The 139,630-nt window shown below is 57.3% G+C and overlaps 3 protein-coding genes and 1 long non-coding RNA gene across 6 annotated transcripts in view; 2 read left to right on the top strand and 2 right to left on the bottom strand.

Annotated features, from left to right (window-relative positions):
• The first annotated feature begins 5,828 nt into the window (after positions 1 to 5,828).
• Positions 5,829 to 29,872, top strand: PDK2 (pyruvate dehydrogenase kinase 2). Of its 3 annotated transcripts, none has more exons than XM_030541237.1 (11): positions 5,829 to 5,960; positions 11,942 to 12,083; positions 15,576 to 15,647; positions 19,890 to 20,074; positions 20,838 to 20,927; positions 21,503 to 21,580; positions 22,105 to 22,181; positions 22,729 to 22,827; positions 23,408 to 23,515; positions 23,868 to 23,981; positions 28,265 to 29,872. In XM_030541237.1, the coding sequence occupies exons 1-11, from the start codon at positions 5,840 to 5,842 to the stop codon at positions 28,403 to 28,405; spliced, it is 1,227 nt and encodes a 408-aa protein (XP_030397097.1). In that variant the 5' UTR covers positions 5,829 to 5,839; the 3' UTR covers positions 28,406 to 29,872. The 3 variants fall into 3 exon arrangements, with proteins under 3 accessions (XP_030397097.1, XP_030397096.1, XP_030397098.1); XM_030541236.1 differs by lacking the exon at positions 28,265 to 29,872 and adding an exon at positions 27,665 to 28,242; XM_030541238.1 differs by lacking the exons at positions 5,829 to 5,960; positions 28,265 to 29,872 and adding exons at positions 8,416 to 8,520; positions 27,665 to 28,242.
• A 6,335-nt stretch (positions 29,873 to 36,207) lies between these two features.
• PPP1R9B (protein phosphatase 1 regulatory subunit 9B) lies at positions 36,208 to 117,054 on the bottom strand. Its single transcript, XM_030541713.1, has 20 exons — positions 115,276 to 117,054; positions 94,622 to 94,754; positions 91,419 to 91,539; positions 85,635 to 85,739; positions 81,607 to 81,742; positions 78,953 to 79,105; positions 77,743 to 77,796; positions 76,509 to 76,738; positions 75,311 to 75,407; positions 73,659 to 73,681; positions 60,359 to 60,488; positions 50,378 to 50,429; positions 42,744 to 42,901; positions 40,974 to 41,295; positions 40,210 to 40,288; positions 39,346 to 39,420; positions 38,581 to 38,740; positions 37,993 to 38,112; positions 36,777 to 36,932; positions 36,208 to 36,366 (listed from the first exon to the last, which is right to left on the bottom strand). The coding sequence occupies exons 1-20, from the start codon at positions 116,638 to 116,640 to the stop codon at positions 36,208 to 36,210; spliced, it is 3,828 nt and encodes a 1,275-aa protein (XP_030397573.1). The 5' UTR covers positions 116,641 to 117,054.
• Positions 117,055 to 123,343: 6,289 nt separating this feature from the next.
• LOC115639005 lies at positions 123,344 to 125,853 on the bottom strand. Its single transcript, XR_003997562.1, has 3 exons — positions 125,369 to 125,853; positions 124,004 to 124,092; positions 123,344 to 123,507 (listed from the first exon to the last, which is right to left on the bottom strand). It is a non-coding gene; the product is annotated as an uncharacterized LOC115639005 (long non-coding RNA).
• A 7,735-nt stretch (positions 125,854 to 133,588) lies between these two features.
• Positions 133,589 to 139,630, top strand: part of SGCA (sarcoglycan alpha) — a 20,277-nt gene continuing 14,235 nt past the window's right edge. The window contains exons 1-6 of the mRNA XM_030541636.1: positions 133,589 to 133,656; positions 135,302 to 135,436; positions 136,640 to 136,794; positions 137,335 to 137,407; positions 137,734 to 137,932; positions 138,368 to 138,530. Coding sequence (XP_030397496.1) covers positions 133,617 to 133,656; positions 135,302 to 135,436; positions 136,640 to 136,794; positions 137,335 to 137,407; positions 137,734 to 137,932; positions 138,368 to 138,530 — 765 coding nt within the window. The 5' untranslated portion in view covers positions 133,589 to 133,616. The remainder of the gene's footprint in view (positions 133,657 to 135,301; positions 135,437 to 136,639; positions 136,795 to 137,334; positions 137,408 to 137,733; positions 137,933 to 138,367; positions 138,531 to 139,630) is intronic.

Consider the following 139,630-nt stretch of genomic DNA (forward strand, 5'->3'; position numbering starts at 1 on the left):
TACAGCTCACAGAGAACCATGCTTTTGGTTTGGGAAGAGTGGACGTTGTGGGAGGAGGCAGGGGAAGGTTTTGTCATCACCGCGGGATGGTCCCTCCCCATCGCCTTGCAAGCAGCAGGTCTCGGCTCCCCTCCAAGGATGGGACAGGTAAGGGCTCTTTTCGCCCGGGGTTTTGCTGTGTAACCAGTCAGATGCACAGCCTGATCCTTACTGAATCCTCTGAAGGAACAGACTCTGGGCCCTGTGAGCCCCAACTCTCACCTCCCACCTCCACCCCGAGGCTGCAGGCTGGGATCTCGCTTTGAGCCTTAAAACGCAGGGGCTGATTTGAATCTACCGGAGCCTTGATCCCTGTGGGGTGTTATGCCTCTACCGTTGCCCTACCCCTCCCATTAGCCCTGCTGGAGCCAATGCAGCTACAGGAGAATCTGCTCAGAGTCCTGCTGAACCTGCCTGTGCGTAGAGAGGTGCTAAGTGGGGGGAACCTCCTGGCTCTTGGTAGCTGCAGCACCATCCTCCGCCCCTTCATGCTCCCCACTTTCTGGTGGCTGGATCTGCTTAAGCCTAGAGCCGGTGGTCCCCCTCCAGCTTTTCCTAGGGAGCAGTAAAGGGCCTGACCCCAGGGGTCCTACAACAGGAAAGGCCTGGCATGGGATGCTGTCCCAGAGTTAATGCTAAGCCTGCCACTGCGTCGCTGTTTAGCTGCGAGACGCCACCTGGGTCTTGCCCCGGTCAGCGCTCTGCTGCCCCGACGTGGCACTCTCGGCTTGCTGCAGGCATCACCGGGCCTCCCTTTCCCATCCCAGCCGTGCAGCTGGGTTTTCGTACTAAAGCTCTGTCGGCTGGAACGTTCCATTCCCAGCACGCCCTAGCCGCTGGCCACGTTCCGCTGCCGCGCTCTTGCTGGGGGACATTCTTGCAGGCATCACACAATGCTTTAATGGGGGGTGTCACCCTGGTTTACAATCACGGAGCCTGCAAGAATGACGGTTTCCTATGCTAACCGCTCTCTGACACTCCCTCGGTGCCCTCGACTGGGGCTATTAAATTATTAAGCGTGTATCTGGGGTTGGTTTTTTTTGCTGTTGATCACTGGAGTTCGTTTCTTTTATGGTACTGGAGGTCTGGAGTCACTGCGCCTTGATGTGAATATGCTTGAGCAGTTATGATGGTGTCAAATAAAAATTGCTCCTTGATTTGTAACATGCAGTTTCCTACCGTTCCACCCAGGATTAAACCAGAGCTGCACACTCCTGGTATTAACCGTGCGTAGCGCTTTTCGTTAGTAGATCTCAAAGCGCTTTGCAAAGGCGGTCAGTTTCATTCTCCCCATTTTACAGAAGGGGAAGGTGAGGTGCTAGGAGTAGGGCTGGGACTGGAACCCACCACGGCGGAGAGCTTATTTGTGGTGCTCTCCATTAGGCCATGCCGCCTGTCCCTACCAAGCACTTTCTGGGCTATAAATAGAGTGACGGGGCTCAGGACACCGGGTCTGATACTTCTCTCACTTCTGCCCAGGGCCACCGGGGGGGGGGGGGGCAAGTGGGGCAATTTGCCCTGGGCCCCGCAGGGGCCCTCAAGAGAGTTTTGGGACCCTTGGAGCAGGGTCCTTCACTCGTCCCGGAGGGCCCAGAAAACTCTTGCGGGGCCTGGACCCCCGGAGCTTTTTCCGCTCTGGGTCTTCGGCGGCAGGGGGTCCTTCTGCCCTGGGCTGGAAGGACCCCCTGCCACCGAATTACCGCCGAAGCAAGACTCACCGCCGAAGTGCTGGGTCTTTGGCGGCAACTCAGCGGTGGGGGGGCCCCCGCCGTGGGTCTCTGGGACACTTCAGCGGCGGGTCTCGGAGCAGAAGGACCTCCCCCCCGCCACCAAATTACCGCTGAAGCAGGGGTCCCCCACCGCCGAAAACCCCGGGCCCCTTGAATCCTTTTGGCAGCCCTGCTTCTGCCAGCACAAAGCCAGAGCAACGGAGTCTAATGCACAGCTGCTTTTGAAACTGCGGGTTGGCCAGGGCCTACATGGCGACACTGGGCAGCAAAGGTGGGTTGTTGGTTAGCCTGGGAAGCAGGGAACGCCTGGGTCCGTCAGTGGCCAGCTGCTTCAATAAGGAAACCTCCTTTGGATTCGTTACAGCCAAATTGTGGAAGACACTTTGCCAGCATCCCGGGGAACGGAATCTGGCCCACTGGGTGCTGACATGAACCCATTTGCAAACTGCATCACCTAGAAAGGAAAGAAGGTCTTTTTTTCGTCATGGTGCAGTGGGGGCTAATGATACAAAGCACAGGCTGGGCTGGAGGAGGGCAGAAATCTAACTAATAATAACCCACAGCCCTTTGGCCTTGCCCTGCATCTCTTCATTCTGTATTTGTACAGCTCCTAGCACATGGGGTCTGGGTCCATGAGGGGGCTGTTCGGTGCTCCCCCAGTACCAATGATGATAATCTGGGTTTGACCTCTGGAGAATCTTTGCAGGAGCTGTCATATTTTCTGTGGCCACCAGATGTTGCTGCAGTGGTTCGGTACGGAAAGCCGATCCGGAGCTATAGCAATGCAAGGTTATTGCTGCTGTCAGAGCTGTGATGTTGTAGGGGTGAGGTAGACTGGCTGGCCGAGAGGACATAAGAACAGCAACAATAGGTCAGACCCAGGGTCCCTCTAGCCCTGTATCCTGTCTGCCAACAGCGGTCGATACCACGTGCTTCGGAGGGAATGAACAGAACAGACAACCATCCAGTGATCCCCTGTCGTCCACTCCCAGCTTCTGGCAAATAGAGGCTAGAGCCACCCAGAGCATGGCGTTGCATCCCTGACCATCTTGGCTAGTAGCCATTGAGGGACCTGTCCTTCAGGAACATATCTAGTTCTCTTTTGAATCCAGTTATAGTTTTGGCCTTTCCCACAGCACCTAGCAATGAGTTCCACAGGTTAACTACGTTGCATGGAAAAATTCTTCCTTTTGTTTGTTTAAAACCTGCTGCCTGTTCATTTCCTTGGGTGACCTCTGGTTCTTGCATTATGTGCAGGAGTATATAACACGTTCTCCATGCCATTCACGATTTTATTCCTTCAGAACTCTTGGGCGAATACCATCTGGTCCTGGTGACATTGATGTTTAATTTATCAATTTATTCTAAAACCTCCTCTAATGATACCTCAGTCTGGGACAGTTCCTCAGATTTGTCACCTAAAAAGAGTAGCTCAGGTGCTGGAATTTCCCTCTGCAGTGAAGACTGATGCGAAGAATGCATTTAGCTTCTTCTCAATAGCCTTGTCGCCCTTGGGTGCTCCTTTGGCACCTTGATCATCCAATGCCCCCCCCCCCCCGATTGTTTGGAAGTCTTCCTGCTTCTGATAGATGGGGGCCGGAGGGGTTCCTGAGCTTGGGCTCTGGGCTCTGAGTGTGGTACAGATCCTCAAAGATCTCTAGGTGTCTAATTGATTTCAGTGGGAGTTAGGCATCTAAATACCTGCTGGGTTGGAGGGAGAACGCGTGGGTCGCTGAGTGCAGCCCCTGCTGTGTAGGGGTTGATAAATCTATCCAGCTCAAGTTTAAAAGAGTTATGTTGTTCCCCTTCCCCTCCCCGCTGTTGGGAGACTGCTTCGGAGCCGCCCTCCTCTGAGGGTTAGAAATCTTTTCATCTGCAGCATCAGTTTACTCATGGTGAGTTTATCCCCATTTGTTCTTGAGCCAACATTGTGCTTTAGCTTCACTGGGGCCACCTCATGAACGTACAGCGAGCGCTCATCTCCCTGCTCCGCCTCTGCTGGGCTGGACAAGCTGAGTTCCTGTAACCTCCTGTGGTGTGAACTCCACTCTGCAGTCTCCCCTGATCTGCTACTAGCCTGACTCTGAACCTGATCCAGGCTGAGTTCATCTTTCAGAATTGGCCAGGGTGGTCTGGGGCCTACCAGGCCTTTGCACAAGAGCATAGTTGCTTTGAGTGGGACTGGGGAGGGGGTGGCAGGGCACTGAGCAGGGAAGGGAGTTAAATGGGGTTGGCATGGGCAGCAGGGCCTGGTCAGGTTAAGGGAATGGAGGGGGTCTAGGGTGGGCTGTAGGGCCCTAGTCAGGAAAGGGTAAAGGTAATGAGGTTGCCTAGGGTGGGCTGCAGTGCCTGGTCAGGTTAAGGTAATGGGGTTGCCTAGGGTGGGCTGCAGGGCCCTGGTCAGGAAGGGGTTAAGGGAATGGGAGAGGTGAGGGGGGCTGTAGTCAGGAAGGGATTAAGGGAATGGGGGGGTCTAGGGTGGGCTGTAGGGCCCTGGTCAGGAAGGGGTTAAGGGAACGGGGGTGCCTAGGGTGGGCAGCAGAGCCTGGTCAGGTTAAGGTAATGGGGTTGCCTAGGGTGGGCTATAGGGCCCTGGTCAGGAAGGGATTAAGGGAATGGGGGGGGCTAGGGGGAGCTGTAGGGCCCTGGTCAGGAAGGGGTTAAGGGAATGGGGGCTAGGGGGTCTGTAGTCAGGAAGGGATTAAGGGAATGGGGGGGGGTCCAGGGTGGGCTGCAGGGCCCTGGTCAGGAAGGGGTTAAGAGAATGGGGGGGGTAGGGAGGTTGTAGTCAGGAAGGGGTTAAGGGAATGGGGGGGTTAGGGGGGGCTGTAGTCAGGAAGGGGTTAAGGGAATGAGGGGTGGGTCTAGGGTGGGCTGCAGGGCCCTGGTCAGGAAGGGGTTAAGGGAATGGGGGGTTGGGGGGGCTGTAGTCAGGAAGGGGTTAAGGGAATGAGGGGTGGGTCTAGGGTGGGCTGCAGGGCCCTGGTCAGGAAGGGGTTAAGAGAATGGGGGGGTAGGGAGGTTGTAGTCAGGAAGGGGTTAAGGGAATGGGGGGGTTAGAGGGGCTGTAGTCAGGAAGGGGTTAAGGGAATGAGGGGTGGGTCTAGGGTGGGCTGTAGGGCCCTGGTCAGGAAGGGGTTAAGGGAATGGGGGGGTTAGAGGGGCTGTAGTCAGGAAGGGGTTAAGGGAATGAGGGGTGGGTCTAGGGGGGGCTGTAGGGCCCTGGTCAGGAAGGGGTTAAGGGAATGGGGGGTTAGGGGGGGCTGTAGTCAGGAAGGGGTTAAGCGAATGAGGGGTGAGTCTAGGGTGGGCTGCAGGGCCCTGGTCAGGAAGGGGTTAAGGGAATGGGGGGGCTAGGTGGCCTGTAGTCAGGAAGGGGTTAAGGGAATGAGGGGTGGGTCTAGGGTGGGCTGTAGGGCCCTGGTCAGGAAGGGGTTAAGGGAATGGGGGGGGTAGGGAGGTTGTAGTCAGGAAGGGGTTAAGGGAATGGGGGGGTTAGAGGGGCTGTAGTCAGGAAGGGGTTAAGGGAATGAGGGGTGGGTCTAGGGTGGGCTGTAGGGCCCTGGTCAGGAAGGGGTTAAGGGAATGGGGGGGTAGGGAGGTTGTAGTCAGGAAGGGGTTAAGGGAATGGGGGGGTTAGAGGGGCTGTAGTCAGGAAGGGGTTAAGGGAATGAGGGGTGGGTCTAGGGTGGGCTGTAGGGCCCTGGTCAGGAAGGGGTTAAGGGAATGGGGGGGTAGGGAGGTTGTAGTCAGGAAGGGGTTAAGGGAATGGGGGGGTTAGAGGGGCTGTAGTCAGGAAGGGGTTAAGGGAATGGGGGGGTCTAGGGTGGGCTGTAGGGCTCTGGTCAGGAAGGGGTTAAGGGGATAGAGAGCGGGTGCACAGAAGGGCCCTGGGCAGGGAAGGGTTAATGGGCGTGTCCCAGGGCTCACGTGGGTCTGAGCGCTGCCCATTGGGCCGCGGGGGATGTTTTTGAACCGCGATTGGCGGCGGGCGGCGGGGGGCGGGGCCGGCGCGGGATTGGCCGGCCCCGCCGCAGGCCGCTGTCAGTGGCACGGAGGCCCCGGGCGCGATGCGGCTGCTGCGGGCGCTGCTGGAGAAGGCGGCGCGGGCCGCCGGGGCCCCGTCCTACATCGAGCACTTCAGCAAGTTCTCGCCCTCGCCGCTCTCCATGAAGCAGTTCCTGGACTTCGGTACCTGCCCCCGGGCCCCCCCCCCGGGGCGAATCCCCCCGGGCCCCTCCCCCCTTTCCCACCCCCCCCGCCGGGGCGAATCCCCCTGGGCCCCTCCCCGCCCCCCCCCGCCTGGGCAAATCCCCCCGGTACCCTCCCCCACCTGGGAAAATACCCGCAGCGCCCCTCCCCCGCCGGGGCAAATCCCCCCGGGCCCCTCCCCGCCGGGGCAAATCCCCCCGGGCCCCTCCCCGCCCCCCCCCGCCGGGGCAAATCCCCCCGGGCCCCTCCCCCCTTTCCCACACCCCCGCCGGGGCGAATCCCCCCGGGCCCCTCCCCGCCCGGGCAAATCCCCCCGGTACCCTCCCCCACCTGGGAAAATACCCGCAGCGCCCCTCCCCCGCCGGGGCCAATCCCCCCCGGGCCCCCCCCCGCCCCCCCCCCCCGCCGGGGCGAATCCCCCCGGGCCCCTCCCCTCTTTCCCGCCCCCCCCGCCGGGGCGAATCCCCCCGGGCCCCTCCCCCACCTGGGAAAATCCCCCCGGCCCCCTCCCCCGCTCACTGGCCCCCCCCGCCGGGACAAATCCCCCCGGGCCCCTCCCCCACCTGGGAAAATACCCGCAGCGCCCCTCCCCCGCTGGGGCAAATCCCCCCGGGCCCCTCCCCGCCCCTCCCCGCCGGGGCAAATCCCCCCGGGTCCCCTCCCCCGCTCACTGCCCCCCCCCGCCGGGGCGAATCCCCCCGGGCCCCTTCCCCCACCTGGGAAAATACCCCCGGTCCCCTCCCCCGCTCACTGCCCCCCCCGCCGGGGCGAATCCCCCCGGGCCCCTCCCCCACCTGGGAAAATACCCCCGGCCCCCTCCCCCGCTCACTGGCCCCCCCCGCCGGGGCAAATCCCCCCGGGCCCCTCCCCCACCTGGGAAAATACCCCCGGCCCCCTCCCCCGCTCACTGGCCCCCCCCCGCCGGGACAAATCCCCCCGGGCCCCTCCCCCACCTGGGAAAATACCCGCAGCGCCCCTCCCCCGCTGGGGCAAATCACCCCGGGCCTCTCCCCCAGCCCCCCTTCCCCTACCTGGGCAAATTCCCCCCCATACCCCTCCCCCGCCGGGGCAAATCTCCCCGGGCCCCTCTGCCAGCCCCCCTTCCCCCACCTGGGAAAATCCCCCCGGGCCCCTCCCCCACCTGGGAAAATACCCGCAGCGCCCTCCCCCGCCGGGGCAAATCCCCCTGGGCCCCTCCCCGCCCCCCCCCGCCGGGGCAAATCCCCCCGGGTCCCCTCCCCCGCTCACTGCCCCCCCCGCCGGGGCGAATCCCCCCGGGCCCCTTCCCCCACCTGGGAAAATACCCCCGGTCCCCTCCCCCGCTCACTGCCCCCCCCGCCGGGGCAAATCCCCCCGGGCCCCTCCCCGCCCCCCCCCGCCGGGGCGAATCCCCCCGGTCCCCTCCCCCACCTGGGAAAATGCCCCCCCGGTCCCCTCCCCCGCTCACTGCCCCCCCCCCGCCGGGGCAAATCCCCCCGGGCCCCTCCCCCACCTGGGAAAATACCCCCGGTCCCCTCCCCCGCTCACTGCCCCCCCCGCCGGGGCAAATCCCCCCGGGCCCCTCCCCGCCCCCCCCGCCGGGGCGAATCCCCCCGGGCCCCTCCCCCACCTGGGAAAATACCCCCGGTCCCCTCCCCCGCTCACTGCCCCCCCCGCCGGGGCAAACCCCCCGGGCCCCTCCCCCACCTGGGCAAATCCCCCCGGTCCCCTCCCCCGCTCACTGCCCCCCCCGCCGGGACAAATCCCCCCGGGCCCCTCCCCCACCTGGGAAAATACCCCCGGTCCCCTCCCCCGCTCACTGCCCCCCCCCGCCGGGGCAAATCCCCCCGGGCCCCTCTCCGCCCCCCCCGGCAAATCCCCCCGGGCCCCTCCCCCACCTGGGCAAATCCCCCCGGGTCCTCCCCCCCCTCACTGCCCCCCCCGCCGGGGCAAATTCCCCCCGGACCCCTTCCCCAGCCCCCCTTCCCCCACCTGGGAGAATACCCGCAGCGCCCCTTCCACGCTGGGGCAAATCCCCCCGGGCCCCTCCCCCACCTGGGAAAATACCCGCAGCGCCCCTTCCACGCTGGGGCAAATCCCCCCGGGCCCCTCCCCCACCTGGGAAAATACCCGCAGCGCCCCTCCCCCTCTGGGGCAAATCCCCCCGGGCCCCTCCCCCACCTGGGAAAATACCCGCAGCGCCCCTCCCCCACTGGGGCAAATCCCCCCGGGCCCCTCCCCCACCTGGGAAAATACCCCCAGCCCCCCTCCCCCTGCCGGGGCAAATACCCCCTGGCCCCTGCCCCCAGCAAATGCCCCGGGTTCTTCCCCCACCCGGGCTAATACTCTTTTGCCTTTTCTGTGGCGGTAAATGCCGTGGGGTACATACAGCCGCCATCTCCGAGAACCCAGCCTGGGGAGGAGGCCATTTAAATACCCTCTGGTTATATCTGTCCCCTTCCCCGTGGGACTTTCCTCCCCTGTGTGTACACTCCCCGGGGTCCGTCACTCCTCTGCCCCCTGCTTGGGTCCCAGCCGGCTCCCTGCACCTACCGCCCAGGTAAGTCCCCCAGGGCTTGGGAGGGGCAGGCTCTCCCTCCACCCCGGGAAGCAGTTCCTGGACTGTGGTAGTTACACCCCCCTCCCCCTTGCACACACATACATTGCCTGGGTACCTACCCCCCTGAGAACAGGGGCTGGGGGGGCATGGGGCAGGAGGATGATGAACTCTTCCTATTCCCCCACTCCCACGGAGCAATTCCTGGACTGGAATAAATGCCCCCCCTCCCCCTGCTCCCTCCCTGGTGAAAGACCCCTGGGGAGGCAGGGGAGGGGATCCATGGGGCAGGTTGGAGGCAGGGCTGCCTTCTCCCCGCTCTGTTGGCAGTGTGTGCTGAGCTCAGGACTTTGCTTTTCCTCTCCCCTTGGGGGTACGGGGCTGGGGGGATCAGGGGCTCCCTTCTGTCCATGTTCACTAACAACCCGCTGGGGCAGGGGGGTAGGAGTGGGGCCGGCTGCCTATTCTCTTTGTGGAACAGTCCCTGGGTAAATGCCCCTTGGAGACAGAAGGGAGTGGGTGGGAGTGGGTAGCAGCTTTCTAGAACAATTCAGGGATTTTGGAGCGATCCCCTGCTCCCAGGGTTTAGGGGCAATCTGGCTATGGGGGGGTGGTGATGGGGTTGGGGGTGGAGGGGGGAAGGTGAGGTCCATAATAGTGGCCTGACAAGGGGTCTGAATTCCTGAGGGGCTCAGACAGGGTGGCGTGGGCTTAACACAGTGGCTAAGTGGTTCCCTCTTGTGGCTGGGGGGCCGATTTGCCCTTCTGGCTCAGTGGGTCGGGGCTTGGGCTTTTGGTGCTGGAGAGCACTGGTTCTGGCCCTGCTGGCGATGCAATGTGGGGGGGTAATTACCAAGTCAAGGGGGCTAGGAAAGGGCTAGAAGGACTATAGGGCTGAGAGTGGGATATATGGGGGTGGGGAGCAGCAGGCTCCTGTTCTCTGAGAAGGGAGGACATAGAGGAAACCAGTGGGTAGGGTGGTGCATTAAATCAGTGCAGGCAGAGTAGAGAGTAATTTGTTTGGACACTCCCCCCCCTCCTATGGGGGAGGAGAAGACGGCTACTCTTGTCCCTGGATTACTGCAAGGTTTCCTCTCTGCTCTTCCAAGGAACAGCCGGGGGAGAGGATGAGAGGCTGGAATACACCCCGTACCTCCGTCCATCCCCCCCACACCACATATTCTGCCCTCCCTTCCCGCTCTGGGGAGTCTGACTCTGATACACCCAAACCCTCCTCCCCCCTTCCCCCCCCGGAAAATCCTCTTTGAAAACAACAGGGTGCTGTCTTTCTTTGGGGTTTGGGATATAGCCCCTTCCCTCTCCAGACCGCTGCAGGCAGCCGCAGCCCCTCCCTGCTGGTTCCCAGCCCACTAGCTAGGGCAGGGAGCTCCTGGGTTCTGTTTCTGGCCCTGCTGCTGACTCCCTTCCCGGCTCTGTGCCTCAGTTTCCCCCTCAGTCGCACGGGGGTAGCGAGACCGAGACACGTCCCTGGGAGGCTGGGAGGATGGATTCACTGATGTACATGGAGATCTGTGGTCTGAAGGAGATAAGGAAAAGGTGAAGAGGTTTATTGCTGTAAACTATTTGAGATGCACCACAGCATCCCCTTCTCGTCTGGCTGTCCTTAGACATGTGCTGAAAAGGGGAGGGTGCCTGCTCATAGCGGATCCAGTGTCCTCTGCCGCGTCCTAGAACCATGCCACCCCCCAGCGCTAGCCGTCCTCCGTGTCCATTTCGTGTGGCTTCTCTTTCCAGAACAAATGGAAACAAACGGTGCTTTCAAAACGCTAGATAAAGCCCCTGCCATACCTGGCTGGCTTGCGCTGCATGGCACCCTGCTGACATGCATGCCATTGTGTGGGTGCATGTGCGAACACCCACACGTGTTTTTCTCATCCTTCCGCTAGCCACTTGCCTGGCAATAGCCCGTTGCTTTCCGAACAATCTGTGCCGTTGTTTAGATAGAAACTGCCGGGGACGGACGAACGTGCAGTAGCTCAGGTTACATCTGTACATTATGTGCTTGTGAGTTAAACACACACACATACACCTGCTACTGCTCTCTCCAGAACTGTTCCCTTGTTTGCCAGCCTCCCACATCTTCTCTTCTCCCTGCTGTGATCTTACTCCGATAATCACTTCCTAGTTCTTTTTCCTCCTTGAGCATCTTGGCCCGTGTCCCTGTCACCCGGGTGCTTTTGAGTGTGTTTGCCGGTTGGATTCCTTGCAGAACTTGGAGTTGCTGCCAATGAGGCTGTCCGTTTCCTTTCTGCTGGCCAGTGTTGGGAGTTCCCCGTCATTAAGGCTCCTAGCATCTGTCTGTCCCTCGGTGGCAGGGCAAACCTCTCCTTAGGCAACCCGCAATCGTGCTGTGCTGTGCTTAGGGACACGTCAGAGCTCAGGAACAGGCAGCGATGCTTCGAAACTGTGTGTGCGCTGAATGCTGCACCTACCATCAGTGCCAGGCTCTGGTTCCTGGGGCCACGAGGACCCAGCGCTGCAATTTCTGTGGTCCCTGGGGACCCCTGTGCTGAATTCTCTATTGCAGGGTTTAATTCCAGAGAGGGAGCCTGAGAAATGGCTCCTGGACCCGGGGAAGGCAGCCAGCGTGCAGATTACCCACTCCCAACCTGGGGAGGCAGTGATGAAAAATAACCGTACAGGACTCTTTGGAGGCCCTGTGATTTGAAGTGATGTGTACGGATGGAGGGATCCGAGGCACAGAGAGGTTAGGTGACAATGCCTGAACTCACTCTGTGAGTCAGTGGCAGAGCCAGGCAGAGCCTCCTGTCTTTTGCTCAAACCACTAGATGACCCCACCTGCCCGGCCTTGTGGGTGCAGGCCTTCAAAGCGATGGGGGTCTTCTCCCCATTTCCCAAGTTGGGCAGTAATGGGCTGCAGCCTGGGGTTAGCGTGCAACCTGGCCTCCCTTGTGGGTCTCCTAGGCAGTGTCCCCTACTGGAGCTTGGCAGCTGGATGGTGGAGGGAGCAGCATGGAGGGGGTAAGCGGCAGATGAGCAGGGCTGGTGTGTGACTGGGGGTGAAGTGAAGGGGACAGTTTTCTTCCCCTCCCCATCCTGAGAGCTGTGCTCAAGACCCTGATGGAGTTCAGCCAATTGCAAGGGAATGTGGCCTAGTGGTTAGATTGGCTAAAGCTGTACTCAGTGGGGATCTGAGGTGTAATGTTTATGGATCAGCATGAGATCTTCTGATGCAGGGGGCTGTGGTGGGGGAAGGGGCCGGAGGAACCAGGTAAATGCTCTGGCTGAGTGCCTGATCCCTGGGACTCCAACGGGTGGTCTGATGTAGCTCCTGAGCTGGTATCGGGGGCAAGACAGGTGGATGATAGGTGCCTACATCCTCTTCATCCGGCTGGGGGTCACTGAGATCCTGCTCTTCTAATGGTGGGCCTTCTATCTCTAGGGTCCAGCAATGCCTGCGAGAAAACCTCCTTTGCCTTCCTCCGCCAGGAGCTGCCCGTCCGGCTGGCCAACATCATGAAGGAGATCAACTTGCTGCCAGACCGGGTCATCAGCACACCCTCGGTGCAGCTGGTGCAAAGCTGGTGAGTAGGACGAACTGCCAGTCAAGGGGATGGGGGTGGGCAGCATTGCTAATGTGTGTGTATGTGGGGGGCACAGCATGGCTAGCCTGGGCAGGAGCATGGCACTGCTAGCCTGTGTGTGTAGGGAGGCACTGCCAGCCTGTCCATATCCCACTTCACCCACCAACTCTCCTTCTCAGCAAGCCCCTTTCTCACCTGGTCTGGGTTTACATATAACTGATGCAGGAGGAGAATGAGGATGGCAGCTCAAAGGCCCTGCCAGGCAAGGGGCTCTGGAATGGACATACTGAGTGTGTGGGTGTGAAGTGGCACGCGTGGGAGTCAAATTGCAGTGGTATTTGGGGAGGGCTGGAGGCTGAGACAGTTCATACCCAAGAGATCACATCTAGACTAGGGGCTCGTCTGCACTTGAAATGCTACCATGGCACAGCTTGCTACTGTCACACTTCGGAGTAGGGACTACCTGCGTCAACGGGAGGTTCTCCCATCTGCGCACGTACTCCGTGTCCCCGACAGGCGGTAGCTAAGCTGATGGAAGAATTCTCCCATCGCCCTAGCGCTGTCTACACTGGGGCTTAGGTCGGCTTAACTGCGCTGGCCAGGGGTGGGGCTTTTTCACAACCCTGAGGGATGTAGTTAAGCTGACTCAATTTCCTAGCGTAGCCCAAGCCTAGGAAACCAGGTTGTGTACACTCGTTAGCTACTGCATTTTGACCTCTAGTGTAGACAGGGCTTAACCCCTCTGAAGAACAGCTAGCTGACAGATCATGCTGAGAAATGTATCTCCCTAGACTAGATGTGGGCCAGCAATGGACCAGCTCGTTAAATCGCTCCAGGACAATGGAATTCTAAGCAGGATCAGCCCAATACATAACAGTTGGGGGGTTTCACTTAATGCTTCGCCCGGCCCTGGGCAGAACCCGTTTGGGTTTAGCGGAGGAGCAGGGAGATTTCCAAACCGCCCTTGGCTTTCTAGGAACTGGGGGAAGTGCTTATTCCCTGTTACTCCAGCCGTTGTTGTGGTGCTCTCGCCAGGGTACTGCAGGTTTTGGGGCAGCGACTGTATTTAACCCCTGAAAGCCTGCCGGCCTGCAGCTCATGCTTGGATTTCTTCTTCCCCCTCCTACCGGTTTGTTGTCATTTCAAAGGCACCAGCTGCTCTGGTCAGGTTCTTACAGGTTTGCGCCTCTCTAAGCCAACAGGAGGGAGAAGAAATGGGAAATGTCCCTTTAAGATCCCCCCCAGTACCCAGCCCCTGACTACCAGACAGCAGCAGCCTGAACTTTGTCCTACATTGGGGCTTCAGGGATCACGTGACAGCTTGTTTGTGCAGCCAGCTATTTCCTGCTGCATCGGCAGGGCCAGAGCCTGCCCAAACCAGCTGAATCCCACTCCCCGGGGAGCTGGGGGGGGGGGCAGGAGCCTGAGTTAACAGTAACCTGGCCCTTGCCTGCAGCTTGGCTGCTCCCTGGAATTTGCTCTCCTGGAAGGTGCATTTCTGCATCAGTGATCCCAAGGGGCTGGCCGTTAACCTTTTGCTGCCTGCTCCAATGGCGGCGGGGGTGGCTTTTAACCCTGTGCTGTTCTTTGACTCCTTTATTATTAATCTGCAAGGTCTGAGCACCCCAGAGGTTTGAGGGGCTGTGAAGTAAGGGGTGGCTGGTGAAGCTGCCACCCGTGATTGTCACCTGTAGGTTGGTGCGTCTTCAGCCCTCCCATTTGTTCCTTCCTCCCCCACTCCATGTCTAAGTGGCCGCTCCTGAGAGGGGCCAGGGAGGTCCCCTGGCTGCACCCCTCTCCAGCATGGAGCTCTGCGGTCTTTCACATCTGCTCAGGTGGCTTGATGCCCCACGGGAGCCCCCATCGCAACGCCCCTTAGAGTGCTCAGTGGGGTTTGCTGTCGAGCAGCTTCTCCCGCCCCCTCTGAGCGTCCGAACACCAATGCCCTTGCAGCCCACCACAGCTTTGCCAGTGCCCTTCCATCCTGCCTCAGTGGTTCCCCTGATGCCCTGGGCTCCCCACGTGTGTCCATGCACCTCAGTGCTTCCTTGCAGCCCCCCTTGCTAGTCTAGCCCTAACCTCCCCACACCCTGTTCTGCCAACATGCTTGAGTGCTCCAGTGATATCCAGACTGCTCCAGTACCCTGACCTTCCCACTTCCCTTCTGTTCCAAACCAGCCAGGGCCCTCCTGCTACTCCACTCCTTGTTCTCTGGTGTAAGACCCGCACCATGCTGCGCTGCATGGTAGCTCTGGTGATGGGGCCCAAACAAGCACTCTCCTTCCACCCCTCATCCCCTTGGGAGTGGTGGCGGGATCTGCCCCATAACCTCTGGTTGTGAACTGCTCCTGCACTCATCCACCTGCACCCTTGGGATCCCGTGAGCAAAACTTCCTGATCTTACAGGACTGGGGCCTTGGCAGCTGCTTCCCTGTAACCTAAATTCCCAAGCAGATATAACACAGCCCTGGGAAACCATTCCACCCCCACACTTAACAACCAGCCTGCCTAGGAGTTCGTAGTTGTCATGGTGCCCTCTGGAAGGAGCTGTGTGTCCGGAGGGAAGCTGTGACCCAGGGGAAGGGACGGGCTTCTACTGTGCTGACTGGCTGCTTGCTCGGGCTCGACTGACAGACATTCCTTATAAGCTGAGGCCGTGGAGGGCAAGGTGCGCTGCATGTCCCAAAGCCTCTGGCAAGGTGCAGTCCCGGGAAGTCGCTGGTCCCCGGCTGCTGCTGCTGCTCTGTGCTCCTCCTTCACTGGTTTTACTTCCTATCCGGCAAGGCTCTAGGCTAGGTCCGTCTCTCGTCCCTCTGTGGGAGGAGGGCTGGGTGACTGTGCTCTAGGGAGTGGTAGGCGTTGGGTGAGCGAGCAGCTCTGCCTAGGCTGGGCTTCCAGAGATGGACCTTGGGAATCTGCAGTAGCAGGCAGGGAGTGCCCTTCATTCAGTTAGCCCAAGCTGCAGTGGCTGCAGGTTAAGATCCTGGCAGGTGAAGCTAAGCAGGGTTGGGCTGGGTTGGTGTTTGGATGGGAGACTCTTTCAGGAAGCCCAAGTGCTGCTGGAAGCTGTGGTGGTGGCTCTGTAGGAGGCAGCCTTCCCTGTAATTCAGCGCTAAAGCACTGGCTGCTGCATTGCTGGGGGTGCCAAGCAGCGATCCTGCCTGTTAGAGATCCCCCAGCGTTCTCCACTTCCAGCCCTAAACTCTTGTGGGGGTGTGTGTGCGCTGCTGCTGTGTCCCACTCCAGAGCTGGCTGCTTTTCAGCAGTGGATGAAGCAATTCCTGTTTGTAAAGTGCTGTGCCTAGACCTCTGTGGATCCTCTTCCCCCCATGGAGATGGGTAATGGGGCATTGCTGTCACACACAGTTTCTCGGGGTGCCTGCCAGTTGAGGGATTGGGATGGGGGCCGCTCTGCATTGATCTGTGCTCCCAACCTGTGGCTGTGGAATATAAATGGAGCCTGCATCGCTTTTCCTTTCCACTCCCCCACAGGTATGTTCAGAGCCTGCTGGACATCATGGAGTTCCTGGACAAAGACCCTGAGGACCAAGGCACCCTGGGACAGTAAGTTGAGTGTGGGCTGACTGGGTTTATAGACTAAGCCCTGGAGGGACCCTTGAGTCATCTCATCTGACCTCCTGTGTCCACAAGCCAAAGGCTTTTCCCCAAACCCTGGATTGAAGCGTATCTTTCAGATATCTAATCTGGTGGGAGTCCACCACTCTCTGGTGAGCTGCTCCCATGTTGAATTACCCTCCTGGCTAGCAAACTGCAGCATATTTCAAGGCTGAATTGGATCTAGCCATTGGATCTTGTTATGCCTGTGTCAGCAAGACCAACGCCCCACCCCCACCTAGCCAATACCTTTCCCGTGCGCAGGTGCCTATACACTGTGATCCAAGTCACTTCTTCACCTGCTCTTCCATAAACTGAGTGAGGCCTGGTCTATGCTAGGGAGGAATCAATCTAAGACATGCAACCTCAGCTACAACAATAGCGTAGTTGAAGTCGACATATCTTAGATCGACTTAGAATCACTTACTTCGCATCCTCACGGCTCGAGATCGATGGCCGCCGCTCCCCCGTCGACTTTGCTTCCGCTTCTCGCCAAGCTGGAGTTCAGCCGTCGATGGGAGAGCGATCGGGGATTGATTTATTACATCTACACTACACATGATAAATCGATCCCCGATTCGGTAGGCATATCCTAAGTGGAGCTCCTTAAGCCTCCCGCTACCAGGCTTACTCGTGTGGCCTTCCTTTGAATTCTCTCCCGTCCATCCACATCCTCCTTTAAGCAGGGAGACCAGAAATGGACACAGTATTACCAATGCTGTGCACTTGTCTATTTCTGCTTGAATTCTCCCTTTTTACACATCCCAACATCACATTAGGCCCCTTAGCAACAGCATGACCCCGAAGTCCTCCTGTGAGTTCTTGCTTCCCAAGACCTAGTCTCCCCTCCTGTAGGTGTAATCTGCTTTCTTTCATCCCAGAAGAGTAAACATCCATTTGAGTGGATTAACTTGTGACCATTTGACCAGGTGACTACCTGTCCTCCTCATTATCTGTTATCCCGCACGGTTTTGTGTCATCTTGCAAACCTAACCAGCAAAAATTTTATACGACTTTTAGCGATCATCCAGAAGATATCGAATAGCAGCAGACCGAGAACCAGTCCCTGGGGGACCCTGTGAGAAACAGCCCCACTCAGTGATATCTCCCCAGTAACAGCAACACTGTCATTGAGCCGGTTGTTAATCCATCTAATGAGCGCTTTGTTAATGCCATAAAATACAGGGTTTTTAAAATCAGGATGTCATCTGGTACTAAGTCGAGGGCCTTGGCGTAATCTAAGGATACTATGCGCAGTCACCTTGATCAGCCAGCCTTGTAATCTTGTCAAAAAAGTAGATAACAGGTTTGTTTGGTAAGACCTAGCTTCCATTAAGCCCTGCTGACTGGCTTTGGTTGTATTGTTTGTCTCTAATTCTTTGCTAGAACAGTTAACACTGCTCTACAGCCAAAATGCTTCTGAAATAAATGTAGTCCAATTTTACTAAGAACGAAAATGATGCTTAAAATTGTTGATTGGCTCTAGTTTTCAAGATACGCTATTGAGTCGGTATATACGACCCTTGACTTGGGAATGGCAGAAGATAAGTGAGTTAAAAAGGGAAGGGATCTCAATTTAAACTAGAAATGACTAAAATACATCTTTGACTGGATCTATGAATAAATCTATGACTGGGTTTGGACAGTACTTGCGTTTTAGGCAAAACAATGAATGATGCAATCTGAAGCTGGTATTGCATCATACATTATATGAATTGCATCATGTTATTCCTAGAAGTCATGGATGATGCAATCATAATGAAGCTTACATCACTCTGCTGAACAAATTGCCCTAGATCAGCTCTAGAAATCATACGGTGTCGTGCTCTCTTACTTGTCAGTGTTTGATTTTGCAAAGGGACACATTTCTATTTAGCCAAAGTGAGCAGAGATGTCTCGTACTTGTGTGAACAGCGCAGATAACTTCTGCTATGTTTGTGGTGAAGTGACTTTTGCATCACAAAAGCGCAGTATAACCACTATGGTTAAGAAAGCCTATCACCTTTATCTTGGCTGCAAAATTGGAGATCAGGACAAGAGGTGGGCCCCACACATATGCTGCAACACTTGTGCAACAAATCTTCGCCAGTGGTTGAACAGGAAAAGGAAATCTATGCCTTTGCAGTGCCAATGATTTGGAGAGAGCCAACAGATCATACCAGCAATTGTTACTTCTGCATGGTGCCTCCAGTTGGGAAATGTGTGTCAAAGAAGAAAAAGTGGACTGTGCATTATCCAAACATTCCATCAGCTACATGCCCAGTACTCCACGGAAAAGGACTGCCGGTTCCTGATGCACCAGAATCATTCTCACTTGAGTCAGACGAGGAAGAGAATGAAACTTCTGGTTCTGAACCATCAATGTCACAGGACCCACATTTTCTCCCGTCCTCCTCCTCTGAACCACACCTCATAAGACAAGGTGAACTGTCATAGATTATTAGGGTTGGAAGGGACCTCAGGAGATCATCTAGTCCAACCCCCTGCTCAAAGCAGGACCAATCCCCAACTGGCCCCCTCAAGGATTGAACTCACAACACTGAATGACCTTGTCAGGGATTTGGAACTACCCAAGAGTAAGGCAGAGCTGTTGGGCTCCAGACTACAGCAGTGGAATCTCCTGGCAGGCTATCAGGGCAAATGGAACCCATCAATGCTTGCAGACTATTGCTGGACAGTGACAAGAGATGCTCCATTTAACGAATACAAGAGACAAGCCAAGAAGCGCCAAGTAGACACTGAATAGGACTAAACTATGTACATAATAGTTTCTTGCCTTATGTTTCATAATAAATTTTATTTATATAACGCTTTTGCTGCTTTTTAGTGTGTTACATAAACAGGACAGGTGAAATATTATCATGTAAAGCAACCATAAACACATGAGAAGACCTAGGTTTACAATTTATGATTAAAACTCTACTATCTGCACAATATACGTAGACATAAAATGTAAAAACTTAAATATCTTAGAAACAGTAGCCAATCAGTTGTTTTAATTGTCATATTTGAATTCAGCACATCAAAATACATAATAAATATCACATTTTATCTCTGAAGCAGACGACTTCTCAAAAATTGTAGACCAGTGTAATCGGAGACTCTGTTATTTGCCTGGGAGTCATATCAGCCTAACTGATCTATAGTTCGCTGGATTATCCCTTTGCCCCTTTTTAAATATTGGGACTGCAGTGGCAGGCCTCCAATTTGGAATTTCTCTTGTTTTCCCAGATCGGTTAAAAATTAACGCTAGTGATTCAGCTGGTTCCTTTAAGGCCCTTGGATGTAAGTTATATGGGCCCTCACATTCTTCCTTTTTCCAAATGGTACATGTTTCTATTCCAATGCGATGGGTACATCCTCCTGCATCATTCCAGATACACAGCTGGAATCCCTGCTGAACATTTTTGCCTTCTCTGTGTAGCTATTTATGATTTTTACCATCTGCATCTAGCAATGAACCGATTCCTGAGCAAGGGTTCCTTTTGTATGGCCGCATTGAATCCGACAGTCATGTTTTCCTGCTTCCTCAGCCCCGGCTCCCAGATCCTGGCTGGGACCTCCACTTGGGCTGGGGTTGGGCTTGAGTGTCACTGAAATGTTATCACAGATCCCAGCTCCCTCCGGGACACCGCCCCCCAATCCAGAGCTGAAATTCCAGCTCTGGCACTTCAGCCGTCTCTAATATTACATGCGTCCTGGAGATCCATGTCGGCTGTGCTGTGGAATCTGCTCTGGGATTTCCCAGGCAGCTGTGCACGGTTGAAAGCCCGCATTAGGGTTAGAGCAGCAAAGAATCCTGTGCCATCTTATAGACTAACAGACGCTTTGGAGCATGAGCTTTCGTGCGTCAGATGTATTCACCCACGAAAGCTCATGCTCCAAAGCATCTGTTAGTCTATAAGGTGCCACAGGATTCTTTGTTGCTTTTACAGATCCAGACTAACACGGCTACCCCTCTGATACATTAGGGTTAGAGTGGAGGATAGCTCCTTCAGCCATAGGGGAACCTGGACTGGATTGCTGTGCCTTCTTAGAGCAGACTGGGGCTCTTGCTGTCCCCTGCCTCCTTGCTGTAGCCCTCTTGTTCCAGGCTCTGGGAAACAGGCTTTGTCCTCGCCTTGCTCCATGATGAACTGCTCCCGTCTCACGTGGACTAACCCCCCCACTTTCCCTTTCTGCTCTTCCCAGGTTCACGGATGCCCTGATCACCATCCGTAACCGGCACAATGATGTGGTGCCGACCATGGCGCAGGGGGTGATCGAGTACAAGGAGGCCTACGGGGACGACCCCGTGTCCAACCAGAACATCCAGTACTTCCTGGACCGCTTCTATCTGAGCCGCATCTCCATCCGCATGCTGATCAACCAGCACAGTGAGTGGCAACCGCCCAGCCAAGCCTGCTGTCTCCCATGGAGGGGAAAGGCGAGAGGAAGGGATCGAGTCGGGGGTGGGCTGCAGAGGAGAGCTGGAATGAGGCAGGGATCAGATGCTGCGGTGATGGGCAGAGTATTGAAAATGTACATCCAGTGTCTCTCGACCTTCCCAGAGGACTGGACCCCTTTCAGGCATCTGATTTGTCTTGCATACCCCAAGTTTCACCTCCCTTAAAAACTACTGGCTTACAAAATCAGACCTGAAAACACAAGAGTGTCGCTGGAGACTATTACTGACGAATTGCCGACTTTCTCCTTTTTACCTTATAATAATAAAATAAATCCACTGGAATATTAATATTGTCCTTGCATATAGAGCAGTATAAGCAGGTCACAGTGTGAATGAAATTGTAGTTTGTACTGACTTTGCTCGTGCTTTTTATGTAGCCTGTTGTAAAACTAAACAAATATCTAGATGAGTTGATGTACCTCCCAGAAGACCTCTGGGCTAGACTAGAGGGAATCAGGGACTAGACTCTATAAGCAGGGAGATTCCAGTAGGGGAATGGGGCCGAGGGGTGAAATTTGTGGGTGGGTGGGGAGTACTGGGACAGAGTGACGGGATAGGAGAGATGGAAACTGACACGCAAGCTCTTGATCCTTCTGGGTTCCCCCTTGGACTCGGATGTTTCAGTCTGTGCTGAGCCCCTTCCTCCTTCTCCTCCCCTTGTCTCTCCTTCCCCTCCCTCTCTTTCCGTGCAGGCCTGCTCTTTGATGGCAGCACCAACCCAGCTCACCCCAAGCACATTGGCAGCATCGACCCCCACTGTGACGTGTCCGAGGTTGTGAGAGGTCTGTGCCCCGTAATGGCGGAGAGGCAGCATCCCCACAAGGGTGGTGGGCCCTGCGTGATGGAGCACAGCAGGCTAAAGGGTTGTACTGGAGTCTCGGTGGAGACACCGGCTGGCTCTGGAGATCAGCAGGGGGATCCAGTTCTGATCCGTGCCAGGCCAGCGGGGGCTGAAGGCTGTTTGTTTGGAAGCCTCTCGGTGTGACTAGTTTGGTGGATCTCAGCCTAGGTGCCGGTGGACATGCATTCATGTGCCAAATGTCAGACTGCCCCTGGGGATACCCCAGAGATGCCAAGCACTGGTGGGCCACAGTGACTGAACTTCCCTTGTCCCTAAAAGGGGGTCCCTGTCAGGCAGGGGACACGGGCACAGGGCAGCCCGGGGAAAGTTCACTCGGCTGATGCCCAGCTTGTCCTTGTTGTGGGAGCAAATATCCCGCTCCAGCGCAGTCCATGCTGAAATTCCTTGTCTCCCGTCCCCTCTCTAAGTCCTGAGCCTGTGCCAAGGGGAAGCAGGCGCTGAGCACTGCTCTCTTGGGCAGAATCTGTGCCGATCCCATCTCTTCCTGTTCTCCAGATGCCTACAACATGGCCAAGCTGCTGTGCGACCAGTATTACATGACCTCGCCCAATCTGGAGATCCAGGAGGTCAGCGGTGAGTCTAGAGGGACCCGCAGTCCCTGGGGACAGAGGTGGGTGGGGATGCTCGTGGGGTGGCACATGAGCCTGGTGGGAAGGTGAGTCGCTTGTCGGGTGCAGGGGTTGGTAGGGAGCAGCTGAGGACGACGAGCTTTCTAAGGAAGCTGTCACAAGGTGGCTGGCCCGTTACGGGGAGCAGGGCCCAGCCGGGCCTGGGAGTGATCAGCTACTACCCTGCTGAGACCGCTGAAGTGGCTCAGCTGAGAAAGGGAGCTGCAGGAAGCAAGGTGGCCCCCGTGGCTGGCCGAATAGCAGGGGGAGAGAAGCAGAGAAAAGGCCTCTGGGCCACGGCTGCCTGCTTTGCACAGCGGGTAGCTTTGCATGTGTTACTCTGAGAGTTTGGTATCTGAAGAATGAAACTGCGCCCTGAAAGATGGGCCTGAGCCATCCTTGGGCATCAGTCCTTCCTGGGCTGGGGGAGTCAGGCCAGCAGCTTACAGGAGCATTTCCTTTACAGCCGCTGTGTTCTTTCCCTTGTAGCCAACAATTCCAAGCAGCCGATCCGCATTGTCTATGTCCCGTCTCACCTCTACCACATGCTCTTTGAGCTCTTCAAGGTAAGGCTCCTGTCTCTATGGTCCTTCACCTGTAGCACTCCTTGCTCTGCAAGGAGGTGACGAAGCTGGAGAGAACCATGGTAGAACGTGGTATCCTGTCTGCCTGACCCACCGATGGTTCCTTATAGTAGGCACTGGAGTTTTGAGCTCCTGCCTGTGGCGATGGGTGAGGTGGAGGCCAGGGAGTACATGTACGAGGAGAGTAAGTTAAGATGGGTAAAGGAAAGTACGTTTTCATCTGCAGTGTTAACCTGTGGAACTCATTTCTGCAGGATTTTTGCCTAAGGAACTATTTTTAGTAAACATTTTAAAGAAGGAATCGACTCATGGTAAATCCATGACCACCAGGTCTCTGCTTCAGGGCATCTGGTGTCTCGGGGTCAGGAAGGAACTTACTACTTTTACAAATACTGCACAAATAGGTGCCTTTTGGGAGTCTTTATACCTTCCTCAAGCATCAGGGCAGGCAGGGGCCAGGCTAGAGAGGCTGACAGTCTGTCATTACAAAATCCCTGATGACCTGCTTCTTGTCTTTGTTCCCTCGTAGAATGCCATGCGAGCCACCGTGGAGAGTCACGAGTCCAGCCTCCGACTACCACCCATCAAGGTGATGGTAGCGCTGGGTAAAGAAGATCTTTCTATCAAGGTAGGTGGCCTGGCTGAGGGTCCGATGGATAGAAAGGGACCCTCAGCATCGGGCTAATTCCCCAGGGAGCTCACATTTGTCCTGGGATTACTCTGCAGTGCAGCAGGTAGCCTGAGGGCACGTGGGCTAGTGGATAATAGAGGATTGGGCAAGAGGACCCTCCTGAGTTCTGTTTGATTATCTGACTCGCTGTCCCCCTGGGCCCGAGACTTCAGGGAGCATGTGTGTGTGTGTGGGGGGGGGGTATTTAGCCCACCCACCCCCCAAATGCTGTCTGGCTTCCCTTCTCCAGCGCAGCTCATCTCTGCTGCTTCTGGGATGCCCGTAGCCAGCCCTTGCTGGGGAGCCTCCAGCTTGAACTCTGAGGCTGTTTTTCCTGCTCCCCCAGCCTCACAGGGGCATTTTCTCCAGTAAGGAGGGCTGGCCAGAACGCCCTGTCAGGGCCTATTGATGCTTCTTCTATATCAGGCGCTGCTGGGATTTCTCCCTCAGGGCATAGGGGTGGGGATGGCTAACGCGCCGCTGCTCAGGGCACGTGGGGGGTCGCCAGGGGCTGCTGACGCAATGTCCCGTCGTGCAGATGAGCGACCGAGGTGGCGGGGTTCCGCTGCGGAAGATCGAGCGGCTCTTCAGCTACATGTATTCCACCGCGCCCACCCCCCAGCCCGGCTCGGGCGGGACACCCCTGGTACGTATCGGATCATGTCAGGCCCCCCTGGGTGTCGCTGCAGGTGATTTTGTGGGTGGGTGAGTGGATGGAATTCCCTAAGTCCTCCCAGGTAACCACCCTCCACCTCCAGAACCGTGTGCAGGGGATTCCAGTAAGCAGCCTGCACCTATACTGATCTGCTTGGATGGTGTGTTGGTGATGGCAGAGGGCCTTTGTCTGACAGCCAGGCCACCTGGGAATGGAAGGAGGGCTTGGGGGGGTTCCTGATGTCTGGGTGAGGTGATGCTGGGGGAGCTAGGTCTGGTGGTTGGGCAGTTCGCAGAGACCTCTGCAACCATAACCTTCTGTTGTCTTCTCCCCGCCCCGCCAGGCTGGCTTTGGTTACGGCCTGCCCATTTCCAGACTCTATGCCAAGTATTTCCAAGGGGACCTTCAGCTCTTCTCCATGGAGGGTTTTGGGACAGACGCAGTCATCTACCTGAAGGTGCGTAAATCAGCCCCCACATCTCTCCTTCTCAAACCCGCTGGGTCAGGCAGCCGCTCTCCGGAGTCCTCCCAGTCCTGTCAGTGGCAGGCTCCTTATGTGGAGGGGAGGAGCTAGAAGGAAGGATGTCCCAGTGGTTAGGGAGCCTGCCTAGGATGTCAGAGGCCTGCATTCACATTCCCGCTCTCCCGCAAACTCCTTGCGTGACCTTGAGCAAATCCCTTAGGGCTTGTCTACACAGGAAACTCTTACCGCTTGTGCCAGTAGAACTATACTGGTATAATTCCCCGTATGGACGCTCTTATACTGGAATAAGTGTGTCCTCATGCAGAGTTATACCATTATAACTACATTGGTTTAAATTCAGACCGTGGCTTATTCCAGTAGAACTTTCCCTTGTAGCTAAGTCCTTAATTTCTCTGCGTCTCAGTTCATTGCTGTCTGTAGCGCGGGGCCGGCGGCATCGCCCAGCCTCGTGTGTGGGCTGTGAAGATGAATGAAAGATTGCGAGGCGTGCGGATGCTACCGCAGTGGAGACCAGAGATAAGTGCTAATGCTGGAAGGGTTTGCTGGTGGTCCACAGCCCCTGGCTTTTCCTCTCCCTTTGTAACAGGGGAGAAAATGACCCTGCCTCATGTCAGTGACAGTGGGTGGAGTCTCCAGATCTTACAGCCTTGTCCCCATTGATGCTGTCCCTCCTTGGTGAAGCTTACATGGGTCAGTTTCATTCTGTTCCTAGCCACTTCACTTGACACCCAAAGGCTCAACCTGTCTCCCAGCCCAAGCGTGGCTCCATTCAGGATCGATACCCGAATAAGATCAGTGACATAGCCAGGGTGACTCTGGTTGCCAGCGGAGCAGGAGCTTGGGTCTGAGTTGGCCCTGCCCATGGCTATGGGAGCGGGTTCTCTGAGTGTCATTTACATGCTGGGTCACGCTGAGAGGTGATGTGTAACTGACAGACTCCTCCTTAAGACTCCTTTGTACTCCAGAGCTAGGAGTCTCAGGGCTTGCCTGCATCAGGGATTTTTTGCTCTTAGTGAGTAACTGTTTTAAGTCACACTATTACTAAATCATTTAAATCTCAATATTTAAATATTAATAATCATATTAAAATCAGGTTTCAATCGGGTGTAGGCTTTGTAAAAGCTAATTTGAAAACATGCTGTTGCAACTGTGAATTCTAATTTTTTTTATCACAAACTAAATTTTAAACACTATTGATTTCCTCCAGTGCCACTACAATTAGGTCATTGTACATGAATTTTACAAAACGGCTATAAACTAAAAAAAAAAATTGAAAATCTAAGACCCTGATCCTGCGAACGCTTAAGCAGACACGTCACTTTACTTAATGCCTAATCTCACTGACGTCAGTGGGATTACAGTCAAGCACATGACTAGGCGTTTGCAGCATCCGGGCTAATATTGTATCTTTATTAAACTTTTATTTTATTGGCATAACATTTTTGAGCGAGACCAGGTGGGTGAGGTTTTATTGAACCGGCTTTTGTGGATGGAAGGTAAGAGCTTTAGAGCTGCACAGAGCTCTTCTCGCCTGGGGAAGGAGATCAGAGAGTCTGAGCTAAATACAAATTGGGACAGATTGTTAAGTGTAAGGGGTTACCCATGCTATAGAAGCCACTTGAAATGAAGTTGTCAGTTAAGGGTTAGGCTGTTACGTATAAGGGGGTTGAAGTGGGCAGTTAAGGTTTAGCCAGGTGGTAGGGTGGGTGAGTTACAAATTGTCGCAATGAGCCATAAAACCCTGTGGAGTCCATGGTTTTGAATGTCTAGCAGAGTTAGGAATTTAAGGTCCCAGGCTCACATGTTGAAGGTGTAGATTTCCCTTGAGGAAGATGAGTATTGAAAGATCAGATCTGGAGTGATCGCTTTGTGAAAAGTGAAAAAAAAAAAAAAAAGAGTCCTTTTGGCACCTTTAGAGACTAATAAATTTATTTGGGTATAAGCTTTAGTTGGCTAGAACCCACTTCATCAGATGAATGAGGTAAAAGATACAGGAGCAAGTATAAATACATGAATGGATGTCGGTTGCTTTACCAAGTGTTAAGTCAGTCTAATGAGATAAATCAACAGCAGGATACCAAGGGAGGAGAAATAACTTTTGAAGTGGTAAGACAGTGGCCCATTACAGACGGTTGACAAGAAGGTGTGAGTAACAGTAGGGAGAAATTTAGTATTGGGGAAATTAAAAGTGCCCGTGGACGGTAGTTTTGTCTTATTATCACTTTTCTGTATGAGTTCATTCAAGAGCATAGTGATTTGTCTGGTTTCACCCTCATGGTAGTGGTTGGGGCATTTGAAGCACTGCATGAGGAACCTCGCATGTAGCGTGTAGGACCGGGAATCTTGAAAATTGTGTTGGAGGGGATATTGGTCATCGCAGCAATGGAGATATGTCTGCAGGTTTTGCATCTGTTGCTCTGGCAGGAGCCGGTGCTGCTTTGAGATGGTGTCTCGTGGTCTGTAGGAAGCTATAACAGCACTGCACAAAATCTGTGTCAGTTCAGAACAAAACTGCTGCAGTGTAAACAGTGAGAAGTTACTTAGACTTTCAATACAATACAAATATTCTCAATGACTTCGTTCTACACACGGGCCAACGTTTTCAAAAATAAGGAAGAGCCTGAAGTTAGGTGCTTGGGAAAAATCCGAGAGTCAACATAATTCAAGAACACACGTGCCATTGGCCTCAAACACTAATGGCGGCATGTGAGCCAGGCTGAAGCATTTCAGCTTTCTTGACTTGTGGGAGTTCGATATATTGGCTGCAAACATAGTCAGGGGTATCTGCTTGTCGCTGTTGTGCCAGAGTTTGCAGTTCTAACGGTAAAGATGTTATTGATGCCCTGGTGCTGTCTCTTTCAACACAGATGCATATTTTGTGTGTGAAACTGTAGTAGAACAAAATTCTTCATAAAACCTGAAATTCTGTCAACAATCAGGAAGCTAATTAAGGGAAGAAACATCCACCATTGCTTATTAAAATGGGGAAAAAGTAAAAAAACTAGCAACACATAAAATAAAAATGATTCATATTTTTAAAAACCTGATTTAGATCATTTAAAGCAACTCATGTTGTTTTTTATTCACCCAGCTGTAGCTAACATCAGTATATAGGCAGTCCCTTGATGCAACTGCTCCTGGCTTCAGTCCTTAGCTGGTACATGGGAAGGGGATCAGAAGCCCTGCGTTCAGACCGACCCTCATGCAAAAACCCCTGGAGACACGATTAAGTTCTTCCTTGTGGAGGGAGCTGGTGAGGAGTTAGAAGTAGAGCAGGTTGGAAGTTTTACCACAAAACGTAGTGGAATGTTTTTAGCTGATTCTGTTACAGATTCGACTAAACTTTTATTGAAACAGAGGCAGGCTTCACTGCCTCTTACTCTCCCACCCCCCAAGCTCTAGGGGCCAGGCATCCCCTTTCTGCCTCCCAGAGCTGGGGGGTTGTCAGAGACAGAGCCCTCTGGCTCTCCACCCCTCCAGCAGCTGGCTTGGAAGGCCCTTGTCAGTTTCACAGGTGAAATTGACAGGAGCCTTCTGTGAGGTCAGCTGAGAAAATTCCCATTCAGGTGTCCCAAAATGGAATCTGTCTTTAAATCCTTCCCTGTGAAAAATGTTAGACTTGACATTTCATCCAATGCACGATGAACTTTTTTCAGAAATGTGAAAATGCCGTGGGAAGGGGATTCCCTTTCTCAGCCAGCTCGTTAAAAGCCCTGGGGAAACCAGTGCAAGATCTGACCTGCAGAGACTGCTTCCCCTCTGCCTGCCCCTCTCTGAATGCAAATTGCACACACGCAAATTCCAGCACACATGCTTCGGGGCCAGGAAATGGAAGCGAAGGATCATAGGGTTTCATTAGCAGAGTCTTTGATATCACACTCCTGTACTGAGAAGGGAACATACTGGTCAGAGCAGGGGCCTGGGAGCCAGGACTCCTGGGTTCCTTGGATGGAAGGCTTCAGAAGAGGGCTGAACATTGCTGATGCCTTGTGTCCGGAAGGATTCCAAAGCACTTTACAGGCTAACAAGTGGCATGAAATCTGCCTTGAGTAGGGACCAGGAGGGAATCAGCAGAAGTTGGTCTTGAACTGTTGTCCAGATTCTACCAGACATCTCCTAGGGATTTTTCCTTTTAGCTGGCTGTGTCATTGAGAGGATGCTTGGAGGACATGGGGGTTTGGGGACAGATTCACTGCAGAGAGAGCACTTCTCCTGTCCACTGACGTGCAGTTACCTGGCTGCCTTGCGTCCCACAGGCCTTGTCAACAGAGTCCGTGGAGAGGCTGCCCGTGTATAACAAGTCGGCCTGGCGCCACTACCAGACCATCCAGGAGGCAGATGACTGGTGCGTGCCCAGTACGGAACCAAAGAATACCTCCACCTACCGGGTGACCTAGGCCCCCAGGGGTGGCTGGTGGCGCTTGGAGACGGAGATACCAGCAGGCTTGGGGCGGGAGAATCTATCCACATCACAAAAACCGCATCAGGAGAACTCGAGCGATGGACTCTTCCTATTGGACCAGTCTGACTAACGCTCCGCCCTGGAGCGTGAATGATTTTCTTTTTATGGTACGTAGCGTGCAGTAGCCCTTGTCCACCGCTGCCCCCGATCCTCATCCTAGAGAGAGCCGGGCAGGCTCTGGGCATTCCCTGTTGTTGGGGGTTTTACCTATAATCCTTTTATTCACCGTAGATCTATTCTTTGCCTCCGCTTGCCACTGGGAGGGGGAAGACAGGAGTCAGGCTGTGGAGATGATTTTTATGGTTATGGGAGAAATCAGCCCTCGGGCCGTAGAGTTTCAAATGTGGGGAGAGAGGAGGGGGCAGGTGGGGAAGCCTTGTAGGTTTAGGTGTGGGGTGGATGAGGGCCCTACAGAGAGAGCCAGGAGGGCCATGGGCTCTGACTTGGTCTGTTAGGCCGGGGGAGTTGGGAGCTAGGGCTGGAGCACCAGTGGGGAGTGGGGTGGGGTCCAGCTTGAGCACCAGAACAGCCAGTGGGTCCCTAGTACCAGCCCCCAGGTGTGGGGAAAGTCAGGTGTGTTGTGAGTGGTGCGGGGGAGGTGCTGGGAGCGAGGGGGCCTCCATGCTCAGGGGCATGTGGCCCAGAGGACTGCCGGGAGGTGCCAGGGTTGCTGTTTTCTGAGCTGGGACAGTGGAAGGGCATCAGCGAAAGGGAGGGGCCTGTCCTCAGCCCTACCCTGCTGGGGTGGAGGTGGGGCCAGGCATTAGAACAGCCACCTGGGGCAAGAACAGCTCCCCTTGTTGCCTGGGGAAGGAGATTGCCATGGGGTCCCCCCAGATTCCCGGATGGGATGCAGCAGCCATCTCTCTCTCTCGGTTGTGCTTATACACGAGGCATTACGGTGCCTCTTCCCAGCTCAGTATAGCTGTGCAGGTCTGTCGGCACTGGGGTCCCCTTCCCCTACACCCGCTGTGCGGCGCTGGCTGGAAGACGGGGCGGTCTGAGGCGAGCTGCATGAGTTTGCTCTGCAAGGCCAAGACAGGTGCTGCTCTCTGGTGAGGGTCTGAGGGACTGTAACTTCTTCAGTGTTGTCTGAGGCCTGGGCTCTGGAGGAGCCCTGTTCTCCCTGCCCCCCTCTCCCACCTTCCTGACCCTTTAGCTGTCTCTGTCCTTGCTGGGGAGCTTCCCTCGGCACCGGCTGCTCCCTGTGTCTTCACACCGCTGCCCTGCACGCCCACGTGTGGTTGATTTCCATGGCATGGTCTTATGTACTCTGGAAAGGATCTGCGCAGATAGATTTTTATGCTGTGGGCGGAACCCTGTTTCTGCCCAAGACACGGTGGGTTAAGTCGTGGCGTTCATCCCATTGTTGATCCGTAAAGATGACATTGACCAAAACCGGCCTGGCGTTGGTGGTGTTCTCTTTGCATTTTGTGGGGGCCTGGCGTGCAGCAAGCCCCCCCCCCACCAGCAGTCGATTTTGCACCCTGCCTTCTGCATGGGCCCAAACCACTTTGTCAGCGGCGTGTTAAAACTGGATCCAATCACCTCTACAGTCAAATAACCCTTTCAACCATCGGTAAGGTAAGTAGTCTTTCATACTGGATGGAGCATTGAGCTGGGCAGCAGGAGCCCTGGGTTCTGTTCGTAGCACTGCCCCTGACCTACAGGCTGAACTTTGGGCAAATCATATTGCTGCCCTGTGCCTCAGTTTCCCTTCCCAGCTTCTCTGTGTCTTTTTAACATGTAAGCTCTTCAGAGCAGGGTCTGGCTTACCGTCTGTGCAGCTCCTAGCACAATGGGACCTCAGTGCTGCTGTAGGAAAACCGATTCATAGTAAAACTACCAGGACTCTTGGGTCCTCAGCTTGGCCACTGACTTGCTGTGTGACAATGGGTAAGTCACTGCTTTAGTTTACCATCAATATGATGACACTCGGCTTCCCATAAAGCTTTGAGATCCCCTGGCCAAAGAGACCCTTTTCCTAGCAAGCATGGAATGATATTCCCAAGGGTGCACTGGGCGTCGCTGGCAGAGCTGGGCATGGAACCCAGGAGTCCTGCTTCCCAGCATGGCACGATGCAGGCTGAGGCCGTGTGCTGCTCTCTGCAGAGCAGTGACCTGGCGGTCAGGTTTCCCGTTCTGCTTGGTCATGGGCTTCTAGGCAGGGAGCTGTCTGGCTCTGCAGAGCGCTCCATGGCCTTGTTTATCCTGCCGGGGCAGGGTCCCACACTGGCACCTCTGCTTCTGGCAACACCCGGCTGGGAGGGAACAGAGCCAAGGCCTGGATCTAGAGCAGCAGAGAGTGCCTCACGCTCGCATTGCCTCACCCAGCTGCTGTGTTGATGTAAAGCTTGGAGGAGCTGACTGCATTTCAAACCCTGGAAACCACCTCCCCTGTGCCTTTGAGAAGACTCCTGCCCAGTGCGTGGGAGGCAAACCCAGGGGAGCCGGGAGGTGGCTGGGACAGCATGTACTGTGTGAGCAGAGGGATGAGGGGGAGGGCTGGCAGGCTCCGCTCTGTCTGCAAACCTGGTGACGCCTGGGCCCCTAGGCTGGGCTGCACGTGAGCAGGGCCATGTACAAGCTGCTCTGCATCCTCTCCCCAGCGGCCTCCCTGGACCCAGCTTCCTTGGGGAGAAGGGCTCTCCCCCCCCCCTCCCCACCTGCCTGCTCTACAGATCACCCCCTTGGGCCACTTTCAGTTAAGGGGTTGACCACAGAACACTGAGTGTCCCCGTGCCCTGGCCCCAGGCCACCTGCTGACTTTTCCGACTCTAAACCTGAGGTGGCAGGCTCCCAAGTGAGGTTTCACCCAGGGCCCCTTCTGGGTAGCTGCCTGGTGCTGGGGGCTGAGCGCAGCCTCAGGCTGTGGAGGGAGCAAAGGCGAGCCCCTCCCTGGGCCCAGCTCCATTGGCTGTCGGGTTTCCCTTCACTCCTGTGGGGCACTGATGTGCCTACGGGCCTGGCCCACGCCCCCCATCTCCTACCCCAAGACCCAGCGGGGAGGCGCGGGAGGTTTTTATGACTAGGCTAGTTGTGCCAGCCAGCGCGTGCCCTGGTCCGGGTGCAGTTATACCACCCTCGAGGTGCCTTGCTGCAGTAGGGTCGTTCCTTCCATGTATAGCAGGTGAAAGCACCTTTGCTTCCCTGGCTCAGCACCCCGCTGTCGGGGCGGGGGGCATATTGCTGTAAGGAAAGCTGTATCGTTAAAAGAGCCACAGCTTGGGTGTAGCGCAGCCCTGCCTGGCTGCCTTAGAGGGGGATTGGATGTGGGACTCTCCTGCTTCCCGTGAGGGGCTGGGGAAACACCCCCAGCCACTGCTCGTGCTGGGAGGAAGGGCATTGCCACCTAACTGTGCCCTTATTTTAACTAAAAGATAAAAATCGCCCTTAAAGCCCCGGCTGCACAGGGTGGCCTCTGGCAGAACGCAGCAGCTGAGTCTGGTGTGGGACCCGCAGCCCTTGCTGCCTCTGGTGTTAGGGATGGAGGTTACAGCTGGGTGAGGACGCAGCCTCCTCCTGCCTCTCAGCTGAGTCACTGTCCTAAGAAGGGAAAGAGCAGCTGGCAGTTCACCTCGGGCGGGCCTGGAGCAGCGCCCACTAGGCCAAAGGCTGCTTCTTGCTAAAGCTGGGCATGGGCCCGGCTGTGATCTCCAGGCAGAGTTTCCTAAAATAAGTGGGGCCCTGTGCTCCTGAGCAGGGCGAGCCTGGCACTTGGCCTGGTGGGTTTCAAGGGCCTGGGGTGGTCACGTCAAAGGATCTGTTCCAGCCTGGGGCTTGTGGCTTCTTGCAGCCGAGCTGCGGTACTAACAAACCATGGTGTTTCAGGAAAGCAGAACCACAGCTCCCCAGTTCGTAACACTGCCCTGGCCCCTGCCCACGATTTAAGGACCATGGTGGGTTTAATAAACGTGACACACACACTCCCGCCAATGCTGCCAGAGGCTTTACAACCAGAAGGCCCATTACAGCTCCTTGAGGCTGCTCTGCTGCAAATCACAGGCGGGCATCACGGCTCCCCCCACCCCCCGATCTTTATTTGAAGCCAAAGATTTCAGTTTGCCCAAAGCTTTTCACTGCTCAGGCGCTGAACAGGCCCCTCTGTTACATATTAGCCCCAGCCCCAGTTGCCAGCCAGGGCCCTGCGTGCTCTGAACAGGGTGCATGGCCAGGGGTCCTGATGTCTGCAAACACCCCTGCCCCCTTTGCTCTGACCACTAGACCACATTCCTACCCAGCACCAGGAATAGAACCCAGGTGTCCTGCTGCCCCCGCGTTCTTACCAGGGCTCTTGTATCCTGGCACAAGGCTGCAGTGTTGTGGGTGGGGGGGTCGTTGCTGCTGCCTGCATTCCCCACAGCAACACTTATGTAATGGGCACTGACTGCCCCTTTGGGCTGTGGGTGTGCAGCGCCCAGCACAATGGGGGGAGCAGGGCCCTGACTGGGGGTGAGGGGTGCCTGGCTGCACCCCACCCCTGGGCAGATCAGAATCACGCTGCTTTCAGCGTGCCTGTTTCCGCTCACAGTTGCTGTGTGCACCCCGCCCTTTCGTGGTGGGTGTGGGGTACTGCAGGTTGAGGGACCAGCCTCCCTCAAGTCACCGGCCCATGAGGAGCCAATCGCGGCGTGGTTGGCCCGAGCGATTGGGTTTCCCGTCGGGCTGCTGCTGAAATGCAGCCAGGCCACTGCAGGGCTGATGCCACCTCCCCCAGCCCTAGGTCTGGGCCTGGGCCTGGCCCGGTTTCCCCCTTACCTACCTGCTCGGGGATAACTGCTGCTGCTGCAATTCCTGATTCCCTTCCAGCCCCGGGGCGGGGGGGGGGGGGCACAGCGGCCACACAGCAGGTCCCTGCGCCCAGCCAGCAGCACAGGGGGAGGCTGCAGTGCAGAGGCCAGGCCACAGGTGCCAACTCCAGGGGTGCTCTGGGGCTGAAGCACCCATGGGGGAAAATTGGTGGGTGCTCCCTGCCCCAGCGCGCCTCCACCTCGGCTCTGCCGCCGCTCCTGGGCACACTGCTTCCCCTCTAGGGCCAGCGCTGGCTGCCGCAAAACAGCTGTTTTGCAGCAGCAAGTGCTGGGGGGCGGAGGGGGGGACGTGGGAAGAGGCAGGGCTGGGGGGATTTGGGGAAGGGGTTGGAATGGGCGGGTGGGGTGGGACAGCGGTGAGGAAAGGGTGGCATTGGGGCGGGGCAGGGGAGTGGAGGGGCATGAGCACCCACTGGTGCCAGGGAAAGTTGATGCCTATGGCCCAGGTGGTTGCTGGTTCCCACAGCCCCACAGGGTGCAGGGGAGAGGGGCTCTGGCTCAGCCCTGGCCCATGTACTGCCAGATGTGCAGCAGGCTTTGGAGGGACACACCTTGGCCCAGCTCTTGGGACCCCGTTGTGCATGGGGGAAGGTCCCTCCCAAACTACGGCTGCTGGGGCCACTAGCACAGGGGCCCAGGAGCATGTTAATAAACAGCCGGAGGCCAAGCGAACGCAGTTCGTTGCTACCAGAGCCTGTGGGTGCTTGAAAATGGTGCTGCCCATTGACACCCACCCGCAGTGGGGTGGGCACATCTGTCTTTGCCCCTGTCCCTGCAGGGGTGCAGCACCTCCCTCCCCACACACCCTTAGTTAAGCACCTTAACAAATGCCTCTCCCCCCCACGACCCAGGGCTCAAGGGCACCCCCCCCCCACGACCCAGCTCAGGCGTGCCTCTCTTGTGCCAGCAAAAATGAAACACCAGCCATAAAGCGCTGTTCATGGCCACCGCACAATGGGAGGGGTGCATGGGCCCCCAGGGCCAACCCATCCACACCTCCTGGTGGGGGGGGCTGCCCTTCCCCCCCCCAGGGAGATGGAGGGGCCAGGCCCAGTGCACGGGATTAAGCAGGGTTTGTGGGGGTGGGCTTGGGCCCTTTGCAACCCCCCATGCTGGCAGCAGGGCCCTTCACCCTGGGGTGGCGCTGCTGAATGGCCCCAACCCATGGCCGAGGCCTACCTAGCCAGGGGTGGGGCGGGCTGAGTATTAGACCTCTTTGTGCCCCCTCTGCGAAGGGCTTGGTCACACACAGCTCCAGGCCCCTCCATGGGCTTTGCTCTCTGCGTGGAGGGGGAGCCAGCAGGCACAGTGCAACTGTCCCCCTCCCCGCTCCCCCCCCGAACAGCCCCTCCATCCCTGCAATGCTTGGATAGAGTCGAGGGCCCTGGCTACCCGTTCACCAGCACAGCCACCAGCTGCTGCTTGTTCTCCATGTCCAGGGCTTGCACGCGCCCCTCTGGCATCTCTCCGTCTTGGCTCAGCCCAGCCTCTGGCGCCCACCAGCTGAACTGGCACCGTTGCCCCCTGCTGCCCCTCAGGTTTGGTGGCGTGGCCCATTGACAGTCCCCACGCTGCCTCGTTCCCCGCCTTCAAATTCCCCTGGGTGCTGACAGTGACAGGAAACGTGACAAAGGTCAGGCTGCTGGTGCCCCGGGCCCGCCTGGCCCGCTGCCCACGGCTGGCTCACACGCCCCAGTCTCTGCGCCCTCCTGGCTTACCCTTCGCCAGCCAGCACATTGGGGCTGGGTTCTGCTAGCTCACGCATCAGAGGTTAGGGGTTGACACCCTATACCGGGAGCTCTGCTACCTTAGCTGCAGGGGCTGGGAGGTGCTGTGCCTTAACAAAGAAGTCCTTTCTCCACAAGGTGGGGTAGGCATTGGAGTTCATAGAGGCTAGGACGGAAATAAGAGTAATTCAAAGAGGCTGACAAAAAATCCTTTCTCAGCCATCCGGGCTTTATAAGCCTGGCTCCCGCTAGTTCTCTGCCACTCCTAGCACTCCGAGTGGACCCCAGCATTCCCATGAGCAGAGCAGAAGCAGGGAGCAGCACCCCCTCGGGCGGTGGATGCTCCTGCCCCTCTTCGACCGCCCTAGAGAAGGGCCTAATTTGCTTCCTAGGGCAAGTCACCTCTTCAGGCCTCACCCCATCCCATTCCCGGCCCCCAGCCTGGGGAATGCAGGGGTGGGTGTGTGGCACAGAGCGGACCCCGGAGGGGCTGGTTGCAATCGGTTTTATTTCCTTTGTGGTTTCTCCCTGGGTCAGTGTCTGTGCTCTCAGAATAAATTGGCCGGGCTGTGCTAGTCCGGGCTGTGTCGAGCCTGGCCCCTGGAGGGGGCCTGGGGAGCCTGAGCGCAACCCGGGATCGCTCGTGGGTGGGGAAGGGGTAACACCATGCACTATCTTCGTCCTGCGGGCCTGTTGGGGCCGAGCCATCATTTTCGGGAGGAGTGGGGAGCAGCAGTGGTGTCCATGGGCTAAGGGAAATGGGGCCGGTGAGGTAGGACAGCCAATCAGCATGGAGCAGGAAGGCCTTGGTGACTGGAACCGATCGGGAGCAGACGGAGGTCAGCAGGGAAGCCGGGAGGGGAAGCCGTGCCAGCTGCAGCCCATGGGCGAGTGCCAACCACTAGCCAGCTGTAGGGCCGGGTCCAGCAGTGCCAGGAACCCCATGCATGGTGGAGTGGATGGGCAGAGTTGGGGAGGGGTTTGCTTGTCTACTGGGGCCAGCAGGGATCCAGGAGGCAGCTGGAAAGTCCAGGCTCCGTGGCAGCGCCACCTCAAGCCAAAGATTGACACCTGGGCTGATCCCCTGTGGGGTCCGGTGTCTTTTCCGGTCGGTGTGCCCTTCATTCCCCCTCTCCTGGGCAGGGGAGGTCTCTTTCTGTCCCTCCCCGCGCCGGGAGCCGTGTGCCAACTCGCCCTCCCTAACTCCTCCGCTGCTGCTCCTGCTCTTTCTTCTTCTGCTTTTCCCTCTGCTTCTCCACCTTCTCCTGGGCTTTCCGCTCCTTCTCCACCGCCACGCTCAGGTCCTTCAGCTTCCGCTTCAGCAGGGCCCGGTCGGTGGAGCTGCTGACGCCGAGGGCCTGGAGGAGGCAATGGGGTGGGTGTGCTTCGGGGGATGCCTCATGATTACAACCACGGCCCTTCCCACCCCCACCCACCTGGAAGGAGCCAGGTTCCAGGGGAGGGAGCTGGGGGGCTCCTGAATGAGACGCTAACGAAGGGGGAATGGATTAACTCCGCCCCCAGCCCGTGTTGAGTAGCCCGGTGGGATGCCCAGCATCCTCCCTCCCACCCCAGTGCATCAGACCAGGTGCCTCTGGACCAATCCCTCCCCCAGTACAGCAAAGGGATTGGTCCATCTTGCTAGGGGAAGGCAATGCCTCCCCAAACCTCCCTGAAGGAGGGATGTCTGCAAGGGCCAACCCCGGAGCCCCATTCACAGCTGCTGCAGGCCCCAGGAGCCACAGGGCAGCCCTACCCCCACCCCTACCTTCAGCTTGGCTCCATCCAGGTGCAGCAGCTGCTGGCCGTCCACCTCGCGGGCCACGAACTCGTCCACGTACTGCTCCAGGTTCAGGCTCTCCAGCCACTGGCCCACTTGCTGGCTGCTCCAGCTGGTGGCGGCGCTGAGGGGCTCGTCCAGGAACTGCAGGGGGCAGAAAGGGGGGGAGGGGTGAGCACCACTGGGGTCCCCTGCCCCCGGGTCAGGGCGCCCCAGCAGGGATCCTTCAGAAGTTCCTCCCAGCCTGGCTCTGCAGGCCAGAGGTGAATCCTGGCCAACTTTCTAATCCCTGAAAACGGAACACCTCTGCCCTGCCCCTTCCCTGTGAAGCCCCACCCCTGCCCCGCCCCTTCCTCTGAGGCCCCACCTCCTGCCCCACTTAGTCCCCCCCATTGCTCACTGTCGGCACCTGTCGCACACTCCCACATCTCCCAGGACTCACCTGTGGCCTGCAGAGCTGGGCTGGGAGAAACTGACGCGGTGTCTCCCCAATCAGGGCACAGCCCGGCATGGCAGGGGGATCCCCAGAGTGAGGGACTGGAGAAATTGGGGCACAGCAGGGCAGAGGGGGTCCCCAGAGCGAGGGGCTGGGCTGGGGAAATTGAGGCATAGCTGTGGGGGGTTCCCCAGAGTAAGGGACTGGGGAAATTGGGACACAGCAGGGCAGTGTAGGTCCCCGGAGCAAGGGGCTTGGCTGGGGAAATCGAGAGATAGCTGGGGGGGTTCCCCAGAGTGAGTGGCTGGGGAAACTGAGGCACAGTGGGGAAGGGGGGTCCCTGGAGCGAGGGGCTGGGGAAATCGAGGCACAGCTGGGGTAGGGGGCAAACAGGTTACAACCCCCCCCCCGATGGCACCAGTCCCTCCAAGTTCTCTCTGTCAGGCTGGGGGCCAGGGAGAGCAGCAGCTGCTAGCCAAGCCCCCCCTCCAGGCTCCAGCTGCTCTTCCCATCTCTCAGGGGCCGGTTCCTGCAGGTAACTGCACTTTTAATGTCGCTGCCAGTTTCCCTTTCAACACCCAGCAGCCCTGAGACACCCCCCACCCCCATCCCCCAGCCTGGCAAAGGATCTGCAACTCCATGGGTCCCATGGACAGAGTCACTCCCAGCCCTGGGGCCCAAGAGTGGAGCAGCCAAAGCCCCCTTGCCGTCGGATTTGGCCAACCGGCTCCCCCAGGCTGCCTCCCTCGGCCACCCCCGCGGGCTCACCTCGTCGGAGGACTGGGACAGGGTGTGGTAGGGGTAGGAGCATTTCGTCTCACTGGCGCCGCTGCTCAGCATCTTGGGGCTGCTGCTGGGTGGGGTGGAGTCGTCACTCAGGGTGGAGTCCTGCCCGCGGGGAAAGGCCGAGGCATCAGTAGGGTGCAAAAACCTGCAAAAAACCCGGCCCCCTCCCCCACGAAGGCAACCCCCCCCCCCCCGCAAGAGCCACTGACAGTCTCTAGGGAGAACACAGGGAGGGAAGCTGGTCTGACACGGCAGCCGGGGAACCCTGCAGCATCTTTAGCTGGCCCCAGAAATTTTGAACCTCAGCGAGCCCAGTGTCTGGTGAGAATAATGCAAATCTTTACACCCATGTACAAACACCCAGCAGAGTCAAGCATTATTCCGGCCACGGGCAAAGCCATAAAAAAGCGGCCAAAATGATCAAATACCAGCCAGGTGGTAACCCAAAGCGTGAGAAAGGGGCCTGCCCTGCAAAGGGTCATGGCAGGACTTTGGCCCCGCACCCAGGGCAACGCCCCCAGGTCCCCCCCACCCCCGGCCCTACAGGGTGAGGTGGGGATGGGTACTGACCTGGGAGGCAGATTTCTTGGGGCTTAAGCCCTCCCTCTTGGGTGAGCGGGTCGGAGAGACGGTGCTGCTGGACGAGGCCGAGCCCTTCCCACTGTCCGTGAACCATGAGAAGGGCATGAACGGGGACACGGACGAGCGGCTGGAGCCCTCCACCAGCTCCCTGGGGAAAAAGCCGGCAGGCGGGTTAGCATCCTCACTCCCCTGGCTCCCGGGGGCCCACCAGGGGGGCCGGGCTCCCCGGAGCATCTGAGCTGCCAGATGTGACCAGACTCCTCCCCACTGAGCCCAGTCCGGGTCTGGATCTATCCAGGGCACCCAGACCATCCCCCAAGTCCTTTGCTCCCTGATGCCTTCATCTACCCTCTTTGCCAGGTTCTCATCTCTTGAGCATATCGAGCTCCCTCTTCATCTCCTTGTGGCTCCGTGCACCCCAGCGTCATCACTGCAAGTGAACACATTCTCCCATCCGCACCTCCCTGTCTCTCCCTCTCTGGGTCTCAGCTGCTCCAGGGCCCTTGACAAGTCACCCGGGTCTTTGGAGACCAGGCGGAGCTCCTTGATTGCCAGGGCAGAGGGGTAGGCGCGTTCCTCAGGAGCTGGGGAGGGCTGAGTGCCCCCTGGCACTAGAAAAGCCAAGAGGGTGAACAGGACACACTGAGAAAGGCGGGGCAGGAGGAGGTGGATGCGATTGTGGGGTTCAGGGAGATGTTTTTGGCTGTGGCTTGTGAGAAGCTCAGGATTCGGGGGAGGCTGGCAGCTCCCCACCTGCTGCCCATGGACAACCGGTTGCTCCCCTTCTCTTTCCTGCTTTTGCTGGAAGAGGCTCGTCTCAGGGTCACCCTGCGGCAGAGAGAGAGGAGGCTTATCAGTGGCGTGCCGGGGGGTGGGGGCACCTGTGGGCTGGGAAGAGATGGGCACCGGGCATCTGTTGGATGTCTTAAGTTTTCTGAGAGTTTGGCTACACTTGCAAATTACAGCGCATTAAAGCAGCCCTGGGCGCCCTAGCTCACTCCCCGTCCACACTGGCAAGGCACGTAGAGCGCCCTGACTCTGCGGCTACAGCCGCTGCTGGTTCTCCACCTCTGCGAGAGGAATAACGTTTGCTGCGCCCCTGCTGGAGCGCCACGGTGCCAGTGTGAACGAGGTGTTGCATTACCGCGCTCTGATCAGCCTCCGGAAATATCCCATAATCCCCTTTAAGTCAAGTGGCCACTCTTCTCATTGTTTTTGAATCGCGGCAGGAATGCGGCTATGCCCTTTCAAAGCTCCGTTTCTGACAGCCGGCTGCTTATCTGCTCCAAGACAAAGCAACCATTATGGTGGGGGGGGGCGGGGGGGACGGAAGGGGAGGTCTGCTGCTGTCTGAACTTATAAGACAGCATGCTGACGTGCTCTCAGCCCCCCCAACCCGCTGTCTCTCCCCCCACATACACACAACACAGTCCCTGTCACACTCCACCCACACATTTGAAAAGCACGTTGCAGTCACTTGCATGCTGGGATAGCTGCCCATAATGCACCGCTCCCAGTGCCGCTGCACGTGCCGCAGATGTGGCCATGCCAGTGTGCTTGGAGCTGTCAGCGTGGACAGATGGCAGGGGCTTCCCATCCAGAGTTCGTGGGACTCACCCCAAATCCAGGAACTTCCTCCGGGTCTTCTTGTCAAGCCCGATGGTGGGGCTGGCGGGCTCTGATGGGCTTGTGTCATCTAGGGCACAGAAACATGCCGGGAGAGATCAAAGGCGCTGGGAGAACGTCCCCTGGGCTGGTGGGGATAGGCCCCGGGGATCCCTCGGAGGTTGGCAATGGCCTCCCAGTAGGGTCCTGCCAAGGGAGCTCCCAGGCTGGTTTAAGGGAAAGCCTGGGAGACCTGGGCCATGGGGAGTTCTCCAGCTCAGCGAGAAAGTGTTTTCCCTTCCCAAGTACAGGCAAATCCCGGCTCTGTCTTTATCCGGGTAAAAATGGGCTACCTGACCCCCAGCCCTGCCAGGGGCACTGGACAGGCCCAAACCTCTGTCAAAACCATTGGGTACCAACTGGGACTCGGGCACTGCAGCCCATGACCCAACCCAAAGAGGCCTCGCTGTTAGCTAAAGGGGCAGGAGCGCTGGCTGTGGGGAGAGGTGCCAGCTAATCCAGTCCCTGCCTCTCCCAGAGGGGGGCGCTGTAGGAAGCAGGGCAGGAGCGCTGGCGGGGGGAGCTCCCAGCCATTCCAGCCCCAGCCTCTCCCAGCAGGAGGCGCTGTAGGGAGCGGGGCAGGAGCACTGGTTATGGGGGAAGCTCCCAGTCATTCCAGTCCCCGCCTCTCCCAGCAGGAGGCGCTGTAGGGAGCGGGGCAGGTAATGCTATGGAAGGTTTCCTGCGTAAAGGTGGCTCCTCCATCCAGCCATTACCTTCGCTGTGCCGCTCTGCCCGGCGGTCCCTCCGGGTGTAGATGGGTGAGCTGTCCGAGCTGTGGCAGGACTTGGGGGGCGAGCTGGTGGGGGTGCATCCCAAGGCCTCTTGGGAGGAAGCGTTGGTCAGGGGCTGGTAGCGGATCAGCGGGGACGAAGGCTGCTCGTCCTCCTCCAGCGTCCTCCTGACCACGGCGGCGTCGAAGGAGAACTCGGTGGCGCGGAGGAAGGGAGAGGAGCCGGAGAGGGGAGAGGAGACCTGCAGGGTGGCGTGCAGCGGGGATCTCATACGGTGCCGCGGGCTGCCACATTTATCAGCCACCTGTGGGTGGGACACAGGGGCGGTCAGCCACAGGAAAGCCCCTGGGAACCCCTGCCCCATAGAACGGCTGCATTGACATGGGGGACAACAGTGAAGCCCCCTATTTCTCCGCAGTGCTGGGGCAGGGACAGGGCCAGCTGCTCGCGGGCTGCTCCCCCCCCCCACTCCCCCCTGGTGAGCTCCAACCCGGACCCGCAGGGACCCTCGCTCTGGGCTGATCAGGGAGCTGCGCCTTCCACAGCAGTTGCCAGGGGTCCGGTCGAAAAAGGGGACCTGGCAGCGAGCTGAGCGGAGGCTGAAAGTCCAGTTGGATGCAGTAACCGGACCTCGCCACTGGGGGGCGGGAAGAGCAGCAGCTGGAGCCACGTGGAGGGCGGCTCTGCTCAGCTGGTGATGCTGGACGGGAACAGTGGGGAGGATCCTGGCCACCCCCCTTCTGCTCCACCTTGCCCCGATTGCCTGGCCCCTTGCTACGGGGACTGACCCCCAATTTGCCCCGATTTGGCAGGCTCTGCGTCAGTTCCTCCTAGCCTGGCTCTGCACCCAGCAGGTGAGTCCCCAGAGACAGGTGTGTGGGGGGGGGAGGGGTGGAGAGTGAGTGATGGAGGGAGGGGGGGGGGCCTCAGGAAAGAGGTGGGGCCGGGGGCAGGACAAGGGTATTAGGTTTTCAGCCATTAGAAAGTTGGCAACCCTAGGTAGCACCCAGGTGCACAGGGCTTGCCACCATAGAACAGGTCACTGGGCAGCTAGTCTGGCATCGCCCCTCCTGCTTCACTGGACCAGACCATTGCTGGTATCTCCTCCTCCTGCCCCATTGCATCAGACCATTGCTGGGATCCCTCCTCCTGCCCCACTGCATCAGACCATTAGCTCAGCTCCTCTAGTATCCCCTCTCACCCCCCCCACTGGATCAGGCCACTGGTTGATCAAACCCAGCCACCTGCCTGCAGCCGCAGCCAGGCGCAGAAACCCTGTAGCAGGCAGTTCTGGAACAACCTGCCCTTAAGGACTGTTCCCTCCTGACCCTGATCTGCTAGAGCACAGCTCCTGCCCTGAAGCAGGAAGGTTTATAGCCCCTCCCAGTCACTCTGCTGAGCCTTGTTCTCCGTATCAATGTCCCGTCTGGGGCCCTGCTCGGCTCTCGGGCCGCCCGGCTGAAGCATTAGTCACTGGCCAGAGTCTGACCCGCTGGGAGCCGGTAGCAGGAGATCCCACCGCTTGATCTGTTACAGCACCCGGCGGGATAGAGGATTTGATGGACCATGGTCTGATCCAGCGTGGCAGATCCTGAGCTCCTGTGGCACAAGAGAGAGGAGAGGGAGCAGCCATTCTGGGTGCAGGGCTTGGGGCTGGTCTCCTCTGACCCGGAGCTACAGTCACCTCGTGAACGCCCGGCCCACCTCGTGTGGAACAACACAGCCGCCCCCCCTGCCTGGGCCCGTGCTCACCTTCCTCTCCAGGCTCTCTTCCCCTTCCACCGAGCTGACGCTCTCTCTCAAGCGGGACCGGGATGGGCGGTGCCGCCTGCCCTTGGCCGACAGCTGGGCTCGGGCCTTCTGCAAACTGCTGTCCAGTCTCTGGGTCTCTGGAATCACATCATTAAAATCTGGGAGTGAAAGAGAGAAAGGGGGCGGAGAAGTGGGAGAGCAAGAGCAGGCAGAGGGACGGGGCGATGGGGGACGCACAGAGGGACAGGGAGCACAGGGGGTTGGGAGAGAGCGAATGGGACAGAGCAGGGGGAGAGGAGAGGAAAAGAGAAGGAATGAATGGAAGACAAAGGAAAGGTGGGGCAGTGTCCCAGCCAGGGACAAAGAGGAGGGAGAGGGTGGAACAGGGGGAGAAAGAGAGAGATTTCAGAGAAGAGACACACAGCAACATCCATTTCAGCCCCCCCGCCCCAGCTCCCTCCCAAATCCACAGGCTCCTCTCTCCCTCTCCCCCCTGCTACAGCTGGGCCAAGCTGCCCTAGACACGTGGGGCTGAGGTTCCCCCCGAGCTCAGGGGCATTGGGGCCTGAGCACGCTGGAGAATCCAGCTGCGTGGGTGGAGGGCCGCCAAGCTCTTCTGAGACAATTGCACCCCCCGTGGGGAAGCAGCCCGCCCCATCGCACAGGGCTGACCTGCCAGGGTTTGCAGAGTGGCTGATCCCCTATCCTAGTGCGCCGGCTGGTTAATACTCCAAAAGGGCTGGGACCCTAGGGTGCTAATTACTACGGGTGTATTTTGTCCTCAGGGGTTAACACAAACACACACCCGCACACACCACCAAAAAACATACACTGCTCCACACACACCCTACAGCTACAAACACCCCTACACCCATGTGCACACAGTTCCATACATACACACATTCGCTCACAAAGCGCCCCCCTCTCACCATCTCTCATCCCAGCCCCTTCTGCCTTCCCTGCGGACAGAGCAGGGAGCTGCCTTCGGGAGGTCATGAATACTTAACCAGGTGTGTGTGGGGGGGGGGTACACACACACACACACGCACGCACGCGCACGCGCGCGCGCGCCTGCTTGAGCCTGCCAGGAGCTCAGAATCAGCTGCCGCTCAGCCGACTCCAATGGGAGCGGGGGGGACGGAGACGCGGCTCATGAGAACGGGGAGCAAGTGGGAGGGGGACAGAGGGGAGAAAAGATGACGCAGACGGGCACAGCGGAGCCTTGGCCAGAACAGGCCCAAACTGGGCGCCGGGTGTGTGGTATGGGCTGGCCAGGCATGGGCAGGGATCAGCCAGGCCAATCTCCCTGGCACAGACAAGGTCGAAGAGATGCTGGGAACGTTTGTGCCAGTGGTGGAGCCGTGTCGCGCCCTGGATATGAGACAGCCAAGATGGGTGAGGTAACATCTGTTACTGGCCCTTCTGGCGGCCCAGCCCTTCGGCCCCGAGCAGTTGGTCCAGCGAGAGCTATTACCTCACCCGCCTGTGTCTGCCCACGGCAGAGCCCCAGAGAGGGGAAAGATGCTGGGAGTGGGGGCGTACAAGAGAGGCAAACAGATCTGTGCCAAGAGTTTCCCCAGATGCTGAGGGCTCGTTGCAGTCTTAGAACACTGATTTGGGTCGTGACTGGCAAAGTTCGCGAGGGAGACGGAGGCAGATTTCTTTGTAAGTTGCTTTGCTGTGAGCGCCAGGTCTGACGATGCAGTTCTGGCGGGACCCAAGTGAAAGTGCCAATTCAGGACAAATTGCTTCAAACAGGGCAGTTACAGCCCAAGGCTGGGGTTTTTCCACCTCTAAGGCAAACCAAACCAGCCAGACAAAGAGGACTTTGATTTCACCCCACGGGCTAACCACAAGTCACACAAGCAATTTCCATAGACACTCCAGTCTCCCAGTATCACCACCAGTCCCACTCGTCTGAGGGAGGAATGGTTATGAAAACCAACACCTCAATAAAAGAAAACGGTTCTCTCGATCCCAAAGAATCAAGCCCCAGACCCAGGTCAATATACACATCAGATCTTACCCACAAATCACACTGTTGCCAATCCTTTAGAATCTAAAATCTAAAGGTTTATTCCTAAAGGGGAAAAGGTAGAGATGAGAGCTAGAACTGGTTAAATGGAATCAATTACATACAGTAATGGCAAAGTTCTTAGTTCAGGCTTGTAGCAAGGGGCTGCTCTAGACATTTCGCTGCCCCAAGCAGGGGGGCATGCCACGGGGGGTGCTGTGCCGGTCGCCGGTCCCGCGGCTCCGGTAGACCTCCCGCAGACATGCCTGCAGAGGGTCCGTTGGTCCTGCAGCTCCACCGAAGCCGCAGGACCAGCAGAGCCTCCGAAGGCACGCCTGCGGGAGGTCCACTGGAGACCTGCCTGCCGCCCTCCCGGTGACCAGCAGAGCGTTCCCCGTGGCATGCCACCTCAAGCATGCGCGTGGCATGCTGGGGCCTGGAGCTGCCCCTGCTTGTAGCAGTGATGGAGTAAACTGCAGGTTCAAATCAAGTCTCTGGAACATCCCCCCACTGGGATGGGTCAGTCCTTTGTTCAGAGCTTCAGTTTGTAGCAAAGTCCCTCCAGAGGTAAGAAGCAGGATTGAAGACAAGAAGGAGATGAGGCATCAGCCTTATATAGGTTTTTTCCAGGTGTAAGAACCCCTTTGTCCTTACTGTGAAAAACTACAGCAAAATGGAGTCTGGAGTCACAGGGGCAAGTCCCTGCATATTTTGCTGAGTTACAAGGCATATCTGCCTTCTCTCAATGAGTCAGTTGTGTAGCTGATGGTCCTTAATGGACCATCAAGCAGGCTAGGCAGAGCTAACACCAACTTGTTTGGGATGTCTCCCAGAAGCACAACACAAATTTGAAATACAGACAGTGCAGAGCCAATATTCATAACTTCAACTATAAAATGACACATACATACAGACAGCATAATCATAACCAGCAACCCATATCCTGGTCTTAGACACCGTATATGACCCCTTTTACATAAGATTTGGTGCCACTACAGGACCTTGGTTGCAACCATGTTCTATATGGTCCCAGATTATATCAATAACATCACACCAGGCATCCCCTCTGAGGGCCTGGGAGCGAGGCAGAAATTAACGCCTCTTTGCACACCAGACAGAAAGGGGCAGGGGGATCCCCATTCCCACAGCGGTGCCAGGCCCCAGCCTCCCCCTCATCCCCTTTGCTGGAGTGGATCAGACCATCATGGCCAGCATCCCGCGTCCCACAGCTGCCAAGAGTGGATGCTTCAAAGGATGCCTGCCCCCGAAGCTGAATGCAGTCAGGGCCCCATGGCCTGGCTTCTGGAGGCCCTAGAAGGGGCGAGTTGAAGATCAGTGGTCAGTGGCGCAACAGCCTTGTGGTTGGTGGTGACCCCTGGCCTCGCTGGAGAGAATCCCGGGGCCTGCCTGCGTCCAGCGGCCTCTGCACAGAACCCCCTTCACAGGGCGCATGCAGCCAAGCGCTGCCTCTTCCCTGTCACAAGGGATGGCAGCCCAACAGCGTCTGGATGCACTTTCCATGTGTCACATTAGCAGCAAAGAACATTTCCCCGAATCCAGGGAGGCTGCCGGCCGTGCCCAGCCCCCACCGCGCTAATGCTAGCAAGCTTTAAAGGCCGGAGATGGAAAATACCTAGCAGGCAGCGGGATAAGTGCCAGGGCCAGCTGAGCCAGCAGCCGGCTCGGGACGACTGTCGTGTGCGCCCCTCGCCGCCGTACAGACATTTCCCCTTGCACGCAGAGCTCTGCGTCGGTTCCCAGACACCTGCTCCCGAGGCAGAAGGCTGGGGCGTGTTTCCCCACCATCCTGGATTTCCCAGGAAATGTGAAATGGATCACGAGTGTTGTGAAAACCAGAAAATCTCATTGGGTTTGTGGGGGAAAATCAGCCATTCTGCCCATTTCAAACCCCCCCAGGCCAGAAGGGACTATTAGGATCCTCCAGTCTGATGTCCTGTATCGCACAGGCCAGAGAACTGCCCCCAAATACCATCTCACCCAAGGGAGAGCAACTGAATGACCAGCCCCATGGGCGGGGGGTGCACACCCCTTCTTTGGCAGGGGAGGCTGGATTCTGACACTTTATTAGATGGCACAAAGGAAGTTTTTGAAAGAGACTACAGCCTGATTTTCAAGAACTCAGCATGTGCATGTGGGGCAAGGAGCTCCACTCCCATTTGGGCACCTAAAGAAGGGGCCTTGGCTAAAAAAACACAAGGGGCAGTATGACCTAGTGGGTAGGGCGTGGCGCACCTGATTTGATTCCTGGCTCTGCCACTGAACTGCTGTGTGGCCTTGGGCAAGTCACTCCAATTCTGTGCCTGTCCCAGCCTTTGGCTGTTTTATCTGGTTAGATTGCCAGCTCTCTGGGGGCGGAGAAGGCTCTTAGGAGATGTCCGTACCGCCCTGAGCCCAGTGGGGCTGGGGCTTGGCTGACACCTTGAAACTCTACCCCTGTCCAATTTCAACTCCCTGCACCAAAGCCTGGGGGTGCTAGAGAGGCACAAAGAAATAGACCCGAGAACGCTTGTTAATCTGGGCTCCTCACCTTGGTCTCAGAAATGGCAGAATGGGTTTTGCTGAAACCCCCTCCCCCCCACACCTTCTCCAAATTCAATTTGAGGCAGGGGAAATTTTCAGCCCAAACAGTTCAAGTCTGACAAAGTTCTGAGCGGCTGAAAACAGGGCCTTCTAATGGCGCGTTTCGGACAACTTGAATTATAGGCAGATGCCGCCAATAGCCACCCAACTCGCAGGGACAGTGCTTGCCACACATCACAATACACAACACCCCCCCCCCCCATGCTGCAAAGCCAGTCCTACAGCAACCACCGACTCCTGTGCTCTAGGGTCTCCTCTGTCATGCTCCATTTCCCCATCGCGTCAGTTACTGCAACCCGTATTTATTTCCAGGAACTAAGGCAATCTTCTGCACGCCCCTGGCTCATACTCTGCGGCATTCAGCGGCCGACCGTCCAAGCCCTCTCCCCAGAGCTAGACGCTTCCAGTGGAAGCCTCTGGGTAAAGAGGAAAAGCGGAACGAGAAACAGGCAACTCCTGACGCCTTTGTGTACCTGGTGTGTGTACCCAAGCACGCGGGCACGTGTGTGTGGCCATTTGGGACAGGTGCGGGGGGGGGGAGGGTCTGTGCCACCACGTCTGCGCACCAATATTGGCACAAGTACATGTGCGTTGCACGGACTCACGTATCTTTGTGGGTTCTCGTGCCTACGTGTAGGCACAGAATCTCCATTGTTGGAGGGGTTTGAGAGCGGGTTTGAGCCAGTGGTTCTCAAACTGGGGACCGGGACCCCAAAGTGGGTCACGAGCTCATTTGAATGGGGCCACCAGGGTTGGCTTAGACTTGCTGGGGCTCGGGGCCAAAGCCAAAGGGATTGAGCCCTGGGCAGCAGCGCTCAGGTTACAGGCCCTGGGGCTACGGCTGAGGCCCTTGGGCTTTGGCACCCCGACCCGGTGCGGTGGGACTCAGATGGGCTCAGGCTTCAGTCCCCCCTCCTGGAGTCTTGTAGTAATTTTTGTTGTCAGAAGGGGCTCGCGGTGCCATGAAGACCCCCTAGGTTAGACAACAGTCTGGCGGGGACTGGACTTAGATAACCATCTTCTTTAAGCAGTCGACGCATCCCTGCCCAAGCGGTACACGGTCATCCCCCCACCCCCCCCAGCGGTAATGAGGGTGTAACTCACCGCGCTGTCAGTCTCCAGCCTTCCCTGGGTTGTCTTTGCTACGCACTGCTCGTCCCAGCTCATTCATTATAAACAGGGGGCACCAGGGGGGTGCCAGGCCGAACGGGAAAATCAGAGCTGTGCCTTGGGGGACTCGACCCTTCGTTTGCCAGCCACTTCCTCCGCCTGCTGCGTGGTTATTGGTTTTTTTTAGGGTGACATTTTTTCTCCAGCCGCAGACGGGAATCACTCCCAGCATCAGCCGTCTGCAGATGGCACGTGGTCTTTCAACTCCAGGCCCTGGGAGTCGAGGCAGTGGCCTTTGCAGTATGGCATGGCTCAGACTCCTGTTAACCACATGCACACGCGTGTGACTGTAGACACGCACGTGCACGTGAACCTGCCCGGATGCTTATGGCCGTCAGCCAATGAGAGAGGCAGACGCACACGCAGGGGGAGAGATTCAGACAAAGCCCTGCCCATACTGGCTTTGGTTGGCATCCGGTCAGCTACCATAGCACAAACCCATGGAAGACGGGGTCGCGCTAGCATGCCCAACTGGGACCAGCTGCCCCAGAGCTAGCCGTGCTTTGCACAACCATCATGCTTTGCACAACTGCCTATGCCAGGAGGTCCACACGTGCAAACTGCCTGAGTGGAGGCAAGCCCTAAGAGACACAAACGCGATGGGCCTGATCCTTCCTTCCTTCTGTGCTCCAAACGTGCCTCGACCTGCCTGAGAGTCTTATGCTGCCAAAGGATGCAGGGGCAGGCCCCGAAGGGCAGATCTGGGACCTGCACAGAAGGCGGATGGGAAATCGAGGCAAAGCAGGAGCCTGCGCAAAGTTCTGCTGCCTGCTGGAGTGGGTGCTGCAGCACCTGGCCACAGAGGGACCAGGGCGATGAGAGAGAAAGGAAAGCAGAGGGGAGACAAGAGGGAGCAGTAGGAGTGTGTGCGTGGCGGGGGGGGGCGTATCCCTAAGAGGCGGAATGAGCAAGGCCCCGTGCAGGGGGCTCTAGCAGGATGCAGGGTCCCTGCAGGATCCCAGCAGCCGTGGGGGGCACGTGTGGAGGGAAGAGGGGAGAAGCACCTCTGGGGAGGCGGAGCCCCACGTGTACATGGTAGGGGGCTCCCACTTAGGACCACTTGCTCCTGACTCCCAGGAAGGCACCGTCTGACCTAGGCATATGCGGGAGGCAGCGTCCATGCTGGGCCCTGATTCCCCGGCATCGGGTGCCCAGGTGACAGGCGCTGATTCAGCAGGTGCTGCCCTTCCCCAGCACAGCGACACCCACCCCACCCACTCCCCCCGCTGAGGGCAGAGGCAGGAGCCCCCACCAGGGATGTATCCAGCCTAGGGCTGGAGGCCGGAGTTGAGGGGCCAGAAGCCTAGGCCAGCTGTCCCAGTCCATCTCCCAGGGATCCGGGGGGGCCCTCTGGGCCAGGGAGCCCCATAGATGAGAGGGGCAGGAGAACAGATCACGGCTTTCAGGGGCAGGAGGGGATTCATTCCCAGACCATCCCCGGGCTCCTGCACTTGCTAAGCTCCCCATCCTCCTTCCCCCCAGCCAGGTCCTAGCTCCCAAATCCCCCTTCCCCCACCCCTATGTCCTGGCTCCCCAAAACTAGCTTCCCCCATCCCTGGCCCCTAGCTCCAATCTCCCACCTCCCTGTCTCCATCCACACTCGAGCTCACTGGCCCCCAGTTGCCAGGCCCTAACACCCCTGCCAACCTCCCTCCCTCCCACCAGACCTTCCCTCCCCAAGCCCCATATTCCCCCCAGCCTGGGTCTGTGCCGTCCCTGCTCCGCTCTGCAGGCCATCAGCACCGAGGAAAGTCTCCCTTGGTTGGTGACGCTGGGGGCGAGCTTGCGGGGGCTCAGAGAGACCGGGGGTGGGGGCGGGAAGAGGATGGAGATCGTGCAGCGGACTTACCGAAAACCTCGTCAGCGTCTCGGTGTTTGGAGGACGACATGGCAGGGCAGGTCTGTGGAGAGAAGAGGGGAGGTAGGGTCAGAGTGCTGGACATCCAAAGCCAAGCGGCTGGCACAGGTGCCTTTGGGGAGGCGCGTGCGGCTGGGCCCCGGGGTCTCCAAGCACCCACCGGAGAGCACCCCCCATCCATCTGGAGTGCAAGAGAGCTCTGGGGAGGGCCAGTGGGGGCCATCTGGGCCTGACTCTGGCTGTAGTCTACCCAGCAATGGTGTCTCAGCTGCCTAACCTTGTGTTACAGAGGGGAACGGGGCAGCCGGTCAGGGTCACATCACCCAGCCTGGCCTGAGCTCTTACATGGGGTCGAGCCGGACGTGCCCGGTGCATGGAGCTGCAGCCATGGGACCCGTAGGATCCCCACGGAAGCACCCTGGAGATAGCCAGGCTCCGGAGCTGGACCAAGCCGCTGGATCCTGGGGGCAGTGTGTGGGGGAGGGTGGCAGAGGGACCAAGTGGTATAGCAAGATCCCCCATATCATCACACATGACTTCTCTCCCTCCCTTTCCCCCAGCCCTGCTGCCCCCTTCTCCCTCCCCCCACAACCCCATCGCACTACAACAGGAGCCAGGATGGATGATGCAATAGAAGACATGGACGTTGATTGATCGCCTGCTATTGTCCATCCATTTAAAGAGACAGGAGGCCTGATTCTCCTCTGCCTTCCCCACCATACAACTCTCTCAGGTTAGCGGGAGGAGACACCGGCCCACGGCTGGTATTTTCCTGACGGGTGGGATGAAGGATGTATTTAAGGGACGTAGTGGAAAAGTCCGTCACTCAGGGGTTTTAGAACTGGATCAGGCTGATAAGAGGAAATACTTTTTCCATACAGCCCTCGATTAGCCTGTGGAACTCAGGGCCACAATGTTTCACTGAGGCCCAAGAGCTGAACAGGACCCAAAAGAGGCTTGGCATTTCTGTGGAGAACAAGAGTATCCTGGGTTCTAACAGAAAGAATGTAAAAAGTTAAGATTTTGTGGGAGAGGTTGAAACCCTCAGTCTTCAGGGCATGCCAACTATTAGGGGGTCAGGAGGTAACTTTTCACAGGGGCAGATTATCCCATAACTGCCCACTGCAGGGTTTCTTTCAGCTTCCTCTGGAGCAGCTGGGGCCAGCCACTCTTGGAGCAATGATACCAGATGGGATGGTCTGATCTAGCGTTCCCGTTTCCCTCTCCCTGTGACAATGGCAATGTTCCCTTTGATCTTACCCAGCCCTTTCCCTCCAAAGATCTCAAAGCACTTTGAAAACAATGAATTCAGACCCACAGCACCCAGGGGCGGGAAGGTCAGTGTGACCCCAAGTTTTGCAGACAGGGAAGCCGCTAGTCTGAAGTGACTGGCTCACAGCTAGGCAGAGAACCCAGGAGTCCTGACTCCCAGTTCTCTTTGCAGAGAACCGTCCTGCCCGGGCAGAGAAAACTGCCCTAAATATAAACCACAGCGCTAATACCACTGGGCCTGATCCTGCCAGCTTTACTCTGCCAACACTCCCTGCGACTGCAGAATCAGGCCCCAGGGGTCAGCGATTCGGTGTGAATTTCCGCTGGGGCAGAGTGAGGAGTGGGCCCCGATGGGGAGGGCGTTGGGTGACTGTCTCCCCCGCCGCACTCCCATCAGCGCCGGGCAGAGGGCAGCGCGTGGCTCTCACACGGGAGAGGCTGGCAGCATCTCTGCCTGGCACAGTTCCCGTCCGCGCCATCTCACTTTTGGCCATGGATTTGTTTGCTTTCTCTCCGCAGGGTTTTGCCCACGCTTTCCAAACAGCCGCGGTTCCCTCTTCCACTGTAAAAGCTGCCACTTGCCAAGCGTGAGGGGTGCAGAGCAGAGACTGGAGATGGGAGACCTTTTCTGCCTCCCCCACATGGAGGCAGACTGGCGAGGGGGCACATGGGGTACCAACATGGGGAGCCACCAAGGCATTGGGGCTAGCATGCAGGGGGGAGCAAGGAGTGTCCCCAAAAGGGGTGTAGGAGCGGGTATATTCCCCCACCTCACTGGGGGCTCCCCAGGTACCCCCACTGCTCCCCTTGGAGTGGTGGTGGGGCTCCCTGTGCCCCAGGCAGATCTCTCATTGAACCAGACTGCGGAGGTTTGCCTTTGTTCACAGCGGCCGTGACTTCAGGGTTAGGGTTCGTGCTGGCTGGACAGTCCTGAACCGGGAAAGCAGAGGGACAGCGTCACTGGGGAAAAGGCCATTTAGCAAGTGGGCGTGTTTATCTTCCCCAGCCTAGGAATAGGACACTATGGGATGGGCCCCCAGCTGATCCCAATCAGGAATACACCAGCCCCCGGCTGGATACGCCTCTCGATTCCATGAGGGTGAATGAGGAGCAAGGCAGCACCTCACACCCTGCAGTTGCCAAGGCCTTTTCAAAGCCCTTGGGTGCCTCTGCCAGGGGATCAGCAGCAGCATCCCCGTTTTTCTGTGTGGCAAACTGAGGCACAGGCCAGCTCTCTGTAGACTGTAAGATCTTTAGGGCTGGGAGTGTTTACTGGGTGCATGCACCACGCCTCGCCTGACAAAGTGTGTCACACGCCCGTGTCCGCTAGAGGGTAGCAGCCTACTACTGCTGACCGCTATGGTGCTGCTCCCTTAGCTTAAGGGGCAGGGGGGTTGGGCAGACAGTCAAGGGTTCAAATCCGGGCCGGGGCGAGGGTTACTGTCACTGCTGTCTCCGCTCCCGCGGTAGAGCCTTTAGCTGGGTTAGCCTCTGTGTCTCTTTCCCTGTGGTTAGTGCTGGGGCGTTCCCTGGAGGCCCCAAAGCAGCCTTATGGGTGATGGAACAAAGCAGTAGAAGAGAGAGCTGCTTTCATGCCTGCAAATATCTTCCATAGGCCACCCCCCCAGCAGCTTGGTAACCCACCTCCCTCTCCTCCTCCAGCACTTGGCTCCTGCTGGCCCCTGGCCTGCACCATGAATCCTTCCAAGCAAGGCCCCTCCCTCCTCCTGAATTCAAAGCCGGGTCTCCCCTGGGACCCGCCACCCCACGCAGGGCGCATCAGCTGATTACGGGCACAGGCAGAGGAAAGGCTCCGACCGCCCAGCGCCTTTGAGGATTGAGCGGCTGCTCTGCCATGAGCCAAGGGGCACCGGCTTTTGAAGGAAGGGTGAGTTTGGTGACCACCACGCCAGGGGCTTGTCCTAGGGGGAAGCTGACTGCAATTGCTGCTCGGGAATTGCTCTGGTCACTTCTATTGCAGAAGGGCGGCCGCATGGGGAGCTGTTCTGGAACAGGTATCCTGGAACGCTTTACTCCACAGTAGCCACTCTGCTCAGTTTCCCCACATAGACAATCTTTCCTCCAGGGCCTGGCTTGCAGGCTGGAGCTAGGAGATTATAGGAAATCATGGGCCAGCGAAGAGATGGCCCGTTGTGATCATCTGGTCTGAGCCCCTGGATAACACAGGCCCCAGGATTTCCCCCAAATAACCCCGAGACCTGGGTGGCAGGCATCAAAGGCCAGGGGAGGATGAGCCCCCCCCAAACAGCCCTGCGTGGCCCTGCCCACGCTCCATCCCCAGCCCCCTCCTGCTTCCTAGCGCTCTGCTACTGCCAGCTCTTCCCCTGTGCTGGGGCTAATGGGGGCCAGCCTGCAGCCACGGACTCCGCCCAGGGCTCTGGGGCTGAGTGGGGGGCGCTACCGGGCACTGGGCCCGCGCCACTCGCCCCACGCTCAGGGGCTGGGGATGCTTGGGCAGGCCGGGGCTGGCGTGGCATAGGAGAGGCAGAAGGGGCAGGCTGGGGGTTAGCTTCCCTGAGCCCAGGGTTCACCCACCACCCATGCCCCTAGAGCTGATGTCTTAGAATAAACCTCCAAGGGGGAATCCACCATCACCCCCACCCGCCTTGGCAAGTTGTTCCAGGGGATAGATGCTCACTGGTAAAAACATGCCCCTTATTTGCAGCTGAATTTGTCTAGCTCCAGCTTCCAGCCACTGGCTCACGTTATTCCCTTCACAGCTAGCGCATCGAGCTCATTATTAAACATTTGTTCCCGGTGTAGATACCTAGGCCCTGTAATCAAGTTACCCCTCAACCTTCTCCTTGGTACATTGAACAGACTGAGCTGTGTGAGTCTGTCACTCTGTGCCCTAATCCTGTAATCATTCTCAGGGCTCTTCTCTGAACCCTCTCCAGTCTATCAGTACACTTTGTAGAGTCAGCTCAGATGGGGAAAGATGGGGAAACCGAGGCACAGAGAAGTGACTTGCCCAAGACAACCGAGCAGCTCAGTCTCAGAATGATCGCAGCCAGATTCGTTAGCCACTCCGTCATATCGTTTGTTTAGCATACACCATTCAGTGCAGGAGACCGCCAGCAGGGAGCCATGCACAGCCAAGGAGATGGGTAAAACCAGACGTCTCAAGCCAAGCCCTCAGCTGATAATCAACACAGCGCTGAAATCAAGAGAGTCTCACCGCTTTACATCCCTTGTCTACAGATCAACGTTACAGGCTGCGGATCAAGAGTCACGGCCACAGACCCTGCTGCAGCATGGGCCAGGATGCGTCCCTTGGACATCACCCCAACAGTGCACAAGGGGGCATTTTTCAGGTGACACCCTGACGGTCAGCAAAAATCCACAGGAGAGTCCTGCTGCCCTGCTTCAACTTGGGTCACTCCGCTTGGCCTCCCTCCACCCCCCCTCCACTGCACCGTGGGCTGGATCCTGATCACCAGGAAGTCAGCAGCAAAACTTCCTTAGAGGCCAGGAGAAAAGGCGCCAGGTTGCACCCTGGCCAGGACAGGGAGCTAAGCTCTTTGCAATGGGACATATGCGGAAGAGGCACTTGGCCACAGAGGCCCGGCCTTTCCCCTGCAGCGAGGCAGCAAGGTTTCCCAGCACACCGAGACACAGTGTCATCAGCCCAGGGATGGAGTGGATGGGGGGTTGCTAGGCCAACGTCCCAGCTGTCACCGCTGACAACTCCACCGAAGAGCAGACAGAAGTGAGAGGAAGTGTGGTCTGGTGCCCTGGGACCACTTGGATTCTATTCCTGCCTCTGAACTGCAGCGTGATCTCGGGCAAGTCGCTTTGCCTCTCTGTGCCTCAGTTTCCCCTCCCCACTCTTTGGCTAATGAAGTGTAACAACACGGGCCCGGACTGTCTCTCACTGCGCCCAGCATAATGAGGTTTCAGTCTCCACTGGACCTTCTGGAGAGGAATGCTAATAATGATGACAAGCAGCAGCTAGAGTCAGGGACTGTCAAGTGGCCAAATTTTGCCTAGGAGCAGCTCTGTTGATTTCAGCGGGGTTGCATGGAGTTCAGAGCCACCCAGAGGATTCAGGGGGCCTGGGGCCAAGCAATTTTGGGGGCCCCTTCCATAAGAAAAAGTTGCAATGCTATAGAATATTATATTCTCATGGGGGCCCCTGCAGGGCCTGGGGCAAATTGCCCCACTTGTCCCTCCCCCAGGTGGCCCTGATGGAGTTACACCAGGCTGGAAGTTAGCCCTGGTACTGTTACAAGTTCCCAAGGCAGCTGCCCCATGCCTGGAAGGACGTGACAAAGGAGATGCCTCTGTGCTGCTAATCCTAGAGCTGAGGACAAGGGGATAATCAGCATCGAGGGAGACAATGGTCTTTACAGGAGAGACACCTGCCTGCTAGGAAACTGACAGGCACCCACCAAATCCTCCCCTACAAGCCTCCAGCTGCTCCCCCTGCCATCGGCTTTAAATCCCCGCCAGGCTGTATTTGAACCCCTGGTGACCCAGAGGTGAAAGGTCAATTAGGGCATGTCTACACTGCAATTAAATACCCACAGCAGGGCCGGCCCATGTCAGCTGACTCGGGCTGTGGGACAGCCCCGTTCGGGCTGGAGCCCGAGGCCATGGGACCATGCAATGGGGGAAGAGTCCCAGAGCGCAAGGTGACCCGGGCCAGGGGTCAAATCACAGTGTAGCCACAGCCCCGGTCTCTTAGCGATCCTCCGAGCCAGCCAGTCCCACTGCCCTGCTGGCGGGAAATGCGTGGACCAGACCATCCTTGGGTTGGGACTTCAGCTGCCTTGTTCCCAGCCTGGAGCGAACATTCACAGACGAGTTACCAGCATTGCGGAAGCGAGGTCCCTAGCACAGGCTCAGGCTGTCACAGGGCGAGAAGCACCCGGCCACAGGGAGGTTTGTCTGCCCCAGGAGGATACTACTCTTAAGGGCTCCTCTGGATCTGCAAACCTGCAGTCCCAAATGGGTGCGGCAGGGATATGACACTGAACCTTCAACATATCTCTAGTGGTGAGAGCCGGGGACTGGGAGCCCGGACTCTGGGGTGATCCCAGCTCATGCGGGCTGCTGGTTAGGGCAGGGGGCTGGGAGTCAAGACTCCTGAATTTCATTCCTGGCTCTGCCCCCAGTTCACAGTGTGATGCTGCACAAGTCACTGGGCCTCTCTCATTTCCCCCATCTGTTTGATGCAGTGGGTTTCAGCCTTTTTTCATTTGCAGACCCCTAACAAAGCCTGAGTGGCGGTACAGAGCCCGCTGTAAATCTGTGTGGACCAGAGGTTGCAAACCACTATTCTATAGGAACAACCGCCTTTTACAGACCCAATAGAAATAATCTGCAGATCCCCAGGGGTCCACAGACCACAGGTTGAAAACCGCGGGTTTAATGGATATAATTAGTCTTGGAAGGATTCGATTTTTATCGGTAAATGTCAATTTCGCCGCAGACACGCCCAATATTTCCGTTGCTAATAATCAACATGTACAGCTAGGGAAAGTAGGGGAAATGCGGCTTGAGAACAGATTTGCGTTTCATTTCCCGATATTTACTTCAGACATTTCGACGGGGGATGCCGACCATGTGTGGAGGGATGGTTAGAGAGCTTTAACTTTTTGAATCTCAACATTAAATCATCATTGTCTGAACCCCCCCATGCTGCAATTTCCCATAACTGAATATGTAAATTAATAAAAATTAAAAATACATTAAAAAATCGATATCCATCAAATGATTTAAAAAGAAAAAAGATCGAATTGTGCAAAGCCCATGTATAAGATTTCCCCTCCCAGGGGCAGGGGTTAGGAGATGTAATGCTGTCATATTTATAAAGGATGTCAAACTCCTCCAAGAGAAGTTCCTCTTAGCCGGACCAAGTGGCCTATTCTTTTATCTGATGAAAGGGCCTTCTGGCTAATATCTGGGACCTTCAGGGGCAAGACTGATCAGGCTCACAGATCTGGCTGCACCACAAGGAACCCAAACAAGATGGGCATAGAATTAAACACCCCCAAACTCCCTAGACCTGCGAGGCTCAATCCATTGTTGCCCATTGTCCCAGTGAGGGTGGTAACAAGGGGCTCTGAGGTAGAAGGGAGGGCCCCAGACCCCATGAGTGTAGGGGTGAGCTGGGGGTGAGCGAGCAGAAGTGGGATTCCAGGGCCGTTCCAGGTGGGTGGAAGCGTGGCAGGGTTGACCTGTGCTCCTGTGATTTGACAGCCCTGAAAAGCCCCTAGGAGCCCTCTGGAGCAGGTATAGAAGTTAGGCCCAGGGCTGTGCAGGTCTGAGTGTAGGGCAGGGCCAAATTCCTTCCCCTCTGTCCCTGCCCCGCTGCAGGCTTCTTGGCATTATCAGAAGGGAAGCATCTAATGCCCCGTGGGGTCTGCGTTGTTCCCATCACCGTTACCAGGAGGCACGCCAATGGGAGATGCGACCTTTCAATGCCTATGGATTTTCAGTCCCCAGGAAGAGCAGTCGGGAGGCAGAAAGAGACAGAAAATTACAGCCCAGTGGCTCATACGTCTGCTTTGGCAGCGATTCATATTGATCTTGGGCAGCTCCCTTAGTGTCAAAGTGGTTCGCAAATGGAGCCGCTTCATCCGCCACTGAAATGCAGCCACCTCTGGGGTGGAGGCGCAGCCACTGTTTTAAACAGCAGCATGGCTAGGCCTGCCCAGTCATTTAAGATGGGAAGTGAAGAATACTAGATCCAGCAGAAAGGTGCAGCACACATGTAAGGGAGCGGGATGCTGCTTGCCCAAGGATTTCACCGGGCCCTGGGGCTAGCCTCCTTGAGTGCCATGGAAATCCCAGGGGATCTCTAATGCCACAGAGAGCCTCAGGACCCTGGTTTTGCGTCAGTACCTCCAGCAGCAGTGACCAAAGCCCCCAGTGGGGGCGTTGGGGTCAGTACAGACTTGGGGGTGGGGGAGAATGCCTCCTGCTGAATCGCCACTACCTGCAGCACCTGGGGTCTCTCTCATCCAGCTAACTGCTTCCCAGAACCCATCTTGCTTTGGGGAAGGAACAAATTCCCAACCTCAGGGGGCAGAGCTGGGGAGGTGGGAGTCCAAAGCCAGTGTCAGATAATGGATCTGGAGAGGGGTCTGATGGCTCTGAGAGGCAATTGTCCCCTCCTTCCAGAGACACTTCCATTATGGTCCTGCAAACTAATCACCCAACACACAGTCACATCTAGGAGAGCCTCCTTCCAGCCATACGAGCACGAGGGTGTTAGAGACGCACACATCCCCCCTCCCCCGGTCAGTTTTGCGATAGAGGCCAGAGCATTAGCCAGGGCCCCCTCCAGGGGCAATGGGGCAATTTCAGTTCAAGCGGAGAGGGGAAGGGTGCACATGAGGGGGGAGAGGGGAGAGATCTGTCCATTTTAGCCCTGGATCCAATGCCTCAGAAGGGCAGAAACATCGAACCCAACGAGGGCCTAGTGCTCTGGTCTAATGAAGAAAGAAAAGGCCCGTGGAAAGGAGGGAAAGGAAGTGTGTGCGTGTTGGGGGTAGGGGGAAGACGGAGAGAGATGGAGGTGGGATCCTGGAGGAAGAAAGAGGAGCAAGGAGAAAAGAGGAAAGAAATCGGGGTCTGTGGAGGAGAGCGGGGGGCAGGAAAGAACGACCGTAAACGAGATGGCGAGCGAGCGAGAAGGGAGGCGAGGGGCAGCCAGGGAATGAAGGGCGGAATGAAGGCAGGCTGGATGTAGTGAGTCCCAGGGATAAAACCCACCAAGGTGAGAGGGTGGGACCCTGCCCAGGGCAGGCGCAGCAGGGACCAGGCCAAAGGCCCAACTCTTCCAACCCAACCCAGGAGGCAGCCGATCCCACTGAACCTGAGCAAGGCTGGGAACCCAGCCAGGCCTTTGGGGCTGCAGAGCCCCTGGCACAGCCCCATCCAGGGAAGGCCACTGCTTCAGCCAGCTCGCTATGGGGCAGGCTCTCCCCACCATGGAGAAATGCAGCCCCACCAGACTCCAGAGCGGAGAGGCTCAAATCTGAACCGCAGCCTGGATTTTAAACCCGTGTTACCTTTCCAGAAGCCCAGGCCAGGAAGGGTTAAAGTGAAATCCCAGGCGACTGCTGAGCGCTGGCTCAGAAGAGAGGAGCTGGGTGGGTTTTTTTTTCATTATGGTTATTAATTTATTGATTGAAAACAGGAGGGTGGGGGAGGGCGGCTTATTAATGTTTAAAGTGTTGCTAGCCTCGTGCTGGGAGGGGGATTTTAATAACCCAGGGTGGGTTGGACTCTACCAAGCAAAGCTAACTGCATGTGCATTTCTCTCTCTAACTAACCCCCCCTCTGTCTTTCAGATACATTTATAAACACCCCACTGTTGAAGACACTTTCCACCTTCATAACCCCCCCCCTTCTCCCTGCCCCCCATCGCTCCGTTTCCACCCCGAGCGGACCGACAGGAAAACACCAAATATGCCACTCTCCTCCCCTGGTTGCATCAAAACAGGAGGGGGGGACTATTTGGATCGAGACTGCAGCCTTACAAGCCGCGGCGATCCACGCAGCCTCGACGAGGCAGGGCTGGAAATAAACAAACAAGGACCCCCCTCAACCCCCCCCCCCAAAAAAAACCCACCCAGCCGGCAGCCAAACGAGCAGCAGAGCCGAAGGAAGCAGCCCTGAAACTGACACGAGATGTTGCTGGCTAGGCTGAAATTGACCCGCACTCACCGAGGGGTCCCTGGCATCCTTAGCAGCGTCCGATTGCGTCCATGCTGGGATCCAGAGGCGTCTCTTGTGGTTCCCCGCTCTCCTCCCCTCTTCCTCTTTCTCCCCCCACCCCTTATTTGGCTCCAACAAGCTTTCAAAAATTCAAGGAGGGAGCGGAGAGGATAAAGGAGGCAGCGGGAGCATCCTGAGAGGTCTGCAAGGGGGGAGGTGCTGCAGAGAGAAATTTCATACTGACCTCTGGATTCTCCAGGCTGGGATGGTCCCAGGGACTGGAGGGAGGGGAGGGGAAGGGGGGAGGGAAAGGCAAAGGCGGGGGGGATTCACAGGAACCCGGAAGCAGCTCGGGCAGCCTGGCTTGGAGTCAGGGAAGGAGGATGCAGCCTTGGCCGTGACTCCCAGCTGCTGGCTGGGCTGGGCTGGGCTGGGCGGGCTGCTGATGTGGTGATGCAGTGCTGAACTGGCACCATGTAGCCATTCCCTAGGGTTGGGAGATCCAGAAAGATGGGGAGGGGGGAAGCAGAGGGGAAGAGAGAGGCAGAGAATGAGAAATCACAGGCTCGCAGAGGTTTAAAGAGCAAAGCTTTCCAGAGAACCTTGCAGCCTGCATCCCCCAGCTCGACTCCTTTATGTCAGCGCCGAAACAAAGCCTGATTTTCTGAGGTGCTGCCCACCCACGGCTGCCACCAGGGGCAAGGGGAGAGATGATGCTCAGCACCTGTGAAGAAATCAGGCTGATTCAGTGTGGACTTGAGTGACTGACTTTATGCACCGGAGTTTGAGCATTCTGGCCTAGAGACAGTTGCAGCACCCAGCTCTGAACTGCAGCCACCTCAGGGCTGGAGCACAGAAGCCAGTGTTCTGCAGCACTGGAAGGTGGGGACTCTTGTGTTTGCTTGTTCTTCAATCCACTGGGGGGACATCCTTGATCCCACAAAAAGAAAACTCTGTGGGATCTTTAGTGCCCAGGCGGGGCAGAGAAGAGCAGAGAAGGGCCTTAGGGTTTCATCTGGAACAGAGCCCAATAATCTGCCCACTACTCCAGTATACTTGCGTGGTTCCACCTGAGACCTTATTCTCCAGGCTGCCAACCCAGTGTGTTCCCTGGATCACAAACCATTCGCATGGTTTTGAAAGGCAGGTCGGGGGGGTCCCTAGATGGAGCAACGTTGGGGGAGCAGATGGGTGGTGTCATTCTGGGCAGAAAAAGGCATTGGTTGGCGTGGCAAAAGGGTGCAGCGGGTGAGGTGATGATCTGGGACCTGTGAGACCTGGGTGCTGATCCTGACTCTGCTTTGTCAATTGGCGTCTCCGTGCCTCAGTTTCCCCTCTGGCTGCCTCGTTTGGAAGCTCCTCAGGGCAGGGACTGTCTCTCTTACTAAGCGTTTGCCAAGCACTTAGCACGCAGAGACCCATGCTGGGCACAAGCTAGAAATAACCTCAGAGACCTGGACCTTGCCAGGACTCCCCCAAATCTCCATTGACGTAACTGGCCCTCGGAGGGGAGTGATCCCCCCCGCCCCTGCGTGGGGAGGAAGGGCAGAGGCGGATGAAGCTCTCCCGGGAGCTGGAATGGCTGGTGGTGCTGAATGGACAGCTCCCAGGAGCCTGGCTTGGGAAGGGGAAGGAGGTTCCTGCCTGGGAGAGCTTGGGATGGAGGCGAGAACCTGGGGGGAGAAAACCGGCTTCTTCCCAGGACAGACGGATTCAGCTGGAAGGCGTCGGGTCTGGGGCCATTTTATTAGCCACAGGAGGCTACTGGGTCCAGCAGCAAGGCCAAGGCCGAGGCTGGGGCTGCTCTGCTCCTTGTCATGTTCTTCACCTGGACGCAGTAAAGTCTGTTTAGAGTTAGGGGCAAGAGAGGCCCAGAACCGGCCCCATCCCAGGGGGTGAGAGGCCCAGAGCCAGCCCCATCCCAGTGGGGAGAGAGGCCCAGAACCGGTCACATCCCAGGGGGGAGAGAGGCCCAGAACAGCCCCATCCCAGGGGGGAGAGAGGCCCAGAACCAGCCCCATCCCGGGGGGAGAGAGGCCCAGAGCCGGTCACATCCCAGGGGGGAGAGAGGCCCATAGCCGGTCACATCCCAGGGGGAAGAGAGGCCCAGAACCGGTCACATCCGTGGGGGAGAGAGACCCAGAGCCGGCCCCATCCCGGGAGGAGAGAGGCCCAGAGCCAGCCCCATTCCGGGGGGAAGAGAGACCCAGAGCCGGCCCCATCCTGGTGGGAGAGAGGCCCAGAGCCGGCCCCATCCCAGGGGGAAGAGAGACCCAGAGCCGGCCCCATCCCAGGGGGAAGAGAGACCCAGAGCCGGCCCCATCCTAGGGGGAGAGAGGCCCAGAGCCGGCCCCATCCTGGGGAGAGAGATGCCCGGAGCCAGCTCCATCCCTGAGGGAAGAGAGAGACCCAGAGCTGGCTCCATCCTGGGGGGAGAGAGGCCCAGAGCTGGCCCCATCCTGGGGATAAGAGAGACCCAGAGCCGGCCCCATCCCGGGGGGAGAGAGACCCAGAGCCGGCCCCATCCTGGGGTAAGAGAGACCCAGAGCCGGCCCCATCCTGGGGGAAGAGAGACCCAGAGCTGGTCACATCCCGGAGGAAGAGAGGCCCAGAGCTGGTCACATCCCAGGGGGAAGAGAGACCCAGAGCCAGCCCCATCCTGGGGTTAGAGAGGCCCAGAGCTGGCCCCATCCCGGGAGAAGAGAGGCCTAGAAAATAGGGATTTTCAATTCACGTTTCATTGAGTCAAGAGGGGGTTTTAGGAGTGGCTAGTGGTTGCATTCAGGAAGGTGGGTCCCTGCCTGGGGCACCAGGGGCCATCAGCACAGAGACACCAGTGGCTGGAAGGTACAGCTGGAGTGATACAGGTGTGGCTGGGGTGAGACAGGTGAGGCTGAGGTGAGACAGGTGAGCCTGGAATGATACAGGTGTGGCTGGGGTGAGACAGGTGAGGCTGAGGTGAGATAGGTGAGATAGGTGAGGCTGGAGTGATACAGGTGAGGCTGGGGCAAGACAGGTGTGGCTGGGGCGAGACAAGTGAGGCTAGGGCAAGACAGGTGCAGCTGGGGTAAGACAGGTGAGGCTGGAGCAAGACAGATGAGGCTAGGGAGAGACAGGTGAGGCTGGGGTGAGACAGGTGAGGCTGGGGTGAGACAGGTGTGGCTGGGGTGAGACAGGTGAGGCTGGAGTGAGACAGGTGTGGCTGGAGTGAGACAGGTGAGGCTGGGGTGATACAGGTGCAGCTGGGGTAAGACAGGTGAGGCTGGAGCAAGACAGATGAAGCTGGGGTGAGACAGGTGAGGCTGGGGTGAGACAGGTGAGGCTGGGGACACTGTCTGAGCAGCGGGGAAGGGGTAGGGGGGGTCAGTGCTGATGAGGGTGGGGCAGATCTTTGAGATGGTGGCAAGACTCTGACATCACAAGGGATGGGGAGTCGGGGAGGGGTCCTGGGACTTGGGCAGAGATGGGCCTCTCCTGGAGTGAGCGATGAAGAGGCTGCCCCATCCCAGGGGGGGCAGAACGGATTCGAGCGAAGACCCTAAGACCCGAGCTGTGCTCTTGTCAGCTTACCCCAGGGCCTGCAGGTGGCCCCTTTGCACTTTGCTGCTGGGCTAGAAAATGAGGCAGAAGCTTCTTCTCCCGGCGCCACGCAGCCCCCCATCTCTGCCCCTCCCTGGGGCACCAGAATCCCAGGTTGCCATCCCTACAGCAGCAGTAGCAGCACTGCCTGGATTAGCAACATGGTGGTGCACGTCCAGGGCGCTGTGTGTGTTTTAATCCAAATACACATTCACACACAATCTCTCTCTCGCACACGCACACACACACACACACACACACACACAGAGCTTCCTGGCTCCAGCAGGCACAGCAAGGAGGCTGCCAGCCTGGGGGAGGACTGGAGACAGCATGGGCACGGTCTGGTGCCTTCACAAACCCGACTGCAGAAAGTAGGGCAGTGGGAGGCAGTGGTCCCCGTGCCAGCCACTCTCACTCCCAGTGCCCATGTCAAACAGCCGGGCATAGCAGTCAGGAGAGCGCTCTTCCTGCTCATGTTACTGCGGGGTTATGATGTGGCAGAAATGGTTATAAACAAAGCTCAGGTTGGCACCCATGTCGCTTCTCACACGGAGAACGCCACAGCAGCCAGGACATCCCACTACCCCCACCATCACCCCAGGCATGTTCAATTGAAAGGGACAGGACCTGCCCAGATACGATGGTAAGGGGCACTTTGAAAAGACATTATAACTATAGCCAGGTGGAAAACTAGTTTCTGCATGAGAATTGTTGAAATATTTTCCCATTCCAGATGGGGATGAAAAATCAAAATCTCGGAAGTTTTTCAAGAACAGAAAATAAAATTAAATTAAAAAATGGGATCAGGTCAAAGGAAGGATATTTTTTTTGCCTTAAATCAATGTATGTTTGTAAATGAAAAATGGCTTTGAACTGAAAAACAAACTCTTTTTTCCCCCAAAACTTTTTAAAATGTCTCTTTTCGAAATGAGTCCAAACCGAGCCTTTCCCGCAAACGGTTTCAGCTCTGACGAACGGACATTTTCTGATGAAAAAAAAATATTTTGTTGAAAAAGTCCTGCCCAGCTTTAATGATCATTGAATCTTAATTTTATTCTGCACGTGCCTTCCTCAACAGCAGCTTAGCTCCTAGGACAGGGCGCAGGCTCCCGAGATAAGGAACAAATGCAACAGAAAATAAATAGGTGATGCAATAAAAATGCAATGGAAAAATAACTCAGCAAGAACTCATGTAATCTTAGAAGCCAGCGAAGGACACCCAGCAGACCAGCTCTTCCTTCTCCTGCTACTTATTATGATGATCTGTTTCACCATAGAGCCTAGGAGCCCAGTTCTAGAGTTGGCCCCCATTGGGTCAGGCGTGGTACAAACACAGAACAAAAAGATCGTAACTGACCACGTTTCCATCAGCCCCACAGGGATGGGAGCGTCCTAACTACCCTGATCTCTGGTGGTGCTCAGCCTAGCACGAGCAGTCTCCATCTTAACAGCCCCCGATCCTCATACCAATCGTCTGGCTTGAAAGTCAGAAGACTCACTTGAGGAGGCAGGTGACTGGCTGAGATTTTGGGGTGTGTGTTTGTGTTCCGGTCGCACACATGCTCAGGCTCACTTGCACACACAGAGTCCAGTAGCTCACTCCCACACAGGCGCTCAGCCAATCGCTCGCACACCAAGCACACTCACGGAGTCGTACCCGCAGAAACACGCTGGTCTGTCGCATGGCCAGAATTCGTCGCACCAGTGCATTTTCTCTCCCTTTTTGTGATCCATTTAGTTACAGCAGCTTCGGAAGAGGGGGGCTGGGACAATGTGTACAGTGGGGTGGGGGGCTGACAGCCATTGAACCCAACTGTGAACCTTGTATATGATGGAACCCATTTCCAGCCAGGGGGTGTTGCCGCATCCCCAGCACCCCTAGTCCCAGTATCTATGCTTCAGAACGAGCCTCCGGTGAAGATCTAGCGATGTCACCTGGCCCTCCCTGCGGCGGTGCAAAGAACAACGGCTCCGGAAGATGCCCTGGGGTGCCAGGCACTGCTCTGCCAACCGCCATGGTGAGAAAGACGCAGAATAGCTGCACGTGGCATTGCTGGGGCAGCGACGCCCAGGCAGGCAGGAGGTAGCATGACATAGCGGGCGGAGCAGGGGGGGTCTCAACCTTCCCAGACTGCTGGGCCCCTGGCAGGAGTCTGATTGGTCCTGCGCACCCCTGGGTTTCACCTCACTTAAAAATGACTTGCAAAATCAGACCTAAAAATACACAAGTGTCACAGCCCCAGGCGGTTACTGAACAATTGCTGATGTTCTCACTTTCACCGTGTGATTATCCAATAAATCCAGTGGAACATAACGATTGTCCTTCCATTTCAGCGTAGAGTCTAGAGAGCCGTAGAAACAAGTCATTGTCTGTATGAAATTGTAGTTGGTACTGACTTCCAGGGCCGGTGCAACCATTTAGGCCACCGATTTGAGGGGCGCCAGTTTCTTCGGCAGCGACTGTGGTGGCCGGATTTCGGCTGCCCTGGTTGCTGCCGGCATTTAGGTGGAGGGAGCTGGGGCAGGGGAGCGTGTGGGGGGTGGCGCCTGCAGCAAGTAAAGGGGGGTGGCACGCCGAGGAACTCCCCACCCCAGCTCACCCTGCCCCACCTTCTCCCCGAGCACGCCGTGGCTGCCTCACTTCTCCCGCCTCCCAGGCTTGCGATGCCTAAGCTGATTGGTGCTGCAAGCCTGGGAGGCAGGAGAAGTGAAGCAGCCACGACGTGCTCGGGGTGCTGGTGCTCGTGCGTGGAGCAGGGGTGGGCTGGGGTGGGGGGAGTGCCTCAGGGCAGAGGGTGGGGGGTAGGGAGCTGCCGCAAGGGGGGCACCTCGGGGGGGGGAGCTGCCACGGGGAGGGGCGCCTCAGGGGCAGCATGGAGGGGCGCACGGTGGAAGTTTCGCCTAGGGTGCAAAACATCCTTGCACCGGCCCTGCTGACTTTGCTCGTGCTTTTTATGTAGGTTGTTGTAAAACTGAGCTGATGTACCTCCTGGAACACCCCTCACGTACCCCTGGTTGAGAACCACTTGGGTGGAGCACTGAACTGGGACTCAGATGAGCTGGATTCTCTTCCACAGAGCTACAGGATAACCCTGGGCCAGTCACTTTCCCCTCTTTGTGCCTCAGTTTCCCCTCCCACCCATTGTCTGTTCTGATTGCAAGCGCCCCAGGGCAGGGATTCATCTCTATCTCTGTACAGCACCCAGCTCTTGGGGCTGCTGTAATACAAAGAACCCGGGGAATGAAGTTAAACACCTGACGGTCTGAACTGAGACTCCTCGGATTCAACTCAGTTCTCAGCCTGTCTGTGCTCCCTGTGGCCTGGCTCCTGGCAGGAGCAGCGCCAGGGTTTGTGGCGCCCTAGGCAGGGGTCCTTCCGCACTCCTGGTCGTTGGCGGCAATTCTGCGGCTGAGGGTCCTTCCGCGGCTCCTGGTCTTCGGGGCACTTTGGCGGCGGGTCTCGGAGCGAGTGAAGGACCCGCCGCAGAATTGCCGCCGAAGACCCGGAGCGCGGAAGGACCCCCTGCCGCCGAATTGCTGCCGAGGGTGGCAAAATGCCGCCCCCCAAATCCTAGCGCCCTAGGCGACCACCTACGTCGCCGAAATGGAAGCGCTGGCCCTGGCTCCTGGACTCGGTTCTCAGCCCGTCTGGGCTCCCCGCGGCCTGGCTCCTGGACTCGGTTCTCAGCCCGTCTGGGCTACCTGGGCCCTGGCTCCTGGACTCGGTTGTCAGCCGGCCTGGGCTCCCCATGACCTGGCTCCTGGACTTGGTTCTCAGCCCATCTGTGCTATCTGGGCCCTGGCTCCTGGACTCAGTTCTCCGCCCACCTGGGCTCCCTGCAGCCTGGCTCCTGGACTCAGTTCTCAGCCCGTCTGGGCTCCCCGCGGCCCGGCTCCTGGACTCGGTTCTCAGCCCGTCTGGGCTCCTTGCAGCCTGGCTCCTGGACTCGGTTCTCAGCCTGTCTGGGCTCCCTGCAGCCCGGCTCCTGGACTCAGTTTTCAACCCATCTGGGCTCCCTGCAGCCCGGTTCCTGGACTCAGTTCTCAGCCCGTCTGGGCTCCCTGCGGTCCGGCTCCTGGACTCGGTTCTCAGCCTGTCTGGGCTCCCTGCAGCCCGGCTCCTGGACTCGGTTCTCAGCCCGTCTGGGCTCCCTGCGGTCCGGCTCCTGGACTCGGTTCTCAGCCTGTCTGGGCTCCTTGCAGCCCGGCTCCTGGACTCGGTTCTCAGCCCATCTGGGCTCCCTGCAGCCCGGCTCCTGGACTCGGTTCTCAGCCCGTCTGGGCTCCCTGCGGTCCGGCTCCTGGACTCGGTTCTCAGCCCATCCAGGGGTGCCTCCCTTGCCCCATCAGTCCTGGTCCCTCAGCTGGGAGGCAGCTAATTCTGGCACTGGCCTGGCTGATTCATTTAGGGCTGGCTGGTCCAAGCCTCCTGGGCCCGTCAAGGGGCAGGCTTCCATTCCACACACATATGTACACAGCTGTGCACATGCTCACACAAATGCCCACATGCAGGTATGCACACACGCATGCCCAAACGCATACCCAGGTGCAGCCCTCCCGCCCCAACACACACACACGGCCCCCACCCTGGAAGATCTCCCGTACACCTGTGTTACCAGGCTCCACAAACACAGTGTTTAGGTCAGTAACAAACAAGACTAACTAATGACCAGCAAAGAAGTCATTAAAAAGAAAAGCGAAAGATCAGAGCAAACCAGCATCAATTTACCCCATTCCCCCCCCCACACACACATGTGGGGTATATGGCTGGGGCCCCAGGGAGCTGGAGGAATGAGCAGCACATATGCTTTGAGGTCCAGCTCCCAAAGGCAGAGGCAAGGAACCACGGGGTGGGGGGCAGGACAGCAGTGGTTTGGACGCTGCAGGGCACTAGAAGGGGAGCATGAACCTGGCAGGCAGGGAGCTTGGGATAAACCAGTCAAGGCCCCTCTCTCTCCTGCCCCATATCCTTGTAGACCCTGCAGGCCTGTCCTCCCTGCCCCCCCTCCCAGCATTCTCCCTAGGAACACAGGCATGGCCGGACTGGATCACGCCACCGGCCCATGCCTGCTACGAGTCGGCCTGACATTACCCAGCACCGGCTGCTCCGGAGCAAGGACCCAGCAGTTAGCAGTTATAGGCTCTGTCCAAGGGGAAATATCCATCCGGCCCCCATCAGGGAGAGGTTGGTTCATGCCCATAGGAATCCATCCTCTCGTTCCCATGCTGAGACGTGCCAGCCACGATCCACCCTCTCTGGGGCGCATCCGCAGGGCAACCGATGTTAACGGGTGGATTCTGACCAGAATCATCTAAGGCAGCGTTTCTCAAGGACCGGTCCGTGAACCAGCGCCACTCCCTGAGATCTCCCTGAAGGAAGGCAGCAAGCCAGTCCCTGGTATCAAAAAGGTTGAGAAACATTGAGCTAAGAGGTTTTCGAGAAGGGCTACTTTGGGGAGGTGTCTCTGGGATTTCTCACCTTCTGCACTGCTGGAGAATGAACCAAGCACCTTGTTTTTGAGAGCTTAAAGCCAATCCCAAATCCTGCTGAGGACTGTCCGGGCCTTCTCTCCTTTCCCACCGTCCCCTGGGATGATTTGTTATACTACCCTCAGGAGCGGCCCTTTGAATTGCCGTTCAGTTCCTTTGGGGGACGGAGGAGAAATAGGAGGTTATTTGTCATGCTGTCCTTAATCCGATACCGTCCAGCCCAGAACATGCACCACCATGAACCCGGGCTGTTCGTGACACGGATCCGGGGACTTGTGTGGATGAAGGAGCATCAGCTATAGAATTTAAACATCCAGGAGCAGTTCAGAGTGACAAACACCAGAGTTAAGAACTGACCGGTCAACCACACACCTCATTTGGAACCAGAAGTATGAAACCAGGGAGCAGCAGAGAGAAAAAAAACAACTCCCAACCCCCCCGTAAACATAAACTACTAAAAAAAAACCAAAAGCAGCATCTTCTGAACAGTCAAGTTTCAGAGCTGCATTAAGTCAATGTTCAGTTGCAAATTTTTGAAAGAAGAAACCTAAGAGTTACGAACATTTCAGAGTTACGAAGAACCTCCATTCCCAAGGTGTTTGTAACTGAGGTTCTGCTGTATGCTCACAAGCAGACACCACAGGAATATATACCTCTGACTGTACACTCCCTGGGACATTAGGAACATAAGAACTGAGGTGCAGGGGTGTCCATCCAGCCCAGTATCCTGTTTTCTGACAGTGGCCAGTGCCAGGTGCCCCAGAGGGAATGAACAGAACAGGGAATCATCAAGTGATCCATTCCCTGTCGTTCATTGTTTCTGGCAAACAGAGGGGCACCATCCCTCCCATCCCGGCTAATAGCTGCCCCTGACCAATCTGATCCCAATTCACATTCATCCTGCTCAAGCCGGCATGCAGAACGCTGCCCTGGTAATTCTCACTCATCTGGCCCCCAAAATGAACCCACTATGTTCGTACCTCCAACCACACAACGTGGGGCCTTTTCAGCCCCAGGCGGCTGAACGTCGCTCCTCACGCCAGCCCCAGGCGGTGCTGGGGAGCAGACACAAGTCCCTCCCTTGACCCCACGCACACCCCGTGCCCGATGAGATCAGCCATTTGAATAACGGAGCCGCAGGGACAACGAGGGCCTGTATTTGATATGATCCGATGTGAGGACATTGCAATACAAAACCAGAAACAATCCATCCATCCATATATATATATATATTATATACATACACATTGATACGTGTGTAAGGAGATTAAATAAAAATTTAAGACAATTTCCCATCGGTCTGTCATCCCACACGATGTCCCTGTGTCCTTGGCCCATGCCGCCTTGCCGGTTTTTTATCCGTCCGTTTCACAAGCAGCCCATTGCTCTGCGCAAATCCCGCGAGGGGTTCGCCGGTGGGTCTATTCTGCATTGACCAGCCCATCCAGTGTGCTCTCAACTCCACACCAGCCTGGCCCGGTCAGGGATCTGGCTCCCGACACCCCCACATCCAGTCACTGTCGGAGACTCAGCCTTTCGGGGCAGAGACAGTGTAAGGGCCACCAGGGTGAGGGGTTGGCTGGACCCTGTTGATCCTTCTTAGATAGCGTGGGGGTGAGAAGTTAATAAACCTCCCCCCACTCCTGGCAATCTTGCTTCCAAAGGAAAACAATTGTCCCGGCCACGTATAAATACTGCGGTTGTTGGGTTTTTTTTATTTACAATTTTTAAAAGCGATCGTTTGGTTTTGCAAACGTATTTATTTTCCTTTGTTCTTGTTATCGCTTTAAAAAAAAAACCCTCATCCGGCCTTTACGTGAGGGGAGGGATGGGCCGCGTCGGCCCGAAGACACGTCTCCCGGCGATGCCCGTGCAATCCTGTCCGTGTGTGTGTGTGCGCCTGGCGATGCAGGACACCTCTCGCTTGGACTGGCTATGCCCTGCCGGGGGCGAGATCAGGGCCAGGGCCCAGCTCGGCAGCATCATCCCTCCAAACTCTGCAGGAACGGGGCACCCGAGGCCACCCGCCGGCTCAGAGGGGGACACGGAGGGGTCACTTTTCACAAGGCTCTGGGGACGTTCCTACCTCTTTTCACCTCACCCTAGAAATAAAGGGGAGCTGGGGGCTTCCTCCCCGCCTCCCCCCTGTGCCCGAAAGAAAAGCGCCCGTCTGGCCAGAGGCGGAAACGGAAGCACTCCAGGAGCGGGCAGGAAAAGAAAAATGAACAGGAAGGAAGGAGGCTTGAGCCTGAGGCTTTGGCGACATGAAACAATGGCACAGATGTAACTAAACTAGGCCAGACAGTGGGGAGGTTAAATGGGTGCCATGTCTGTGGGCATGGGTGTGAGCACCAGTGCCCCCATCCTGTGCACAGGTGTGTGAGCGTGCCAGTGCCCCCATCCCATGCACAGGTGTGTGAGCGTGCCAGTGCCCCCATCCTGCTTATGGGTGTGAGCGCCAGTGTCCCCATCCTGTACATGGGTGTGAGCACCAGTGCCCCAATCCCATCCATGGGTGTGAGTGTGCCAGTGCCCCCAACCCACGCATTGGTGTGAGCACACCAGGGCCCCATCCCGTGCATGGGTGCAAGCGCACCAGTGCCCCTTCCCATGCATGGGTGTGAGCAGGCCTGTGCCCCCATCCTATGCACAGGTGTGCCAATGCCCCCATCCCACGCATGGGTGTCAGCGCACCAGTGCCCCCATCCCGCACATAGGTGTCAGCGCACCAGTGCCCCCATCCCGTGCACGGGTGTGAGTGCCAGTGCCCCCATTCTGTCCATCGGTGTGAGGGCGCCAGTGCCAGGCCCATGCGTGCTGTGACCGTGGCAATTCCCACATGCACTGCTGGATGCCAGTCCGAGTCTGACCCCAATTAGTCACCTTGGGGCAGTACTCTGCTGCCCATGGCCTGCATCTGGATGTTTGCTCCCCCTCCCCTCCAGAGCAAAGAAACTCAGTGTGACCCCCCTGGGCTCCCTCGCACCGCTCCTCCTGCAGCTGGAAGCCAGCCACAGCCCGCAGTCCCTGCTGCCTCTGTGGAGCCAAGTGCAGAAGAGTCTTGGCTGGGGCCACTTCCCGTCGTGGTTTTCCTCCCATCGAGCGCCGGCGTTGGGTCTGGGAAGGAGCAAGCCCCACCCCACAGCCCGTGCGTCACTGTGTCCATCCTGCTGTGGGGCAAGAGGCAGATGCCCAAGGTCTTTCCCCTGACGGCTGCTCCCCGGGGGTGGGGGTGTCTCTGCTCCAGGATCTCCCCCCTGCCCCATGCTGTCTGGGGAGGTGTTAGCTCAGCCGGAAGCTCGTTGCCATTTCCTGAAATCCTCCGGGACAGACTCGCAGGACAGGCCAAGGCGCTGGGCCCTGAAGTTATCCGGGGTGTCGCCCACAGGCATAACCCGTCCCTGCCAGCAGTGCCCCGGGCCTCCTGTCCCAGCGCCAGCCGCTTGTCTGCCTTCCAGGGTCCCAGATACTGCCCAGCACTGGGCCGAGATCTCAAACGCAGCCACGCTTCCCACCAGCACAAAACACAGAGCACAATGGATTGCCCCGAGGATGGGCCAACGAAGAGATCCGGCCTCCCCAAGAGAGTCCTTCCGCTAAGGGGTGAGATTCGGGCCGGCTCGCCTGCCCCCCCTCTGCACAGGGGGGTGCTGCCCGCAAAGCCCTTCCCTGGAGGCCTTGGGAGGATGTGGCGCGGTTGGCGGGTGAGCTGTCACCGATCCCAAGCCGGGAGGTTGGCTGGAAAGGCTCCTCGGTGGGGAGAGGTGGGTGGGTGTTGGAGGCGGGGGGATACACAGGCAGAACAAATCCCCCGCCCCCGCCAAAAATTGCATCCATCAAATTAACACGAGACTCACATGAGGAACAGAAACTGACGAGGGGTCCCCTGTCCCAGAGACATTCCCCATACTGCCCCCTCCAGGCCAGCTGGGACCCAGCCAGCCAATCCCAGAGCCCCCCCTCTCCCAGCCCCAGCCCTCCTCCCCCCTCTCTCTCTCCCCCCAAAGGAAGGCCGGGGGGGGGGGGAAGGAGGGATCATTATTATTCCTTTCATAGTGGTTTCGATTTCATGTCTCTTCCTCACCCCTCTATGAAGGCGGCAAGGGGTGGCAGGGTGGGGAAGGAGCAGCGGCAAAATGGGGGTGTGGGGGCAAGGTTAAGGAGGAAGTGTCCCTCCTCCCCAAAGATTGCTTCATGTTTGTGTTTGTTTTAAGTCGGGTTTGAAATTTTCAAGGTCTGCAGCTTCCCCTCCAGTTCAGAGATCTGAAAAACACACAAAGGGATAAACGTCTCAGGCAGAGAAACAGCGGGGCCGTCCCGAGGCCAGGGCTTTCGGGGCGCGGGAGGGGATGTGGGGGGAAAGCTGAGAGGTGACGGGGGGAAGGGGATGGCTGATGGGGGGGTTGCTGCGGGGGTGGATGCAGGGGGTCACTGCTGAGGGGGTGGGTGCGGAGGAGGGAGGGGGTTCTTGGGAAGCCATCAGCTGCTCTGCACCAGGCAGTGTCTTCCAAGGTGGGGGTTGGGGGGGCAGCGAGGAAGGGGTGAGAGTAGGAGCAAGTGTGAAGCCCGATTTCCGTGCCCACCCAGCTCTGCCTCCTGGGTCCTGTGCCGCGACCCCTCCCCCCTGCTCAGGACTGAGAATGCACCCGGCCTGCAGCCCAGCGGGGCAGCAAGACGCAGGGGCGCCTGCGTCCCACCTCGGCCCCCTCCAGCAGCAGCTCCCCCTCCGTGTGCTCGGGTGCGGGAGCAGCGGCTTTGCCAGGTTCCCTGCAGAACCAGGCATGAGCAAGGCAGGGGCAGGGCAGACAAACGTCACTATGTCTCCTGCTGAGCTACAATCGGGGCGTCTGCCTGCCTGCACCCACGCTGCCCAACGGGGGGCGCTGTGCCTGCACCGCAGCGGAGGGCTGCAGCCACTCCCTGGGGAGAGAGAGAGAAGTCACAGTACCAAGCCGGAGCCAATCAGAGCAATCACTGCGAGCACAGGGAACCCTAGGAGAGGGGCTGCAAGCCTCTGATGCCCCCCCCATGGGCCCATGCTGCCTGACCATCCCATCCTCTGCAGCAGGGAACCCCTCCTCACAGACATGCACACACACACACGGATGTTCAGCTGCAAAACAGTGCCCTGGAGTCTTGACTTGGGCACCAATGCAGGCTCCAGCGTGACCCAGCACGGGATCCAGTGTGATCCAGCATCCAGCATGGGATCCGGTGTGACCCACTATGGGATCTGGTGTGATCCATCACCCAGCACAGGATCCAGCACGGCCCACTGTGGGATCCGGTGTGATCCAGCACCTGACACAGGATGCTGTGTGACCCATTGTGGGATCTGGTGTGATCCAGCACCTGGTGCAGGATCTGGCATGACTCATTATAGGATCCAGTGTGATCCAGCACCCAGCGCAGGATCTGGCATGACCCACTGTGAGATCTGATGTGATCCAGCACCCAGCGCAGGATCCAGAGTGACCCACCATGGGATCCAGTGTGACCAGCACTGATGCAGGATCTGGAATGACCCACTGTTGGATCCGGTGTGATCCAGCACCCAGCGCAGGATTCAGTGTGACCCACTGCGGGATTCAGTGTGACCAGCACCGACGCAGGATCCGGCGTGCCTTGACATCCAACGCAGGATCCGGCGTGCCCCGGTGCCCATCGCACCGGGCCACCAGACAAAGGGAATCAAGCCCACGCTGTCATGGAGAAGGCAGAGGAGGCAAATGGAGCCCACTCCTCGCCCCACCCCCTGCTCCTGCCATAGCCAGCTCTGGTCCACTGGAAGTCCCCGTCCGAGCCGTTCAGTCACAGCCAGGGCCCCTCTCCTCTGCCATCGCCTGCTCTGCTGCCTCAGGGGAACCCCGTATCCTGGTCCTTGGTGCCCACCTTCTCCTGGAGCTTGTCCATTTCCTCCTTGTGGGCCAGCTCAGACTCCTCCAGGACGCGCCTCTGGGTCGTCTCCTTCTTGAGGAACTCGATCTCCCTGTGGAGGATGGGGTGAGCAGTCAGGCCAGAGCCCGGCTGCTGCTCCAGCACTTAACCTGAGGGACTCTCTGAACTGGGCAGGATACAGATCCCCATCCCTGGGAGATCCATACGGGATGGGGATCTGGGATTGCTAGTCCTGGGAGATCTATAACAGATAGGAATCTGGGACCACTAGTCCTGGGAGATCCATAGGGGACAGGGATCTGGGATTGCTAGTCCTGGGAGATCCATAGGGGATGGAGATCTGAGATCTGTAGTCCTGGGAGATCCGCAGTGGATGGGGATCTGGGATCACTAGTCCTGGGAGATCCATAGCGGATGGGGATCTGGGATCCTAGTCCCAGGAAATCCATAAGGGATGGAGATCTGGGACCACTAGTCCTGGGAGATCCATAGGGGACAGGGATCTGGGATTGCTCACCCTGGGAGATCCATAGGGGATGAGGATCTGAGATCTGTAGTCCTGGGAGATCCACAGTGGATGGGGACCTGGGATCACTAGTCCTGGGAGATCCATAGGGGATGGGGATCTGGGATCCTAGTCCTAGGAAATCCATAAGGGATGGAGATCTGGGACCACTAGTCCTGGGAGATCCATAGGGGACAGGGATCTGGGATTGCTAGCCCTGGGAGATCCATGGGGGATGGGGATCTGGGATCCTAGTCCCAGCAAATCCATAAGGGATGGAGATCTGGGATCACAGTCCTGGGAGATCCATAGGGGATGAGGATCTGGGATTGCTAGTCCTGGGAGATCCATAAGAGATGGGGATCTGGGACCACTAGTCCTGGGAGATCCATAGGGGATGGGGATCTGGGATCCTAGTCCCAGGAAATCCAAAAGGGATGGAGTTCTGAGATCTGTAGTCCTGGGAGATCCGAAGTGGATGGGGATCTTGGATCACTATTCCTGGGAGATCCATAGGGGATAGTGATCTGGGATCAGTAGTCCTGGGAGATCCATAGGGGATGGAGATCTGAGATCAGTAGTCCTGGGAGATCCATAGGGGATGGGGATCTGGGATCACTAGTCCTGGGAGATCCATAGGGGATGGGGATCTGGGAGATCCACAGGGGACAGAGAGAACGGCCTTACTTCTGCTGATACTCCTTGATGAGCCGCTTGGCCTTGCTGTATTTCCGCTCCAGGGTCTGGTACTGGGCTTGAGTCTCTTTCAGGTGCTCATCCACTGCCTGGCACAGGTTCTGAGCCTCCATCCAATAACCCTCCAGCTTCTCCATCCTCTCCTTGTTTTCCTCCACGCTCTGCTCCAGCTGGGCCTTCTCGGCTCGCCAGCGAGCCTTCTCCTGCTCAATGGACTGCAGCTGGGAGCAGAGACCACAGCGCACAGGGTGAGGGGAAGAGGGGTAAGGGAGACTGTGCTGGGGGGAAACAGGTAGGGGGAGGGGAGATGAGGGGCATTTGGGGAGAGAGGGGCTGCATGGGGCAGGGGATGGGGGAGCACATGCACCCCAGAAGCAGGGAGTGTTGGGAGAAGCATGGGTGTGTGTTTGTGTCTCTTTGGTGCTGTGGACCTGTGTCTTTGGTTGAGTGCATGGTTGTGAGCTGTTGTATCTCAGCGCATGGTTGTGTATCTGCGTGTTTGTGCTTGTGTCTCTATGTGTGCGCTTGCCTCTCTTTGTGTCTGGTTGTGTGCTGTTGTATCTCTGCACATGGTTGTTCATCTGTGGGTGTGCTTGTGTCTCTGTGTGTGCTTCTCTCTGTGTGTCTGGTTGTGCGGTGCTGTATCTGTGCACATGTTTGTGTATCTGTGTGGGTGCTTGTGTCTCTCTGCATGTGCTTGTCTCTCTGTGTGTCTGGTTGAGCGGTGTTGTATCTAGGCACATGGTTACATATCTGTGTGTGTGCTTGTGTCTCTGTGTGTGCGTGTCTCGGTGTGTGGTTGTGCATCCTTACGTATGTCTTTGTGTGCTGCATATGTAGTTGTGTGGGGGTATTTGCGTGTGAGTTTATGCTTGATTGGTTCTGTCTGTGTGTGCGGTTGTGCGCTAGTGTGAGTGTGATGTCAGCGTGTGCGGTGGGGTGTCTGTGCATGCTCGTGTGCGCGTGCGGTTGTGTCTCTCCACACCTGTGCATCACTGGGCAGTGCAAACAACAGGGCACACTGAGAGCGAGGCGGAAAGCAGAAGGGCCCACGACAGAGCAGACAGAGCCCATGCCGGGTAGGGGAAAGGAGGGAACAGAAGAGTAGGGAGGTGCCAGCAGCCCAGTCTGGCCGGGATCCGGCGGGCGAAGCCTAACGGGACCAGGGAGCCCAAGGAGGGGACCCTCCCACCACCACACACACGGCCTCTTCTCCGCAGCTCACCTTCCTCTTCAGCTGCTGGATCTCGGCCTCGGTGACGGCATGTTTGATCTGGAGCTGACAGAGAGCAATGGAGCGGTTACGCCCTGCATTCAGGGAGATGCCAGCCCTAGCCATTGCCCTGGCGCCCTCTGCCCTGGCCACTTGCAAGCAGTAAATTTCCCTTAGAGTCAAGGTATCAACCCCAGAGTCCTGGCAACACCCCCACCAGGGGTACATGACATGGTGCTGCAGTGAATTCCCCCCCCATGCAAACAACACCACGCAGTGTCAGCTGGTGACCAGATTCCTGCCCTCAGCTGTCGGGGGCCGTTGCTGTGTGGTGATGCAACAGTGTGCTCCACCTCAGAGGTGGCTGCACTTCAGCACAAGGTGCTGAGGCTCCAGTTTTCCTCTAGCCTCAGCTGCCTTTGCATTACCGTGACTCTCCCGACCCCAGTGGAGCAGCATTGGTGGGAGAGGAGAATCAGGCTGGCAGGGCCGGAGTGCTAGAAGAGGGGTCGGTACCCTCTGAGCAGAGCTCTCCTGGAGATCTGGGCCATGGCCCCTGGTCAGTGCTCTGGGATCCTATGGCTGTCCTGATCGTGCCAGCCACACCTCGAAGCCCTTGGGCCTTTTCCACTAGCCCGCAAGCCAATGGGAGGTTGTCGCAGTCGGGATGCACCCAGCCCTTCTGCACCGGAGCTGAAAAGGGATCACAGCCCGCTGTGCAGAACTAGGATCGGTGCTTAGACCCCGCAGCCTGGGGGGTGCGGCTGGGCTGCCTTCGACAGAGCTTACAGACAGAGCTTCTAGCCACTAGAGGGCACCATAACCACACACATTAAAAATAACCACACGCGTGCACCACACCCCCAGTGAAACACATGCACTTGTGCAACACACCCATGCATGAACAGATACCCGTTATCCCATGACACACATGGACACGTGCAAGTATGCACAGACAGCCTTGCACTTGTGAATACACACACAGGTGCAAACTCACATGCACTCTGACCCCAGGCACACACATGGACACACGCATGCACCGATGCCACCCGTGCACTCATACACACACAAATATGCACCCAATACACACATGTACACACTCCCACAAGAATAAACACACCCCAAAGCACACACACACTCACACTGGTGCTGTACACCCCTTCTGCCTCCCCCCACTCCGATTGTGGGTGTCTTCGGGGAGCTCCCCTTCCCCCGTCTTTACCTCCTTAAACTTGTGCACCAGCTTCTCGGGGTCCATCTCGACGGGGGACAGCATGTCCTCGTTCTCAGCCAGTTCGAAGACCTCGATGGCCATCTCGCTGCTGGGGAACATGGGACTCATCTCCTCGTCCTCGTCCGTAGCATATTCGCCCGTCTGTGGGCACAGAACCAGGAGCTTTGGCCAGGTTCCTTCCTGTGAGCCACCCCCAATCTAGCACATCCCAGAACAAAGCCATTCACAGCGCCGGCAGCTACCCCCTCAGCATGATCGCTGCTCCCCAGAGCCCTAAAACCTAAAACCCCCCCTCCCTGTGCAAATTTAACCTGCAGAGGCAAAGGACGGCCTGGTGGTTTCTGCACTTGGCTGGCACTCAGGGTCAGGTCCCAGCTCTGCTGCTAACACCCTAGACTGCATACCTGGGGCCACTGCTGCACCTTTCTGGTCCCTATCTGTAACATGGGGTGGGGGCAGTAAGCGATCTGTCCTGCCTCTTCAGAATGTGATGTCTTGGGGACAGGCACAATCTCCTTCCCTGTGTGTGCGTACAGCGCTAGCACGACGGGGACCTAATCTCAGATGAAGTATCCAGGAGCAACCATAATACAAATCATTATTACCCCTATTCCCATAGTGACGAGGGGCCAGGACCCACTGTGCTAGCTCTTGCAATGGCTGGCCACCTCAACAAAAATCTCCAAAAGGCATGAGACAGTGCCCCTGTTCCTCACAACAGCCCCCGAGAAGCAGGGAATTATGAATCCCATTTCACAGGTGGGAAAACTGAGACATCCAGCAAGCTGCCAAAGGTCACTCAGCAGCAGAGCCCGGAAGAGAGCTGAGGACATCCTGACAGTTAGCCCCATGCGCTAGCCACCAGCGGTACTGATTTGGGCTAAGATTTCGAAAGGCGCCTAAGTGATTTAGACACACAACTCCCGTTGAAATCAAATTCAAGTGCCTAATTCCACTAGGCCGCTTTGAGAATCCCCATGGGTGTGTGTGTGGGAGGGGGGGCTGGCAGGAGAGAGTGGGGAGTCGTATCTGTTGGGGTATTTCATTGGGGGGCAGGGAGCAGCTGTAATTTGACACGTCATTATTACAACTTATGACAATGTTTGTCGGAGGCTCCTGAGGCGTGTGCTGCTGAAATCAACCAGTGCCACAGACCGGTTAATGACAGGAAGGGACTGGAGCAGAGAGAGCAGGATCTGTTAGATCTGTCCTGCACCCAGCACAAAGAGGCCCTGAAGGGCCCTCCCCACCCCGGCAGTGCAATTATTGAATAATAATGAGTGGGCCAGATCCCAGCTGGTGTCCACCTTGCTCCACTGACGTCAGTGCTGCAGGTTTAGCCCAGGTGATGACCTGGATCAACAACAGCTGCTTTCCTCAAGGAGCTGGTGCTATTGGACAGAGCATTTGACTGGGACTCGGGGAGGCCTGGGTCTGTTTGGCTCTGTCACTGGCCCACTGGGTGACCGTGGGCAAGTCACACCCCCGTTCCGTGCCTCAGTTTCCCCCTGCGTCACATGGCGCTAACAAAGCTGCGCTCCCTCGGAACGTGCTCTGAGAGCTCGTGGCACAGCGTTTCCTAAGAGCAGAGTTATAATTAGACGTCGTGACATTCGAATGGAGCGATTCCTTCATTTTCCACTCCTCTCCCACACAACACAAGCCCACCAGGGACCCTGCCAGGAGAGCCCATTAATCCTGGAGGCTGCCACATTCCACCGCCCGGGAGAGACAGGCACAGCCCCGGGAACAGGAGAGAGGGGCTTGCACCCTGCGTTTCTCTCTGCTGCGGCACTATGCCCAGCGATTAAGACACAGGGGCCTGATACTCCAATGCCCTGCACTTCGTGCGTCACTCACACCAGGGTAAAGTGCGTCCAGGTGGAGTCCGGGGCGTTTCACCCCCACTTTTCACTGGAGCAAATGACAACCTGAGAGGTGGGGCAATAAATCAGGTCGATGGCGTCTCACTGGGCTCCTGGTACACAAACAGGTGAGTCAGTTCTCCTGGCCCTGGAGCAGCAGTGTGTTTGGTGGAAGCACGAGGGTGAATGCCCGTGGGCAGGGCAATCTCTCCAGGATACGGCCAGTGGCTTGGGTGGAGCAGGGAATGGGGACATCTGGATTGGCATGGGCCTGGAGCCTGAATTCCCCTCTCATCTCACAAGAAGGTGCCCCAGCCAAGCTAGGACTCGGGTTCTCTGGAGGATCAGTGGGTTTGCTGGTGCACCTGCACAGGTGGCAGTATGGACTAGTGGGTAGAGCCAAGGGACTGGGACTCAGGAGACTGTATCTAGTGGGTGATCTTGGAGGAAGTCCTGCCACCCTTTGTCTGTCTTGCCTATTCAGACCGGAAGTTCTCTGGGGCAGGGACTGGCTCTCCCTTTGGGTACGTACAGCCCCTAGCACATGAAAGCTCTGATCCTGGTTGAGGCCATTAGGTGCCACTGCAGAATAACTAAGTATGGGGTTAATTAGCACTGGGCCTGGACTCCTCTCTGACCCCAGGGAGCAGGGGAGTCTCTCTGGGGGCCTGTACTGGAGCAGGGGAGGACGGGATTGCAAGGACACCCAGCGCATGCTCCGGTCTCCAGCCCTTGCCCAAAGGCTCCCGGGAAATGCTGCTCCCGTGCCCCTCTTACTTCTTCATCCTCTTCCGTGTACTGGGTGTATCTCTGCTCCATCATCTCCCGCTGCCACCGCTCCTGCTCCAGCGTCTGCTGGATCAGCTGGGCTACCTCGCTTTGCTCGCCCGGCTTCTCCCGCCCGATCAGGAACCTGCGACAGGAACGGACACGAGGCCAGCGGATCAGCCTAGGAGGACCCCTGTGCCCCAGAGGCAGAGCTGCTGCTGGTTGATCCCAGCAGGCCTCGTCCTCCTCCCCTGCGCCTCTCCCCTGCGTCTGCAGCGAGGCTGCCGCTGGCGGCGGGTGACGTTTCGCAGCCGCTCCTCATGGCTCTCAACGCCGGGACCAGGGGCAGAGCAGCAGAGAGCCAGGCCTCATGCTGTGCCCAGCCATTGCCCACCACCGTCAGCTGCTGACCCCTTTCCCCACCCTGTTGGATGCTCACCCCTCAGGGCTTTTAGAGGGTGGGGAGGTGAAGCTGGGATTCAGGGGGGCAGGACCACCTCCTCTTCTACTCCCCCCCATGGCAGGGTCTCATTTCCTCCCCACTGCCCATGAAAGCTGGGATGGGAACAGGCCTCAGGGAAAGACCCGCTGGATTCTCCTTGCCCACCTGACTGCAGTGTCCAGCCCGCTTACAAGGAGGTGCAAATGTTCCCCCCTCCATGACCCACCCCCCCAATCAGTTTGGCGCTCCCCGGGCCGGCCTCACCCAGGCCTTGGTGGGTTCGGCCCCACTTGTGGGTGCGGAGGAACGGGCATGGGCTAGCTTTGCACTCCGGGCTAGGCTGCGCTGGCTTGACGTCGCTGCGTTGGTGTGCGGTTTATTTTAGGCTGATTATTTTAAAAATAGATATTTGAGCGAAAACATCCGGAGCCGGGTGTCGGGCGCAGAGTGAGGGCGGCCCCCGGCCCCTCGCGCTGCTCCTGGCCAGGAAGGGCGGAGCCTGAGATGCTCGGGGTGAGATAAAGGGGTCAGCAGGGCCCTCCTGCAAACAGCCCTGCAGCGAGGCGGAAACATCGCAGGCCCATGCTTCCCCTCAACTGCTCCAAGCATTGCTCACTTCCTCTTTCGTTCCCACAGCCTGCCCGCCTCCTCCCACTCCTGGTGCAGGGGGATGCTGGTTTTTCACCCAGCAGGCCCCTTGCTGGTCATCGGAAGGGATCCGAGGGGCAGGGACACGGTGCGATGGGAGGGAGAGAGTGGTGTGGGGGTGGTCTGGGATGTTACCCATGTTCCGGGATGCACTGGGGATGTTCCCTGGGGATTCCAGGGGATACCCAGTGGGGGGCTATGGGGGCACAGTGGAGTTTATGGGGCTATGGGAGCTAAACAGTGGATTACTAGGGGGTATGCAGTACAGGTTATCAGGGTCATGGGAGATACACAGTGCAGTGCCATGGGGTGCACTAGAGGTTATAGGAGATACACGGCGGGATGTAATGGGGTGCACAATAGGGTGTTATGGGGCTGTAGGAGATACACAGTGAGGTGCCATGGGGTGCACTAGAGGTTATAGGAGATACACGTTGGGGTGTGATGGGGTGCACAGTAGATGTTATGGGGCTGTAGGAGATACACGGTGGGGTGCGATGGGGTGCACAGTAGATGTTATGGGGCTGTAGGAGATACACGGTGGGGTGCGATGGGGTGCACAGTAGATGTTATGGGGCTCTAGGAGATACACGGTGGGGTGCAATGGGGTGCACAATAGATGTTATGGGGCTGTAGGAGATACACAGTGGGGTGCCATGGGGTGCACAGTAGATGTTATGGGGCTGTAGGAGATACATGGTGGGGTGCGATGGGGTGCACAGTAGATGTTATGGGGCTCTAGGAGATACACAGTGGGGTGCCATGGGTTGCACAGTAGATGTTATGGGGCTCTAGAAGATACACGGTGGGGTGCGATGGGGTGCACAGTAGATGTTATGGGGCTGTAGGAGATACACAGTGGGGTGCCATGGGGAGCACTAGAGGTTATAGGAGATACATGGTGAGCGTGCGATGGGGTGCACACTAGATGTTATGGGGCTGTAGGAGATACACAGTGGGGTGAGATGGGGTGCACAGTAGGTGTTATGGGGCTGTAGGAGATACACGGTGGGGTGCCATGGGGTGCACAGTAGATGTTATGGGGTTGTAGGAGATACACAGTGGGGTGCTGTGGGGTGCACAGTAGATGTTATGGGGCTCTAGGAGATACACAGTGGGGTGAGATGGGGTGCACAGTAGATGTTATGGGGTTGTAGGAGATACACAGTGGGGTGCCATGGGGTGCACAGTAGATGTTATGGGGCTCTAGGAGATACACGATGGGGTGGGATGGGGTGCACAGTAGGTGTTATGGGGCTGTAGGAGATACACAGTGGGGTGCCGTGGGGTGCACAGTAGATGTTATGGGGCTCTAGGAGATACACGATGGGGTGGGATGGGGTGCACAGTAGGTGTTATGGGGCTGTAGGAGATACACGGTGGGGTGCCATGGGGTGCACAGTAGATGTTATGGGGCTCTAGGAGATACACGATGGGGTGGGATGGGGTGCACAGTAGATGTTATGGGGCTCTAGGAGATACACGGTGGGGTGCCATGGGGTGCACAGTAGATGTTATGGGGCTCTAGGAGATACACGATGGGGTGGGATGGGGTGCACAGTAGATGTTATGGGGCTCTAGGAGATACACGATGGGGTGGGATGGGGTGCACAGTAGGTGTTATGGGGCTGTAGGAGATACACAGTGGGGTGCGATAGGGTGCACAGTAAATGTTATGGGGTTGTAGGAGATACACAGTGGGGTGCTGTGGGGTGCACAGTAGATGTTATGGGGCTCTAGGAGATACACAGTGGGGTGCGATGGGGTGGACAGCGGATGTTATGAGGCTGTAGGACATACACAGTGGGGTGCCATGGGACAGATCTGGAGCTGTTACGACTGGCAGACCCAGAGTGGGGCGTGTGGCAAACACAGGCACAGAGAGGGGATCCCTGACTGTCACACTCAGCTCCTGGGGCACTGACTCTGGGTCTAGGCAGGCCACAGAGAGTGTTTGAATGGGTCATGAAATCCCAACCCCCCACCCCATGCAGAGGGATAGCACTAGGCCTAGGCAGCCCTGCTCCAGTAGGCCCAGCACAGAATCTTGGCTGCCGCCTGCGCTGGGCCCCAGCCTCCAGGAGCTGGACCCAAACATCCATTTCAAAGCAATCCTGTATTCCCATGCCCGCTGGATTCCCCTCTCACCCGCAGGCACAACTCCGCAGATGCCAGCATGGTTACCAAGGTGCTGGCAGGGTCGAGTCTACCTTCCTGGTTGTGGCATCCTGACTCCTTGGGATGGCACAAGCAGAGGATCCTAGTAGCGGGTGACAATCAAACCCAACCACGTTCCTGCTTCCAGTAAAATGAAACAGGCGGAGGAATGGGACCACCTGGCGCTGGCTGCTATAAGCCCTACCCAGCAGCACAGTCAGCTTCTGCAGAGTCCAAGACTTGAGGCAGCCGAGACAACGGGTTCACCTGTGGTAGTGTAGTTTACACACTAAGTAGGGTGAGGAGAAGGGCAGGGCAGTTTAGATTCACCTTTCAACTTGGCCTAATGGCTCAGAGAAGTGTAAACAGCCCCCATGAATTGCAGTGGGGCGTGTTAACTCTGAAGCATAATGATGACATTTAAAATGTTAACTATGTCATTCCTGATTGTTGAAAAAGAAAAACCCAGCTTGTCTGGAATTGTGGGGTGGGGATTTGGAGAGTGAGTGGGGCCTGCCTAGAGCATCACCCCCTTTTATACCCTTCCCACCCCACTGGGGAGCAAACACAACACAGAAGTGGGTGGAGACACCTTGTTTACAGCCAGGGGGCCAGACTAGGGAAGATCAAAGACTCCACCTCGCCGGGGGCAGGAAATGGCATATCCCAGCACAGCCTCCCCTGGGGCGCCCACCAGTTGGGCTCTGAGCGGTGTGGTCTGCTCCCCTGGGGCCCCGCGACTGTCATGTTTCCCAGCTGATGGCAAGCAGGCTGCAAGCCGTTCCCCTACCGGACTCTGCCCCTCGTGTTCCTCAGCACCGAGGCCGCAAAGCTCTGGGTGACGCCCACCAGGCTGGTACCGTCCACCTCCACAATGAGGTCGTTCACCTGGATCCTATGGGAGAGGGAAGGCGAGTGAGTGACAGAAAGGGAGGGAGGGGTCTTTGGCAGAGGGTGCGGTGGGCTTGGGGGCAGTGTTCCAGATCAGTACAGGCCCACGAGCTGTCTGAGCTGATGGTGCCCTCCCAACCCCACCGGATCTCTTGCCAACCTAGGTCAGCCCATTGGCCCATCCAGTCTCGCATCATGGTTTCTGTTACAGGATCAGCCCACTGGCCCATCCAGTCCCCTATCCTGGTTCCTGTTCCAGGATCAGCCCACTGGCCCATCCAGGCACCTATCCGGGTTGCTGTTACAGGATCAGCCCACTGGCCCATCCAGTCCCCTATCCTGGTTCCTGTTACAGGATCAGCCCACTGGCCCATCCAGTCTCCTATCCTGGTTCCTGTTACAGGATCAGCCCACTGGCCTATCCAGGCACCTGTCCTGGTTCCTGTTACAGGATCAGCCCACCGGCCCATCCAGGCACCTATCCTGGTTCCTGTTACAGGACCAGCCCTCTGGCCCATCCAGTCCCCTATCCTGGTTCCTGTTACAGGATCAGCCCACTGGCCCATCCAGGCACCTATCCTGGTTCCTGTTACAGGATCAGCCCACTGGCCCATCCAGTCTCCTATCCTGGTTCCTGTTACAGGATCAGCCCACTGGCCCATCCAGGCACCTATCCTGGTTCCTGTTACAGGACCAGCCCTCTGGCCCATCCAGTCCCCTATCCTGGTTCCTGTTACAGGATCAGCCCACTGGCCCATCCAGTCCCATATGCCGGTTCCTGTTACAGGATCAGCCCATTGGCCCATCCAGTCCCCTATCCTGGTTCCTGTTACAGGATCAGCCCACTGGCCCATCCAGTCCCGTGTCCTCGCACCTGCAATATGGGATCAAATCACTGGCCCGTCTAATTCACCGTCGTGTCTCCTGCCACACCAAAGCTGGCAATTCTCCGTGTAGTCTGGCACCCTGCCTCCCATTGTGCCTAGTTACGGATGTTGCACCGGAAGGCATAAAATCAACCCCCCATGCTGCCCTGTAGGCAGATTTCCTTCCTGAGCCGTGCCCGGCTGGCGGTCAGATGACGCCCTGAAGCATGAAGGCCAATTGCCCTTCCCAGATAGCATAACTGCAGCTAAATCACCCCAGTGCTGTGCCATCTGCTTCCAACAGGGCCCCTGTCTCTGAGGTTGGCCCCTCCTCCCCACACTGGCAAGGGTTAATCGGAGATTTCTTGGCGCAGTGGAAAGAGGAAGGAACATTGCTCCCCGTGCTCAGGAAGCCGGGGATGGCCAGCGCGGTCAGCGGAGGAAACTCCCGGTTGCTAGATTAAGCGGCACACACAGAGCAAGGCCGCGGAGAGGCTTTCAGATGGTGCCAGGACCGTACTGGGCCCCAAGCTTGCCTGGCAGCAGAGAGGGTGAACCTGCCATCAAGCTGTGCCCCCCACGTCAGCACCCTGGCCCTCTCCCACCGCCCCTGCCTCACGAGGGTACAGCATCCTTGTGTCCCCTCCGCCTCTACTGCCTGTCCACCCCTCCAGGGAGAAGCGGTAATTGGGAGCCCCAGAGCCCACGGCCCAATGGGGAGCTGAGGGACGGGACGGCCCTGGACTGCAGGGCTGGATCAGGCTGGTCTGGGAAGGATGTGTGGGGCAGGAGAGCCTGCTAGGATGGGGGGAGGCTCCCAGAACAGCCTCCCTGGGGGAGTCCCAAACTGTAAAGCCAGCCCCATCCCCCACCTCACCCCGGAGGCACTCCCCCCCCTTTCACCCTTCTGCCCCCTCAGGACGGGCCCGCCTCTCCCTCCCTCGGGGAGCAGCGAGGGCAGGTATCCTGGCAGTCAGGGCCTGGGCCCTGCTACGGAGATATCCCTGGCAGCTCCCAGCTGGCAGGCGGAGGATGGACGTGATTGTCAGAGCCAGGGAGCCAAGCCGGGCACACAATCCTCCCACTGCTGAGACCGAGAGAGTTGGAGGGGAGGAGGGGCATGGCGACCCCACAGATCTGCCAGCCCTAGCCTGGCCTGGAGTGGGGCGCAGGGGCTCAGGCCATGGCTCCAGAACCGGGGAGTAGCTGAGCTGGGATCTCTTGTATAGATCAGTGATGTTCCCTGGTACGGGGGTGTGTGTGTCCCAATGGTGGCCCCAGCAAGGGCAGTGACACCCCTGATGGGGCCCAGGCATCAGGTGGTGCTGGGGAGCTCCCATGAACTCCAGACCCGGCCTGAGATTCCCCAAACCCCAGCCTGGGATGTTCTCTCACCTCAGAGCCCCAGCAGATGGAAAACACACACAGAGCTGTCTCTGCTCCCCACAGAGTCCCTGCCTGGGGCCAGGAGCTCACACTCCCTGCCAGCCACTTTCTCCTGTCGGCTTAATTACCGGGGCTCAGATTTCTACAGCCGTCCACTGTCTGCACCCTGCTCTGGGCATGCACCCGCCAGGGCGCAAACACACCCAGAAACACAACAGACACGTCCACACACAAACATCCGCACACCCATTCGCAAATGCACACCCACCCATGCACCTCTATATACCCCCTATGCACCCCCCAGTAACAAACTCACCCGGAAACACAACAGACACGCCCACACACTAACACCCGCACACCCATTCGCAAATGCACACCCACCCATGCACCTCTATACACCCCCTATGCACCCCCCAGTAACAAACTCACCCGGAAACACAACAGACACACTCACACACTAAGACCCGCACACCCATTCACAAATGCACATCCACCCATGCACATCTATACACCCTCTATGCGCCCCCAGTAACAAACTCACCCGGAAACGCAACAGACACACTCACACACTAAGACCTGCACACCCATTCACAAATGCACACCCACCCATGCACATCTATGCACCCTCTATGCGCCCCCAGTACACAATCACATCTGTAAACACAACGGACACGCCCACGTACTTAAAACACACACCTATACACAAATACACACCCACTCATACCCATGTAGACAGCCCCCCCATGTAAACATGCCCACCCTTACACAAGCACTCCCACAGAAATACACACCCTTGTGCAAACACCTCCGCTTACAGTCGCACACATACAAACTTAGCAACATAAACACACACACATATACCACGCTGCAGAGCTGAGGAGAAGGGGGCACGTCGGCCGCGGCCCTACCGCTTTTAAGCACCAGGTCACAGCGGACTCAGGTTTGGCTCGGCCCAGTCGTAGAATCGTAGAATCGCAGGACTGGAAGGGACCTCGAGAGGTCAGCTAGTCCCATCCCCTGCACTCCTGGCCCGACTAAGTATTATCTAGACCATGACAGAGCCAAGCTGAAGATGAGTGAGTGGTGTGGTGACCTGGCACTTGAAATGGCAGTCCACAGCTCCTGCCTGAACAGGGACAAATGTATATTAATACAACTCCTCTAACACACTTGCACACAATCACACAACATAACACATACAGACAGTGCCCCCACTGGGCTAATCTGATCCGGCCACTGAGACTGACGTGTGTGTCTCCATTTTAAACGTTTCCCCTTCGCTCTGCAGAACCTTTCATTGTGAAACTCGCTGTGATTTCCCAATGCCTGCGGGTGTGTTACACAAAGTGTTCCTATGCATAGAGCACCCCTCCCTAGGGTTAGGGTTACTAAGGGTAGGGCACTTGGAGCTAGGTAAGTGTTCCTATGGGTAGAGTGCCCCGTCCTTCATTTCACCATGGACCCCCATGCGAAGCGAGAGCTGGTCTACCAGCGGCCACACTGGTTGTGCACCAGTTTGGTCAAAACTGGTACAGCTTTCTGTGGTTGTGATTGTGCTTCTGAGGATGTGCGTGTGTGTGAGCGTAAGGGGACCTGTTGGAGCATCTTTTCTCTGTGTGTGTGTGTATGGCTGTGTTTGCACTGGGGGGTTGCATGGGTTTCCCGGTATATTGGTACATGGCTTGAGGTGTTTATCTGCAAATGGGGTGAGTGCATATTGTGTGTTTATGTGTGTGTGTGTGTTGTATACTGGTGTGTGATTGAGTTGCCATTACTTTATAGCTGGCCTATGTAGGCTTTGCTTTACCGGTGCAAACTGACCCATTATAAACTCGGTTTAAATCCATGTTAGTGTCCCCACACACAGTAGCACTGGTAATTTTGCGAGGCAACCAGAGATCAGAACATGCCCACTTTGCACGGGTGTCAGTGGCAACCCATCCGAGACCCTCCTGCATTTGATTGTTTGGGCCTGCGCTGAAGTAGGCTGGGAAAAGATTGTCTGACTGAGCTCTTCTCAGAGACCCTTCCGGGAGGGAGTTATGCTTATGGTGAAGCCCTCCAAGTCAGCACCATTGAAATGAATACAGAAATACGTTACAGATGCAAACCGCAAACACACAGACACGTGCCCCGCAACTCACCAGAAGCACATGGAGAACACGGTGTGCAGCAGCCGCAGCACAAACTAACACAGAGACCTACATGCTACAGTGCTGAGTCTTGCAGGAGTTAGTTCTCTTTTTGAAAGCCCCAGCACCTGGAGTCAGGTGATTGTGTTTGAATCTCATTTTTAACAACAAAGTGAATTTCTAGCTCCTCTGGTTGCAGAGGAGAGCTTGAAAATGCTACTCCTGCCCCCTCAGCCTCAAGACAAGAAGCCCAACATAAGAAGTTTTTTTTATTTTTTTAAAATCTCATGACTTTAAAGCCAATTTCATGAGTTTTGGAAGCCTGATGGTGATTTTGGAATGCTTGAGGGTTGGCAATTCTGCATCTACAACCACACAACCAGCATAGATATACACAGAACAATATGCACAACAGGGATACACACAGGCTTGTCTACCAAGCTGATGGTACACAACTCAGACTGCAGGCACAAGCAGCCTAGGTACACTGAATAATTAACACAACAGGGCTTTGTGAGCAACTCATTTGCAACGCACAAATGCACACACACACAACTACTGTCACGCACACACACTGCTTCATACACACTAACACAACTAGCACACAATGCAAAAAGCAGCACGTGTACACACACCACAAAGCTAAATAAAGAGCAACACAAAGCCGATAGATACAACGATAGCCAGCCCACCCCTTCGCACACACACACACACAAACCACACCAGCAGACTGGTGTGCAATATACACAAGCTTCCAACCACGCCATTAGGGTCAGTTACAAAATACACAAAGTACTGTCTGCAGCCAAAATTTCAATAATTCCAAAAGGGAGAGCCTGGGACTGATCATAGCCGGAAGATCCCCCCACAGCCAGTGCTCCTGCCCTCCTCCCTACAGCGCCCCCTGCTGGGAGAGGCGAGGACTGGAGTAGCTGGGAGATCTCCCCACAGCCAGCGCTCCTGCCCTCCTCCCTACAAGCGCCCCCTGCTGGGAGAGGCGAGGACTGGAGTAGCTGAGAGCTCCACCCCCCACAGCTAGTGCTCCTGCCCTGCTCCCTACAGCACCCCCTGCTGGGAGTGAAGGGAACAACCAGACTGATAGTACAGCGTGTGTGCTGGAGGGGGCGGGGGTCTGTGTATTCTGGAGCTGAGCATTACAGTAGGATGCTCAGTTTGGGGATTAAGACTCTGGTTTTGAGACTCATGAGATCTGGATTCGGTTCCTAGACCTGCCGCCAGCTTCTGTGGGTTTGCAGTGCTCCCTTCTGGCCTGAGAGTCGCTGACGTCCCCTGGCTTACCTGCCGTCCCGGTGAGCCGCTCCCCCCTCGGTCACTGTCTTGACAAAGATACCGAGCTTCTCCAGGCCCATGTCCGCTCCGGCGCCCATCCCGATAATACTGATGCCCAGTCCCTCGGAGTCTGCAAGAGAGAGAGAGCCGGGGTCCTCACGGGGTCGCGTGAGCCGCCGCTGGGGGCCTCCGAGCCAGGTCGGCGCTTTCCCCTCTCTTTGGTCAACCCAACAACCACGCCCGGTGAACTGGGGCTGGCGAGCACTGGGGCAGCAGGGATGCACCCGCTGCGGGATGGGCAAAGGGGCCTGGCACAGAGGGCTCTGGCGCTTGCCAGGACTGTCCCCGGGGGCAGGAGGAAAGCGAGGAAGTAGCAAGAGAGAAGAACAGTGTTTGTTACAGTGAGAGGCAAGGACAGATGGCAGCTAAATTACGGGAGGTAGCATGCGTGGGAGGGTGAATGACTGTGTGAGAGAGAGGAAAGCAAAGGAACGAGTCGGTGTGAAAAAGAGCGCCCAGGACGGGCAGTGCCAGATCACGCCCGCTGGCACATCAAAGCCCCATAGCCTGGCTTCCCTGCAAGATCAGAGTTTGGAGCCAGCTAGCCTGGTTTCTCACCTCCTGAAATACCGGCTTAGAACCCAAGCCCAGCAGGGCAGGCTCATAGGGCTGAGTTGGGGAAGCTGGGCTCTATTCCCCCTGGCCTTTGCCAGGTCTCTAGGCCCACCCTTTGTCTCTTTAGATTGTAGGTTTTTGGAGGCAGGGTCTGTCTCTCACTCTGGGTGTACAGGGCCCTGCACAGTGGGGCCCTGATCTCACTTGGGGCCTCTGGGTTCTACCGTAAGACACGTCACAACATTCCCTTTCGTAGCCCGACAGGACCCAAACACTGACCCATCCAACCCAGTATCCAGCCTCCATTAGCAACCAGCGCCTCATGCTTCAGAGCGAGGCGAGATTTCCTGTCCCCTGTGCCTTGCCATGATGCAAATCCCCAACCCCCAGGGGATCGGCTTATGTCCAGAAACATGTGGGTTAGTGCCCCTTGTGGCACGGATCTTAGCTACCGACTAGTGCTTCAAACATTCTCCACCCCTGCTAACCTGACCCTCTGAGCGCCTGCAGCCCAATGACACAGGTCTCCCAGCCAGGGGTGGTAGCATTTCCTCCAGCTGCTTGGTTCCCCCATGCGCCCATTGCTGTGGACTAATCCCCCTAGGAGCCTCATCTCTTAGTCAAGCCCCCTCCAGCTTGTCTTCCTCCCAGGATCTTCCACACATGAGTCCGACCCCAACCTCGAACCCTCTTCCCCGTCGATCCCTTCCAGGGCGTGCTCAGTGCTGAGAGGGGGAGGCACCGACGCACCACACACAGGCTTGCCAATGTGCTCTCTCTCTCCCGTTGGAAGCACCACAGCATCCTGTTTGCGTTCATGCCAGCTGCTGCCTCCTGGGCAGACGCCATCTCAGAGCTATCCTGGCCTGCTTCACAGAGCATCCCACAGGGGCAGAGAGGAGAGCCTTTCACTAGTGCATTCACTTACACGCAGTGAGTGGGTGTGCACAGTATATGTGTGAACTGGGTGTGTGTGTGTGTGAATGTGCAGGCTCTGTGTGTGTGTGTGTGTGTGTGTGTGTGTGTGTGTGTGTGTGTGTGTGTGTGTGTGCAGGATATGTGTGTGAACTGCTGTGTGTGTATGCAGTGGTGTGTGTGTATGAGTGAGTGTGCAGGGTATGTGTGTTAACTGGGGTGCATGTATGAGTGAGTGTGCAGGCTATGCGTGTGTGTATGCAGGGTATGTGTGTGAACTGCTGTGTGCGTATGCAGTGGTGTGTGTGTATGAGTGAGTGTGCAGGGTATGTGTGTTAACTGGGGTGCGTGTATGAATGAGTGTGCAGGCTATGCGTGTGTGTGTGTGTATGCAGGGTATGTGTGTGAACTGGGAGGTGGAATGTGTGCATGAGTGGGGTGCAGGCTATGTGTGTGAACCAGAGTGTATGAATGCATGCAGGTATGTGTGAAGAGGTACATGTGCAGATTGGTGTGCAGCACAGGGGGGTATCTGTATTTGTGTGTACAGATGTTTGTGTCTAAATTAGTGTGCAAGGAGGTGTGTATGTGTGAACTCTGTGTGTGCACGCAGCCATGTGCATGTAAGGGTGGGTGTGAACTGGTGTGCAAGAATGTGTGTGAATTGGTGTGTTGGGGTCTGTGTGTGTTTGAGAGAGGAATGAGTGTGCACGAGGATGAGATGGAGGCTGCCTCTGAGTCCCTGAATACTTTGGGTGCATGAAGGGAACAAGTGTGTGAGGTGAACACGTGAGAACTGTGATTGAGTGAGCAGCTTTGTGTGCGTGGGAGGGGCGAGGGGGTGGGGATGAGGGGGAGAGTGCAGGGAGGCTGAGTGTGCACGTGTGCACAACGGGATGGGTCTGAGTGTATGTGGGATGAGTGAGTGAGGCTGTGCGTGCAACTGTGCAGGAGATGAATCAGTAAGTAGTTGGATAGATGAGTGTGCAAGTGTGTGGATGAATGTGCGAGTACAGGGTGGAGTGTGTGGATGAGTGTGCAAGTGCACAGGACAGTGTGAGTGTGAGTGAGTGTTCAAGTTCAGGGTGGAGTGTGTGTGTAAGTGTACAGCTGCGTGGGGGAGTGTTTGTGTGTGAGTGCCTGGGGAAGTGTGTGTATGAGTGTGCGAGTCTATGGGGGAGTGTGTATATGAGTGTGCATGTGGGAGATGAGTGTGTGAGGGATGATATGCAAGTGCCTGGGTGTGTGAGGATAGGGGGACAAGTGTGCATGTAGGGGGATGAGTGTGCAAGTGTATGTGGGATGAGTGTACAAGCATACGGGAAGCAGAGGCCCGGGTGTGCCCCAGGTCAGATGCAGAGGCGGGAGGCTCACACCCAGGCCCTTTCAATGCGGCTCCGGCCTGAACTGGGTCAGAAACAGCCCTGAGACTTGCCCTGCGCAGGCGCCTCCCCCCACCCCCAGACCCGGCCGGTGGAAGGGCTCCCCACCTACTCGCTCCCCACGCCCGGCATTGCGGCTATTCTCTGCACTCATGGGACACCCTGGGCCCCCTCGACCTCTCCCCGCAGCCTAGCCCCAAGCCCAGGGACAGGGTCACTGAGTATCCAGCCCTTAGCCTCCCCAGTGCCAGCAGGGAGAGCCCCCGCTGCCCAGGCAGTGCCAGCCTCTTTCTTCCTCACCTTTCTCCAGCTCCACCGGGAAGAGGTCTAACCTCTCCACCCGCTTCTCCAGCTCATACTCGGCCGAGGCAGCCATGGGGTCCACATCCTCGTTCCGGCGGTCGTAGTCCTCGTTGGAATAGGTGCTGAACACCTGCAGGGAGCCGAGAGGGGGGGCGTTAGGGGTGCCTCCGGCGAGGGGGGAGCCGGGGAGGAGAGAGGACCCAGCACCCCCACTGGCAGGCGAGGGGATGGCTCCCTCTTCCCATACAGCCCTACAGCAGCTAAGCCTGTGGCCCCTACTCCCAAGCTGGGGTGTGCCATGGCCCCAGTGCCTCATCGCCCTGCAGAGGTGAAGGGCTCCCCCCAGTTACAAGGCCCGAAGTGCCACCGGGGCAACCTAGTGGGCAGCTAGGCCTTGGGCTTAAGACACTGGCTGTGGGGTTAGCTCCCGAATCCCTGTGTGGCCTCAGGCTGATCCCCCCACTTCTCAGCGCCCCGCCCATAAGGACGGGGTTCTGTGAGGATCTCTGACGAGTGTGTCCATTGCCAGAGCACCTGCAGGGCCCCGCTGAGAGCCAGGCCCCGTAGTCTCTGCTGCCAGGAGCTTACAATCTAATGCACAAAGGCGACAAAGGGTGGGAGGGGGAACAGTGCCACCGAGAGACGGCCTGGGTCCTCAAAGGTATTCAGGCTCCCAACGCCCATTGATACCCTGGAAATGAAGGGGAGTTAGACGCCTGGATACATTGGCGGACCTGGGCTGAAATGACTTGCCCAAGGCAAGGGCCTGGAATAGAACCAACGTGTCCTGGTTCCTCCCCACCGGACCACCCTGTCTCAGCGCAACCCACATGCTGCTAGGGTGCCCAGAATGCGCCGGACTCAAAGCCCTGGGGCTCAGCTGCATTCACAGCGACCGAGCTCCCCGCTGCGAGCTGCCCTTCGCATGCTCCGAGGCTCCGGTTACCAAGAACCCGTGTAATCATGAATAAATGACAAGGTATTCTCCTCCCGGAAAGCCACCGGACCCACGGCTGTAATTACAATGGGAATGGGATTGCCCGGCAGTAACGGGGGTGCTCCTCCTGCTGGGTCCCTGGGGGCACATGGCTGCCTGTCTCCTCCTGCCCCCGGCACCGGGAGCCTGCCAGCCCCAGGCCACCCAGGGGTGGTGGTGCGTATGAATGAGCACACAGGGCACCTGTGTGCCCGCGGTGCGCGACAGGCCAGGGCAGCGGCTGATTGGCTGGTGAGGGGGCAGCTGGGTGTTTGTAGGCAATGCCAGCAGGCAGATCAGGTTGCAATGTGGGGCCGCGCAGAGCTGCCGTACTCCCCTGGCTTTTCACTCGCAGGCCCCGCCTTCGCCAAGCAAGGGCCCAGGCTCCTTCACCCACAGCAGGGGCCTCGCCTGGCGTCCATCGGAGCAAGCTTTGGGTCCCCCCAGGTAGGGGAGCAAACAGCTGAGGGGAGACCAGAGAGGACCATGCCCTCGTGCAGATGGAACCCCTCATCCGCTTTAGCACACACAGCCTGGCGCTCCAGTGACCCACTAGCCTGAGCAGGTAGAAATCAAGCCTCCACTCACCTGTCCAGGCAAATCTACCAGTGTCGGGGGGTCCAAGCACCTGGCTGCAGGGTAGGGGATGTGTACCGAGTCCCTCCATTAAGGACCAAGGGGCTAAATCCACCCCCAATCTGCCCCCAATCTTCCGTCTCCACAGCACCTGGCCCTGGAGGGAACCGTCATATAGGGCAGGTGGGAATCCCACCTGCATGTCCCACCCCAGCTTGCCTATGGGCCCTGATCCCGTTCTGTGGAGAAGACCTGGAGTAGAGGGGTTGGCTGGAACGGCTCCGAAGCAAACGTTTATCTCCTCCTCCGGGCTCCTAGTAATTCCCAGCCCCCATCTCCTCCTCTGGCACCACTCAGGGCTAATAAAGCCTGAAAGATTTCCATTAGCTGCCTTGGCATTGCCTCTGCCATTCTCCTGCCAGCTTCAAGTCCATTCCCGGATGCCAGCAGCACCCACGGCCGGGTCGGCCCTCGCTGACTCTGGCAACGGTGCCAGCTTGGAAGGCAGAGGCCCTTTCGCAAGCGTCACCTTGGCAAGTGGCCGATGAACTAAAAAAATTATTACTTAACTTACAGTAGCACCTACAGACCCTGATGGAGACCAGATGCCCACCATGCCTGGAGCTGTACACACACACTGAGCTCAGATCCCCACCGTGCTAGGAGCTGTACGCACACACAGCTCAGATCCCTACCGTGCTAGGAGCTGTACGCACACACAGCTCAGATCCCTACCGTGCTAGGAGCTGTACGAACACACAGATCAGATCCGCACCGTGCTAGGAGCTGTATGCACACACAGATCAGATCCCCACCATGCTAGCTGTATGCACACTGAGATCAGATCCCCACTGTGCTAGGAGCTATACACACACAGAGATCAGATCCCCACTATGCTAGGAGCTGTATGCACACACAGATCAGATCCCCACTGTGCTAGGAGCTGTACACACACAGAGATCAGATCCCCACCATGCTAGGAGCTGTACGCACACACAGATCAGATCCCCACTGAGTAGCTAACCCAGGTTGCTGGGTCTACACTGCTATTTTAGTCCAAGTTAGCGAAGCCAAGTTCCGAACCCACCTTAGTTTTGCAGTGAAGACCTATCCTCCAAGTAAAAAGCTGCCCTGGAGGAGCGCTGACACTCTAAACGGACAAGACAGAGGGGAAGTGATTTCTCCAAAGCGGCTGAGCTGGTCAGCGATAGAGGTGGGACTAGAACCCAGCGTTAGGCCAGGACCCTGCTGGGTGGCGCACCCCAAGTTCCCTGGGCAAGGCACTCTCTGTCTGTGTGTCTCCTGATGCAGCCTGGCTGCGTGGAGAACTTTCCTAACAAGTGTCCTCCACATTCATGGTGCAAAGATACCCAGAACATTGCCCAAGCCAGCCTGAGCTAAAAGGCTCCTAAGTGACACCCAGCGTAGGGTACCCATGCCAAGGCTCTCTTTGAGATTAAGGTGCCAGGGAGCACCCACCCAGTGGGTCAGTTTCGAGCGGCTATCCCTGAATTACTACAACCCCCAGCATGTTTGACTTGGGGTCCTGTCTCCCCGGCAAGCTGACCGGTTCTCACCCATGGCACCCAGAGGAGGTCACTGCCCAGGGTTGTGCGTGGATGGGTGGCATGGGAGCGGGCAGGAGCCGTGGAGGAGCCAAGCTGGAATGGAGTCAAGCGGAAGATGCTGACAGACAGGAGGAAGAGATGGAGGAACTGGAAATTGGACCTTCCCTTGAAATTAGATCTGGGGGTCAGGTTACGGGGTGGATCCCTCCTCCTGGAGGGGACCCCACGCAGCCTGAGCGGAGCTAGAAGGATGGTGGGGGACACACCGAGCAGGCATGTCATCCCCAGGCTTTGCAGGTGACGTATGTGCTGGGGAGGCCCGGACGGTGGCAGGCAGAAGGCCACGCTGGTAGATTAATTAGCACCGTCCCGGGCTTCGTGGGGAAGAGTTTTCACGCTTCGTTTCTCCTGCGACAGCCTGCGGAGAGCGTGAGAGACGAGAGGGGTGGGGAAAGCGCGGCGCCCACCACTGTGAGACCCAGCGCCCCTGGGAGCTGCAGGCTGCTGGAGGGGGTGGGGGTGGGGGTGGGGGGAGCCACACAGGGTAGGCGGGGCTGGGGGAAGCTATGGTGCATGGGGATCGACAGAGAGATGTGCACACTTGGGATTAGCTAGCTAGACAGAGAAAAAGCTGAGGCAGGCAGATCCATGGCCTGGTATTTGCTCATCCAGAAAACTCTCTTTCCAGTCCCCAACGCATGGCCTCTTCCCTTGGCAGGGGGATTTCCTGCTCTCAGCCTGGGACCCGGCAGCTTCCTCTTACCCCAGAGCCGACTGGGCATGGCCCTGGCAGGGCACCTCTGGCAGGAGGACAACCCTGCCCCGCAAGGGTGCTGCTCCTCTCCGGAGAGAAGCAGGCAAGGCCATTCCCCATGGAGGAGGAGATTTTAGCATTATAATGAAAAGCCAGGAAGTAGGTCAGGGGGACTTTGGCAGGGAGTCGCAGGGTTTGTCAGAGGCCGCAGGTTCGCACCCGGCCTGGCTCACTAGTGACTAGAAGTCGTCACCATCTGGTGGCTGATATGACACCAGTTGGTGTTGGAGCCTAGTCCTGAGTGGGGGAGGAGTCTGCAGCTCCAGGAAGAGGGAGCGTTGGGGAACGGCGCGGGGGGGTGGTTAACTTTGCAGGGTCAGATGCCGCTGTTATGTCTCCTGGGTCAACGGAGCCCAGCCCAGAACCGGCCCCAGACAAGCACCCTATACAGCCTGGTCCAAAGCCAAGAGGAGACTTTCTGTTACCAGCAAAGAATCAACAGCTGCTGCAGCTGTCTCCCGCCCCTCACCCTGCCCCAGTTAGCTAATGAACGAGAGCAGGACCCCAGCCTGTGGAGGCACAACACAGGCCCTGACCTGGGTCCTAGTGGGACTAAACTCTTGCTCTGTGTTACTCTCCCAAGTAATCTGAACAGAGCAGGACCACAGATGCCCTGATGATTGCAGGAGACCTGCCACCCGCCAGGCCCCCTCTCCCACGATGGGAAGATCCCCGTGCACTGCAGACCCTCCCTATCCTGAGGATGTGAGAATCAAACCGAGTTGTACCAGCCGCCCAGCCCACACACAAGCTGCCAAGCATTCCCAGCTAGGGAGTTAGCGGCAATCTGAGTGCTCCTGGTACAGCACACGCAGGGGAGTCGTGCCTGGCAGCCATCTGAGGAAAGCATATGCATTCAGGCCAGGATTTCCCCATGCGTGTGTCCAGCAGGGAGCGCAGACTAGGGTCAGAAAAGCAACCCTTTCTATTAGGCTGTCTATCCCCGGGGAAGAACCGGAACTGGATCTCTGTGCCCACCTGGAATGGACTCTGGGTGCAGCCCCCGCCCCCCCCAGAAGAGCTCTAGGAATGGAGTCTACCTCGGGCATGAACCTTCATCTGTGTGCACATGCACATGTGTGTGTACACATGTTCACACGTGCGAACACATGCGCTCATACCAAAGTGTGCGTGTGCATAGAATCAGAGAAACATAGGACTGGAAGGGACTTCCAGAGGCCATCTAGTCCAGTCCTATTCACTGAGGCAGGACCCAGTATTATCTAGACCACCCCTGACAGGAGTTTGTCTAACCTGCTCTTAAAAACCTCCAACGATGGAGATTCCACAACAGCCCTAGGCAATTTATTCCAGTGCTTCACCACCCGGACAGTTCGGAAGTTTTTCCTAATGTCCAACCTAAATCTCCCTTGCTGTAGTTTAAGCCCATTGCTTCTGTTCTGTCCTGGGAGGTTAAGCGGAACAATTTATAAATCTTCTCTTTAGAACAATCTTCTGCGTACTTGAAAATCACTCTCACGTCCCCCCTCAGTCTTCTCTTTTCCAGTGCACAGTCTGTTTCAGTCTTTTCTAGTAAGTCGTATTTTCTAGGCCTTTAATCATTTTTGTTGGTCTCCTCTGGACTTCCTCCAAAGTGTCCACCTCTTTCCCCAAGTGCGGTGCCCACACCTGGATACAACGACCCCAGCTGAGGCCTCATCAGTGCAGAGGAGAATGGAAGAATTCCTGCCCGTGGCTTGCTTACGACGCTCCTGCTAATATGCCCTGGGATGGTGTTTGCTTTTTTGGAAACAATATTACACTATTGACTCATATTTCATTTGCGGTCCGCTGTAACCTCAGATCCTTTCTGGCACTTCCAAGGCAGTCACTTCCCATTGTGTATCTGTGCCACTGATCATTCCTGCAGGACTCTGCATTTGTCCTTACTGGATTGCATCCTCTTTATTTCAGTCCATTTCTCCAGTTTGTCAGGCTCATTTTGAATTCTAATCCTGTCCTCCAAAGCGCGTGCATCCCCCTCCCAGCTTGGTATCATCCGCAAACTTTATGTGTTTGCTCTCGTAAGCCAGTATTCAAATCATTTATGAAGATACTGAATAGAACCAGACTCAGGAGAAACCCCTCCAATATGCCCCTCGAGCTTGACCGTGACCCACTGAGAACTACTCTCCCAGTACGATTTTCCAACCAGTTGTGCACGCAACTTATAGTAGGTTCATTTAGGCTAAGTTCCCCTCGTTTATTTCTGAGACGATCATGTGAGATAGTCTCAAACAACACCATGTTGCACGCAAGTACGTGTGTATTTGTGCACGTGACGGGCAGGCCCACACACACGAGTATGCATGTAGTATGTGTACACTTGTGCACATATAGAAACGTGGGTGCACACGCATGGGCGCGTACTCTTGCGTGCATACACACACACACTCGTGCCTGTACACGTGTTTGCCTGTGCCTAGGCACATACGCACACATGTCTGCTGGTACCTAGCACATCATCCAGGAGGCGAGCCCAGCTCCCTGCGGCCTGTGATTAAACAGGCACAGCAGAGCCTCAGGACGCCCATTTGTTCCCTTCCCTCGCTGCATTCACAGACCCAGTGAGTCCATAGACAGCAACCCCCCAACTTCCGCTCAGGGGGGAGAACGCTCGGATTCCCGTCTCTCTCACTGGCTGCCAGGACCCGGAGAAGCTCCATGCTCAGAGCACAGAGAGACCTTTATCCGCAGGGCTTTGGCAGGCGAAGGCCTCAGCCTGACTGCAATGGGCGCATGCAACTGCAGGAGGAGCAGGATGGGGAAGGCAGCACGGAGGGGGTGAGTAGGTCTCCTGGCCGATGGACAGGGGGCATCTGCACGGTGCTGCTGACAGGGGAAAGGAGGTTCCTCTGCAGAAGAGCATCCAGGACTAGGGACCGGGGTTAAAGCATTGTGAGTGAGGAGTAGGGCCCTAGCAAATTCACGGTCCGTTTTGGTCAATTTCACAGTCATGGAATTTTAAAAATCGTCAGTTTCATTATTTCAGCTATTTCCATCTGAAATTTCACAGTGTTGTCACCGTGGGGGTCCCGAGCCAAAGGCAGGTTTGGTAGGGCCCTAGTGATGAGGTTCTCTGGATGCTGGCCAGGGCCCTGGTACCTTGCAGGGCCTAGGGCTACAATGCTCTGTACAAAACCCAACCCCCATACTCCATATCTGGTGGCCCCTCTTGGAAGAAATCCAGGGGTCCCTCGCTGCCCTCTCCTCTGCCCAAACAGCTCAGCCAAATGCTCCCTACTTGTCCTTCCTCTACTCTCGGCCCTATTAGTCCCCTATGCCTGGGACCTCCTTCCCAGAGACAGTCACATCCAGGGGTGGCTCTATGTATTTTGCCACCTCAAGCACGGCAGGCAGGCGGCTTTCGGCGGCTTGCCTGCGGGAGGTCCGCTGGTAACATGGATTCGGCGGCATGCCTGCGGAAGGTCCACTGGTAACGCGGATTCAGCAGCACGCCTGCGGGAGGTCCGCTGGTAACGCAGATTCGGCAGCACACCTACGGGAGGTCTGCTGGTAATGCAGATTCAGCAGCATGCCTGCGGAAGAACCGCTGGTAATGTGGATTCAGCAGCATGCCTGCGGGAGGTCCGCTGGTCCCGCACCTTCGGTGCACCTGCTGCCGAATTGCTGCCAAAGCCGCGGGACGGGTGGACCTCCTGCAGGCATGCTGCCGAAGGCAGCCTGACTGCTGCCCTCACAGCGACCAGCTTGGTGCGTTGGTGCCTGGAGCCACCCCTGGTCACATCCATGCCATCTTGTCCCGAAAACCCACTGCAGGGCTGGACTGCCCGGGCACTAGATCACATGGAATTGTTCTGTTTGTTCTGCAGGGTCCTGGGTTCCAAGGCGCAGCAGTGATACAAACAATAAATACTCATCATGATGCCAACCTCTGGGCTCTCCTTCTCCACTCAGAGTGCTCAACCCTCTGCAGCAGGGAGGCGACTGCGGCAAGCCTAGCGCCCTCGAGGAGCTGTATGTATTCTGCACTGCAAAGCCCAAGCATTAAAAATCATGAGTCAGGCCCCAGCCCCCCAAAATCATGAGATTAAAAAAAGTCTCCTGTTTTTAAGGCAAATCCGATACATTTTAGGTTCCTTTTGTCCACCTTCTGCCTTTCAGGCCTTTAGGGCTCACATTTTCAAGCTCTCTCAGCAACCACCATGCAGGGCTAAAAGCCAGAGCTCCTACAGCTTAACCTAAAGTGCTAGCACCCCCTAGCTTGGGCTGTAAGAGACTCAGATTCTCTGCAGATCAGGCACTTGGGGGGGACCAGTAACACACACTGACCCATAGGTTACGCTAATAGGTCTACACGACCCATCAATTCACAGCAAACTGGAGCGTGAATCTACCTTGCACTAGCCTACGGTGGACTGACCAACCGTGTAAATCCAGCTGATGCACATTAATAGCTGGTTAATGTGCTCTGATTAGTCCCGTTTCAAAGAGGACTAGATCAAAGCACATTAACGACTGTTAATGCACGTCAGGAGGGTCCACATGGACAGTTAGACCATGGCAGGCGAGTGCGGGGTAAATTCATACCCCAGTTTGCTGCAACTAATTATGTGGCCTGGTCCACACTTGAAACGTAGAGCAAGTTAGCTCAGTGTGAAAAATTCACACCTCGAGGCGCTGTCACTAAGATGAGTTAACCCAAGGTGTAGATGTGGCTAGGTTGATGGAAGAATTGGTCCGTGGCCCTAGCTACCGCTGCTTGGGGAAGTGGGATTACCCACACTGATGTAAACAGCTCTTCCATCAATGCAGGAAGCGTTTACACTACGGCCCTGCAGAGGCATAGCCGCAGTGCTGAACTGACTGTAGTGTAGACATGGCCGTGTAAACAAGCCCTAGAAACCTACTTGTTCATTTTTTAAGCGAAAGGGGAGGCTCTCGTGTAATCACATGAGTCCAGGAGCTGGGGAATTACAAGCACGGAGCTCCCTCCCCCAAATCACCAGACTCATGATCAAATCGCAAGAACTGGCAGCTCCATACGTAAGACCCAGCATGAAGACGCTGAGATCTGCACATCTCCTTCAAGAGCTGGAGCGAGGGGCACAAAATTGACTACGGCAGTGGTCTGCCTGGCAAGCTAACAGCCCGTGGCAAGGGTGTTTTTGCCAGTCCATGCTGCTCCACTACACTCACACCTCAAGACCAGTTGTAGCCTGAAGCCGCAAAGCCCTGGAGGCTTGGGGGGGTGGGGGAGACAATTCTTTCATGCTAGATGAAGGAAGGGGTCCAGCTTTTCTTGTAGCCCTTGTGCTGGTCAGTTTCCAGGCAGTCACCAGGGAAACCAGCAACAAACTGAGGAGACCATGGGGAGTACATTTTCTCTTTCGTTTTTGTGCAGCCGGTGCCAGAGCTGGGGGAGTGTGCAGAATAGGGGGGTGGGGTGGGGAACAGGCATCGTGCTCAGCCCAGACAGCAGCCTCCCAGAGAGGCAGAAGCACAAGTATCAGGTACGGGTGATGCAAGTCATGCAACAATTACTCATGTGCAGACAAACGCAAGGATCATACCCAGCCCGGGATACATTCCACGCATGATCTTTGCAACATGCATACTGCATGCACAGCCCTTCCAACTTGTATAGCCCAGGGATGATCTTTCCAGCTGGCAAATCCCATGCACGATCCTGGCCCCATGTACGTCTTACCCTGAATGCATTTTTGCCAGAGTGGGAGCCCTTGATCTCTGTGCCTGTCAGAAGCCTGGCCTTCCCAAGGTCACCCAGCCAGGCTAGAAAACTGCTTTGCTCTGCAGGAAGTTGCTTATTTTATCAAGGCTTTTGAAGATTTTGCGTCAGCGCAGAACTTCGTCCCGCCGCCTGCTGCTGGCCGTGCGTTTGTACAATGGAAAGTCTCATTATAGTCTATAGACCTCTTTGGAGATCTTCACCCAATCCCCCCAACCGTCCCTGTCTCGCTTTATTCTAAGGAGGCCCAACACGGAACAGATGAGCTGAGCTGGATACACGTGCACACACACACACACAACCAGGGAGAAAAGGGAGGGAAGGAGGATTTATAGGCCAACAATGCCCTCCCCCCAGACAATAGGCCGGAGGAGAGGTATTGATCCCACCAGCTGTTCAAAGCTGGAAGAAAAAAGCAAAGACACTCACTGGAGCTGGGCCTGTATGCTCGTCTAATACAGGAAATCCCAGGTCCCATTAACTCTCATCATGGGGCAGCTTCTGCATGGGGCATCTGCTGTCCTTTCGGAGATCAGAGGAGGCACCCCCGAAGCTGGCAGCTAACAGCTCCAGGGGAGGGGGTAGCTGTCGGTCAAGGTACTGCAGATGTCCCTGTTTGGGGGCGAGCTGAACTATCTGGCACCATCAGGGCCGCTGGGGGAGGACAAGTGGGGCAATTTGCCCTAGGCCTCGGGCCCCACAGGCCCTGGCCTGGTGGCGGTCTGGGTCTTCGGCCAGCATTTCAGCAGCAGGGGGCCCTTCAGTCGCTCTGGGTCTTCGGCAGCATTTCAACAGTGGAGGGCCCTTCAGTGCTGCCGAAGATGCAGAGAGACTGGAGGGCCCCCGCCACCGAAATGCTGCCGAAGACCTGGACCGCTGCCGGGTGAGTACAAGCTCCGCAGCTCCCCCGCTTTGACCCAAGCCCCCTGAATCCTCTGGGCGGCCCTGGGCACCATGACGCAGCTGGCTCTCTCCCAGTGGGGGTCATACAGACTCACCTCACTGCTCCCCCCCCCACACACACACACTCCCATCCGTGCCGAAGCCCTGAGGCCATCCTGCCCTACCCACACAACAGCGAGATCCTCAGCTGACGTGCAACTCGGCCAGGCACCAAGGCCGCCCGATGGCACCAGTGGAGGATCTGCCATCATGTTTCCACTCGTAAGGCCCCTAAGGGCTCCCAACAGGCTATGCCCCCCCCCCCGAACTCATCAGGGCTGCAATGGGGGGGAACAGGGGGCTCAGTTCCCCCTCCGCCCTTTGGCTCCAGACTGGAGATGGAGGTGGGAGGGCATCACATTGCAGCCCCTTCCCTTGGCCTGGCCACCTCCGTCATGACGAAAGGGCGGCCAGGCCAAGCTTGCAGTCCTGCCGGCCCCGCTGCTAAGGAGGGATAGAGCAACTCCACCATCAGGCTGGCGACTTCCTCTTCCACTCCCTCTGAAGCAGTGCTGGCCTGGCTGCCTCTGCAGCACCCCGGTAAGCAAGACACGCAGGCCTGGGGCCTGGACGGCTAACCACCCCCTCCTTTCAGTTCAGCGCGGCTTTAGGCTAAGGGAACGGGTAGCTGCCAGGGTCAGCTCTGCAAAGCAAGAGGAGCAGCAGCCCGCCTGTCTGAGGGCGTCTTCTCCTTGCAAGACCCGTGCAGACATTCTAGTGCTCCCCACGCCAGGGCAAAGGCTGCACCGCCACCTCTCTGGTGGCCCCGGGGAACAGTCCACATTCCCCCCTCGGGGTCCTCCAGGCCCCCCACATTCAGCTGGCTGGGAACGCAGGCGGAGCAGATGGCTCATCAAGAGGCAGCAGGGGCCACCCCAGCCGGGCTCTCAGATAAAGCGTCTCCCACTCACGGAGAGAGGATTACAGCCATAAGGGGCTAGGGGAGAAGGGATAACACCACTCAGCTAAACCCTCCGGACGAAAGAGTATTAGGGATCAGTGTCGTGGGCTATAGAGCAAAGCCCTGTGATACCCAGCGCATGTAGCAAGCAACACAATGGCTGGGCTGGCTGCATTCCACGCGGCTGGAGAGGACGGCCAGAGAGTTAACTCCCTGAGCATTCATCCGCCAAGCGAAAGGACTGCCCGGCAGTTAGGGCACTAGCTCGGGACATGGGAAACCAGCAATCAGCTCTCTCCTCTGCCACAGGCTTCCTGGGCAACCTTGGGCAAGTCACCTAGACTGTTTTCTAGGCGGGGAGGTGTTACTGTGTTCAGTGCCCCAACACCTAACTGATTTAGGAGCCCGAGTTTCATTTTCAAATGGGATTCAGGCACTTGGGAGCCTAAATCCCCTCAAGTTTCAATGGGTGTTTGGCTCATGGGTGCATAAATCCCTTCTGAAAATGGGACCTGAGCTCCTAAATCAGTTAGGCATTGCAACACCGAGATACCTTGAACAATCCAGGCGGGCCTCGGCGTCTGTTTCTCCTGCATCAAATGGTGAGACCAGCACTGCTCAGCCTCCTGGGGGAGCTCGAGAGGTGCTCAGATGCCCTGGGAAAGGTGGTTATATAGGAGATGGACAGGCTGGGGGATGATCACGGGCTTACAGAGCTCGTAGCTTGCCTCCGAGGCCAAAATGATCCCCCTCTGGAGAGGGAGGCCTGAGGCTACTCTGTTGGGCTCCTGGTCCTGTTCCACATGGGCCAGCTTGCAAACCAGAGCCCTTTCCCCAACGAGCCAGCTCCCCTGGATGGTTCTGAACCCAATTCCCTACCTGTGGATTATTCCGATCCCTGCTCACTGCGCAGTGGTGCCTCGCCCACCCCCTCAGAGCCTGTGCAAATATCCGCCCGGTAAGCCCCGGGCAGGCAGGGCAGAGACATTGCCTCCCACTTTACAGAGAGGGCCAGGACCTCACTCCACGTCCCCTTTACAGAGAGGATCAGGGCCACAGGAGGGACTAGAACCTTGGCTGCGATTTTCAAAGGCGCCGAAGGGACGTCAGCATCCAAATCCCACCAAAATTCAATGGCAGCTGGGGGCCCTACGCCCCGAGGCCTTTGTGCAGATCCCAGCCCACTACCCTCTGCAGGCAGAGCAGGCCTCCAGGAGCAATGCAGCCAGCTGCACCAGCTGCAGACACCGAGAAATTATCTCCCCAACCCCCCATTGGGATTCCAAGGCAATGAAGGGCATAAGAACAGAAGAACAGCCAGACCGGGTCAGATCAAAGGTCCATCCAGCCCAGTATCCTGCCTACCGACAGCGGCCAATGCCAGGTGCCTCAGAGGGAGTGAACCTAACAGGTAATGATCAAGTGATCTCTCTCCTGCCATCCATCTCCACCCTCTGACAAACAGAGGCTAGGGACACCATTCCTTACCCACCCTGGCTAATTGCCATGAAAGGACTTAACCTCCATGAATTTATCTAGTTCTCTTTTAAACGCTGTTATAGCCCTAGCCTTCACAGCCTCCTCAGGCAAGGAGTTCCACAGGTTGACTGTGCGTGACACAAAGGGATGCATTGAGACCTAGTTGACAAGATGCTGGCCCAAGAGCCATGGTTTGAGCACTCTCCAGCATGCTCTGGGATGTTGCCCAAATATCTGACAGCAGCCGCTCGGTCCATGTCCCGTCCGGATGGGTTAATACTGAGCTGGAGGCTGTTGGACGGTAACAGCCAGGGATTTCGTTTTCTCTGGGTTAATAACCAGACCAATACATGCTGCCGCTTGCCCAAAGAGATCGGCCAACAAGACATCGTGGGCAGTGGCACATGCTGCTGCGTTTAGGGCCCTTCCGCAGCCGCTGCAGGGCCATCATGACCTCAAGCTTGCCGTGAAGCTGCAGATCCCTGGAACCAGGGTTACACCAGCTCTGCCGTGCGGAGGCACGAGGCGGGCGCGGAGGAAAGTGGAGGTGCACAGGCGTGGTGCTCGTCGTCTCCGTCAACAGCTCCAGATCACGTGGCAGGAAGAGATCAGGAATGAGGACATGCGAAGCCACCTCCATCAGCTTTGGTTCGGTTTGGGCAGCTTTCTGGAGATGGAAGACCAACGAACCCCAAAGCGTGCGCCCCAAGGAACGCCACTGTGCTGGCAATCACGTGGGTGCCAAAAGCTTCGGTGGTGCAACACAACTGCCCGCGATGGACGTTGCGCCGAGGCGGGGTGGCCTCATTCCGGCACCCTGTTGGACCCAGTTGGACCCAGTTAGCCGTGTCCCTTCCCCCATTTCCTGCAGGAACAGGGCAGGAAGGATAAGATCTGGGGCTCCCAGCCCAGCTGGAGGCAGAGCAGGGAAGGAGCCAGACGTCCCTTGCAGGGAGCCGAGCCACCCACGGAGCCCACGACCAGCTGCAGTGGGTGAGGACGCTCCTTAGCCAGCTTGGAGGACAGGCCAGCCGCAGCCCCCCGAGCCTGAGAGATCCAGAGAGGGAGGGCAGGGGGAGCCATTCGGAGCACAGACGGGGAACCAGGTCCCAATGGCCACGGAGCAACCCAACTGGACGCTGGCAGGAAGCAGCCCAGGGAGATGAGACATTAGGCCTGTTGTGTTGTCGGGAGGCGAGGCTGTGACTTCCCGTTTACTTGACAACCCAGCAACAGGATCACCCCTCGCCTGAACCCCTGACGCCCCAGCTTCTCACTGGCCCAGCCCTCATCCAGGAGGCCTGAGCTACCCCGTGCCCAGCGGCTAGGCTACGACCCAGGACGACTGATCACCCTACTCGGCACCAGCACCAATTCCCCACCGCCGTCAAAGGGGGTCCCCTGCAGGAGACCCCAGGAACATTACAGACATAACTAGCATCTGCAATCACCTTGCCAGAGATCGACAGTGGCAAGGAAGCCGCATCCCTTTGGGATTTGCCAAGATGATGGCGGGCTGAGAAACTGTTATGACTGGTGGGGATGCACCTGAGCATAACAGAGACCCAGGTTTTAACCCTGCCTCCCTGGTGAGTTTGGGCAAATGGGTTGAGCACCTCCCTGCCTCAGTTTCCCCATCAATAAGGTGGATGTCTGCCTCCTCTGTGAGGGGCTTGAAGATGAGTGGATGGAAAAGGCTGTTATTTATGACGATGCACCTGGCCTTTCAAATGCACAGATTCACGATTCCGAACCCGACAGCGTACAGCCTCTGCGCCCCAATCCAGTTCCCTTCCCAGGCAGAAACTGGCCCCAAGCCCAGCCCTCCCAGCTGTCTGCGCTCAGCCAAAAGCCCCACCCCCTGTCAACTGCACCCCCACATGTTTGCTGAGCAGCCCTCCCTGCTCAGCAGCCCCTCTCCACGTCTGAGCACACGCTGCCTTCTGCTGCGGGGCGGGGGCCAGGACTTGGGCCTGGCACTCTTGTTTCCTCGTGGCAGGAGGCTCTGTGCAGAGTACCAAAGGACACTGCCAATTCCCTTCTTGCAGACAGCTTCTGTGCACACGGAGCAGATCATCACATCGCCTCAGCTCCTGCTGCTCCCTTCACGGTAGGTATTCTAGGTATTTGGGTTGTCTGGGGAGGAAGCTGTTTGGAATGAAGCTCCCTGGGGCATTGCGTGTGGCAGAGAGAAAAACACGCCATGCCAGCTGGTCGGAACATTCCACCACCTCGGAACATGCCCGAGAAGCCCTCGCCTTCTCCCTGCTCGGCCCAAACAAGCTCAAACAGCCCATCTATGTAACGATTGAGCAATGCAACATCAGTCACCTGCAGAGGGCTCATCTCACATCCAGTCCTCTTGGGTGGAGGGGGGCACAGTAGAGGAAGAGGCCAAACAGGACAGCCCCCGCCCCCTGCTCTGTGGCCCACATGCTACTGGTCAGTGAATATTACAGGTGCCCCGCTGTGCCACTCCACAGATACAAGAATGGCACAGCAGCAGCTCGGGACCAGCTAGCGCCTCTTCTGCAGCTAGCTCTGGAGGTGTCCAGTTCAAACCTCCGTGCTGGCCAAGATGGCAGCCACTGCATTTCCATACAGCCTGCCCCGTTTGACGCTGCTATCTGGGAGCAGACGACAGCGGAGGTTGGGGTGCGTGGCACCCATGCTCCAGGAGGGGAGGGCCTGCTCCCCGGGCTTGTTTTACAACGGGGCCACGCTCAGAAAGCAGACAAGCTCCTCCCTCGGCAATATGCGGACTCTGTCGGCGTGATTCTGCAGCGCGATCGGAGCGGCAGCCGGATTCTCTCTGCTCTCTCGTCCCCAAGGCAGGGGCTCCCATTAGCAGGACGGCTCTAAGGAGGGGAGCACACCCAGCCAGGGGGCTCAGTCCTGCAGGGCTGGCGGCTGGCAGAGCTTCTTCGCCACAAGCGAAGGCGCAATCGTAGCCCTGGCAGGCACCAGCTTTACCATCTAGCTCACTATCGAGGGTAACAGCAGCAGCGAAAGCCAGCCGCCCCAGGGCCAGCCGGCTGGGGGTTTGGTACATCCTCACTGTGCCATGGACAAAGACCAGAGGGCAGGTGGGATTAGCACTCGTCTCTGCCACTAACTTGGGCCAGACATTTCCTCTGTCTGTGCCTCTGTTTCTCCTCCCGCCCATCCTTGGGCTGGCCTGGTTAGATTGCCAAACTCCTTGAGGCAGGAATGGTATGTACAGAGCCTAGCACAACGGGGCCTCTAGAAGTACCATAATATACAGAATAGCAACTCCACTGGGTTGTATGTTTCCAGCCGGGTCCTGATCTTCTCCCTCATTGGTATGAAGGGGAGTTCTGGTGCTGGTCTCAGTGATCAGAGACTAGGGTGCTGTGTCTACATATGACGCCCCTGGTGCGATGACATAAAGAAGCAGTCGGCGGGGAGGGACTACCAGGTGTGAGAAGGTCTGGGAATGACAGGAGGGAGATGCAGCCCCTCACTCCCATTCCCCATGGGGGGCTTGCCCATATATTAGGGGGTCCTAGCCACCAGGGGGGCCTGGCAGGGGAGAGCATTTTAGAGGCGTGTTGCTATGGCAGAAAGTCCAGCCTAGCCCAGCTCCCAGCGTGAGAGAGAATCGCAAGGAATCCAGGCCCAGAATTTGCCCTCCCTCCAGATTGGCTGAAGGACGCCCTCCCGATTCAAAATGCACCACTCCCCCCACACCAACCCGAAAGCAAACACACCAGCTAACCACTTAGGCAGGGCCTACAATAATACATGCCCGGCGCTCCTAAGCTCCGTCTGCTGCCTGTGCGTTTCAATGTTAACAGGCTTTAAAATACAGCACTTGGCCCCTCCCCACAATCAGAGTCCTCGGGCCTCATTTCCAAGGGTTCTGCAGCACCACAACCAGGGACTGATTTTCCAAAGGGCCCAATGCTCGCTGAGGCACCTAAAGGGCCAGGTTTTCCCCAGGAGCTCTAGCTGTGACACCAGTGGCTAGATGGTCACAGGATCCCAGCACCCTCCATGGTGCACTCCTCCAAACCCCCCCGGCTGCTTTGGCGTCCGGGGAGGAGCGGGCCTCTTCGAACAGTTCCTCAAACCCAGCCTGCCAGTGACCTGGCCCCAGCACGCCCCAGGTGCAGAGAGAAGTGATCCAACTGACTCAGCAACGGAATCGGGGACGCGGCTCTATAAATAACCGAACTCGGAGACAAAGCAATTGCTGCTCCTCCAGTCAAGGGGAATATAAGTGCGAGCAAGTCGCGAATGCCCAGAAATACGGCCCGGCCCCCGGTGAGCTCATCATCCCCCCTGGGCATCGCCACTCCGCTTCATGGCATCCCAAGCCCCCGGCCATGCCCCGGCACAGGAATCATTAGCAATGTGGCAGGAAGGTGGTGTGCCGCAGCTTCCCTGCTTTGGCTGGCCCCTGGTGGCACTGATGTCCGCCCTGCCAGCCCCGGTGACAGCTCTGAATGGCTTGTGGCCCGGCTACCGCCTCTCAGACAGCAAGAGCGAAGGGGCTGCATTGAGTCCAACACCCGTTTGCTCCTCTGCCCTGGGTCAGCTGGCACAGGCAGCTCCCGGGTCCATCTACAATCAGGAGCCAGTCTGGGCCCTGCCTGCTCCACCATGGCCCCGCGTGGAGATGTGGGGCATGGTAACTTCCCTGCCAGCTGACAGCAGTGGCCCCCTGCGTCCCTTTGCTAGGGCACCCAGGCATCTCCCTCCATCTGTGTGTCCCCCTCTCAGGCACCATGTATGTGTCTGCCCCAGACCGCTGGCACAGTCGCCCCCCACTCCCTCCTCTCCCCACCCCTGGCTCTCCCGTGCCGTCCGGCTCAGGGTGAATCTACAGGAGGGCCGGTGCTGCTTGCTCAGAGGCTGTGACGATAAAGCAGGCACATCTCGCGGGGGTGAGACTTCCTCTTCCTCACTTCTGCTGCTCCGGGGCGGGGGGTAGCGGGGCGGTGCGCATGACAGTCCAGAGATCAGCACAGTCCTGATGCCGGGCACCCTGCCACTCTTTCCCCGCCCCCACACCCCTTCACGGTACAGCTCTGCCTTGGAGCTCCTTCTCCTCTGGGGACCCCCCAGCCCCCTGAAGGCCACCCCACAGGGGAAGAGGAGTACGTACTGCACCACTGCCTGTTAGCTCAGGGACATGACCAATGGCTAGCCTTTCCTCCCAAGAGAGCCCATGCTGAGACCTGCCAAACAATGGATGAGAGGCAGCTGTAGGCCAGTGGAGCAACAGGCAGTCCTGTCCAGAGGACAGAGCACTGGACTGGGGCCCAGGAAACCTTGCTTTGCCACAGACTTACTGGGTGACCCTTGGGCAAGTCTGTTTCCCTTTGGCTGGTCTGTTTAGATGGTGAGCTCATGAGGGCAAGGACTCCAACTCTGTATGCCCAGCGCCTGGTGCGACGGGGCCCTGATCTCAGTCAGAGCCTTCATTTGCGATGCTCAGACAGCTCCGCACTGGGAGAAGGGGTTTTACAAAGATCGCTGTCCCCATAAGGCCAGCAACAGGAGAAGAGCCCAGTCAACCCTGGGACACTCATCACATGGAGAAGAGGGGCGCAATCCAGAATCACCACCCACAAGGTCAAGACAACCCACCGCTGCTCAGCCCAGCAGCCGTATGCTCCCCGCCTCCCACCCCGACAGGCCACTAAGGAAACCTGGCAGGGTTCATCTGCATCCAGTTTTTCTCCCGGCCACGGCACAAAACATGAGCAAAGTCTTAATGTGCTTCCTAGTTTACTCCTCTAACTAGGCAAATCTCCCACTCTCCTGCTATGGCCACACACCCCCAGGATGACAGCAATGAGTCCTGCTCTGGCACCTGCCACTCAAACATTAACAAGCCCAGCCGCTAACCCTGCAGGGAGCCCGGTCAGCCAGACGGCCCGTGCTCTGCAAGTAGGGAAACTGAGGCTCAGAGACAGGAGTGACTCGCCCAAGATCGCCCAGCGAGTCAATGGCAGAGCTGCGCATGGAACCTGACTCTCCTGACACCCAACCCTCTGCTTTAGTGAAAGCTCCCTCTGCCCCGCAGCCTTACCTCCCCCGCCAGGCGCACCAACCCATGGGGCTGCCTATGGATAACAGCACTGCCTGGTTCCTGCCAGTAAGTCTCTTGTGGCCCAATTCCCAGAACCTGAGTCAGACCCAGCCTGGAATGGCTCGCGTGCCAGCCGCGCACTGATCCCCAGCTCACTACAGGAGCAAGGGGTTGGGTGGGGGAGCAGGCGCACCCCAGGCCAACAGTCTGCAGAGAAAGTCACCCCACACCACTTCATCAGCTGCGCAGCCATAGTTGGGGGCGTGGGAGTGGCTGCTGTGATAATGCACCTTTTCCTAGGGGATCCACCAGCAGCAGGGCTCCCATCCCCAGGATCTAGGGTGGGTGCAGAGGGTCGGTTACGCACCGCAGTGGCGAGGGCACTGGACCAGGGCTCCGGCCGATATGCACACACATCCATCCATGCCAGGCAAGCCCTCCTGGCTCCCATTCCCAAATCACAGACACTGGGCCAAATGCTACCCCTGGTGTAACTCCAGAGAGGAATCTGGGGTGATTGTGGCCTCTTCTCGCAGGCCCCCAAAGGAGCACAGGAGCAGCATGGGGGGGGGGGCAAACCCAGATGCCAATGGAAAGACCTCCCTTGAGGTAGGATCAGACAGCTGGTATCCTCCCTTCACCCTCCTCGCCAGGTTCATGATCTCATCCTTATCCTGAGGCTGTCCACCCCTGAGAGAAGCCAGACTCCTGGGATATACAACAGACTCAGAGGGCCCCATACCCAGAGATATCCTGAATGTTCTCCTGCCCCACATCGCTGAGACCCCTTCTCGAGCCAGCAACCTGCCTGCCCCATGCCACAGACCTGCCCACAATATCAGGGGGGCAGCCTCATCCGGCCTGCAGAGAATCCAGCAGCCTCGTCAGCTGCCCAGGCCTGGCTTGGCTTTGGGCTCCGGGCAGGCAGGTGGTGTCTGAAACCAGTCTGCGCTCGGCCAGCGGAAGAGGAAGGCGGGTTCTGCTTGCTCCACCAAATGGGGACTGCTTAATGGGCTAGAGCCCCGCACCCCCTGGAATCACTAGGTCAATTCACAGCAGGGCTGGCTCAGATCTCCACCGGGGTGCGAGGGGTTGGGAGAGGACGACCCACACCCTGCCCCATGGTCCTGCCTAGCCCTTGATAGCCCCTTGGCACTTCTCACCCCAGCGAGGGGTTGGATCTGCTGCATCTGAACAATATTTTCGCTCACCCCCAGCCCCGCACTAGTGTGTATTGGGTGGATGCTGTCCAGCCACCCCAGCAGTGGCTGCATTTCACAGGTGCCGGCGCACGTTGGCACAGATGGCATGGCACCCCGAGAGTCCAATATAAATGGCATCCCACCCCAGCTGGACCAATGCTACCTGGGGGCGATGGCGTCACAATCTGGAAAAATCCCCAGGCAGGGAGCTATGGGGTGGCAGGGGAAGGAGGTGGTGCATGGGGATTGCTGGGTTCTGATCCCAGCTCTGACACTTCCTTGCCACGTGCCCCAGGGTGGGAATGACATCCCCGCCTAGAATTGTTCGCACCTCCCCGCGGGTGCTGAGGCAGCTCCATTGGCTGGCGCGCCCGGCCCGTTATCTCCACCCTGGCGAGGCGCGGGGACGCCCGGCGGCCTACCTGGATGGGAGCCGTGCTGAACTGGATCTTGCGGTTGGGAGCCAGCTCCTCCTCCTCCGACAGCCCGGGGATCTCCACGCAGCTCGACTCGGGCTCGTACAGCCCGTCGGCCTCCTCGTCCTCGTCCAGCCCGCTCCCCCCTGAGTCCTCCCCCAGCCCGCTGTACGCACTGATGTCCACCAGGTCGGCCTCTGAGAAGTCCTCCTTCTTGGACTCATCGCCCAGGTCGGCCTCCTCCTGCCCCTCGGCCTTGCCCTCCTCCTCGGGGTAGGCGCCCACTTCCGGGGCCTGCCCGCGTTTCTCCGCAGCCAGGCTGCCATTCTCCAAGGCCGCATGCACCATCACCTCGGCCTGGATCACCTCGGTCCTCTCAGGCCCAGACGCGAAGGTCTTGCTCTTGTCCTGCTCAGCCGCCGTCTCCTCCGCCTGCTCGGCGGCCTCGAACTCCTGCTCCGAATCCCCGCTCTCCTCCACCTCCACCGGCTTGATTTTCCGCACCTCCTGGACGCTCTGGGTCCGTGGGCCCATGGCGTCCTTCTCGCCCGGCCTGGGCGCGACCGGTTTGGGTTGGGCCTTGTCGCCCTCAAGCTGCCTGGCTCTTAGTTGGAGAGCCGGCCCGTCGCCCCCCCTGGCTTCTGCCTTGCCCCCTTCTGGGCCCTGGAGGAAGACCCGGGACCTCTTGCTGACAATCTTGGAGTTGAGGGGCCCGACTTTGCTGGGGGTTTTGTGCAGGTTGTTCCTCAGGTCGGCCTTCTCGAAGACAGCGCTGAGCTGGCTGACGGTGGGCGACACGGCCTCCGTGTCCAGCTTGTCCAGGGACTCCGTGCTGCCGTTGAACCTCACCACCACGTCCAGTTTCCTGTCCTGGAAGCCGGCCCTCTCCTTCCTCAGCAGGAGCTTGTTGGTGGTCTCCTTCTCCTGAAGGCTCCGCTCGAAGATCTTCCGGGTCTCCTGGAGCTTGGAGACCGGCTTGTCGGGCTTGGAGTCGAAGCGGCTCACCCTCTCCGACACGCTGGTCCCCAGCTTCAGCAGCGCGCTGTGGTCCACGTTCTCGTTCAGGCTGCTGGCCCTGGGCAAGGAAAGCCGGACGGGCTTCTCCTTCACCTTGGCCAGGTCGCAGGTGCCCTCGCCCGGCGGGGCGGTCCCCATCTGCAGGAACATGTTCTTGATCCGGTGCACGTTGGAGCCATACTTCTTGTTCCTGGCCTTCTTGGCTTCTTCGCTCTCGGCGGCCCCAAGGGCATCCTTTGTGGCTCGGAGGGCCTGGATCCCCGCTTCGTAGGCGTTCCTGTGGGGAGAGGCGCTTCTCAGGCTACCGCTGCTGCTGTTGCCAGGGCTGGCGGTGTGGGGCTCCGTCTTCATCATGGTTCAGCGAGGAGCCTTCTCCGGTCGCCCACACCTCATAGCCTCGCTGGGCCTCGTCTGGCTGGCTCCTCTTCCCCACAATGGCTCTCCCTGCCCGCCGGCTCACATCCCCAGCCGAGCCCCCCTAGTGTAGGAAGGGGCTACGCCGTACAGCTGGCATTGTGCAGGCGAAATGGGAGCAGGGTGGCGAGGAGGCAGGGCTGGTCGGTCCACAGCTTGGCAGGCAGAGCAGGGGCGCTGGATCTCCTCAGGGATCGGCTCAGGCCATTGCCAGCCAGGGGATCAGATTCCCTCCCCCGCCCCTCGCCCCTTCTCCTCCTCCTCTTCTTCCTCCCTGTCTTTCTGCGCCTGAATGGCTGGTGATGGAGACCGAAGGCTCCAGCTCTTCTGCAATCAGCACAGCCTACTGCCCCGGCCTAGGCTCCCTCTGGGTCTTAGAGGGATCACACAGGCCCTTCTCTTCTTCCCCGCCTAAAGGAAGCAACAGGGCCATGCCTCCCCTGCAAAACCCCGAAGCTACTGAGCTAATCCCCCCAGTAGGAGGGGGCCGGGACAACGAAAGCCCCCCAGCTCTGCCATCAACTTATTAAAAACAGCGACAAACTCCGTAACTCGACTCAGCCCCCTCTGGTGCTGCCTGTCACAGGGGGACAGATCCGCTCGTCCCACTCCAAGCCAGTTACCACGTCCCCCTTTGGCTGCTCCCGACCCCGTTCCGCCCTCCATGGCACGAAGGCTCATTCGCTCTCAGCCTAGCTCCGGGCCTGCCCATTTGCAGCAGATGTGCTGTCCCGCGGGCCTGTCCTTGCTCTAAGCGGAGGCGTCCCCTTTTCCCCGGTGATCTGGGGGACCCCCGCTGGGACGGAGGCTCAGGGCAGCGCTTCAAGGGGTCAGAAAAAGGGCTGTGTGGGCGGGGGGGGGGGACTATCATAATTGGGGAATAGCAGCTTTGGTGGGGGAGGGCTTCAGGTGCACCCCTCAACTCCCTGGCTTGATTGTTCTTGATTTGCCGGGTCCGTTTCCAACGCCCACCCCCCAAACACTGGCCGAGGGCACCTTTTAGGTTCTGCTGCGGTTGTTCCTTGCAGCCTTTGCAAGGCAGGCCGGCTGAAGCCCCAGCTGGGATCTGGTTTTCAGAGGGGCAATTGCATTGGGCGCGTTCATCTCCTTTGAAAATCAGGTTGCGGGGCACCTGGCCGGAAGAGACCTGCTTTGCCGAGGTGCTGATGGCAGAAGCTGTGGCTTGGCTCCCTGGCAAAATCAGCCCCCTAAATACCGTGCTAGCCGTCTAGCGTTAACCAGGTGAGTTAGAAGACACTGGCCTGTGGTTTCAGTGTTTTGGCTCAGTCACCGTACGCTGCCCTGGTGCCTAGTGTCTCCCCCCTTAGAAATACTCTGACCCTGAGATGGCCACTCAATGCCATCGGACTGTGTCCATTCAGCATGCACTCTGATTGGCATTGTGGGATTTCCAGCCATGAACTCACTGGGGGCAGAAATCAGGAAGTTCCCAGCATTACCTCGCAGTGGAGGGCTTCGAGGGGCCAAATTCATCCCTGGGGAAACTCCACTTGACCCCCTAGGGGCCTAGCTTCGCCTCTCCCTTACCCCCATGTCAATCTGGAGTAACCCCTCTGTTTATTACTTGTATTATAGTCGTGTCTAGAGGCTCCAATCAAGCTCAGAGCCCCATCCCGCTAGGCACTGCACCGACACGCCGCAAGAGGCAGACTCCAAAGAGCTCACAAGCTAAAGAGACAGGCAAAGGGTGGGAGGGGAAACTGAGTCACGGAGCAGCTGAGGGACTTGCCCATGGTCAGAGGCAGACTCAGGAAGAAAACCCAGACCCATCCAGCCCTGCACACTGCCTCTCTATGTTCTAACCAAGTCACAGAGGAATCAGGCCCCACGGGGTTTGATTTCAGCTCCCCTGCATCCCACAGCGCGGTCCTGTGAGATCCTCAGGAGGAAGAATCTGTCCCACAGACACATGAGGGTCAGGGTGCGGGGAGGAACGAAAGGCCGCAGGGCTCAGCTGCAATGGGTCACAGCTAGTCCTCCTCTTCGCCACGGCATGCCAGGCAAGCAGCACCCATGTGTCCTTCAAAGCACAGGGCTGGGAGCCAGTTGTGTGCTCAGCTGGATGCATCTGGTCACCTCTCTGTGTCTCAGCTGCCCCAGCTGTAAAACGGGGCTGGCGATCGGGCCCCATCGGCGCACAAGACTGGCTTCCTGCAAAGCTCTTGGGGGTGCTCATGGGGAACCGCAGTGCGCTGTCGCTATCGACCAGTCGCTCCGGCGACACGGGGCAGCGCTCCCTCCAGGCTCTAGTCTCCAGCCAAGACTTCCAGCAGTGAGGCGTCAAACTGGGGCAGCTCGATTCTGGGAGGATTGAGGCGAGAAGCCTTAGAGGGGATGGATTTTCAGAAGGCACCTACCCCTTTAAGGGGTCTTGACCTGGGCCCCCCAAATCACTGGTCCCCTTGGATAATCTTAGCCCCGAGATAGGCAGGAGTGGGTTCCACCAGCCACGCCATGTCTGGCCTGGCTCCCCTCCCTTTCCCAAGGCCCCCAGCGTGGGAACCAGGCGGCACCAGGACCCTGAAGATGCCAGATGACAAAAGCTCCCCCTCTGCTACGTTGCTTCCTGCATCTTCTGCCTTTTTGTGTGTGAACCAGCACAGTTATACGTCCCCCACCTTTTCCTTCCCCCTCTGCAGTTCTCCCCGCCCGCCCCCTTCCACCCAAATCCCAGCCCCACTGCAGCTGCAGGGCGGACAGGGGAGGGTTTTGTACGAGGATCCAGGGCAGAGAGCCGAGGAGCAAGGATCCAAACCCACAGCACCCCATGCCAGGCTGCAATTGATTTTTACACCACAAACACCTCCTCCCCCCTCCCCACACACCCTCCAACTGCAAGAGCTGATTCTACCTCTGGCCTGACTCATCTGTCCTGCAAACCCACCGACCACAAGCCTGGGCATTTAACCCTTGCCAGACAAGAGGCAAGAGTTATAGAAAGGGAAAAGACACGTTATGAAACTCCCCCAAGTGCCCTTAGCCCCATGTGAGCTGCATCCCTCACCTTGATTTATTAGCCATTGGGACTACGGTCACCACTGCAGGCCCCAGCTGAGATCAGGGCCCCATTGCGCTAGGCGCTGTACACGCGAATAGCAAAATAATACCTAGATCTTACATAAGAACAGCCACACTGGGTCAGACCAATGGTCCATTTAGCTCAGTGTCCTGTCTTCCAACCATGGCTGGAGCCAGCTGCTTCAGAGGGAACGAACAGAACAGGGCAATTATCGAGTGATCCACCCCTCACCGTCCAGGCTCAGCTTCTGGCAGTCAGAGGTTTAGGGATGGGGTTGAGCCGTGACCATTGTAGCTAATCGCCATTGATGGACCTCTCCTCCGTGAATTGATCTAATTCTTTTGACCTTCACAGCATCCCCCGGCAATGAGTTCCACAGGTGGACTGCACTGTGTGCAGAAGTACTTCCTTGTGTTTCTTTTAAACCCCCTGCCTATGAAATGCTTTGCGTGAGCCCCCGTTCGTGTTGTACGTGAAGGGGTAAATAACGTTTCCTTAACTTTCTCCTCACCATTCCTGATTTTATAGACCTGTCTCTAACCCCTCTTCATCGTCTCTTTTCTAAGCTGAGCAGTCTCAGCCTTGTTCATCTCGTCTCCTTTGACGGCAAGATCTCCACAGTCTTTGCAAACGAGATAAGCATCATTACTCCTACGTGGGGAAACTGAGGCCGGGAGAGGCGACTTAAGAGACAGTCTCTGCCCCAAAGAGTTTCCAGGCTAAGTAGACAAGACAGATAAAAGCGTCACCAAGCAGCGTGGAGGCAGAGATGGGAACAGAACCTGGTCTCTGATCCCAGCTTGGACCCCGGAGCCTGTGGACTAGACCACACAGGCCTTACATGAGATAAGATGAAGGGAAAACAGAGAGAGGCCGTAACTCACCTAAGCAACAGCAGAGCACCCGGGCTTCCTGAGTTGTACCTACTCCCCGTGGTGGCCTTGTACTGGGGGCAGCTACGTCCTCACTACTACCGCTACCAGTGCTGCAGGAACCCCTTCGTCTGCAGTGTAGCCACACTCATAGCAAGAGGCAGCCCCGCCCCAGAGAGCTACAGTCTAATAGACAAGACCCAGGAAGGAAGGGCTGTTATTCCCATGGCAAATGGAGGCCCAGAGGGAGTCAGTGACATGCTCAAGGTTCAGCCAGCACCAGGCTCGAACCCAGATCACTGATCCAGGGCTGTGACCACTCACCCACACTGCTTTAGCTTGTCATGTCCCTCTCCCCTGGGTGGCACAGGCTTTTCCTGCAGTGCCAAACAATTCACAGTCATCTGGGCCAAGCGACTAGACCGTAGCTTGTAGATGTCCATCAAATGTCGAACCATCCTTCTGCTCTACTCCACGCTGATGAGGTCTCAGCTAGAGCAGGGTGTCCAGTTCAGGAAAGATACGGACAAATTGGAGAAAGTGCAGAGAAGCGCAACAAAAATGAATAAAGGTCTAGAAAACATGAGCTACGAGGGAAGATTGAAAAACTTGGGTTTGTTTTGTCCGGAGAAGAGAAGACTGAGGGCGGGGATGTGATAACAGTTTTCAAGGACATAAAAGGTTGTTACAAGGAGAAGGGAGAAAAATTGTGCTTCTTAACGTCTGAGGACAGGACAAGAAGCAATGGGCTTAAATTGCAGCAAGGGAGGTTTAGGTTGGACATTAGGAAAAACTTCTGAACTGTCAGGGTGGTTTAGCACTGGAATAACCTGCCTAGGGTGGTTGTGGAATCTCCATCACTGGAGATTTTTAAAAGCAGGTTAGACAAACACCTGTCAGGGATGGTCTAGCTCAGGGGTAGGCAACCTATGGCACAGGTGCCGAAGGCAGCACGTGAGCTGGTTTTTAGTGACATTCACACTGCCCAGGTCCTGGCCACCAGTCTGGGGGGCTCTGCATTTTAATTTAATTTTAAATGAAGCTTCTTAAACATTTTAAAAGCCTTATTTACTTTACATACAACAATAGTTTAGTTCTATATTATAGACTTATAGAAAGAGACCTTCTAAAAATGTTAAAATGTATTACTGGCACGTGAAACCTTAAATCAGAGTGAATAAATGAAGACTTGGCACAGCACTTCTGAAAGGTTGCCGACCCCTGGTCTAGCTAATACCGAGTCCTGCCATGAGCACAGGGGACTGGACTACATGACCTCTCCAAGTCCCTTCCAGTTCTATGATTCTGTTAGCCCCAGATTGCTCGCCCACAAACTCCAGTACACGTCCAAACCGAGCAATATTAGTCATTTCAATACCTGCAGGATCCCAAAACATTTTAACAAACTGATGTATAGTCTACACCCAGGGATCGTCATAGCCACTGCTGAAATGCAGCCACTTCTTGGGGGGGAGAGCCCAGCCGCCACTGAGCAGCAATGCCATGCCAGACTGCTGAATTCAATCCAACTGGAAACACAGCGGGAGAATTTGAAGCAGACAGAACGCACTTTTCCAGCCAGGACCCTGGGATCAACACCCTGACTCTCCTCCAACTGCAATGGAAATTAACAAGCGCAAGGAGGCAGGAACTTGGCCTCACGGCTCATGCAGAGGAAGGCTCTTCCAGCAGCACGACATCAAGCTGGAGGATTGATTCAGCCACGAGTCAGTGGGAGGACCAGTGAATCACCCGCAGCTCTGCCTGCAGCGCTCTTCGGAGGTCTCCTTCAAGCGCTGCCCTGGATTAGCTTGGGAGGTCACACCACACGCGCTGGGATGGTGTCCAGGCAGGTCTGTTGCAGGTGTGCTGCAAACGAGGCTCCGAGCGGCCCTGGAATGCTGCTTTCTATTCCAGTCCTTCTGTTCACCGCTCCCCCAGCCCAGGGAGACGGGCTATGGTAGTACTGGAGCGCCAAGCATTTCACTTCTGATCGAGAGCCCTTCCAGGCCTGGGCCCCCGTCCCTCCTCACATGCCTGCACACTGACCCAATCTGGCCCAGCCCTGGGGTCCCCCACATCTCTGCCGAGGCCTCTCAACCATGACCTGGTTATTCTGACCTGCCATGGTCAGTTCTCTGCATGGTGCTGACCTGCCAGGATCCCCACCCCATCCCCACAACAGGTGCTGTCAATCATCCACAACCAAACCAGTCAGTGGGCTGGTTCTGTGATGCAGGCAAATACCCAGGAAGCTGGGAGCCCTTGAGCCTTTGAAATCAGGAAATACAGTTTCTGCTCTCCCGGGGGCGGAAAACATTCTGTGTCAAATCAGTTACAACTGGCCACAGATATCCCATCGTATCAGGCCAGCCTCCATTCCTTTCCACCCCGCGGGGAAATCCAGGGACAAAACTATGCCAGAGTCTGCACCCACGCTGTATTTGCCCAGCCTGTGTTAGTATTTCCACTGGAAGGATAATGGAGCGAGAGGCTGCCAGAAACACACGCCGTGCAACCTTCCCCGGCAAACAGACGCGCTCACCGAAACCGTCCGTGCAGAGAACGAATCAAACATAGGTCGAGGCTGGGTTCTCTGCATTGGGCCGGCTCCAGGGTTTTTGCCACCCCAAGCAGCACTGCTTCAGTCTTCGGCATCAATTCGGCAGCTGGTCCTTCGCTCTGAGAGGGAGTGAGAGACCTGGCGCCGAATTGCCACCAAAGACCCGGACGTGCTACCCCTCACCGTTGGCTGTCCTAAGCAGCTGCTTGCTGGGCTGGTGCCCAGAGCCGGCCTTGTCTCTGCACACACTGTGCAAGGGCCAGGCAGATACCGTCGGGTTCTGGTGGGTCAATAGCTGCTCTGGAAGCAAGAGATGGGGACCAGCAAGGGACCTGGGGAGAATGAAAATGAATCGTATTGACCAGTTCTTAGCCTGCCCGGCAGGGATCCCTTCCTAAGAAAAGGAGCTAGGTGGGTGATCTAGGCCAGTCTGAAACCAAGCCAGCAGGTAGCCTGGTAGGGACCCAGAGGGAGAACGAATGAGCAACATGCACCAATTCCTAGCCTAGGGTGACCAGACAGCAAATGTGATGGGGGTTGGGGATAATCGGAGCCTATATAAGAAAAAGACCCAACAATCGGGACTGTCCCTATAAATCAGGATATCCGGTCACCCTATCCTAGTCCCTCCAGCAGGGGACACTGCAGAATGGCATGGATGGGACACTCAAGGCAAACGAGCGCCTCCTTGAGCCGGAAGGGGCACAGTACAGAATAAAACAATCTGGTGAAAGCTCCCCCACCAGCCCCGCGGGAATAATACTGGACAGGGTGTCAGGCTCAGCTGGAGGAGCCGGGTGAGTTCTGTAAAGCCAGGACTATACATACCCCACAATAGAGAGGGGAGTTCAGACCTCTGAGTTATCGTTTCAGGCTCTCTGCAGACCCAGACGGCCCCGTGTCAGTTACGCACAGCCCTGAGGGTTAAGGGTTTTTTTCTTTTAAGGGAAGTGGAGATTCGGCACAATCTAAGTATGTTCTGCAGGCCACCTAAATGTACATTGCCATGTGTGTCCAACCCCCCGACTGCATGCCTGCTACGGCTGAATTAGGAGGTCGAGTTTAAACGTTGTCAGACCTGAGCACTGATCAGGCACTCATGGTGCTGAGCCGGTGGTGCTCACTGAGGAGATGGGATAGGGAGAGTCAACAGATGCGAGGCACTGATTGGACAGCCAGGCATACCCAACCTTCCCGTCACAGGGATCACAGTAGAACCCAGGAGTCCTGACTCCCAGGCACCTGCTCAAACTGCTATTCGCCCCCTCCTAGGCTGGGTTAAACTACCTCCACTCCCAGTGTAACTCCATTACAGTCACTAGAGTCTCACCCGAACAAATCCCTCGCATCATTCCCTCCCCACTGCGGTTTCAGAGTGAAACACAGGATCCTGCTTCACTTCCTGTCCTAAACTCGCTGCCGCATCCCATGCCAGAGATGGCTGCACATCAGTGCTGGGTGGGGCTCTCGCGGCCTGTGCTGGGGCTACTAGCTTCTCTGAAATCAGCACATTTACTCCGGTGCCAAGGGGGTGAGATGGGGGATGAGGATCGACGCCTGCCGTTTACAAACCAGTTTGTCGAGATGAAACCGGGGGATGTTCGGATGAAAGGACTTCATTAAACGGCAGCCGTTATTAATTATTAATCATCATTATTAATAGCTCCATCACCACGGGGAGGGGGGATTTCTTTTCTGCTACTAGTCCCCTCCCAGTCCAGCCCCATCCATTCTCCTCTGGGGTGCAAACGTTTTCCAGATTGCTCTCCCAATGCCACAGGCCCCTTCCAGGAACTCCCTTTGCTTTCCAACTATTTAAAGGGCCCGGTGCATTCGCTAGTACTACAGTTACTTTGGATTCTTCTCTCTAGACCTGCTTACTCTTGCTCTGACATGAAGGCAGCTCAGTTGAGGCATATCCCCAGCTGGTAACAGCCTCCCTGATAATCTGCCTCAGCAGCCAGCTGGCGTACGGGTACTGGACTGGCCCTACTCTCAACATCCAGCACAGGGAGAGTGTTGGGGGCATGGCTGGGATGCCTAGCACTATGGTTATCCTCTGCTTCCCTGAGGATCATGGGCTACACAGCACAGATTTAGAGCAGCCTAGGGGTTGCTCTAATTTACATCAGGGTCCTGCATGGCCCTACCCAGATAAAGGGAGTGCACATGGGCTTTAAGCCATCATCTTACCCCGTCCTGTCCTGGAGTAACTACGAGTCAGGGTCATTGACTTCAATGGATCCATTTCCAATTGGCACCAGTGTAAGATCAGACTCAAGCCCTCCAGTCCAGGTTTGCCGGAGCTCAGTACGCTGGGTGCTGATCACTTTAGCAAATCTGGGCCCAGAGGTGGGCCCTGCGCCCCTGGGAATCCATGTGTGGTCGCTTTCTTCCCCAATCCGTCCTGCAGAGCCGGTTGCACCCAGGGAACAGATTCCTCGCTCTAACAGCCCCCGTTCGCATTCACACGGGTGCTCCCTCGCAGCCACCTACAATCTAGCGCACTATGGCTATATTTAGCCTCCTTTTTTCTCTTGATAACAGCCCTGCAAATATGTATTTCAGAGATCAGCCACACCAGCGCGGGGGCTGCACCCACCTGCAGGGAAGGGGAAGGGCTGGAGGGAGCTGATGCTGACAGGCATTTGCTGAATCTGCAGCCTGAGCCGTCGGTGGAGCTGCTCACAGCAATGGCGGCATTTCAAAACACCCAAAGCCCTGAGGGAGTTGCATCCGGTGGCGCAGGCTAGTGGTTAGTGCAGGAATTGAGGTAGCAGGACGCCTGGGTTCTGTTCCCACCTGGGAGAGAGGGAGCTCACACAGCCAGAGAGCTCCCTAAAGTGGAGTTTAATCTACAAGTTAGAGCCCGACCATCTGGATTTCTGGGTCCCATTTCCAGTATTAAGGGGGAGGGTAATCTCATGGTTAGGGAAGGGACCCGGGTGCCAGGACTCCTGGGTTCAACTCTGGGCAACGGATTAGGGCAGGAAATGAAGGATACCAAAGCAAGTCGAGGCTGCAGGGGGAAGTTAGGGGGCGCAGAACATAAGCAGGTGAACGTACTTTAAAATAATGGGCTAAAACCATGGTCAGCAGAGTGATCTAATGGGCAGAGACGGGGGGTTAGGAGTCAGGACTCCTGAGTTCTGGTCTTGGCTCTGGACAGGAACTGGAGTCTCATGGTTCGGGGGAAAGGGGGCTGGGAATTGGGACTCATGGGATACAGTCTTGCCTGTGACACTGCCTGATTCACTGTGTGGCCTAAGCAGGAACCACTTACCTCGCTGTGGTTCACAAATGGGTATTAGCGGTAAGTGCCTCCTCTGGGCATTGGAGCTGTAATTCGTTAATGGGCTGAAAAGGCCAGGAGCATCTAGTGAGAGATGCTATGGCAGGTGTGAGAGGGGTCAATTTCCTCCACCCTTAATACTGGGGGGCTGCAGAAATGCACAGCTGGATATTCACGTGCACAGATAGATGCACGCATGTACACACACGGCCATGCGTGCATGCACGCACAGAGCAGAGTGTGCATGGAGTGACATGTAGATAGACACACAAGGACGCGCACCCGCTTGTGCGCACACAGGATAACGCACGTGCATGCACACGCACACGCATCGACACCCTCTCGCACACGCACGTGTTCGTGCACACACATGCATGGCTCTCTCCCCGTGCCCTGGAAACGTGTGGGCCAGATTCCAGCTCCCAGTGAGTTTCTAGAGCAGGTCCACGCCCTGGAAAATAGGGCTCTGTAATGGGAGCGGGGCCGGAGAGGCCTACGTGAGCACAGTTGCCCCCAGGGAGCCCCGCAAAGGAGAGAACACCACAAGAATCTTAACGGGGACTAACGAGGCTACTGGCTTTGCTCCCTGCAGCTCCCCCACAACTGAGACACCCCTCCCTGCAGCCTCCACCCCCTGAGGTTACCCCACTAGCTCAGGCCCCACAGCTCAGACCCCCACTCTGCAGCTTCCCCCCAACTCAGACCCTCCCTCCCTATGGCCACTCCACAAGTCAGATCAGTCCCCTAGGGTTACCCCACTAGCTCAGGCCTCACAGCTCAGAACCCCCCCCAACCGATCTTAGCCTCCCTCAGCTCAGACCCGCCCCTGCAGTCTCCCTCCGAGCTCAGATCCCCCTCTCCCTACAGCCACCCCACAGCTCAGACACCCCAACCCCCTGCCCACGCCTCCCCACAACTGATCTCAGCCTCCCCCAGCTCAAACCCCCCCAGAACAAACACCCTGCTTTGGCCTCCCCCACCAAGCTCAGATTCATCTCCCTACAACCACTCCCAGCTCAGATCCCCCTCCGCGGTCTCCCCACAACAGATCTCAAACTCCTTCAGCTCAGACTCCACCCCTGCAGCCTCCCCGCCCAACTCAGACTCTCCTTCCCTATGGCCACCCCACAAGCTTAGACCCGCTCTCTCTGTGGCCTCTCCCCAAGCTGGACCCCCCTCCCTACGGCCACTCCACAGCTCAGACACCCCAACCCCCCGCCCGCGCCTCCCCACAACTGATCTCAGCCTCCCTCAGCTCAGACCCCCCCTCTGAAGCCTCCCCCAGCTCAGATCTCTCAGAACAGACCCCCTGTGGCCTCCCTCCAAGCTCAGATCCCCCTCTCAATGACCACCCCCAGCTCAGATCCCCCTGCCCCACGATCTCCCCACAACAGATCTCAAACTCCCTTAGCTCAGACCCCCCAACCCCTTTCTGCATCCTACTCCCACCCAGCTCAGACCCCCCACACCCTACGGCCATCCCTTCAGCTCAGCCCCTCCTCCATGCAGCCTGCATCCCCACCAAGCCAGGCCAGCCCCCCCCCCTCCAGCTAAGAGACGGGGCAAAGGGCAGCTGGGTGAGAACCTCCCGCAGCAGCAGCTGATTGTGGCCCCTCTCCCCCTGGTGGCGTCTGCCCACACTGCACCCCCCCAGCAGTACCAGCCGCCTTCTGCCCGCCACCCCCCTCCCTGCTCTGGGACCCTCCCCGGGTGCTGTGTTGGCCCTGCCATGCAGGGTGCATCTTCCGTGTACAACACGCCCTTGGCACGCGAGTCTGTAGCCTGCTCCCACGTCCTCCTCCCGGGCTAGCACATCCCTCCCCCCCCAGCAGTGCCCAGCCTCAGGGAGGGGGCAAAAGCTGCCCCCTTGACTAGCAGCTGGCGAGGCAGATGCACCCTCTTCCCTGGAAAATGCATCCTCCCCTGGCAGGGTCATCGCTGAGGGGCCCCATCCTGCACCTGGACAGGAGCATTGCCACCGAGCGGAGGGAGCAGGATCTGGGCCCCCAGAGCTGGACGGAGGCACCCCCCTCCATTTCCCTAACTGGGGTGTAGCTGGGGAAGCCGGCCATCCAGCACGCAGGCTGCTCCGTGGTTATCCCCCCCGGCCCTGCTCCCCGCCCACCCTCCTCTTCCACATCCCAGGGCGAAGCAGGCCAGGCGGCTTAGCAGGCAGGGAGCTGCAGCCATGTGTTAATTACAGGCCTGTTGCAGAACATAAAAAGCCATTGCCAGTGAGTCACACACCCCCCGGGAACAAATAATCACAGACCCTGGCATGGGCGGGCACATACCTGCCAAGCCCGCTGCCATGCTGAGATGGCGGGGAGGAGGTTAAAGGACCTGCCCCCCCCAGCCTGCAGCCTCCTTGCTTTCACTCTGCAGTGGGAGGTGCCCTGCGATGCCCATGTTGGCAGAGGGGCAGGAGCTCACTGACAGCAGGATGTCAGGATGGAGCGGGGGGGGGGCAAGGCCAAGGGTCGGCCCAGCCCCATCCTTCCCTCTCCAATCTCTTGCTCTTCCTCTAAAGGTGTGTGTGGGGGGGTAGCTCTGGGATGGGCGGGATTTGTCCAAGGCCACCCAGGAAGTCCACGGAGGAGCCTGCAACTGAACGCAGTTCTCCGGACTAGACCACCTCTCCGCCCACTCCCAGGCTGGGACGGGACACCAGCAGCGCTGCAGAGATTCCACCGTTAACGAGTGGAGGGAACACACCCAGCACCCAAGTCTTCCCATTCGCCCTCATTGTTCCAAATCAAGAGTGGCGGTTTCCCTCCTCTGAGACAAAATACTGCAGAATCGCTCCCTAGGTCTGTGCAGTACAGGGCTCCCGAGCTCCACATCGTCCTGCTGGGCATCTCGCATGCAGTTGGGACACGGGAGAGGAAAGGACAAAAAGCTGGGCCCGGAGGGAACAGGTGACCTGATATGAGCCTTTGCCGGTCAGAATGTTGCAAAGTTTTTACTAAATTTAAACATTAAAGGAGGAAGAATCAGGGGGAAAAAACAGATGAAATTTTTCCAAATTTCCTTCCCCCTCCCCAATTTTTGATTGTTACAGATTTAAGGGGAAAGGGGGAGGTTGTTTTGAAAATGTCTCTATCTCTAATGATTTGGGCTTGCACTAGGGCAGCTGTAAATAACCCACAAGCCCTGAGTGCAAGACCAGAGCCTGATTGGGCCAGGAGCTGTACACACCGTTTTGGAGCTGAGGAGTTTGCAATATAATTAGATGAAGGATTATTTCTCTCCATTTTACAGGTGAGGAACTGAGGCAGAGAGGAGGAGCAAGGAGGGAGACAGACTGAAGAAAGGAGCAGGGGGAATGGGAGAAACGTGAATGAAAAGATATATGGAACCTAACTGTCCAGGGGCCCATTCAAAACAGCTGCCACAGTTTGCTCTTCCCCTGCGGTTTGGCTTCCCCTTTGCCCTTGTTTCACATGGCTTTGCAAATCTAATATTCACCCCCAAGGGATTGTACTGTCACCGCTGCCCTCTAGGGGATGGAAGCAGAACTGTTGTGTATGTCCTAAGCCCCATACTGCTGAGAGATGAGGGTGATTCTCCAATCCCTCATCACAGGGGGCTGTGGTCTGCTAACAGGAGGAGCTGAATTTTGCCCCCACTGTTTTCCTAGCGACCCATGTCCTGCAGCATAGTGACCAGTGTGTAGCCTTTATCCTCTCCCTGTCCCTATTTCACTGTGCTGGAGATGGCCTTTGCTCACCCACAACTCACAGCATCTGTCCAGGCTCCCTCCCCGCCCCCCATCTCCACCTAGCCGTGGCACTTCAACCCAGCCCTCTAGGGCTGGGCAAGACAGGGGAATCATTCAGTCCTTGGCTTTTCCTTACAGATTGTGGCTCTCCACTAAGAACAGTGGCTTCAGGGGGTTGGTCTAGATGACCTCCTAAGGTCCCTCCCAACCCTGATGTTCTATGATTCTGTGATCTGTGTGGTTTGTATTTTATCCACTAGATCCCTTGAATTGTGTAGTTAGAGAAATGGGAGCTGCCCCTTCAAAAGACCCTGGAGTGGGGTCTGTGGGCAGAACGGGCCGGGCGTGGGACATCTGGACAACTCAGCTCACGATAATGGTATTGAAACCGAGGCATCAGTGAAGGCGTCTTGCCGAATTCTGCCTCTCTGCCCCACGTCGGTGAGTGGCCCCTGACTCCTCGAGTCGCTCCCCTGATTTCAATGGGAGCCATCCAGGAGCAAGACCCTGCTCGGCATGAGGACACCAAGACTGAGCCACGGGGATCGGTTAGACCCAGAGGGGACACCTGCCCTGGTGGAGCTGGGCTGAGATCCTCTAGCTCATTCCATGTAGAGCACACGCCTGATGGGCACGGTGGTCGATCATGCCCACCTGCTGTGGGTGTCAGCCGGTGCCCTAGGGGCAGGAGGCTCTGCCAGTGCTACACCAATGCCCGGAGCTTTCCAATGGCACCTCTTCATCCCTTCCCTATCCGACAGGAGACGGCCAAGCCAATGGGCTTGAGAGCCGGCGTCACTCCAGCTGAGATGCTTCCATTAGTCTTTGAGACCCGCTGCAGCACGGCTCCTGCCGCCCAGTGTGCAAGCACAGGATGGCATCATTAGGGTTAGTCAGCCTCTATCGGGTCGGTGGGGGCTAAGACCTGAGCCCCCCACAGTTGGGGCCAGCTCTTCCCAAGAACTCAGCACGCCGGGGGCAAACTTGGCCCTACGAAACCATCGCTATCTGCTCTGTATGCAGTGACCTCCGGGGGAAGATTTGCAGGGGCTCACTGCAGCTCCTAGGGACGTCCCAAATGTCCGCAAGCCACAAGTGCCCTCCTGGCTGGCAGCCTTGGCAGAGAGGCCGCGGGCTGAAGGAGCTACAGAGACCACGCTCCCAGCCCAGAGTTGGTTGCATTTTGGTGCCAGGTGATCCTTCTGTGAAAACAGGTTGCTACTCTCTAAGGACTCCCCTCAACCCCTGGGATGAATAGCAGAAGTGTAGGGGGAGTTGGTACTCAGCGCTACCCACCAGGTCATGGATCTGGCTTGTCTCTGCTTGTCAGTCTCCCCAGGCCAGGTGGGGCCATTGGAGGGTGGGACGCAGGGCTCCCCACCTATCATAGTATAATTCCCAATTCTGGACCTTAGCGTCCAAAATATGGGTACTAGCATGAATTCCCCTAAGCTTAATTACCAGCTTAGATCTGATAGGCTGCCACCAATCAGGACTTAGAGTAGAGCACCCGATAGACTCTGGTCTCCCCCAAAAACCTTCCCGGGGGTCCCAAGACCCAAATTCCTTGAGTCTCACAACAAAGGGAAATAAACCATTCCCTTTCCCCCTCCCTTCTCCCTCCCAGCTCCTTCCCGCCCTGGGAACACTAGGAGATTGCCTGATTCTACTTCTTGAATCACCACACAGAGAGGAGTGTTACCTTCCCCCTCCCTTCTTCCCGCTCACCCAGAGGCCCTACAGATTCAAGCTGCGTGAATCTAACACAAACAAAAAAGTTTCCTGGTGAGTACAGCCACAATTCCCTTGAACCTTAACTAGGAGAAAAAAAACAAACAGGTCTTAAAAAGCAAAACTTTCTTTTTTTATTAAAAGAAAAAGTAAAAGGTTTATCTCTGCACTTTAGATGGTAAAAAGTTACAGGGTCTTTCAACTTATAAACAATAGAAAGAAACTTTCTCCAGCAGAAACACAATTTAAGCTACTTCCAGCAAGTACACATATGTAAATGAAAAAAAAACAAATTAAAAGACTATGACTGCCTTTTCTTACCTACAATTCTGACTAGATAAGAGACTGTAGCAGGGAGATTGGCAGAAACCTGGTCGCACCTCTAGTCCCATCCAGGACCCAGAGAGAACAAAGCCAAACCCCAAACCCACAAACAAAGGCTTCCCTCCCATGAGATTTGAAAGTATCTTGTCTTCTGATTGGTCCTCTGGTCAGGTGTTTGGAGTCCCTGTTTGTTAACCCTTTATAGGTAAGAGAGACCTTAACCCTTAACTATCTGTTTATGACACCACCGGACAGAGGGAGTGGCTGCTCTGTGCACCATGCCACCACAAGCCAGCCACGGTAAGCAGATGAGCCTGGGGCAGGTTCACAGGGAGATTAGAGGAACAATCCAGCTGGAGGCAAGAGATGGCCTCTGAGCCAGCACAGCACCGCGGGCAGGATCCTTAGCCATGCATGCAGCCGGGGCTTGCAGGCTGCATGGCCAGGCCCCCTCTCCCTCGCAGTGCCATCCCCCGAGCCCGGCAAGGGCCCCAGGATCCCGGGCACAGCAGAGAATCAAAGCAGCAAGTGGCGACTCTGTCCTGAGACAGCTGGTGCGTGGGAGGTTTTACCTGACCGGGAGATCAAGGGCTCAGCGGGAGGAAGAAAGGATGGGGGGAGGAGAAGGCTGGGAGGTCAGGCAGACAGGGGCCCAAAATGTGTCTGGATCCAGATCATCAGTCGCCCCTTTCTCCCTGCCCCGTACGAGCGCAGGCAGGTCTGGGTCATCCATGGCAGAGGCCCTGGGCCCGCAGCCAGACCACCTCCACCTGTAATCCCGTTAACTCTTCCAGGCTAAGCCGGGGCAGGCAGGCAGGGGGCCTGCTTGCCTGGGTGGGGGGTGTGTGTGAGGGGCTAGCAGGGATTGCTCTGCCCAGGAAGTTGCCACTGAATCCGGCCAACAGTTCTGCAGCAGGTCCCCTCATTCCCAGGTGACTCTTGTGAAAACAAGGGGGGTGGTTGGGGCAGTGCCCCTCCTGTGCCCGCTGGCTGCAGCATGCTCCTCCACTCCGGGCCCTAAACTGGCTTCGCTCGCCCTCTCTGCCGCCTGCTGGCTCTCCCCTCAGAGGTGCCAGGGCATTGCTGCTGTGTGGTGCAGCCTCTGGCACTCGTAGCTCTTGGAGAACAAGGCGCTGAGCAGTCAGGTTAATCAGCTCTCCTGTTATAACCCCCTGGGCACACACCCCCTGGGCACATACCCAGGGGCACCTGGCTCCCCTGGGGCTGTTAGCCAGACCGTCAGCTCTGGAGCTCGGTCCCAGCTTGTCTAGACTCCCCCCACCCCATCCCTCCCTCGCCTTGTCTGTCCTGACTGCCTGTCCCTGTCGATCAGAGCGTTGGTCTGGCTGGATTCCCAGGCGAACGGGGCAAAGATGGCAGGACGGAGGCTGCTGTGGACTCCTTTCCTTATGGGCAAGTAACATTCTCTCTCTGCCCCAGGGTTTCTCTGCAGCGAGAGGAGGGGGGGGGGTCTAGCTGTGTGGCAGAGCCCTGGGGCTCGGGGGGCTGGGGGAGATATGCCAGCAGCCAGCCTAAAGGCCCAAACAAGGAGAGGAAGGGGGTAGGGCAGGCTATTCTTAGAGTGAGACATGGTGCTCAATACAATGCCCTTCCCTAGGGGCTAGGGGTACACAGACAGATACCCGCCCTGCCGCTGGCCCCAGCCCGGAGAGCCACGGGCGACTAACAAGGAGAATCCAGAAACTCGGACCAGCCCAAGCAGCACCAGCTAAAGATAGCCAGAGGCGCCTGTGTCCCAAGCTGCAGATGGAGTGGGACGGGTTTGGCTTCCATACAGGCCAGGTCCATCCCCCGTCCCCGCAAGCTGGAGAGGCAGGAGGTTTCTGTGGGAAGGTGGCGCAGAGCCAACCGAGTTCAGAACCAGCTGGCGGCCTGAAGCGGGGTCTCACTCTAAGCTTGGGGGATTCTGGCTGGGGTCCAAGCTCCCCCCCGGGGCTCGGGAGGGCCTATTTGGGGGGCTGTTATAGGGTGACGAGGTGTCTGGTTTTCAATCAGAACACCCAGTCCAGTCGGCGGTGCTGTGGAGCTAAGGCAGGCTAGTCCCTGCCTGTCCTGGCACCGCACTGTGCCCCAGAAGCGGCCAGCAGTCCGGCTCCTAGGCGGGGGCGCCACGGGGCTCTGCATGCTGCCCCCGCCCCAAGCACCGGCTCTGCACTCCCATTGGCCAGGAACCGCCGTGGGGGCGGTGCCTGCAGGCAAGAGCAGTGCACAGAGCCGCCTGCTGTGCCTCCGCCTAGGAGCCAGACCTGCTGGCTGTTTCCAGGGCGCAGCGCAGAGTCAGGGCAGACAGGAAGTGTGCCTTAGCCCCCCACCCCCGGCCCCCACTGCGCCGCTGACTGGGAGCTCCCGGAAGTAAGCCTGCGCCCCAACACCCTGGGCCAGCCCTGATCCCCCCAACCCAGAGCCTTCTCCTGCACCCCAAACCCCTCATCCCCAGCCCCACCCCCAGACAGTGCACTCACTCCCCCAGCCCAGAGCCCCCTCCCGCACCCTTAACCCCTCATTTCTGGCCCCACCCCAGAGCCCACACCCGCAGTTAGAGCCCTCACCCCCTCCACACCCCAGCCCCCGGCGCCAGCCCAGTGAAAGCGAGTGAGGGTGGGGGAGAGCGAGCCATGGAGGGAGGGGCAATGTAGTGAGCTGGGGACAGGGCCTTGGGGCAGGGGGTGTGGCCTCAGGGAAAGGGCGGGGCTAGGGTGTTCGATTAGAAAGTTAGCAACCCCAAGGCTGCTCCCTCCCCCTGGGCTCTCGAGTTGGGTGTTTGATCCCCAAGTCTCTCAGGGCTTAGAAGAGGGAGGTGCCGAGCAGCTCCCCCTTTGACACAGAAGGAGGGGTCAGCGTGCCCAAGATCACCCAAGCTCTGTGGTCTCACAGGCCCCAGCCACATCCACGCTGCCACACCGTCCCCCCAAACTCATCTGGCTGGTTGCCCGTTGCACCCCTTGTCTCCTCCTGGCTGGACCTGGGGAAGCCCACCTGGCCACAGGACGCTCACATTCCACCAGGCCGCTGGTTGTAACCCCATCCCTCCACGCAGCCGTGTTCCTGGCTGGGATCCTGGCTGCTCTCCCCGATCGGAACGTCTCCCCGGTGGCCGGAGCCATCTTCGTCCATGAGCTGAAGAGGGAGCATTTCCAGGGGGCCTTTCCCTCCATCCGCAAGAACTACAGCGGTGAGTGAGTGCGCCAGGAGGGTCTCACAGCCCCATGCCCGCCCTGGCCCCATGCAAACGGCTTCCTGCATTCCTCCTGTCAGCTCAGCCTCATAACTGGCCCAAGAGGAGGGCTCTCCACCGGGAACTGGGTCCAAAGGTGGCTGCTATCATCTCTGTCCACCCCCAGCATGGACTGACCAAGCAATAGGACTAACAGCAAATGTATAGATCAGCCCTCCATGTACCCCAATGTCTAATCTAATCTATCACCATACACCTCCCATCTAATCTATCGACATATCCCATTATTAATCTAATCTATCTATCTCCATACACCCCCAATATCTAATCTATCCCCATACACACTCATCTATCTATATACATATCCCAGTATTAATCTAATCTATCACTAGACACCAACCAATATCTAATCTATCTATCCCCATACACCTCCAATATTTAATCTATCCCTATACACCCCCAATATCATCTGTCTATCCATCCCCATACACACTCATCTATATACATATCCCAATATTAATCTATCACCAGACACCCCCATCTATCTATCCTCATACACTCCCAATATCTAATCTAATCTATCTATCCCCATACACCTCTGATATCCATCTATCCATCCCCATGTACACTCATCTATCTATCTACATATCCTAGTATTGATCTAACCTATCATCTAACTTATCATCACCATACACTTCTCTCTGTCACCATACATACATACCCCAATGTCTGGCTGGCTGCAGTATCTCTCTCATATACAGCAATCTACCATTATTATTGCTCATTCTGAGTAGCTCTCACTCTGGGTCAGGTCCTTTCCAGCCATTCAGGAAGGGCTGGTCCCTGCTCGGAGGCGCTCGCCGTGGAAGGACAGGCGAACAAGCCGAGGATAGGGAAGGGGACCAGCATCTCTCCAGCTGTCTCCCTAGTCACCCCTGGGAGTTCCGGGGGGAGCGGTGCACATAGCAATGCAGGACGTGGCTCCATATACGAGCCAGGCTATGGGGTAGGAACTGGCTCCATGGAAGGTGCCATCGCTGATGGGGTGGTATGAAAGTTGGGATAGTGCCTCCCCTGTCTGCCTCTCCCCAGCTCCCCTCCCTTCTCCCCAGGAAGTCCACTGGTACTGATTTTACATGGAAGGCGCCCAGATACTGTGGTGATGGGCAAACCATGTGCATGTGTAACGGACCTTTTCAGAGATCCCGTCCGATACCCCCATCACCTTCCATGCCCAGCTGCTGGGACACCCCGACCTGCCCAGGTGGCTGCGGTACACCCAACGCGGGCCGTACCGGACAGGCTATCTCTATGGGTCACCCACCATGAAGGACGTCGGCAGGCAACTCATCGAGGTACGGGGCCGGTGCTGACCCCCGCAGAGCCCAGGGGCGCTGGGTGCTGTTGGGAGTAGTGTGAGCATATGGGGCTGGAGGGGGGTTCTGGTGGCCTTGGTTGCCATGTGTGTGTGTGTCTGAGGGAGTAAAGACCGATGTTGCTGGGGGCGGGCGGTGCCTGGCTGTGTCGGTGTAGCCATGGGGGGCAGTAAACGCTTGGTAATCTTGACTAAACCTAACACAATAAAGCTAAACAGCTCCAAAGTCCTATGGAGACCTGAGCAGGCCGCAATCTGGGGGCTCCCTTCCTTTTATGCCCAGGGCAGCCCCCTATTGACCAGGCTGCTGGAGATGCTGTCTGGGCATTCGCGAGCTATCTCCCCACTCAAGGACAACAGGGCAAACCCCCTGGAGCTTGGATTTCTCTGCCACCTGCCCGTGCCTGCCATTTCAGCCAACCTCCTCAGCAGGAGATGGCCGAAGTGGGACATGACCTGGCCGGTGGCCATTTTGTTCCATGCGAGGATCCGAAACAATTTCTTCTTCTCCATATGGCAGGTGACGGCGTATAACAGACACACCTACGAGACTGTGCGGCAAAGGGTCATCTTCACCATTGTCCCCGCCCCAGGTAACGCCTCCACCTTCCCTGCCGTCGCTACCCATACCCCTTTCCTTGCAACCAGCTTATCCCAGGTCCGTCGCCATCCCCTCACCTGGGCAGGGCAAGGAGGAGCCAACAGCCCTGACCTGATGGTGCAGCGCTGGACCCATCTGCCAGGTCAAGAAAGTGATACCGCCCAGCCTTCCCAGTATCCACTGGAGCATGCCCCTTCCCCTAGACACCTAAGCATGATGCCAGAGGTCCTGGCCGTAAGACTCCAAGGCCTTTATGAGGTTGCTGCAGATCCAACCCCAATGTCTTCCCAACGGGGTTTCTCTGCTCCCTCATCGCAGACACTCAGATGCCGTACCAGGCGGAGTTTTTCGTGAAGAACCGAGACGTGGAGGAAGTGCTGCCGGCGGACGCACAGAAGCAGTTCCAGCAAGCCCTGGACATCATGCTGGAGCAGAAGGACTGGAGTATCATCAACATCACGTCGGCCTTGGACCGAGGAGGCCGTGTTCCCCTGCCCATCGAGGGCAGGAAGGAGGGGTAGGGAGAGGGACCTTTCCCATAGAACATCAGCTATGACGGGACAGACAATAAACGACCCAGTGGCTTTCATGGCTCTGTTCCTCCTCGAGGTTGCCCAGTGCAAGGGCTCCCGGGGGCCCCCAGGCTGGCCCTTCAGCTTACACTTCTGGGACACTCCTTAGAGCCAGGGCTTGGTCCATGGGGCCAAAGGGTTCCTAGGCTGGTTCTACCAGTCAGAGAGCTCCCAGACTGTTCCCCACAGCCAAGGGGCTCTCGGACTGTTCTCCACAGCTGTGGGGTTCCTGGACCATTCCCCATGGCTAGGGGGTTCCCAAGATGCTCCCCACAGCTTCTCTAGCTGAGGTAGGCTGGGGCGGCCAGGACCAACATTCTCGCGAGCTGTTACACCTCTTCCTCCCACCATTCCTGTCCCTCTGTGCATCTTCTCTCCAGGGTTTACATCAAGGTGGGCTCCCGCAGGCCTTTCTCTGACTGCCTGCTGGAGACCAAGTCCTTCGACAACCAGTTCCGGTGCAGCTTGGATCAGCAGCCAGTCATTCCCTGCTACGACAGCTTCAGCCCTCAATTCAGAGTCGACTGGTGCAACATTACCTTGGTGAGGGGCTTTGACAATGTCTGCATTGGTCGGGGTGTCTCGCATCCACCCCTTACTACTGGGGCTGGGGAGGGGGAGAATCGTGACCCGGTGAAATCCATGGGAGTTTTTCCACAGATTTCACCTGGGTTTCCTAGACACCCTGCCCCAAAGCTGGCATCCCATCTTAGTGCACTAGGAGATGCCACCGATTACATATCTCTGCGCAACAGCAAAGGTGAACCTTAGGACCTTGCACGGTCAATTGATCGGGAATTGTGCTGGGAATCAGGAGATTTGGTTCTGTTCCTGCCTTTGCTACTGACCTGCTCCGTGACCTCAGGCAAGTCTCTTCCCCTCGCACCCTTGTCTATTTAGGCCATAAGCTCTCTGGGGCAGGGGCTAGCTCTCACAATGGCCTAGTCCACACACAAAGCTGCACCTGGTTTAACTAAATAGGTACCTTTACTTAAACCGATGCAACCTCTGTGTGTAGCCTGGCCTTTGTGCATCTGTACAGCCCCTAGCACAGCAGGGCCGTGATCTCAGTTGGGGTCTCTAGGTGCTGCTGGAAGCCAAATGCCAGGTCTCAGTAAAAGGGAGGGCGATGCTGCGCAGAGGGGTGCTTTACGCCGCAGCGGGATGCTAGCCACGGAGAAAGAGGAACTCTGTGCAGTGTAATAACGAATCAAACTGTCGTGTTCCCTGGAAATCCCCAGTAACTCAGCTCCCGAATGCATAGAGCCAGCCGCAGTGCTCCTTTCCGCCAGCAGAGGGAGGGGGCTCCTTTGGAGAAGGCTGGAGGGGTTGTGGGGGGGCTCTGCCAGGCCCTCATGCAGGGTCTGAACCATGGGGCTGGCACACTCTCATTAAGTCCAGGGGTGTGGGGGGGGGTGGCAGGGGATAACTGCAGATGCTTATGGGCAAATCCCCCAGAGGAGTTGATAGGAAACTTTCCCCTGGCTGTTTGGATCCCGATCCACTTTATGGGAATTGATAGGATGTTTCACTAAAGCTCTCCTCCTGCTGCCTAGCAACCATTATTATTATGGATCTGTATTAGGGCAGTGCCACCTAGTGGCCCCAACTCAGATGAGGGCCCCGGTGGGCCAGGGGCTGGA

Source organism: Gopherus evgoodei, chromosome 23 (genome assembly GCF_007399415.2).
Source record: "Gopherus evgoodei ecotype Sinaloan lineage chromosome 23, rGopEvg1_v1.p, whole genome shotgun sequence".
Taxonomy (NCBI): domain Eukaryota; kingdom Metazoa; phylum Chordata; order Testudines; family Testudinidae; genus Gopherus; species Gopherus evgoodei.

Coding starts and splice junctions, on each gene's coding strand:
- PDK2 (XM_030541236.1), top strand. CDS start 5,840: ATGCGGCTGCTGCGGGCGCTGCTGGAGAAGGCGGCGCGGGCCGCCGGG. Junction 15,648..19,889: donor GACCAAGGCACCCTGGGACA/GTAAGTTGAGTG, acceptor TGCTCTTCCCAG/GTTCACGGATGCCCTGATCA. Junction 23,516..23,867: donor GCTCGGGCGGGACACCCCTG/GTACGTATCGGA, acceptor CCGCCCCGCCAG/GCTGGCTTTGGTTACGGCCT.
- PPP1R9B (XM_030541713.1), bottom strand. CDS start 116,640: ATGATGAAGACGGAGCCCCACACCGCCAGCCCTGGCAACAGCAGCAGC. Junction 79,106..81,606: donor ACACGGAAGAGGATGAAGAA/GTAAGAGGGGCA, acceptor CTGTGCCCACAG/ACGGGCGAATATGCTACGGA. Junction 36,933..37,992: donor TGTCCCAGTCCTCCGACGAG/GTGAGCCCGCGG, acceptor TGCCCCCTGCAG/TTCCTGGACGAGCCCCTCAG.